The sequence below is a fragment of the Pelodiscus sinensis genome, chromosome 14, assembly GCF_052426305.1.
Source record: "Pelodiscus sinensis isolate ZL-2025 chromosome 14, ASM5242630v1, whole genome shotgun sequence".
Lineage (NCBI taxonomy): Eukaryota > Metazoa > Chordata > Testudines > Trionychidae > Pelodiscus > Pelodiscus sinensis.
Genome location: NC_143065.1, coordinates 30427141 through 30570332, shown reverse-complemented (window position 1 = coordinate 30570332; position 143192 = coordinate 30427141). Strand labels below are relative to the sequence as shown.

Below are 143192 nucleotides of genomic sequence, written 5' to 3'. Positions count from 1 at the left end.
CTTCAGGTGCCCTACACAACTGCGTATTCTGTGTATGGGTAAGCACTGCTCTGACAATGTGAATCAGGGCAGGGCAGGCACCCAGGACTGCATGATGAGGCTGTGGTGGGCACCAAACCCACTGAGGGCAACCTTTGCTCAAGATGAAGGAAGAAACATTGCTGAGCCTGGGACTGTCACGAGAAAGCAAGGGGAGTTAATATGCAAACTGAGCAGCCTCAATGGGACTTGGCAGATCAGCAGCACAGAGCAAACTAAGTGCCCTTCCCCAACACACACTTTGTACAGACCAAATGCTCCAAGCACCCTGCAGTGATAAGGCAGCAGTTTGGTTCAGAACCAGGACATAACGAGTCCCCACTCCAGGCTGTCATGCAACATGTCAATTGACTCGGTGCTGAGGATCGTATCATGGGGATTGCTGTCGGCTACAGAGTTCCCTGCACGGCAGAAGGGTGTAAAAGCTCCATACCACAAGGCTAGTTTCCTCTATGTGCTGCCTCTGCCTTGCTCTGCTCCCCGCCCCCCCCCCCCCCTTGCCTTGGCATGGTAGAATTGAGGCAGTATCAGGAAATATGGCTGGAGAATCTCTGGGTTCTCCTTTAGCTGGGCACCATCATGGGACTCGGTGCCACAAAGCACCATGGACAAACTGTTTGCTGGGGCCAGCATTTTGCCCTCCAGGAGAGTCTGGGCTGTGGACTTTGCCATGAGGTACCTCAGTGGTTAGAGCCCAGGAACGACGACTGCCTGGGCAGGCATACGGGCCTCATGTTTGGATGGCAATGGAGGATGAGAGACTGGTGGTGACTGTCAGGTTGACTGGGCTCTCCCGTATGAACCAGCCACAGCAGGGTGCTCAGAAGTGAGGCTCCTAGGACCACAAGTATAAGGAAGGCAGGTAGCACTGCCCCTGTCCTTGTGCTCGCCGGGTCTGTAAGCAGCATGAGTACTGGTGTCCACCCTGGGACATTATGGGCAGGTGCTGGACTTTGGGTCAGGCACCCCGCTCCCTCACAAGATTTTGCAACAGCAGTTACTCATGCCCCCCCCCCTTTCTCCCAGCTCCCCCACTGGCAAGCAGAGATCTTCCCATGCATGTGCCCTTAGGGAACAGGGCAGCTTCCCTGTCTGAATCCAGTGCAGGCTTTTGCCTGCGCTCGTGCCCTGTGTCCTCTGACTTGGTCCATGTTCTCGCCCCTTCTCATCACTCCCTTGGCACTGTCCTGAAGTGACAGGACCCGCAGCAATATGGCAGCTGGGCAGCAGCCTGCAAGCAGGGGATGATTGGTGCACTTACAGCAACAGATTATTCCCAAAGGTCCTTCTGAATTACTTTAGGAGCCAGAGAACTGGAAGCTCCTCCCCTCGACTCACAGGTCAGGGGGAAGCCCGCTACTTGCCAATGCTTGAGAGACTGAGGCCATGAGTGGAGGGGCCTGCCCCGAGCTCCTGGGCATCTCACTCAAAGGCTCCCCTGTATGCTGATGGAGACCAGGAAGCTCTTGAGTGCTAAGGGCCCTTCAGTGGAAGCAGAGCTAAAAGAGGGAGTAGTTTTCAGGATCTGATGGAGGTCGCTAGGGCCCGTTTGCAGAGAGTCCCATAAGGGCCTGGGTGGGAAATACCTGGACCATCATGCAGGGGCTAAGAGGGCATAAGCCCCTCACCTGGGACAGACCCCTAAAGTGCAGAGCTGTGGGGCCAGAGAGCTCCATGGTTTTCTGCATGCTAGTGCAAGCATAGTAGCTCCACCCATACAGGGCCATCACATTCTCTTCTAAAGCAAAGGCAGAGGGGACCCAGAGTCCTCCCTTGACATTTCTACCAGCTACAGTCATGCACTTTCTGCCCCTCTCCAACTCTCCCCTCTGCCAGACCAGGAACCAAAGACAGCCGTCACGGGGCAGCATGGTTGAGACACAGAGAGGGAGACATTACAGCAGCAGGAGTGCAGGGGAAGGGCCAGGAGTGGGGAGCTGGGGGGTAGGGGCAGCCCAGTCCTTGCCTTCCACGCCACCTTCCCTGGCTGACTACTCATCACAGCCCAGCAGCTCCATGCGCAGCGTGATGCGGTTGTGCCACGCCATGGGCAGAATGCGCACAAAGCGGGCGTAGAAGGGCACGTCAAAAACATTCTTCTTGTGAGAGGTGTTGTCAGTGTTTCCTTGGAAGATCTGCAGAGAGAGGGAAGGAACCATTAGCTTAGGGAGCAGGTGCCATGGAAAAGGAGGCACTGCTGGGTTGAAAAGTACTGTAGGAGGGGAGCTCTCCAAGTGCCCTGCCCCCCACATACAGGCAGTCCCCGGGTTACATACAACATAGGGACTATAGGTTTGTTCCTAAGTTGAATTTGTATGTAAGTCGGAACTGGCTCCAGATTCAGCTGCTGCCACTGAAACTGACCAGGGGCTGACTACAGGAAGCCGGAGGCAGAGTTGCTCTGCCCCCAGCTTCCTGGAATCAGCCTGATCAGTTTCAACAGCTGCTGAATCTGGAGCCTGGGACAGAACAGCTGGGGCGCTGCCTGGTAGGTTCCCACAGGACCAACCCGGCAGCACCCCAGCTGCTCTACCCGAGGCGTCCCGCAACAAAAGCCTGGTCTACTGGGGGGGGCGCACTAGCTGCGCACCCTCCCTCCCCAGCAGACCAGGGAGACCCGAGCAAAGCCGCCCAGGTGGCGGGACCCCTGCCGCCTGGGCGGCTTTGCTCCTGTCCCCCTGGTCTGCTGGGGGGGTCCAGCAAAGCCGCTGGACCCCCTCCAGCAGACCAGGGACACCCGAACAAAGCCGCTGCCTGGGTGGCTTTCCTTGGGTGTCCCTGGTCTGCTGGGGGGGTCCAGCGGCTTTGCTGGACCCCCCAGCAGACCAGGGAGACCGGGAGAAGCTTTTCTCGCCCCGGAGGAAACGGGTGGCGACCAGCCGCCCGTGAGCTCCGGGGCGAGAAAGCCCCGTTCGTAAGTGCGGATCCGACATAAGTCGGATCCACGTAAGTTGGGGATTGCCTGTACACAGCAAGGATGGTCAGTATGACGGGCCCCATCATGTCTGCCCCATTAAACACTAGGTGCAGCTGCTGATAAGCTAGGCACTGAGATATGAGCTAGGCACCAGCAGCTCTTTGGTTGGTGATGCCACTCCTCTGCTGCTATAAGCCATCTAGGCGCCTGCCCATTCCAGCCCCTTTGGAAATGCTGGAATTTGTAGTTTCCCCCTGTGCTGCCAAAGCCCCTTCCCTGCACACACCTTGCTGCTGTTTGTCCTGTTGTCCTTGTAAACCGTCCAGGACGTCCCATCATCACTGTAAGCCACTTTGTAGGCTGCCACATACTGAATGTGCCCAAAATCTCGAGCCCCTTGAGTGATGACGCCGGTCACCTTCTTCTGTGTGCGTAGGTCGACCTGCCAGAGACACGGGGCTTTTTCAAAGGGTGCCACTCGCTTTGCCCCCAAAGTGAGTCAGGTCCCAAGAGAGACAAGCTGGGAGAGGCAGGAGCTTTGCAGGCCTCATCCACTCAGCTCTACTGATGGCCCTCAGGCCTGACAGCAGTCCCTCTGCTATTCCAGTCCTGGGCTTCGCATGGACAGCCTCCGGCTCTGTGCAGCTTTGCTAAGTGAAGATCACCCACTGCCTAGGACAGCTCACTGCACACACCAACCTGTCTGACTGGGAACATGGGCAGATTCTACCCACAGCCCAGCACAGTGCATTCCCTGGGGAATTCCCCCTCTGCACAAATGGCACAGAGACAATATAGGCAACCCCACACTGAACCTGGTATGAGGGTGTGCTGGAGTGTGGCCAAAGACAGGAGTAAGCAGCTCTGGGTTAGGCGAGGGAATGGCTAGGGCTCTTCGGGCTCCAACTATTCTGGGCAGCAGAGCGGTAAGTGAACCGTGCAATGTGCCCTAGGCCCCAGAGCAACTCCAACGTAAGCATACAAAGCTTCCTTTGCCTTCCCCCAGCCTGGGTGGCCTCACTAGTGCTGAGCTTCCTCACAGGTGGGAAGGAGGGAGACGAGGGAACGTGGAAGAAGAGCAGAAGGCTGGCGTGGAGACAAGCAGGTGGGTTACCCAGAAGGAGCTGCAGTCCGGGTACACGGACTATGTGCCAAACGATCTCATAGGGCCAGAGACACCCCCACGAAGGAAGGGTAAAGGGACCCAGGCTGAGATGCTGTGACATTGCAGGGACAATCAGATAAAGGCAAATGCTGGGAAAGGTCAGTTCTGGAAGGCTTGTTTCCTAAGGGCAGGATTGGCTTCTCAGCTCTCTAGAGACACTCTCTGGCCTGGCTCTTCACTCTCTCTGCCTAAGCTGCCACCACCGAGGATTCTGAAATCACCTGAAGGGAGGAGCTGGGGCCTGGGATAATGACAGGAAAACTGACAGATTCATGTATCAGAGGGGTAGCTGTGTTAGTTTGAATCTGCAAAAGCGACGAGAAGTCCTGTGGCACCTTACAGACTAACAGATGTATTGGAGCATAAGCTTTCATGGGCAAAGACCCACTTCGTCAGATGCATGTACCACAAAGTGCCACAGGACTCCTCATCGCTTCTGATAGATTCATGTGTCCCAGGAGTTTCTGTCCCCTCCCATAGCTCATCCGGAGCCAGCACTTAAGCTATAGGCAGGCTCTGGAGTAGTCACAGGGCTGAGCATTTCCCCTGTGATTCCCTCTGCTGGCTGAAAAAAGAACACAAGGCAGCAACTGAGGCCACACAGCAGAATCAAATTCTTAGCAGAAGAGTCAGGCATGGGGCATGTAGCACAGGACAGGGACGACTGAGCCAAGCTCCCATGGCCTGATCCATATAGAACCGGGATGCTGATCTTGACCATGGGGGCGGGGGGAGAGATAAGTGATGGGACTGACAAGGGTTTCTGACAGCCACTCCCAACAAGCAGCTTCCAGTTCCTCATACATAGATCCAGGGGTGCAGAGGGGACCCCTAGAAAACAGGGAGGGATAGAAAGAGGTGAGAATCGCAAGGTAGGAAACTGGGGAGAGGGGAGTCCAAAGTGTCAATGAATCCCTTCCTGAGATTCGTTTGCAATCCCATATGCACAGAGCACAGCAAACACATGGCTTTCTGAAACAGGCTCCAGCCACTGCCCGTATTCTGCCCAAGATTCAAGCTCCCCTGACAAGGACCCCCAAAGCATCCTGCACCCAGGCCTTCACAATAGAAATATATGGCTCCTCAAGAAGCTGTAATGGACTATTAGATCCATTTTTACACATGGAGAAACTGAGCCAGATGCCTTGCTCAAGGCTACAGTGGGAATCAGAATGAGTTCTGCTATTGGAGCTCATGTACTCCTTGGCCCCAGGCCTATGCTCATATCACCAGACTTCCCTACCTCCCTGCTGGCACAGCTACTGTGGGGTGAAGGGGACACACCTGCAGCCACTCAGACTGGTCATTGTTGAGTGCGGTCCAGGCATTGGTCTTGCCTGCCTTGTTCAGACGGGCGTAATGTGGGTACCAGGTGAAACCATCAATGCCCCATGTCTTGAAGACGCTGGAGGCTGTGATCTGCTGGTCAGAGATCAGGTGGGATTTCATGCCCAGTGGCTCCGAACAACCTGCCGTGTTGAAATACACTGTAACACAATGGTTTATAGACACAGTGAAAGGGAAGAGTCCAGCAGCATCGTCATCCCAAACAACATAGAGCAGGACCCAGAAATATGAGATACTAAACCAGTCCCAGGAATCCCAGAGCTATACAGACCACAACCCCAAAGATGCAAAGAGCAGAGACCACAAAGGCAGACAGCAGAGATGCCAAAGACAGAGAAAGCACTGAGCCTTGAGCACACAGAGCTGGGACCTCAAAACTCCCAGGCCCTCTCAGGAAAGCAATAGAGCCATTGAAATGGGCGAGTTTAATTTTTTTTTCAGTTCTGCATTTACCTTATACCTAATTTCCCCTGAGAGGACCATTCACTGTGTGGCAGCGCCCCCTGCTGCAGGAGGGCTGCAAGGACAACTCTCAGTACTTTCCCTCCAAGAATGTGATTAAAATTTGAACTTGTATAGTGATAGAGATGCAGCCGTGTTAGTCTGGTCTGGCTGAAACAAAAGACAGGACTATGCAGCACTTTAAAGACTAACAAGATGGTTTATTAGGTGATGAGCTTTCATGGGCCAGAGCCACTTCCTCAGATCAAATTGTGGAAGAAAATTGGCACGACCTTATATATCAAAGTGATACAATAAAAAAAAACACATATAAAATTGACAAATCAGATTTTAGAACAGGGAGGGTGAGGGGGGAAGGTTAGTGTCTGTGAGGTAATGATATTAGGAGTGATAATTGGGGAAGCTATCTTTGTAATGATAATCTTTGTAAAAGCATTACCTCACAGACACTAACCTTCCCCCTTAACCTCCCCTCCCCCCATTCTAAAATCTGATTTGTCAATTTTATATGTGTTCACTTTTTTTTTATTGCATCACTTTGGTATATATGGTCCTGCCAATTTTCTTCCACAAATTGATCTGAGGAAGTGGGTCTGGCCCACAGAAGCTCATCACCTAATAAACCATCTTGTTAGTCTTTAAAGTGCTGCATAGTCCTGTCTTTTGTTTCAGCCAGCCCTTGTGTGTGTGGGGGGGGGGGCGGGGGGAAGCTCTGCTCTCCTCAACACAGCACAGCACACAGCTCCCTGGCTTTATGTGCAGAATCCACTCCAGGGGCAAGGTATTGTTTCCTTCTCCCATTCCCTGGCCTAGAAAAGCCTATCTGGATTGTTACATGGGCCAGTTCCTACTGTAACCTTGCAGCCAGGAAATGGGATCAGCCCCGCACTTCTCATTGTTACCGGTGGGTGTCACTGTGGGCACTGATGCAGACAAAGAGAAGACTGGGGCAGAGGATGGGGATGGAAAACCAAAGCACAAACCCCTTATGTGGAATGAGACCTGAGCTCTCAGTGCCAAAGCAGCTGGGGCCCAGACCTGCCAGCTTGCGAGCAGTACTCCCTTTCCCTGAAAGGCTCCCGAAGATGAACTCCAGATCTTACCTCTGGGCTAATTCCTGTCGCTTGCTCTTGTTCCCAGGGCTTGGACCCCTTCTGCCATATTCCTGAAGGGCTCTCCCCCAGGTTCCTCACCTCTCTCTGTAAGGGACTGGGCCCTGGCAGAGCCCAAGCACTACTGGGGTCCTGGCAGGGTTCCAAGGGCACAAAACATACAGTGAACTTGGAAGAGTCATAGCACTAGAGATAGAGGCCTCTCAGTCCCCCAGAGCTGTTCTATCATGGACTGTGGCCACAGGCATGGAGGACTTCCAGCTCTGTCCCAGGCTCTGCCCCTTTTCCATTCCTTCCTCCAAGCCCCGCCTCACTCTATCCCAACCTGCTTATTCCCACCTCCTCCTTCCACTGCACTATACCCCACAGAGCCTCCCGCACCTTGCAAACAGCTGTGACATGGCTGCACCAACCCCGCTAGCAATACACCGGGGGCCAACAGCCAGGCAGTAAAGGTTTGCTCCCAGCCTCCCTGACAACACTGAGGGCACGTCTAAACTACAAAGCTTTTTCAAAAGAGGTTTCTTCCAATCGCATTTTCGAAAGAGGATCTTTCGAAAATTAAAGTAGTCTGGATGCATTTTGGGGGGGGGAACCCCTTTTTCGAAAAAAATGCGTAAATCTTATTTTTCAGGAAGAATTTTTTCAAAAAAGGTGGTTTTTGTTTTTTTCACAAAAAAAATGCCTCCAGATGACTTTCATTTTTGAAAGATCCTCTTTCGAAAATGCAATCAGAAGAATATATGTAAATTCCAGGAATCTGCATATCCTCTTTTGGAAAAATCTTTGTAGTTTAGACATGCCCTGACTGGACAAACACACAAGGTACATTTCAACGAAAACAGCAAGCCTGGCTCCCCACTGGAGCAATCCAGAACCTCAGAACAGTACCCACTGTGCCAAGCGCTGCCTCGCATGTGTCATGTTAGGAATGTGGAGCTAGCAAGAGAGAAATTGGATTGGCTGAGCCTACTACAGCTAAATTACATTTTCTAGGGGACTTTGATCCTGAAGAATTTTGCAGACACTACAGAGAAATTATCTCAGCAGCTGTTCAACAGCCGCACAGAAGCGCTGCTCGGGGGGGTTGGGACAGAGTGAAGAAAGACCCCAATTGAGACTGCCTGGGAAGGATTTAGGGAGTAGAATGTCATTATCTAAGAAGTGATTTGGCTGAAACCCTGGAGTTAATACCCCAATGTTCATGAAACGAGCTAACGGATCTTTGACAACCAGGGGTCATCAAGCCTTGTCAGAAAGGCAACACCAAATCCCATAGCCAACACCACATCCCATAGCCCTGCACGGATAGCCCTGCACTGCAGTCAGTAATGACTCTGAGGTGATAGCACCCTCTGTCAAGTTGCCTACACCACTCCTTGCACCATGCCTCCTAAATGCCACTGATATACTAAGGGCATAGACCTGAGTCTCAAGAACTGGTTTCTACATCTGGGGTAACTTTAAAAATCATTTTCTAAGCATTGACTCAGCCCAACATGTGTGATCTGATGAGGTAACAGCCTGTGCTGTGAATAACAGTGGTGGGCAACCTGAGGTTTTACGTGTGGCCCACAAGACATTTTGTTTACTGTTGCCTATTCAGACTTGCCAGATTTCACTGGTTTCCATCTGCGTCATTTTTTTCCTACCGATATTACTAAAATGACACATGTGAAGTGAGGTGTGTGCCCATTGCATACAAAAATGCCTGTGAGAGCCTTGTGCTTCCTCTGCAAAGTGCTGCTATGGTTCAATGGCACACCCCGCAAATTCTAGGCATGCAAGCGCAGTTAGCAAAACTACTCCATCCCATGAGACCATGCAATGTTGCAGTCCACTGAGATGAAGGAGGGCCATTCATGTGGCCCACTCATTAGCCTAGGTTGCCCATCCCTAGTGTACATGCACATCCGCCTCAGAGATCTGTAAGACAGGAAAGTGAATGCCCCAGAGCAGCAGGCCATATCCTTGGCCCAGGGTAGACAATTACCATTCATTTCGCAGCCAACCAGCTCAAAGCGCAGTGTGCAGGCCCTGTGACACCCCACAGGGTAGATGCGGATGTACTGAGCTGTGATCGGAGGACTGAACATGTTCGTCTTCATGCCATCATTATTCACGTTCCCCTGGAAAACCTGCAATGGCATAGGCCAAGATGAGTGTTTAATGGCCAGGAATAGGGCCAATATCAAGTCCTCATCCCGTCTCTCCCCCATATCCTTGTCCACCATATTACTAAAATGACACATGTGAAGTGAGGTGTGTGCCCATTGCACACCCTAACCCTAACCCTAACCCAGCATTTGTAGACTCAACAGAAAAAGCCATTTGACAGAACACAACTCATCACCAACACAGATATTCTCTGGAGAGTCACAGTGTTGCCAAACCAAAATTCTCGTATAGTCACAGGATCACAGCCACTTAGGTTTTAAGAAATACACCAATTATTGCAAGATCTATCAGAGAAAAATCAAGAAAACTGGTAACACTGCTGTCAATTAGTCGGTAAGTTTATAGGCCAGCTGACTTACAGGGAAGGAGTGCTCTTGGTTCTGTAAATAAACACCTATACAGTAATGTATACTGTACCATACAGTAGAAGTGCCTGAATTATTTGTTACCAGTTCAGCGCCTCTAGCAAATTGTTTGAAGACCAATCCCATTCTCTACAAATGTATCTGTGGACTAGATTTGATGGAGCTGAACAAATCATCAACCCCTTTAGGGAGTTGCATACTTTTCACTTTGGTCACTGTTTACTCTCTTTGCTGTGTGGCTGGTTACACATGGTATTGTGTCTGCTCCCTGATAGACTGACAAACATTTTGAACAGGAGACATCGTACATGGAGGCTGCCCACAAACTTGTGAATCAGAACCCACAGCTCAGAGCGAAGCAAACTTGGGATATTCGATTCTCTGCCTGTGTGCAGCTGTGTACAACTGTTGATATTATTATGAAACTACTGGTATTTATTGTTCCCAATACTTTTCTGAGAACCCAACGGTCCTGTGTGCAGCTCCTGCAAAGACACAACATCTCTTCTAAGCAAATGCCAACCCCAAGAAGGGACACAAAGCTCCCACCATTTCACAGTGGTAACATGCAGATGTGCCAACGCTCCCAGGATATCATCCTCCTCGCTCCAGGCTGATACAGCCCCCACATTTCCCTCCCACATGCGGAGGCAGCTGGCACATTACTGCAACTACCCACCTTGTCTCGATCCTGAATCTCATCCTTGCAGAACACAAACACACGCCCATCCAGGCTGTGTGCTACTTTGAAAGAGTGGACGTACTCTGCCCAGCCTGCCCGACTGGCACCCTGTGTGATGATCCCTGTCAGCCGCATCTTCCTCAGCAGGTTTGCCTACGGCACAACATAAGGTTTCTCAGATGGGCAGGTAGCATGCGACAGAGCCTAACGCAGAATAGAGGCTGCACTACACCCTGCTCTCCCAGGCCTTCCATGGAGTATTAGGTTTGTGTGACCTGCAGCCCAGCTGGACTCCTGAGAACCAACTCAGCTTTAGTACTGTTGAAAGTGACTGCCCTGTGGAGGGTGGTCTGTCCATCTGCGGGCTGTCCCATTGTTTCAATGCAGATCTCCCTCTCCCCACAACCTAACACCATGATCTAGGCCCCTGGTCAAGGAGGGAAGGATGCCCAGCTGTACCAACAGAGTACACTGGAGGGTATTCCCTGAGTACCACTTCCCAGGAGATGGAGCATCCTGCATCATCAAGAAATGCCAGCTGACCCACAAGGGATGCTGCCCTGAGACACCTCCTTCTATGAGTCATGTTAACATTAGGAGGATGTCCATGTGACATGGCTACTCCAAGGTGGAGATTTCAGCAGGGAATAGTACAGCAGGTTCACATTCCCATTAGGGATGTTAAAAAGTGGGTAATTGTGTAAGCGTTGAAAATCTCAGCTGTTACACGGTTACAAGTGCCTTGCGCTCCTCACAGGATGGGAGGCAGCTTCGCGTGCTCACCCGCTCCCAGGCCAATTAGAGCCTGGGGATGGGGGAGCCGTGCAAAACTTCCTTCACCTTGACCCCGCCCTACGCGAGCGTACGGCACTTTAAAGTGATGTGCACTTCTCACAGGGCAGGGGGGTGAGGGGAAGGGCAGAGGAAACTTTGCATTTATCTCCCACCCCCAGGCCAATCAGGGCTCAGGGGTGGGGGAGCATGTGGCGTCTCCTCCTACTCTGCGAGCAGCGCGCAGCGCTTCAAAGCGTGGTGTGCTCCTGGCAGGGTGGGAGGAAGCTTTCTGTACTGTCTTTCCCTCAGGCCCTAATTGGCCTGGGGTCAGTGGAGTGGCAGGGCCTCCACAGGCTGGATCAACCCGTTTGCCCTTTTGCCCACCCCTGGTCTAGTGCTTGGGGCTTCAAAAGAAGCCTGTTCTGCAATGACCCACCCAAGAGAAAGTCTGTGTGTTCCAGCCAGCTGGTACCTGAATCCAGGGGCTCTTGTCATAGTTGCTGGAGGTCCAGGCATTTACAATTCCATTGTTGTTGAGTCGGGCCAGCTCGGGACCCCAGCGCTGCAGGCCTAGGAACCCATAGTGCACAGATGAAGCTGACAGCTGGGCATCTGCAATGGCCCTTCCCTCCATGCCCAGCAAAACGGCACAGCCTGGAGCAGAGAAAGGGAATGGGGGCAAGAGAAGGGTGGGAGATTGGGGATGAAAAGAAGGTGGGTAGGTCATCAGTAAAGGGCTGTGTCTACACTGGCATGAATTTCCGGAACTGCTTAAAACGGAATACTATTCCGTTTTCAGTTTTTCCGGAAAAGGAGCGTCTACATTGGCAGGCTGCTTTTCCGGAAAAGCCCTTTTTCCGGAAAAGCGTCTGTGGCCAATGTAGACGCGCTTTTCCGGAAAAGACTACTGGGCTGTCTACACTGACCCTTTTCCGGAACAGTGTTCCGGAATAAGGACTTATGCCCGAGCGGGAGCAGAATAGTTTTTCCAGAATAGCGGCTGATTTTGTACAGTAGAGCATCGTTGCTTTTCCGGAAATTCAAGGGCCAGTGTAGACAGCTCGCAGCTTATTCCGGAAAAGCGGCTGATTTTCCGGAATAAGTGGCCCAGTGTAGACACAGCCAAGGAAGAACAAGAACAAGAGAGAAAAAGAATGTAACACTCTCACCATCGTATTCCTAAAGTTCTCTGGAGACACCTCTTGTCTCATGGGAATGAAAAGGATACTAGATCAGATCAGGGACCTTCTTTGGCCACTTGGGGCTTTGGTTTGGAGCCTCATTAAGATGAAGAAGATGGCTAGTTCTCCCTGATCCCCAGCCAATCTGGCTTCACCCCAACCCCTTCCCATAGTTGTGCCCTCAACACTTCCCAAACCAAGTTTATTCAGACACAGTTGGTCTACAGTGGTCTTGAACGCTCTCAGAGAAGATGTTCTTTTCACCACCATCATAAGCCTGGACAGCCTGAAGAGGGAATGCTCCTTGTATGAAGCTCTCTTTTCTACTACCCAGCCATCACGGCTGTCCCATCACAGCAACAAGATATACGGAGATTCAAAGAGGGAAAGTCCCCTCTGGGATGGGTTTGTGACCCAGCATCTGGGACCATCCCAGAGTCATGAGGCAAGCAGGAGGTCCTCCATAAGGGACTCAGTGCTCTCTCCGGGATGCCTCCCCAGCACTAATTTCATTCACACTGGGCTCTCCAGAGTCAACGGGCTCATGGATGACTATTGAGCAGCTTCAAAAGTCATCAACCTCAGTTTTTTCCTAACCACAACCCATGAGGCCTCCCTTTGTGCTCGCTGGTACTGCTGAGAGCAGAGAGGGGCATCAGGAAGTGTGTATGTATGTGTGTGCACACGTGTGTGTATAGAGGCTGGGGTGTCTAAAACCACCTGTCACAATGAAGGACTTACGGACATGGCAGGTCTTCCCCAGGAATGGAGAGGGACATTTGCAAGCATAGTCACCGCTCAGGTCTAGGCAGGTGCCTCCATTTTTGCATGGCTCTGAGGAGCACTCGTTCACATCTAGGGGAGATAGGAGTGAAGATGAGAGAGAGCCACAGCCCTCCCAGCCTCAAACCCAGCATCACAGGATGGGCAGGGAATCATAAGAACATAAGAACGGCCGTACTGGGTCAGACCAAAGGTCCATCTAGCCCAGTATCCTGTCTACCGACAATGGCCAGCACCAGGTGCCCCAGAGAGGGTGGACCGAAGACAATGATCAAGCGATTTGTCTCCTGCCATCCCTCTCCAGCCTCTGACAAACAGAGGCCAAGGACACCATTTTATCCCCTGGCTAATAGCCTTTTATGGACCTAACCTCCATGAAATTATCTAGCTTCTCTTTAAACTCTATTATAGTCCTAGCCTTCACAGCTAGGACTATAATAGAATCCCATCACACACACACAGATTTATCAGCAGGCAGCCGCTCTGGCAAGCCAGGTGAGTGCTTTAATCCAAGAAGCTGTTCAAACTGCTGGGTTGCTTGCAGGAGTAAGGGCTCTAGCTGAGATGCCCAGCTACGCCACTCCTACCAGAGTGGACTGGACTTAGGGGCACAGGTGGTTCTATGCATCTGTGTGAACCTCTGAGGAGGGTCCCTCTGAACACTGCAGATGATGCACAAAGTCTCCTTTTGAGCAGGCAGAGCCCCAGGTGTCATAAAAGCAGAACTGCCACTGGCCAAGCTATGGTTAAGATGCAGAGGCCAGACACACCCCATTGCACTGCCCTTATCCTCAGTATCTTTATAATTTTTTCTAGGTCCCTCAGGGCACTCACTGCTGAACTCTGCATCCCACCTGGAGTCAGACCCTGCATCCCACTTGGCTCTGCTCCGACACTGTGCCCACCAGGCCCTGCATCCTACCAAGAGTAAGCAATCACATCCACTCCAGTACAACCATCTCTTCCAGCATCTCCCCATATCCCACCCAGCTCTAGTCCCTGCATCTCACCTGGTGCTGGCCTACTTACCCCAAGTGGCACCAGCTTCCAAACCCCACCTCATGTCTCCCCTCCCACTCTAGCAGCTCTGGGACCCATGATTCAGAGCAGGTCTGACAGCTGGGCTGCTACAGAACAGCTGGCATCACAGAGCCCCTGCCAGTGGACACGAGAGCCAGCAAGTAAGTTCAGAGGCATGTGAGGGGAGAGAGTCACCTGCAAGACCTTGCTAGTGCATTCCCTGAGCTTCGGGGAGAGAAACATCCAATGCCTTGGTGGAAACAAACCCAGGGGGTATTTTGCTGGATTAGAAACTTACAGCTCCTCCCCCAGAGACCTCATTGGAAACCTACATAAATACAATCCACCCCATGGACACCAGGTCTCCATGCTCCCCTCCCACTTCAGCAGCTCCTCCTGCATTGAGGTCTTTCTGCCCCTTCCCCATCCTCCCCAGAGCCAGTGCTCGCTGCCCCCGCCCTTGGAGAAGCAGCCCACACTCACTCTTTTGGCAGTGGGTGCCTTCATACCCCGCAGGGCACTTGCAGACATACTCGGTAAAGACATCGCCCCGGTTGGGCACCATCTGGCACTTGCCATTGTTGTGGCAGGGATTAGGCTGGCAGGGACCTGGGGAAGGAAACAGAAAAAGCAAACAGTTGTCAAAAGGGAACAGGATAAGGAAAAATCAACCTGGTTCCAGGGGTGAAGGGCTCGGGTTCAAGCATGCCCTTTACTGTGACTTGGTGACCCCAAGACATGCTTGGCTCTGATATTATTGCATTTGGCTGTTAGTGCCCCTGAGGTGTGTGTGACTCTGGTACAAGCCTGCACTGGTTGTCATCAGTGTTTGAAACTGGGACCTTCAGCTCCATAACAGAGCGCTCTACCACTCCATTGCCTGGTAGCAGTAGGAAGATGTTATCCTGCAAAAGACCAGTCGCTAGAAAAGGGCATGGCATGTGCTTAGACAGTCTGTCATTTATTTCCCCATGAAAAGAAGCTCATCCTAAGACTCTAAGATCTACCTATGTTCATGTCCTTGGGCACCAGTTTTTTAAACAACAGCCTGCACAGGTCATTGGCGAGGTGGGAATTTGAAACCAGCTGGGGGAGGAGGTCATGGCATGGGAACTTTGCTATTTACTTGTGCCTGCAAGGCACATGTTGATCTAACAGATCCACACACTTGGCTGGTTTATTGTTGATGCATCACCACAACATGCAGATCACATTCTGGTCTCCAGGGAACAGAACCTCTGGATCTCCCTCCCGCATGGGCTGTACCTGTCTCTGTGTCATTGCAGTCAATCCCAGCGAAGCCTTCGGGGCAGATACAGAAGAAGGGAGTCTCACTGCTACCAGTCAGGCAGGTGCCCCCATTCTGACAGTGGTTCACATCACAGAAGTCACCTGTAACCAAGGCCACAAGTCATTACAAACCCTAACTGCCAGGGAACCCACACACAAGCCAGCTACAGACCCAGGTCTTTGACTTAAATCTGATTCTACAGGAAAATTCAAATGCAGATATCCTGCCTTTGCAAAGCTCATCCATGTTCCGTTGGGGGCAGCCCATTCTGAAATTCAGTGGCACAGCGGCGGGGGGTGGGGAGGACAAGGCTGAGTTCACTCAGGGTGCTGGTGCTCCAGGACTAGATGGAGACACACTGGCAGAGCTATGCTCCAGAACTGGAACAGCAGTCAGGACAGACAGGCCACTTGCAGAGCTGGGAGTAGGGAACTTGCCCAGCTCCCAACATCCTTGTGTCCATGGCCCCAACCTGCCTTCTCACTGCAGTTCCCTAGGATTTGCCCAGAGATCAAAGTCACTCATAACTGAACTCCCCCTGGCATTTCCCGCTCTCCTCATGTGCCTTGAATGTCGCTGCCTCCTCCAGCACTGCAGGACAATGCCCTAGGTGAGGTGTGCTAGGAGCAGGAGGGTGGGGGAGGCTTAGGAAAAGGGGAACCATCAGTTCCCCCTGCTCCAGGACTGGGCCTTTGCTTTGATTTCAGCTGCCCTAGCAAACCAACAAGGAGCTCCTGACAACAATTTTCCCAGCATGTTGCCTCACATCTTACCATTTGACAGAGACAGTCTCCCACTTCCCATGCCCCTTCCCCACCACCGACTCCTCCCCATCTTGACCAGCCTACATTGGTTCTTCATTCTGCGCCCCACAGCTATGTCGTCAGGCCATCTATTTTCTATCATGCAGATCTCATTCTTTGGGGACATTTCCATTATTCAACCGAAATGTGCTTTTCTCCAACTTATTCCTCCTAGTTCACTGGGCTGGGGGGAGGCCGTGAAATGATCAGAGGCTCCCTGGGAGGAAGGAGTGAAGAGTATTGATACTCAGAACTAGGGATGTGAACAGTTAGTCGACTATCCAATAAGCAAATGCTCATCGGATAGTCGACACACTAGTCAGCCAGTCGCTTCCCCCTCCCCTTGCTGCCTCTATCAGAAAGAGGCAGCAAGAGAGGTGAAAGAGGAGGGGGTGCTTCAAAGCGGCAGTGCCCCTTGGAGCCCAGGGTCAGTTGAGGGACTCTGACCTTGGGGGAGGATGCTGACCTTGGGCTCTATGCAGCCCTGATGCTTTGAAAAGCCACAGGGAGCACAGGGTCAGTGGGGGACTGGCAGGCTCTGTGCTCCCCACAGCGCTTTTGCCTTTGAAGTGTAGCAACAGCCCTGGGACTGTTGCTACACTTCAAAGGCAGAGGCGCCCTTATCGACTAATCAAATAGTCAATGCAGATTAGCCCATTAATCTAAATTTAACATCTCTGCTCAGAAGCAGCAATGGCCTCCTTGGGGAGTAAATGCAGGAGTGAACATTCCTCCTCCCACCCCCTGGACTTGCATCCCAGCAGTGCAGGGAGCAGAACAGAACGGAGTGAGCTGAAAGGGTGACACATGCACTCATCCCAGTAATCAGATGGGCCAAGCACCTGACCTTCCAGTTAGATAGTTTATATTTGCCAAAGATTGAAAAACCGGCATCTCCTAAGCAACGAATGCTCTGCAAGCCCAGAAGCAAAGTTAAGAGCTAAGGGTACGTCTACACTAGCCCCCTAGTTCGAACTAGGGAGGCTAATGTAGGCATTCAAAGTTGCAAATCAAGCCCGGGATTTAAATATCCTGCACTTGATTTGCATCTTCCCGGCCAGTCGCCACTTTTTGAAATTTACAAGTCCGGACTAACTGCCCGCGTCTACACACGGCAGGGACCTGGTAGTTTGAAATAAAGCCCTACTTTGAACTATCTGTTATTCCTCCTGGAATGAGGTTTATCAGGTAGTTCGAACTAGGGCTTTATTTTGAACTACCAGATCCCTGCCGCGTGTATACACAGGAAGTTAGTCCGGACTTGTAAATTTCAAAAAATGACAACCGGCCGGGAAGATGAAAATCAAGCAGGGGTTATTTAAATCCCGGGCTTGATTTGCAATTTAGAATGCCTACATTAGCCTCCCTAGTTCGAACTAGGGGGCTAGTGTAGACATACACTAAGGGGGTACAATCCCAAGGCCTATCACTGCATGGAGACAGGGCCAGCTGCTGCTCCAAATAACAAGTTAGCACAAGAGGGGTCAGCCTCCCATATGTCTCACACATGCCCCAAGAAAATTCATCTACCCAGAGGGCACTTCCTGACTGTGCCCATTTCCTGGATGCATGGGGAGGCTCCCAGGACCCATCGGGGCATCTGCCCCCCCAAGGAGTACCCAGAAGTCTTCCCACCTGCTTCCACATGCTCCCCACCTGTTTCCCACCATCTGGGGTTCTGTGCAGCATACCGGCCTTTGCCCAGGGCCAGCCCTCTGAGGCTACGTCTGTACTGCAGGCTTCTTTCGGAAGAAGCTTTTCTGGAACAGATCTTCCAAAAAAACTTCTTCCGAAAGAGAGCATCCTCACTGCCAAAGCACATCAAAAAAGCTATCTGCTTTTTTGAAAGATAGCATCCACGCTGAATGGACGCTATCCCGCATTTAAGCTGTGATGACTATGGATGGAATGGCCACTAGGGCATGTATGGTTTTTCCTCTTTCCTCTTCTTTCAAAAGAACTCCCTCTTCCCCGTCCACACACACCTTTTTGCAAAAGAGCTCTTTCAGAAAAAGGCTTCTTCCTCATAGAAAGAGGTTTACCCAACATTAGAAAAAACCCTCTGTTCTTTCAATTTTTTTTTCAAAAGAACACGATTGCAGTGTGGAAGTGATGTTTTTTTTTCGGGAAAATGGCAGGTTTTCCAGAAAAAAAAACCAACCCTCTATAGTGTAGACATAGCCTGAGAGATACTCCCCTGGAGATAGATAATCTCCATTTCGAGGGCAGGTGCAGTTCACAAAGTACCAGGCAAGTTCCTCCTATCCCATTCTGTCAGCCAGGGTCTCAGCGCTCACATGCTGGGTCTCCCCCTCCCTCCATAGAGGCAAGAGGGGAACCACTCCACAGCCTCTCTGCTGGCCAAGGAGCTAGCTGTGAAAGTGGGTTTGGCTGTGCTGAGCTGATACCCACCCGCTCATTTCACACAGGGACTGCCAAACATCTGGCAACCATTTCTAGGTCCCCTCCATGCTGACTTGGGCAGGATTCAAACAGGTGAACTCCGGGTAAAAGGTTGTGCCTCCCATTACCAAGCACTGGGGCCACCTTCCCTCCTGACACAAGGCTTCTCTCTGCCACACCAACTCATGCTGCAGGTGTAAGAGCTGGGAATTAGTGCAGGTGGAGACCCCCGGGGATAGGCTCCCACCCCACTACCTGTGTGGAAGTTAACGAGCTGTGAGCGCACTGCTCCGAGCTGCACTGAACAGCACGTCTCTCATTAGCCTAAGCCACTGCTCAGGGAGTTATAACTAATTAGTCTTTTAATAGCAAGGCTCCTCAGAACTAATCCCACATCCCAAGCCTCCATGTCTGCAGGGTGCGCGCGAGGCAGAGGGACCTGGCTGGTGTGTCAACTAGAGGCTTCAAAAAAGCTGCTGCTGCTCCTTTAGCCCAGCCTGAGAAAGCGGAAGAGCTTGGGCACCAGGTCAAATCGCTGCCTGTGCCGCCCAGCCTGGTTCTGCATGACCTCATCTTCCATCAATGCACTGCCATGAGCAACAGCGGAGGAGGAGGAGAGGAGGGAAAAGAAGGGCCAAGGAGGTGTGGGGAATCTGGGATGTCTCTTCCCATTTCATTAATCAAGGAGGGGGAGATATTTACCTCCCCCTCTCACAAGTCTCCTGGACACTACAAAAATTCAGACTCAGGGATCCTTCACACTAGCTGGCAGAGGCTCTATGCACAGTGCTGGGTCTGTTCAAGAAGAGGTGCAGGCTGCTTACAGAGATACATGGGTGATAAGTGTGTGTCCACCAAAGCATCCACTGTGCTAGCTGCCTCCACTCTGGGAGCATCTGGTTCGCACTGGAGGCCAGGACTCAGCAAAACAGGTGTCTGGGCTGGAAAAGCCCCTCAACCACATTCCTCCCCAAGGTGGGGGCAAGATGTTCCCAATAATCTTATGCATATTTTAAATCTTGCAAGTAACTAAGCTTCCTCTTCCCTGTGGGGATGATTCCTCACCCTCTTTCCTGCAGGGCTCACTGGCTACACCCCATTGAGCAGGCACATGATGGGCCAAATTTTCAAAAGCAGCCAGTGAGCTGTGGTGCCTCAATGGCTGGGACAGCTGGGGCCAAATTTTTACAGCTGAGCAGCACCTCCCACTCCTGCTGCCTTGGCTGGAGTTGTGAGCACCCAGCTTGGAAATGTTTGCTAATATGGCCCCAAGAATGGGTAGAGAGGCAAAAGTAAAGTCTTGAGAGGCTCTGGGCTCCATATCCCAGTTCCTCTGGGCTGAAAGGGCAGGGCAGTCCAAGACTCTGCCTTAGGAGAGGAAAATGGATGCCTCTTCCAAGGAAAACTAACAACATAACCTGCATGACCCCCACTGCCCTGGGCCCATGGTCCAGCGAGTTCACCCTGTTTTTTCCCTACTACTCCCACAGTTTCATCCCACATCCTGTTCCTCTGCTCTCCCTGTTTCCACATATTCCACTCTCTCAGCCCCTTACCTAATTCCTATCTGCTATCCTCCAAGTACAGCCTCCTCACCACTGCCCAGCCTCTGGTGGCCAGCCCGGCGCTCAGAACATGCCCATTCCTCCCTTCCCAGTTAAGGGCCATACAAACAAGGAAGGGTGGCTTCTTCTATAAGAGGGGAGTGTTACCTAACAGTTAGAGAAGGGATCTGTCAAAACGCCTGGGCTCTCTTCCCAGCTCTGGCAGAGAAGAAGACTGGGGCATGGGATGTCAGTTAGGACTAATGGGTGGAGTAGCCAATGGCCATAACAGGGAGCCAAACTTCCTAGGGCCTATTCAGAGCCACTCCCACAGTCTCTGCCTTGCGACCTAGTTTCTGTGCGGCCCTGTCTCTCTCTCTCACACACACACCTGGCACAGAGGAAGGGGGGACTGAGAGAATCGGGTGCAAAAGGTGCAAAGAGCCGGGTCTCGGCGACGTTATTGCAGACGCGCTACTCATTCTCTGTATAGGGCCGTACCCGTCCCGCCGGGGCGGCCGATTCTCCCCGGTTTCAGCATCAGCCAGAGTGGAAGGGGACTTGAGTAGCTGCGGCTTGGCCCGCTGCACCCCCCACGTGGGGACAAGGCGAGTCCCAGAGCCAGGGGATCCCAGAATCTGAGCTGCGACAGCAGGTGGAAAGTGACAAGTGAGCCAGGCGGGGTACGCCCACCCCCCGGCACCCCTGAGAAGTGCGACACCTGGGACTCCCTGGAGCAGGGCAAACAGTGCAAGGGGAGATCGGCCAGTGATCCATAGCTGGGGGGCAGGATCCATGCTGCAAGACTTAGGCAGCCCCCCCCCACACACACACACGTCCCCATTGGCCTTACTGCTGCTTCTCCCCTCTCGCCCATATAAAGTCACTGCGCCTACGAGCCAAACTCACCCCTCACAGCTAAAACCACCGAGACAGCGAGGATGGCCCCGAAGAGCGTCTGCAAAGCGCTCGATTCCTTCATCCCCCTCCTCTCCGCGGCGCCGGTCCGGCTGGAGTCGCTCCCCGAGTCTGTTTGTGTCCCGACTTCTTCTCCAGAGGGATTAAGAGTCAGCGAGTGAGTCAGACGGGCGCCCGCCCCTCCGAGGCTGAGCCCGCATGACACCCGGCCCCACGTGCTCCCGCTGCCTGGCCAATGACATGCGGCACCCAACACAAGCCGCAGCAGCTTGTGCGGGTTTGCAGGGGATGGGCACACGTCCCACGCCTGGGGCAATGCACGGGGCTTGGAAACTCCCTTCTGAAGGAAGTGAAGTGAAAGTCCATGGCTGTGACCTTCCGTTGCAGCAAGGAGCAAAATGCAAACCCAGTGCTAAGGAGCTGTGTAACTGAGCTTGTGCACCTCTAGGCTCGGCAGTTCATAGCCACAGCACCTCGGGGCTTGCTGCATCAGTGATGAATGTAACAAAATTGGGTGAGCACCGCCACCTTTTTCATTATAAATTAAGCATTGGCCCTTACTCCGCATACCTGGCTCTTGTCCCACAATATTGCCCCCTATACCAGTCCTGGACTCTACACAGCCCTGCCAATGCCCCTCAGGCCTGACCTGCGGCACCCTGCTGTTCACATCCATGCCTTCTGTTCAGCTTTGTCCATGCAGCTCTCTCCTGACAGGTACACCTCCCCTTTCCCCCCAAGCATTTGTGGAAATTGAAGCATTGTCAGCTAACTCCTGTGGGGTCAGGGGCATATCTTTGTTCTCTGTGCAGTGTCTAGCACACCAGGCTGGGCATACTAGGCACTGCAGCAACAAAATAATAAGCAAACAGCGTTGGATTAAGTTGCCAATTAGCCAACATTTATCATCATCATACACACACAGACTAAAGACCCTTGTGCCAGTCAGAATAACCAAGGCTGAAGGCATTGCACCAGGCATTATGTAAAATCTCAGTTCTGTGGATCTACACATTCCTGGGCAATCACACAGGCAGCCCCAGGTAGGGTCAGGTCATGTACCCTTTTGCATGTCAATGGAAAATTTGAGAGCAGGGTGCATGGAAGTGTTTTTGATCATCATGGTGACCTGGCTGAAGAGCATGAAGCACAGCTTTCAAATGCAATGAGTGAGTGAAGGAAGGCCAGATCTTTGGTAGATTGTGACATTCCCATAAAGACCAATCATTTTATGCTTAGGATTTGGTGCTGACAGTGCATATGCCACTAACTACTCCAAATCTGCTTGTAAGAACATCCAGATTTTTGACCCATATAGCAATACAGGTAGTCAAAAGTCAGTCACCAAGGATGTTTCCAATGCTGCCTTAATTTTTGTAGGACCTACAAACAGGGCCATCCCTACCCGTGCTGGTGCCATTCACAGTCCAGCACTAATACCCCCTGTGAGGGAGGGGGGAAATGTCTGCCCTGCCCAGGGAGGGCTGAAGCTGTGGGGAAAAGGGGTTGCCAATTCTTCTGGGCCACATGGACTGGACACTATTTACTGCAGTGATATCTGGCCTGTCCAGTCCGGAAAAGTTGGCAACCCAGTTCGCAGACAGGAGGGAGGTGTGAGCTGGAGGACTCCGGAGTAGCAGCAGAAGGCCATGTAGCTGGCCGAAAAGAAAAAGCATTTTTAAGGGGAAAGTGCGACTTCTCTTCAGCTGCTGCTACATTGCTGCCCCCTGCTTTGACTCCTCCAGTGTGTGAGGGCCACTCGCCACCACCTGGTATGGTTGCCAGATAGTTTAACCAAAAATATTGAACACCACCCCCCCCCCCAAAAAAAAAAAAAAACATAGGGAGAAAAAACTCACCGGGGAAAAAAATTCTGTTGAGAAAAAAAAGTTTTTGAGCAAAAAAAAAACCTAGCATGTGTAACCACTACGAGGCAGATTCCCCCAGCCCGTGCTGTAGAGGTTTCTTGATCTTAACTGTTGCCATGGTCTAGGTGCCACTGCATGGTAACCACACTAGGGCTATGTCTACGCTGGCGCGATCTTGTGCCAGAGCTATGCAAATGAGGCTAAGCGTGGAATATCACCGAGCCTCATTTGCATATCTAATGAGCTGCCATTTTTGCTCCTTCTTGTGCAAGAAAAACCCTCTTGCGCAATGCCATTATTCCTGAAAATAATCAGCAAGAGCCTCTTGTGCAAAAATGGCGGCTCATTAGATATGCAAATGAAGCTCGGCGATATTCCAGGCTTAGCCTCATTTGCATAGCTCTGGCGCAAGATCGCGCCACTGTAGACTTAGCCTAGGTGTGTGGGTTATATATTTCCCCGAGGTGAGGAAGGGGGTCCAAAGCTTCAGAGACCCAGTTGAGATCCTGGATGAGCCCCCCTTGTAACCACCACCAGATGGATTTAAACTTGGGGCCTTGGGAGCTGAGTATAAGAGCCTCTACTCTCTGAGCTAAAAGCCAGCTGGCTCTCAGCCCATGCTGTAGAGCAGTGGTCCCCAGCGTTTTGGGGTTGCTGGGCACCTGGGGGCAGGGCACCTGGGGGCATGTGCCGCGACCCCGGGAAGGGGCTGCCCGAGCGCCGCGCGCCCGGGGCCGGCACCGGCATGTGCCGCGACCCTGGGCAGGGGCCGCCCAGGCACCGCATGCACGGGGCCGGCACCGGCATGCGCCACGACCCCGGGGCAGGGGCCGCCAATGCGCCCAGGGCTGGCACCTGCCGCACGCCCGGGGGCAGGGCCAGCCCAGATTGCTCCGCGGGTGCACATAAATGGCCCGGCGGGCGCCATGGCGCCCACGGGCACCGCGTTGGGGACCACTGCTATAGAGGTCTCTTGGTCTTAACTGTTGCTGTGGTCTAGATGCCACTGCATGGTAACCACACTAGTGTGGGGGTTACACATGGCCCCTTTAAGAAATGCTTTTGAGGCTTTTTGGCCCTAACAGGCTGTCGGTGGCCATCCACCATCTTGTCTTCTTGCTCTGGGCCAGACAGCTCCCCTGCAGAACCAGGTAAACACCTGGGATTTTCACCTCCTATCCAGGAAAAAATCAGAAAGTACTGGACATTTTAGGTGTCCGGCATTTTCTGAATTTTTTTACTGGACAGGAGGCGAAAATGTCAGACTGTCTGTCTAAACACCATGAAATATGGGGCAATTTTGTGCCCCAAATTATGTGGTGCCCTACATGGCTGTGTGCTTTGTGTCTGACTAAACAAGGGGGGGTAACCCCTGCACAAGCGGGCTGTGCTCAGGGCTGCAGGGGCAGGAGCGGGACAGGGAGGCAGCAGGGGTTGAATCCGCCCCCACACTCTTCAGCAACAGTGGGAAGCAGATTCCACACCCCGATCCCACAGCTGGATTCCACCTCTCCCTTTGCAACATAGCCCCTGAGGAAGTGGCACGACCCAGTGGAGGGGAAGGGGAGTTGAGTAAAGGGGTGTGATTGCAATCCGCCCTCATTGGCAGCAGGAAGCCAAGCAACACAGTTGGGAGCCAGGGGAGCGGAACGGGCTGGGTCATTCCACTTCCTCAGGGGCTACATTGCTCAGGGAAGGGGTGGAATTTGGGTGTGGGAGTGGAGTGGGGGGGGGGGTCCCAAGTCCCCACACTCCCCGGGGTGGCCCCACTGAGTGCAGCCTGCAGGGAAAGGGGTGATTGGGACTAGCTGCCAGAACCAGCGTTGCCCCATACTCAGAATGCAGCTACTTAGGGCACCACAGAATTTGGGGCAATTTGGTGCCCCAAAATTTTCATGGTGTCATACTGCGTACTTTGTCTATTGGTAGGGACAGCCCCATTGGCGAGGCAGGTTAAGAAAGTGTGAAGTTTGGTAGCAGCCTGAGCAGACTGGACAGTCAGAGGCTGTCTGCCCAGCTTGTTTGCTGCACTGAGAAGTTGTTTCCATTTCCACCATTCCCTCCATGTGGCAGAAGCCAGGATGTCCTCTCCCTTTGCTCTCCCCTGCCTGATCTGTGAAGAGAAAGGGATTGTGCTGCACAAATCCATTCTTCCTGCTGAGCCTTGGCAGCAGCAAAGATAGACCCATCCAGATGGCACTGCCCTAGCCATCCCCCTGTCCTCATATTCCTGCCAGGAGCGGGACATGTGCTGCAAACAGCTGCCATGCTCAGGAAGTGCCCTGCTGCCTCTCACATCTGCACGAGCTTCCAAGATCATGCAAGTGATAGAGGCTCTTGGTGGGGAAATTGAGCCCCGCCTCCAACAGGGGCTGAAAGGGGCCATGCTGAGAGCACATGTATGGGAGTTCATTAGTACAGAAAGGCAGCTGGCTCCTCAAGGCTGCTAAGTAAGCAGCTTTGTCTGCAATGTCAGATTCTTAACCCTTAACTGTGGTCATCAGAAAAGTGGGCTGGGTCCACAAAAGCTCATGATACCATCTGCATGTTTTGTTAGTCTATAAAGTGCTATCAGACCATTTGTTGTTTTTTAAGTTTATCTTTTATTTCTCAACTTCTTTACTAACAGCTCTGACTGTGGAGTAGGGCTGGTGGCTGGTGCTGGGCACGGTTCCAGGGGAAACCCATGTGCTTTCTGGCCATCTCGCTCATTTCCCAAATCAGTAGCAGTGCCTGTCTGACTAGGCCCTGGCATTTCCCTGTAGACTGGAGCATCCAGTTAAGTCTTGCTCTGTTGCTCCCTGGGGCTGGCCTCCTAGTCCCTGTTCTGCCTGGCCCTCAGTACTGTGCTGAAAGAGGCCTGAGCTGTTGAAGCTGCTGCAGCCTAAACATAGGAGACCTCAAATATGGCCAGTAGTTGTGGGCCACCAAGGCTGGGCGTAAATCCCATTCCCAAATTTTATATAATCAATCAGCCCTCCCCCCCTTTTATAGCTTACCAAATACTCCATATGCTTCCATTGTATGCAAAAGCTAATGAAAGCATATGTTGGAAAGGGTAAAGATACGTCCTGTCCTGTTGTTACCTGCTTTGGATTGATTGTTAGCATCTCACAAGTGTGGTACCACCTTTTTCCTAAAAAGGTTATAAAATTGACTTTTGTTGCAACCAAAATAAAAAGAATAAAAAAGTAGTCATGTGACACAGAACTTACAACTAAACCCCAATGGCACCAGAATTCTATTTATAACTATACAAAATAAAAAATAGAAGAACAAAAGTGTTAAGCATTTCAATGAGCAAGTTATTACCTTATTTAAAGTTTTTAGTAAAAATGATAAAAATGTATACTAATATTTGCTCAATTTGTTGTATTAATTTACTATCTTAAGACATTTTTCATTACTTTGTAGCATACTTTATTTTAAAACTCTGCTATATTGAAATAAGAAAAGCCAATATTTCATATATTTGTGATTCGGATTAGAAGCAGAGTGTGCCTGTCTGTTGCTTATAAATCATATCTTCAAGACAGGAGAAATTGCAGCTGTTGCATTCCTAAAGGGTTAAAATAATTAATTTACTGAATTTATGTAAAGTTTTTACCTTGTTTTCTCTTTCTTGATCTGTTTTGTTTTCAATTGCTTAAAGTTTTGGAGGTTTTTGTAAAATCATAACTTTTAACTCTTAACTCAGAAAGAGAATCAAAGCGAGAAGAGGTGGGGGAAGGAGGGTGAAGAGCAATTAAGGAAGGTAGTGACACCCAAGGTAATAGAAATGTAGCCGTGTTAGTCTGGTGTAGCTGAAGTAAAATGCAGGACTATGTAGCACTTTAAAGACTAACAAGATGGATTTATTAGATGATGAGCTTTCGTGGGCCAGACCCACTACCTCAGATCAAATAGTGGAAGAAAATAGTCACAACCATATATACCAAAGGATACAATTTTAAAAAAAATGAACACATATGAAAAGGACAAATCACATTTCAGAACGTAAGGGGGATGCGGGGGAGGAGGGGGGAAGGAAGGTAAGTGACACTTACCTTCCTTCCCCCCCGCATCCCCCTTCTGTTCTGAAATGTGATTTGTCCTTTTCATATGTGTTCATTTTTTTTAAATTGTATCCTTTGGTATATATGGTTGTGACTATTTTCTTCCACTATTTGATCTGAGGTAAAAAGGGAAAAGGGAAAAAAAAAGGTCACCTGTCCCTTTAAGGGCGGCCACTTTGAACTCTGTTCTCCACGGCACACCTCTGACTGCCTCACAGCAACACCGGTGTGCCGCAGAACATAGTTTAAAAAACACTGTTTTAGACCCTTTCCTGAGCCTGGGTCTGCATCTGTGAGGAGTGGGTACCAAGGTCTTTTTTAATGAGCTAGTGGTACCACGTGCTTTCCACTTATGACCAGTACTAATTATTGTTCTGCAGATGGTACCTAGCCCCAATTAGTGTTTTGCACTCTCAGCCCTGTTCGTGCCAAGTTCTGTGAGCAGGGGCCTGCCTTTTGCTCACAGCTTAACTTTGCTTTATGTTAGCCATGTTTTGTCTGTTTTAACAAGGCCTCAGGCCTCAAACCAAGCCTGTGCTACATGGGCTTATGTTTTAGGCCTTCACCTTACTACAGTCTTTACATAGAGAAGAGATCAGTTCAGCTGGAGGAGAAGTTGAGCAAAGAATACGGTTTTTGTAGAAGCATCCAATACTGGAGTAATTACTATTGTGTTCAGAGCACACTAGGCAACTAATACCTTGAAAGAGGCCATAAAGGAGAAACCAGAAGTGGGTGGGGTGAGGCTCTGGGAATTGTGAGTCACTTATGCAGTGCTGCTTACCCTGTAAGGGGAAATGGTGCAGGATCTAAGAAAATGGATTGTCACTTAAAAGAATAAAAAACAGCATATTTTCCTTCAGTCCCTAAGGCCATAAATGCTACTGTGTCCTTGGCAATAAACAGTGGAATGAGTTGTTTTTTTTTAATGCCAAGGGGAAGCCAGATTATTTCTCAGTAGGACAGAGTTCAAAGTGTTCCAGGAGGCATCAACGGATTGTTAAAAGAAGACTTTTGAGACAGACTACAAGGAATCATAGAAGTTAGGTGTAACCATCATCTTCCAGCCCTGTCTCCCTAAATCCAGTGCAAGATTGTGCCCTACAGCGTACATTGTCCCTGCTGAACAAATATACATGCTGTGCTCAGGGAAATAAAATGGGAGAAAAACTGACCTGTAAACAAGTAAATTGCCTGTAAATGGAGGCATTTCCATGTAGTCTAAATTCAAACCAGGTTTCACAGACCAGCCAAGTCACCTGCATGGGATGGCTTATTTAAAAGATTTGAGGGAAAAGATTTTTCATTCCTTCCTACTGGGACTATCCAGGCTCCATTATGGGCTTTATTCTTGGTTTTGGTTTCTTCTACATCTGCTTCCTCCAGGCCTGAGTGTACTGAGTATACTTTCGACTCAAACAATTAGCTAAGAATTTGGAACTTGACAATTTTTTCAGTTCAGAGGAGAATTTGATGATGGAGCCATATATTTTTTAATGCAATTCTGCTGATTTATCAAGAATATACAAATTCAAACAAAAAACAAGACTATGTAGCACTTTAAAGACTAACAAGATGGTTTATTAGGTGATGAGCTTTCATGGGCCAGACCCACTTCCTTAGATCAAATTGTGGAAGAAAATTGTCACAACCATATATACCAAAGGATACAATTAAAAAAAATTAACACATATGAAAAAGACAAATCAAATTTCAGAACAGAAGGGGGATGAAGGGGGAGGGAAGGTAAATGTCTGTGAGCTAATGATATTAGAGGTGATAATTGGGGAAGCTATCTTTGTAATGGGTAAGATAATTAATGTCTTTGTTTAAACTTAGGCATAAAGTGTCAAATTTAAGTATGAATGACAGTTCAGAGGATTCTTTTTCAAATGTGGTCTGAAAAGGTATTTGAAGCAGGATGCAGGTAATTAAGTCATTGAGACAATGTCCTTTCTGGTTGAAATGGCAAGAAACTGTTAGGGTATGTCTACACTACCACCCTAGTTTGAACTAGGGTGGTTAATGTAGGCAACCGAAGTTGCAAATGAAGCCCGGGATTTAAATATCCCGGGCTTCATTTGCATCTTGCCAGGCGCCGCCATTTTTAAAGCCCCGGTAGTTCGGACTCCGTGCCCACAGCTATACGCGGCACGGAGTAGGTAGTTCGGATTAGGCTCTCTAATCCGAACTACTGGTACACCTCATTTCACGAGGAGTACCGGTAGTTCGGATTAGAGAGCCTAATCCAAACTACCTACTCCGTGCCGCGAGTAGCCGCGGGCACGGAGTCCGAACTACTGGGGCTTTAAAAATGGCGGTGCCCAGCAAGATGCAAATGAAGCCCAGGATATTTAAATCCCGGGCTTCATTTGCAACTTCAGTTGCCTACATTAACCACCCTAGTTCGAACTAGGGTGGTAGTGTAGACATACCCTTTTGTCTTTGTGATCCTCTCTAATATCTGTTTTGTGGGCATTGATTCTTTGGCAAAGTATCTGAGACGTTTGTCCAATATACATAACAGATGGACACTTTCGGCACAAAAGTGGTATATATGGTTGTGACAATTTTCTTCCACTATTTGATCTGAGGAAGTGGGTCTGGCCCACGAAAGCTCATCATCTAATAAACCATCTTGTTAGTGCTACATAGTCCTGTATTTTGTTTCAGCTACACCAGACTAACATGGCTACATTTCTATCACTATTATGCAAATTTCAGTTTCTGTTTTCCTGAATTCAGGAGGACTGGAGTAACAGTTTGCTGTCCCAAGACCCTTTCAACCAACACACAGCCCAAAAGGTTCTCTAGGCTTTTCCTCAGGCCGTAGCTCCCATGTTTGTTCTGCTCTTTTTTTGGTTTTCTGCTCCTTTTCCTTCTGTTTCTTTGCTGTTTCTTGCTGCTTCCCTCTTGTACACTCGGATACACTGTTTGAGTCCAATCAATCCCCTGCCCTTTTGTTTATTAGATCATAGTTGGCCCCTCTTTGGGCAACATGGCTAACCCCCATCCCTGTATTGTGTGTGGCTTTCAGCTTTATTTTGCGTAGTTTCGGCCATTTATTCCATCAAGGAGCTCCATTGCTTGTATTCTTATCCTAAGTGAAAGGCACCCACCAGTTTCAATGAGATTTCATCAAGCACACCACAATCTGATAAACTTCCTCTATGCTTCAGTTAAGGTTCTGAAACACCAGCCCCTGTACCCTGATGCTTGCTTTTGCTGGGAAGGGCTTTCCTCTCCCACTCCCAGAATTGAGTGGGGTCTCTTCTAGGTAAAAACAAAGCTCCTCTAGAAAAGAATGGAGCCAAGGCATTGGGACATGATCTAGATTTCAAAGCTTCTTTCAGTATGTAAAGGACAGTGCATTGTGGATTCTTCTTTCTCAGGGGTGGCCCAGTACCAGAATTCTACACATAATTCTAAGCTTTGCTCTACTCAATGCTGGTTACTCCTCAGCTGAAGTACTGTGTCTAGTGTTAGTCACTGTCCCTGATGTGGAGAAACTGGAAAGGACACTGGCAAGCAACAAAAATAATCAAAGGAATAGAGTGCAAGGCATATAAGAAAAGGCTGAAAGAACTGGGGGAGGTGGGTATGTTTAGTTTGAAAAAGAGCATATTCAGGGGGAAATGACAGTAGCCTTCAAATGTTTAAAAGGTTACTATAAAAAAATTGAGATAAATGTTTCTCTTCTGCCACAGAAGGCAGGCCAAGAGGCAATCGGTTTGGGTATGAACTACAGAATAGCAAATTTAAAATAAATCTCAGGGAAAATTTCCTAACCCTAGAGCAGTGGTTCCCAACCTTTTTTATACCATGGACGGACAAACCCATCCACAAATTTTTAGTGGACCACTAACACTTTATTTGCATATTAATTATTCAAAGAATGAATATGTAAATAAACTTTACCGGTCAGCTAAAATTTTGTGACTGGGTTTGCCAGTTCACGGTATTAAAAGCCCCAGTCCCCAGAGCCCCCCAATGCCAGCCCTAACCCCTAGAGTTCCCCACTCCTCCATTACCCCCCAGAACTAGACACTGACCGCAGAGTCCCGTGCACCCAATCCCTCCAGTGCCAGCTACCTACACTCAGAGCCTCCAGTACCATGCCTCTCCCAACAGCTGCAGCGGGAGGGGAGGCACTGAGCGCTGTATCCCAGCCCCGGCCTCCGTAGCCACTAGGGCCTGGCAGCCAGTGGTTCGCAGCTGGGCGCTGGTCTGTGGACCTGCAGTTGGGAACCACTGCTCTAGAGTAGAAGGACAATGGAATAGACTGCCTTGGGAGGTTGTGGAAGCTTCTTCACTGGAGGTTTTCAAAAAGAGGCTGGATAACCATCTGTTTTGAATTGTTTAGACACACCAAATCCTGCATCTTAGCCGGGGGTTAGACTAAATGACTCTTGCGGTCCCTTCTAAAGGCAATGGTTCTATGTTTCTATGGTTGGCATTTAGGCCAGCACCAAGTAGTGAAATCCCTCATGACACTACATTATTGTTGTCTGAATTCACACCTTGGCACCTGGCTTTAGGGACAGCTTGCTTGGCATTTGCATCCACTTTTCCCCCTTAAAGCTGCTTCAATATTAAACTTGCCTGAGTTGCTTCTAGCCTAGAGGTCAACCTCCCTCCCATATCTTCTGCCTTTTCCTGTGAAACGTTTTTACATATTGCCTCCAGTCACCCTCATGCTGCCTCTCTACTCACTATGTGTCCCCTCCCTCTCTGCTTGATTGAACCCACACATGGAAGAGTAGATTATGGCTCCACAGTAAAGGCTATATTTTATATATCAATATCTGGGTCCCAGAGAGATTTCCAAGGGCTACAAAATTAAGCCTTCTATAGCAAAACAGGTGCCTGTTATTTGAGTGGGCAGGAGGTGCAAATCTGTTATGCAGTCTCAAGAGTATTAATCCCTCTCTTCCTAATCCTTCAGACAGGGCAATCAGGCACTAGCTGCTGGGATCTGTATCCAAAATCATCTGCTTTAACTGCTTCATCTGCTCTGACCTAACCAACCTGCGTCCCAAATCCTGGCGTTTGGTGGTCAAAAAAGACATCTGGGATTTTTGACAATCTCTGCATGAGAATGAACCTTTCCTTATTCTTCCCACATACAAGAGAGCTTCCTAAATGTTTACGTCCTTTACCAATAAAGAGTCATTATTTGTAGGAACCCAGAGTATTTGGCTGTGCTAAAATCTGGGTAACGCAGAACTCAAGATCATCTAAGTAAATACACACACTGAAAGATAATGATCTAAGCATATTTTACACACTTTACAGCCATTTCTTGTCCAAGTCCCCTGGGAGGGAGGGAGAGGATTATTGTTATATTGAGGAAAGCGCAGTGCAGTGAAGAAGTGGATTGTGCCCATGGAAGCTCATGATACTATCTATATATTTTTTGTTAGTCTTTAAAGTGCTATAAGACCTTTCCTTGTTTTTTAAATGATTTTGCCCAGTTTACAGGGCAAATCTGTTTCAGAGTTGAGACAAGAACTCAGGTGGCTTGACTTCATGTCCTCTGCTCTAGCCTCCCTCAGTAAAACAAGATTATATTCAGATTGGTGTTAGTGTATTGAAGGTACCTCTTTAAACCCCCACCTTCATCTGAGTGCCTCCCATTCTATAGATTTATCCTCACAATGTTCTGGGGATTGTGAGGATTTCCTCACTTAGAGCTGGGGAAATGAGGCTCAGGCTGGTAGAGCAGAGAATTGAGCCTGGAGGTCTCAGAGTTCCTATCCCTGGGATCATCTTTCCCTTGATAGCACCTATCAACATTCCTTTCACAACAGCCAGGCCTAGATAAGCTGTGGAACAATGAAACCATTTTAATGATTAGCAAGGATCAGTGGACTGAAAGTGCTCCAATACAAAGCAGGTATCTGCAGGCAGATAAACAGTCCTTCTTTCTGGAATCTATTGCCACACTCCTACATCCTAAATTGTGCTCTCTCCTAACTTTACTCTTGCTATTGCTTTTGATAACTGTGTGATTTGAGCCAAGGGATAAATTCTGGTCCCTATTTGACAATACCCTATTCATATGAATAATGTTTACTCAGGCAGTTTGTCCCATGGTTGGGATTAGTGTGTGAGTAAAACCTTGCAGGATTGGGCCATGAGTTTTATGCTGTTGTGCTCCCATTCACTTCATTGGGTACCACTGGCAGATATACATGCTTTCTTGCAAAGCATCCCAACATCAGCTGCACTCAATGCTCTAATCTCCCTTCTAGGTGACTTCACTCACTCAACATGCAGTATTGCCACATCTCTGCCACAAGATAAAAAAACAATACAGTTGCACCAGGAAGCAGCCCTCTTTCAGCCTTTATCCTATGCGGAGAGTATCCACCATCAGGCAGCTAGGTCAACATGTTCTGCTGCCACATCTTGGGTCCATGTTGTGAAATAGAATAATAGAATATAGATAGAACTAGAAGGGATAGGGTTGCCAGGTATCCGGTTTTGAACCGGACATTCCAGTATTTGAGCTTTCTGTTTGGGAAACAAATTGAGAAAATATAAATGTCCGGTATTTTCTAAATGAGGTGTAATGTACAGGGATTGCCGAACCACGGTGAGCCCTGCTCGCCAGTCGCGCTGTCCGGCGATCTGCGCATGCGCAGATCGCCCAAACCCAGCTCTTCCGGGTTGCAATCTACTCGCCACGGGCGAGTAGATTGTATTATTTGTCGAGCCCTGGTAATGTAGATTGTGATGTAATGTCAAGTGTGTCTGGTATTTTTGTTGAAACCATCTGGCAACCCTAAAAGGGACCTTGAGAGGTCATCAAGTCAAATATTAGGGTTCTTATCATATCGTGCAGGAAATGAGACCAGCTTTTCACATGGGGTCTTTCTCGTGAAAGTTATGCTGGGGAAGACCCTTCCCGGAGGGGAGACATTACCCTAAACAGACCCTTCCAAGTTATATTTAGTTGGGAGTTTCAGCCTGCTCCTAGGAATGGTAGATATCAAACCCTGAGGATTCTATCCTGTCTCTTGCTCTGTGTTTGTCCAGAGGGGCCATTTTTCCATTAGAGCCTTTTATTGCTACCACAGAGAAATCAATAATAACAGTAATGAACCAGGCCAGTCTTCCAAGGAACTTACAGAAACCTGTACCGCTGGCTAGCTAAGTGAAAGCTGTTTCATAAGGCATGTTCTCCTTTTGCTTTTCCCTCCCAACCCTCCTCCTTCTCCTTCCCCTTCCTGAGCTTCCTATCTACATAAACAACGGGGAGAGAGTGGAGATTCCCGCTCATGCTTGGGCCTGATCATTTCACTGCTTTCCTTTGATCTCTTGATTTCTGAGTTTAATTAATGTCTACATTCATGCCTCAGTCCTTCTGCCTGCAAACACACATCTCTCCCCTGGGACTCAGGTAGGATTTGCCTTAGCTCAGGCACTTGTTTAGTCAAACAGTAGTACTTAAAAGATACATTGGATTCCCTTTTAAGAAGCCCTTCAGTTGCCATTTCTCTGAGACTGACTGAGGCCAGTTAGCTTTCTGTCTGAGAATACAAGCCTATCTGAATCCATTATCCCTATTACCTCCCCACCCACAACTTGGTGCAGGGCTTTCAAGGCTGATTGTGCTATGCTTGATTTGGCTGCAAGCCTTGGCTCTACTCCTTTTGGGTGCGCTGAGCCGGGACCCCTACATCTTGCCCAGGGGCCTGACAATTCTGTCGGCCCCACTGGAGACTCCTAGGGTATGTCTACACTACAATGTTAGTTCGAACTAACGGACGTTAGTTCGAACTAACATTCATAGCCGCTACACTAGCGCTCTGCTAGTTCGAATTTGAATCGAACTAGCGGAGCGCTTAGTTCGAACTAGGAAAAACTCATTTTACGAGGATTAAGCCTAGTTCGAACTTACTAGTTCGAATTAAGGGGTGTGTAGCCCCTTAATTCGAACTAGTGGGAGGCTAGCCCTCCCCAGGTTTCCCTGGTGGCTACTCTGGCCAACACCAGGGAAACTCTATGCCCCCCTCCCGGCCCCGGACCTCTTAAAGGGGCACGGGCTGGCTAAGGTGCCCGTGCCAGGTGCAAGCCTGCCAGCACCCAGCCAGCAGACCCTGCACCTGGCACGGCACAGAGCCACCCACCCGATGTCCCCCAGCCCACCCCCTCTTCCCGGGACCAGGCTGGCGGCTCCCGGGAGCTTGCCCTGGACTGCAAGAGGCGGGCACCTTCCTGGGCTAGTGCGGACATCGTGGACCTCGTCCACGATCTCCGCACTAGGCACAGGAAAGTGTCCGTCTAGGGCAGGAGAGCTGCCAGCCTGGCCACCCAGGAGCAGGTGTGCATGAAAATCAAGGGGGTCCACTGAGACCCTCGACCCTGAGCCCTGAGCTTACAATGGCCGTCCTGGGTCAGACCAAAGGTCCATCTAGCCCAGTAGCCTGTCTGCCGACAGCAGCCAACCCTAGGGACCCTGGAGGGGATGGACCGAAGACAGTGACCAAGCCATTTGTCTCGTGCCATCCCTCTCCAGCCTTCCACAAACTTTGGGCAGGGCCACCACTCCTACCCCCTGGCTAAGACTACTCCATGGACCCAACCTCCATGACTTGATCTCACTTCCCTTTAAACTCTGTTCTAGTTGTAACCTTCACAGCCTCCTGCAGCAAGGAGTTCCACAGGTTAACTATTTGCTTTGTCAAGAAGAACAACTTTCTCTTACTAGTTTGAAGCCTGCTACCCATTCCTTTTCTTTGGTGTCCTCTAGTCCTTCTTTATGGGAACTCAGGAAGAACTTTTCTGAATGCACCCTCTCCACCCAACCCCTGCTTTTAGAGACCTCTATCCTGTCCCCCCTCCGTCTCCTCTTTTCTAAGCTGAACAGTCCCAGTCTCTGTAGCCTCTCTTCATCTGGGACCTGTTCCCAACCCCTGATCATGTTAGTTGCCCTCTCCTCTCCCAGCCTTTCTCTTCCCCTCTTCCACCTCCTTTTCCCAGTCTCCCCCAGTTTTGTTCAATAAAGACAGAGTCAATGTTGGAAGAAACGTTATCTTTATTTTGTACATCAATAAGAAGGGGGGCTAGGGAACGGTAAGTGGAAGGAGGTGAGGGAGGAATGGGGTACGAGCCCCCGATGGGGAGGACTGGGCTGGCTCTGCGGGCTTCTGGGGGTGGAAGCTCTCCTGCAGCCCCCCGATTGCCCCCTCTCCCCAGATGGCAGCCTGCGGCAAGTGCAGCCGGGCTGATGGCCGAGTGGTGTCATGTGCCCAGTGTGGGTACTCTGGGCAATCCAAGCCAGGACTGCTTTGCAAGTGGGGCACCCCTTAGAACTGTCTGTCCGGGTTGGGGGTCAGGTCCCTTTAAGCACAGCCCTCGGCTAGCCTGAGGCAGCAGCTCCACGCTCTAAGTCCTCCTCTGATGCCCTGCCGGCACTGCTTCCGGCCATCCTTAAGCCCTGTTCAGGGTCCACTCAATGTGCACATGCTAGTTCGAATTAGCAAAACGCTAATTCGAACTAGTTTTTAGTTCTAGACGCGTTAGTTCGAATTAGCTTAGTTCGAATTAACTAATTCAAACTAAGTTAGTTCGAATTAACGTTGTAGTGTAGACGTACCCCTAGAGACCATAGGTCTGACTTACATGGTGCTTCGGCTGACATGCTCAACGGGAACCAAACACAGGACTCTGGTGGCCGCTGGGTACATCTACACAGCAAAATAGACCCATGGCACCGAGTTCCAGAGCCAGCTCAACTGACTTGGGTTTGTGCCGCTTGCTCTACAGAGTTAAAAATAGAAGAGTAGATGTTTGGACTTGGGCTGGAGCCCGGACTCTGAAATGCAGTGTGGGGGAATAGTCTTGGATCCTGGGCTCCCTCCTGAGCCCAAACGACTATGTTGCTATTTTTAGCCCTGTGGAACTAGCCTGAATCAATTAACCTGGGTTTTGAGAGCTGCATAGCTGTACCCTCTGATGCCTACTGTAGTGGGGGGGAATATGTGAGCATGCATGTGAACCTCAGTTCTGTAGATTACAGATGGTTTCTTCTCTTTGGCTTGTGATTTCAGGCTCCTTCTCTGCAGATTCCTGTCTCCCTGGCTGCAACTTACCAAAACCACATGTTTGCAGAGAATGGAAACAAGAGCAGGAGATGGTCTGGCACATCCCCACCACAATGTCAAGGTCCCACATCCAGAAGAACAGCTCTAGTCACTCATTTTCTTTTCCCACATGACTACTCTTTTCCTCAAAAGGGAGGGGAAAAAAAACAACCCAAACCCCAAGCCGGGCATGTGTCCCGACAGCAATCCCATGTGTGAGCGTCAGCGGCCTACATTATCCACCGGGGCTCAGATCAAGGTCACCAACTGTTTACTATGCAGGGACAGAGATTATGGCACTCTGGAGAAGCTGTACGTGGTGGGTCCCCTATGTTTGTAAAGTATATCAGAATGTATAACATGCTGTATAACATAGCATATTAGCACTGCGGATTTTTATTACATCCAAAGTGCTCAGGTTATAGATCATAAAAGAATTTTTCCTTGCTGCTGCCACTGCAGATCCTACCCAAGTTTCCACTACTTCTTCTAACATCTTCAAAGATAAAGACTCCCCAATGGGAATTCAGCTGGCAGCTCAGTTGTGATGTATGAAGCCAACACACAATCCTAGAGCTGTCTCTGATCTACAGAGCTAGTTTTGTAGGAGTGAAAAAGATATTAGTCCCAACCTATCCGTCTCTAGGAGGCAGCTGCAGGATTATTCCCTATGGGACATTTCCTAGACTTGGCTTTTGCCCAACCTTGTTTTAAGTATCCCAAGCTGATGAAGCTTCCACCCATTCTCTGGAGAGACTGTGTCACCAGCAAATCTGTGTGGCTGCTCAGAAGTTTATCTTGCCATTTAGACTAGATTTTTGTTTTCGTAATGTTATTCCATTTCTTAGTCATACCCCAAAGGCCACCTGAAATCATTCCTCTTTCTTCAAAAGGTTAACATCCCTCAAGACAGTTCATTTACCCACCCTAGGCCTATTTAATACGAGGAAACCTAGGAACTCAAATTGGTACAACTCCTCTAGCAATGATGACAGTGAAAATGCCCAAGTCATATCTACACTATAGCTTCCCTCCCAAATCAGGGAGAAAGAACATGTGGGGAAGGTGGAACATTCTGAAGAGCAGACTGTTCTGGGTAGCTTCCAATTACTTTAGACAGATAATGCAGGCCCGTACGCAGGGTATGTGTTCAAAGAATGTGAAAGCACCTTCCCCCCGTCATCCTCCAAGTAAGCGCACTGCGTGACCCTCCCTCACCCATGCTCTGGCTGGCCGGGGGAAGGCCAGGGCTGATTTCCCCACTTGGAGTACCATGGGGGTACATTCACACCCTTGCGGTCCACATTTACAAAAAAAGCACCCTGTACAGAAATTCCTGCATAAAGGTCTGTAATGCTATTCTCCATATTATAGTTACAGGTTATGTTGTTATATCCAGATTGAAACATTTCCCCATTTCTAAAGAGAGCTGCTGACCAAGACATTAATAGATTCCCCCCTTTTCCCTTCCCACCCAGTCTAGAAGCCTTTGTATTATTGCTCTGCCCTTGTTTGTGTCTCCACCTCCCTCCCTCCAGTGCAATATCTTCTTCAAATTCCATGCATTCCTTGTCTTCCTGATTGCTGATTGAAGTGAAATGGACCTAGCTGCAGCAGGACTCCCTCGGGAACCAGCTAGACAACAAAGGCTTTTGTCTACGCTACACAGCTTTTAATGACATGACCCTGTCCACATGATCTATGTGGCTAAAAGTCTGGTCCTGTTTGTTGACACTTTTGCTGACAAAATGCTTCCGCCATTCACCCTACCACTTGCCACAGCTAAACTTTTGTCTTTCCTGGGGGTGGGGATGAGGCTTTATTAAGCACCTGTGAATGACAAAAGTTTTGTCCTTCAATTGTCAGTAATCAGTAATGGCTATTTATCCAAGCAGCATGTCTGACCTGGAGCCATACAGGAAACAAATATTGTGAATGAGAATAGTGCTCATTTCACAGTTACTTTTCAGGTCCTCACACCAATTGATGTGAATAGCTTTGTTGATTATCCTCCATTTTGTCAATTTTCTTCACAATATTTGTTTCTTCTTTTGCTCTTTAATTACTTTGAGCCAACTTGAAAACACTGGAAGCAGCATCCCCTAGAGGTGTCTTCTGGGAATGTTGTGAGAGCAGCAAAGAAGAGTTTTATGCACAGGTAGAATTCCCCAATGACATTCAGGGTGCATCTAGACCAGGGTTTCTGAAAGTGTTCTGTAGAATCACTTTGAGAAACACATTAACTGGTTTGTTTATTTACTGGCGCTGCGGCCACAGAGCCTCGTGGCTCCCATTGGTTCTGTTTCATTATTTTTAGCCAAGGAGAGCTGCGGAAAGTGGCATGGGGTCGGGCTACCGTGTCCCGCGGCTCCCCTTGTCTGCAAAGGACGAAATGGAGTTAATGGGAGCCGCGAGGCTCTGTGGCTGCGCCAGTAAATAAACAAACTGGGGCGGCCAGTTAATGTGTTTCTGAAAGTGATTTTTGCGGAACACTCAGAAACACAGATCTAGACTACGTAGCTTATTCTGAGTCTAAGTCGAAAGAGCTTATTTTGAAATTTGGCACTGTCTACATAGCACCAAATTTCAAAATAAGGCACTATTTTGACAAATCCCTTAACCCTCGTGGAATGAGGGTTACAGGAATGCCAGAATAGCAAGCCCACCATTTTGGGAAATAGCGGGTGCTTTTAAAGATGCGGCATTGTTATTTTGGGATACTTCCAGTATCCTTAAAGAGCAATGCTGTCTAGACATATCCTTAGGGTACGCCTACACTGCATGGCTATTTCAGGATACCAGAGGTATCCCAAAATAGCTATCCCACTTCTATACAAGCTGCCTCTTATTTTGAAATATTTTTCTAAATAACAGGCGCGCTATTTTGCCATTCTGGTAAACCTTGTTGCACGAGGGATAAGAAATGGCTCGAAATAGCGTGTTATTTCAAAATTTGGCGCTATGTAGACATACCAAATTTCAAAATAGCGTATTTTGAAATAGATTCGAAATAAGATATGCAATTTGTGAAGCGCAAATTGTGTATATTATTTTGAGTTTAAGGTGCTGCGTAGACACACCCATATGCTATGTCTACACAACAACGCTATTTCAAAATAACATAGTCCGCATCTACACAGCTGGAAGTTATTTCGACATAATGTCCAAATATTGTCAAGCTGGAGGAGTTCTTACTCCGACACGTGTAACCCTTATTTTATGAGGAGCAAGGGAAGTCGGAGGAAGAGTGCTCAATTTCAGAATAAGTGCTGTGTAGACAGCACCAAAAAGTTGAAATAAGCTATTTCGAAATAAGCTACGTAATTGATTTCTGTGGAAAAGCAATGCCACATCCAAAGAACATGTCCGCTTTTTTGGAAAAAATTTCAAAAAAGCGGACGCGCTCTTTCGCCATCCCTGTTAACCTCGTTTTACGAAGAAGGGATGTGTTGAAAGAGTTTTTTCCAAAATTTGGCGCCATGTAGACACACCAAATTTTGGAAAAGCCTCTTTGCAATTTGCGTATCTTTTTCCGATTTACCTTTGTAATCTAGACGTAGCTTTAGTCTCTTATCCTATGACCCCTGGCTTTGTCTGTGTCAGGCTTCTCATCTGTCCTTCTCTCTGGCTTGGCTGACTCTCAAACTAGCAACATTTGACATTGGGAAAACAGGAATAGATTCTATGAAGTGCATTGTGGAAATTGACTATTTAGCCCCACCCAGGTTAGGTAGGGAAGGTTCAGAAAGAAAAGGCAGACCAACAAGAGGTCCATGATGTTTGCATCTGGAGTTGTAGAGAAATGATCTTGTGCATCAGTTTAACATTGCTGCAGCCCTTAATTGCTGTACAATAGCCAATGAAACCTTCTGCATTTCTGTGTTTTTTCTTTCTTTTCTATTTTCTCTTCTCATCTTCATTTTCCTTTTTTAGTCTCCTCCTCTTGTTTTACTTCCCATCTCCCCCTTTTATGTCTTTTTCTAGTTTTTCCTTTTGCTTCTCCCTCTGCTGTTTCCTGTCTTCCCTGATAATCCCTCTGGCTATGTCTACACTGTTTGGTTTTTTCCCAGAAGGGGAAATGCAAATGAAGGGCTCATTTGCAAATCTTGCACTCTCATTTGCATATTCTCTTCTGATCCTTTTTGCGGAAGAGGTTTTTATGAAAAAAACCTGCTATGTAGATGGGGCCATTTGTCAGAAAAAAAACCTTTTGCGCAAGATCCCTTATTCCTCAAAAAATGAGGTTTATAGGATCTTGTGCAAAAGGATTTTTTTCCAACAAATGGCCCTGTCTACACTGCAGGGTTTTTTGAAAAAAACTCTTCCGCAAAAAGGATCGGAAGAGAATATGCAAATGAGAGTTCAAGATTTACAAATGAGCACTGCATTTGCATTTCCTCTTCAGGGGTGGGGTGGGGGGGAACAAACAGTGTAAACATAGCCTCTCAGAGGGATAGCTGTGTTAGTTTTAACTTTAAAAATGAGTACTCTTGTGGTACCTTAGGGCACATCTACACTAGAACATTATTTTGAAACAGCGTGTCCCCACTACTGGGGAGCCTCAAAATTAGTCTGAGGCAGACTCATTATTGTGGACATGCTGATTTGACTTAAAGCCCCAGGAGGTATCGGGGAGTAATTACTTTGAATGACTCTGGGGAGTAGTTATTTCGAAATAGTGGCAGAGCATTCACACTACTGCTATTTCAAAATAACTATTTTGAAATAAGCATTATTCCCAAGGAAAGCAGGACAGATTTCAAAATAACCAGCCCATTATTTCAAAATAACTCCCTAGTGTAGACCAAGGCTTAGAGACTAACCAAAATATATATAGTATTATGAGCTTTCAGGGGTAAAACCTGAAGAAATGGGTTTTACCCACGAAAGCTCATGATACTACCAATTTTTGTTAGTCTCTAAGGTGCCACAAGACTACTGGTTGCTGATAATCCCTGGTTGCTTCCTCTCACAGGAACCAGCATTTCCTTCAGTTCCTCCCCACTGGAGCAGCAGAGTGACAGTGGCATGCTCCTGTCCTGAAATGTGAACATCACTTTGGACATCTTACCAAATTTGCTCTACTGTTCTGTACACAACTAGCGCAGGGCAGAGAAAATGTCTCTAGCATTCTGTGCTATCATCTGTATCACTGTCAGGGCTGAAGAGAGACTTCGCTGGGTCCTGGGGGGAGCTGGTTCTGGGGGGCCCGGAAGGGGTGGGGCCTCAGGTGGAAGGAAGGAATTTAAAGGGCCCAGTGTAGGAGTGGCTGGGAGCCCCAGGTTCTTTTAAATCACGAGGCCCTGGGATACTGCCCCCTTTGCTCCTCCTCGTTGGCAGCCCTGATCATTTTACTTTTCATGCACTACCTCAGTGGTGTTTACTGCTTGCCTAGTAGAAGGTGCCCTGTGAGCATTCCAGCATTCTGGGTGGCAACAAAAGAGGCAGAATAAGATTGGTTTGGCTCACAATGTGTAAGGATTACCAAATTTGGCCTCGATACTGGGATCAACATCCCAATTCTTGTAAAAGGTGTCAGGAGATTTTAATGACTACAATTGGCTAGGACCTGGGTTTTCTATCTCATCTCAAGGACAGAATCTCCAGCAGCCCTTAATTACTGCCTTAGAGGCTTAGCTCAATATTGTCTCAAGAGGAGAGTGCAACTAATCGAGTCATCATCACCATTTCCTACAGCATAGCACCCCCTGGCCCTTGCTCTTGGCTAACTCAGGAGAGCGCCACCTGTTAAGTCACTAATTTTGATATTTCCTTCAGCACTTTGTTTCTCCCTGGAGGGCTCTTCCAAGTACCAACCTGGTCAACCCTGCTGGCTTTTGAGTTCTGTAATAATGAAACTTGTGGTATGAATTCCACATATATCCAAAAGGAGGAAAATGTTTCCAAAATCCTCATGAAGTGGTAATTTCACATGGACTTCTGTGCTTGAATTGCCAAGTTTCTCAGAGAATTGCCAAATTTCACAAGAAGCCCCATATATGAACCAAAATACAGGACTATGTAATAGTATTTTGTTTCAGCTACACCAGACTAACACGGCTACATCTCTATCACTATCATATATGAACCACTAAGTTTCACAGATGCCTGCACATGGACCATTGAGTTTTGTATACCTGCAATGCTTGTTATATCAATATTATTCCAATAGGAATGGCTAAGGTACTTATACTCATTATGTCTGGGCATGTTGTACATATTAAGATGCACATCGGTTCTATCCCGGAACAAGAACTAAATCCTTTATCCTCATAGAATACTAGAACTGGAAGGGACCTTGAGAGGTCATTGAGTCCTGTCCCCTGCCCTCATGGCAGGACCAAGCACCATCTAGACCATCCCTGATAGATGTCTGTCTCACCTGCTCTTAAATATATCCAGAGATGGAGATTCCACTTCCTCCCTAGGCAATTTATTCCAGTGTTAGAAGATTGAAGTTGCTTAATGAGAGAAATCACATGTAGGTGATTAATCTTCTTGTGCATCTCAGCTTTTAGGAGAATGATCCCTAAGGCTGGCATCATATTCTAAAAATAATGAAACCTGGGCTTTATGTCTGTTAGGAATAAATTCCAAATATGATGTTCCTCCACTGAAAAGATCTTGTTTGTAGGGTCAAGATCTTAAAAAGAGCTTAGTACTACTTGGGGCAGCTGTAACTTCCAAATGGTTTTCAGGGTTAGCTTTGCAAAGTGGAGTATAACTCTGTCAGGATCAGGTTCACACTGAAATCAGTTTGCTACGGAGTCAGCTCTGTTGCTTATTTCTCCTGATTGTTGTATTAATTTGGTAACATAGGCATCTGATAGAATTTGCAAAAGATCACTATTCATGCAAATACAGGTAGGGTTAGCACCAGTCCGGCTGCATTTTACTATAACTACTGCATAGTATAGCTATAGAGTGTGGTATGATTTCCTGGGATTACTTTCTGCCCCCTGCTGGAATTTTGTGGAATTGCTTCAGAGAAAGAGAAGGAATGTTCCCTGATATGTTTATAATGGAAATGTTGGCAGCATTTCCATAGTTCAGACTGCACTGAGCTTTTCAGTTAAGCAAGATTGAAATCCCTGTTTCACTCTCCGCATTTACCATTATTAATATGGCTCCTTTTATTGAAAAATCAATCAATTCAAAAATCTGGTAGCAAAATAATCCTGAGCATCCCACACAATGTCAGCTAGCTTCAGAGGGATAGCCAAGTTAGTCTGTAACAGGAAAAACTTAAAAAACAACGAATAGTCTAGTAGCACTTTAAAGACTAACAAAACATGTAGATGGCATCATGAGCTTTCTTAGGCACAACCCACTTCTTCAAGTGACCGGAGTGTTGGAAGTCCAGATCCAAGAATAAATAAGGAAAGGAGGAAGGGGGCAGAGAAGGAAAAAAATTGAAGGAGGGTGTCACCATTAGTTAGCACTTGGAAGGGAAGTCTGGTGTTGGTCATCTTATTAGCCTCTTTTAATTATTTAGTCTTTGAGATGCTACTAGACTAATTGTTTTTTAAGTTTTTCCTGTTACAGACTCACTTGGCTATCCCTATGAAGCTTATCTATTCACTGTCTTCCCCCCACCTCAATTTTTTTCCTTCTTCCCCCCTTCTTGGATCTGGACTTCCAATACTCCGGTCATCTGAAGAAGTGGGTTGTGCCGACGAAAGCTCATAATGCCATCTACATGTTTTGTTAATGTCAGCTAGGACGCTCAGACCTAAGCATTAAAAATTGCATAAACAGTATGGTTCCATTTTGGCTTAGTTGGTGCCCATCCCTCCTATATAGGTTCCCTGGTTCCTAATAAACCTAAATTCCTGCTTGCTACGCTTATTGATTCATCTATGCATCGAGATTTGCAGTTCTGCCTGTCCTACCAGCTCTGTACTTGGAACCAGAAGTATTGTAGAAAATGCTATCCTGGCTCCATCAGATAGCTCTTTTTTCTTCTGACAATCCTGTCTATACACACAGACATTTTCATGTACAAATAGCACAGCATACCCCTTCACTTATGCCTATGTTTACAGGGCGCACATCTTTCTCTGTCTAAGGGTAAGGTGTGCAGTGCATGTGTGTTGTGGGTGTTTCTGTGTTGGAATGGAAAATGAAGCTAGTGTGGAGCTGAGGCATCAGGTGTGTGTATCTGGATGGTAGAGCCCACAAGCTGAGGTCAACATAGAGGGGAAATGTTGGTTGAACAGATGTTTTCATGGCTTTTGCAGTGGTTGCGTTGCTAGGAAATATACCTGAGCAGAATGCTTGCTAAGTCCATGATGGTTTTGGTGTGGCTTATCTCAGGGCAGGCTGGAAACAAACACCTCTCTTACTGGAAATTAAAGAGACTCCTGGAACATTAAATAAATCACTGTCAGCCCAATGCATTTGATTTAATAGCATCATAGAGGTACTAGAGACATTAGTAATTATTATGATGGATTTATTAGGTTGCAAGCACCAGAAGCTGGAGCCAAATGTGCAACAAAGACAGGAATGTGGGGGCTGTCCTGATTTCAGTGCCTATTTGCTTCCATAAACACTTCTGAAGCCCACAGCACATCCAGGGTGAGATTAGCCCTGTAAGAAGCTTTTGCACACACCCACATTCCCTCCCACCTCCTCTACTCAGCAGCAGTGGCTTCCAGGAGGAGCAGGGAGCCGAGCTTATACTGGCCTGGGATTCAGGAATCCATATGGGCAATGGGGCCGGGGAGAAGACAGACTTGCTGGCTCAGTGAAGTAAGGATGAGCATTCAATTTAATGACATTTCTGCTCAGCTTTCACACAAACGACAATACCTGTAACCAATCTTGTAATAAACTAACTCAAGATGTATTAACTAGGAAAGAGAAATGAGTGAGTTATTACAAGGCGAAAGAAGGCAGACATATATACACAAATAAATTACAGCCTATAGTTTTAAAAGATGGACACCACAGTGCCCTTTGAGAACAGGACTCTGGCCTTCTCCAATTCCAGATCTCCAAAGCTGGAGAAATATACCCCTCTGGCGACCATATTGAGAGCTAGGAGGTTCAAATTCACACGCTGATCATTGAAATCTTGGGTGAATGGGACCCCAGTAATGAGCGAGTGTAGAGAGGATATGGAATCAGTCAATGCTACGCTCGGTTGCTGCAGCAGCTAATGGTGTTGGACACCATCAGGTGGTCAAGGTACACATCACTGGACACTGTCAATACCAGGAGGGATGAGCTGGAGTGCCAATGAGCAGCACAGCAGGGAAAGTAACTCAATACTTTCCTGATGTACTGTATTTTGCAATGGACAACATGCCCTAAATTCTCAATCACTGAGAGACAATCTTCACTCATTGATATATTTGTTTCCAACAACCAATTCTCTATGCCCTAGTCTACATCTACAATAGAGGGTTATTTTGAAATAACTCCTCTTATTTCGAAGTAACAAGTGGAGTGTCCATACTACCAAGCCTGTTATTTCAAAATAATAACTCCTGCTTTCCACACGGAATAATGCTTATTTCAAAATAGTTATTTCGAAATAGCAGTAGCGTGGACGCTCCACTGCTGCTATTTCAAAATAATTACTCCCTAGAGTCATTCAAAGTAATTACTCCACATTGCTTCCTGGGGCTCTAAGTTGAGGTCGCATGTCCCCAATAATGAAGTCTGCATTGGACTAATTTTGAGGGTCTCCCATAATGGGGCCATGCTATTTCAATTTTATTATTTCAGGAGTTATTTCAAATTTTTTATTTCAAAATAATTTCCTAGTGTAAACATGCCCTATGTAACTTTTCATGAGTGGTATACCCGAATTCTTGGATCCTAATAGCTAAACTGTATTAAAAATAGCTAAACTGTATTAAATGTATTCCCCTTAAATTTGGATTACTGATGATTATTTAATATAATCTAAGCACTATTCCCAAATATACAGATACTCTTTTGTTAACCTGTGTATTATGTACATTTTTATCATTAGCTTTAATACAATTTTTAAAACTGTCAGCCCTGAATGTCTTTTGACCCTGGGATCTCTGCTTCTGTTTTGTATCTCCAGCCATTTGAGAGTCAGAAGAGATTAATTTTTTTCCTGTCAGCTGTTTTTACATTGTTTCCCTCTTCCAGAATTCAAGCTAGTGAAACAAGGCTCTTCATGGGTGTGAAGGGACCATTAACAGTCTTTGGGTGCGTCTGCAAAGCACCCTAAATTCCAAATAAGATATGCAATTTGCACTACGCAAATTGCGTATCTTATTTCAAATCAATTTCAAAATACCTTATTTTAAAATTTGGCACATCTACACAGTGCCAAATTTCAAAATAATGTGCTATTTCAAGCATCCCTTAATCCTCATGCAATGAGGTTTACTGGGATGGCAAAATAGCACGCTCATTATTTCAAAAAACATTTTGAAATACTGGGCAGCTTGTGTAGATGCAGGGTAACTATTTCTGGATACTGCTGGTATCCCGAAATAGCTGTGCAGTGTAGACGTACCCTTTGTATTGGGACGGCCTGTTTATTTTTGACAATAGCTTATTTATTTTTGATAGGCCTTCTTGATGGTTAGAAGACAGCCATCCTGACTGGGTTCATAGTTTCAGAGCAAACATTTCTACAGCCATCAAGCAAAAATTTTAATGTTACTTTATGGCATGTAATAAAGATATTATAAGTGAAATGAATGCATGCTGCAACTTAACACACATTTCATACAAATAAATGTTGCTGTTCTTTCAATACTAATTTTAAACCATCAAGTGAAACAAAAGGGCTTCCAGCAATGAAATTTGTCAGTGCTCATCTGAGGCTTAAAGCCTGGGCGAGAGCTAGCACCTGGTCTGCCAGCATCCCAAGGAGATTAGGTGACAAAAAGAACCCCAGGCACAAGGGACTGAGATCGCAGCAGTGCAAGGAGTTCCTGAAACAAAGGGAAATAGGAAGGTGCCACACAAGTTTCTTGTGCTGGGAATGGAGGAATGGAAGGAACCCCTGGTTGTACAAAGAGCTCAGTGTACAGAACCTACAAAGTGTGTGACACCCTAGTGAGGGAGATGTGGGAAAGAGGACAATAAAGGTGCCTCTACACAGCAGGGCATAACTTGAAATAAGCTATGTAAATTGAGCTACGCCAATAGCGTAGCTTATTTCGAAATAGCTTATTTTGAAATTGGGAGCATCTGCACAGAACTTATTTAGAAATAAAGCACCCTTTCTCCAACTTCCCTTACTCCTCGTACAATGAGGGTTACAGGAGTCGGGGTAAGAAGTCCTCCAGCTCAACAGTATGTTGACATTATTTCAAAATAAACTCCTGTTGTGTAGACAAGGACTAAGTTATTTTAAAATAACTAGCATTATTTCAAAATAATGTTGCAGTGTAGACATACCCTAACTGAGTAGAGAGTTCGTTAATGGAAAATATAGCTAAGAGGGTGTTGAAGCAAACGCTCATCTCTGTTTTGGCGACTAATATACAGCTTTATTGATCAATAAGGCACAGAGTGAGCCAAACATGGTCCCAGCAGAGCCAGGCCCAGTAAGGATGCTAATACAATCAATCCTAGTATCTTTATACCCTTAACCAAACAGTCTGACGTCAGGGCATCCAATTACAGAAATCATCAATTAAACTTAGAAAAGCAAAGACTTATCAGCAAGATGGTGGGCAGGTACTAGGGAGTGAATCTCCTTTCTCAACCAGCTCAATTAACACATTCCAATAGCACATCTGTCTGGCCTGGCACATGGGGGTGATAGAAAGTTCGCTCTGGTCTACGTGCTAAAGCTTGAAGCTGAAATGGTTTCTGTTATACAAGATGGCTTCTAGCTAAATATGAAATGGTTTCCACAAGGGTTTCTGTGTTAAATCAGTTAGGGGGGAGGAGCAGAAGTGAGGAGACAGAATTGGAATTTGGTAATGAAGAACTGGTTGGGGGTGGAGGAAAACCATGGAATGGAATCAACAGTGTGGCTACGTCTACACTGGCATGATTTTCCGAAAATGCTTTTAACGGAAAACCGTTAAAAGCATTTTCGGAAAAGCACGTCTAGATTGGCAGGATGCTTTTCTGCAAAAGCACTTTTTGCAGAAAAGCGTCCGTGGCCAATCTAGACACGGTTTTCCGCAAAAAAGCCCCAATCGCCATTTTCGCGATCGGGGCTTTTTTGCGGAAAACAGTTCTGTGCTGTTTACACTGGACCTCTTGCGCAAATGATTTGCGCAAGAGGGCTTTTGCCCGAACGGGAGCAGCACAGTATTTCCACAAAAATATTGACGATCTTACATGAGATCGTCAGTGTTCTTGCAGAAATTCAAACGGTCAGTGTAGACAGCTGGCAAGTTTTTCCGCAAAATCATCTGATTTTGCGGAAAAACTTGCCAGTCTAGACACAGCCTGGGAGTGAAAAAGGAAGAAGAAAAAGCACCAGAAAATGGGTCAAGAGCCACCACTTTGGGTACTTTGTGTGTTGGATCCCTTCTCCCATCTCTGGTGTATGTATGTCTGCAGATTGCAAGCTCTTTGGAAGAGGGGCCTGTCTATATATAGATCTGCGAAGTGCCCAACAGTCCTATGCATCAGCTCACCAACCTCAGAGCTTTTTCACACTCAGCGCCCTAAATGGAGGGCAGATAAATAAGCCATTTCATGGCAAAGCAGGCAGAGTGTTGCAAGAAGGAAGAATAATTTCCCTTGAATATTATTTTGACCATTTTCACTGCCTTCTTTTTTCACACATCATTAATGTTTCCTTTTCTGTTCTACTCTTGTCACACTTGCCCAGTTTGACATCACAACACTCCCTCGGAGAACAAGATGGGCTCTGAGAGCCAGGTACTCAGTCGGTGAAGAATCCTGAAGGCATGGGCAGGACTGAAGATTAAGAAAGAGATTGAAAAAACCCTGGAACCTTTGTGCAAAACAAGATCACAACTGAGAAGAAATAAAAATCCTCCATGGAGACAGCAGCCTAAGAAAAGAAGGTAAAAATAAAAGATAAAGATCCTCAAGGCTTTACTTAGCTCTGGTCCCCCTGGCTATACAGCTTTGTCCCATGTGTCCTCATGTACAACACCAATGCATTGTGGGTCTGAAGTGCAGAATTCTGAACTGCAATTCTGAACACTCAGCCATTTTGCACAAGGGTGAATGGCCACACAAGATGCAAGATAAGGAGAATTAGGCCATACATTTTTTTTCTGTTTCTGTGTACAGCTCCTCACCTATTTAGGTCTTCTGCAATACAGGCAGTCCCCAGGTTACGTACAAGATAGGGACTGTAGGTTTGTTCTTAAGTTGAATCTGTATGTAAGTCGGAACTGGCGTCCAGATTCAGCCGCTGCTGAAACTGATCAGTTTCAACAGCGGCTGAATCTGGATGCCAGTTCTGACTTACATACAGATTCAACTTAAGAACCCCAGGCATCCCCAAGTCAGCTGCTGCTGAAACTGATCAGCGGCTGATTCCAGGAAGCCCGGGGCAGGGGCTTCCTGTAGTCAGCCACTGGTCAGTTTCAGCAGCGGCTGACTTGGGGATGCCTGGGGCAGAGCAGCTGGGGTGCTGCTGGGTTGCTCCAGTAGCGCCGCCGCTCTTCAGCGCTACTGGACCAACCCAGCAGCACCCAAGCTACTCTGCCCCAGGCATCCTGATTCAGCCGCTGCTGAAACTGACCAGCAGTGGCTGAATCAGGACGCCTGGGGCAGAGCAGCTGGGGTGCTGCCGGGTTGGTCCAGTAGCGCCCAGAGCGGCGCTACAGGACCAACCAGCAGCGCCCCAGCTGCTGTACCACAGGCGTCTGGAGCAAAGCCGCGGAGCACGGGGGCAGCGGGACAGCCCAGACGCGCCGTGGCTGTCCTGCTGCCCTCGGGCTCCGTGGCTTTGCTCTGCTTTGCTCCCCGTTCCCCTGGTCTGTAGACCAGAAGGACGGGGAGCAAAGCGGCTGAACACGTGGGCAGCGTGCTCCGCCACTTTGCTTCCTCTCCCTGGTCTGCTGGAGACCAGGGAGAGGGCCCCGTTCGTAACTGCGGATCCGACATAAGTCGGATCCGCGTAACTCGGGGACTGCCTGTATAAGTAATTAACCAGTACTGTTCCCTCCATTCAAAGCATATAAGCAAGGGGTTTCTAGTAAGAGCCAAACATCTATACTGCCCCTCTCAGGGAAGTCAGAACTTGAAGCATGGAGCTGCTGGCCTGGCACAGGGCAGCCAAAGCCTTTCCAAATAGGAAAGCTGCCTGGAAATTGGATACCTCGTGCTCACTCTTCATTTAGGAGATTTATTTAGGCTGCTGCTCAGATGGCATTTCCTGAGAGCTGCACAGACTCAGCCTAGGCTCCTGGCCAGACAGCTCCACCCGCCTGCACCACACTGCTTGTCAAAACCCAGACAGGAACGCTGCTGTGCTAATCAACATAAGGGTTTGACCTTAGCAACACTGGCACTTGCCACACATGGGGGGAGGGAAGAGGGCCATTTCCCCAACACACATGAGCTGAGGAACTATTTTAACATCCTACAGGCTCATTTATGTTCATACACATGTTGCCTCTCTCCCAGCACATCCTTGTTCTTGCACCACCGTGTAACACAGAGCCTGACATGCACCTTCTTTGGGAACATCACATCTCTTGCAGCAGAAGCACAGCTACTAACTCTGCTCCTCCTCATTCTGTAGACTGGACCCTGCCAACCTGCCATCTGTCAATATCAAGGTTTGTAGTGCTACTCTTCCCTTCTCTTCTGTATAGGTTCTTCTAGTGTGCTCATCACCAGAGCATCAGAGCCCTTTCCAGCAGCAGTAGCTTCCAATCTACATGGGCCATAGTTTGAGAACTCTTAGGAGTTCTGCATTCTACATTAAGCAGTATGACTAACAGGACTCACATATTTGTTCTTTTATCCTCTCCGCGGGGGGGAGAAATGGGTGCAGTAGGAGATTTTGCTATATTTTTATATTAGAGAAGATATTGCTGTCGTGTCTGGACATCTCTCTTATTAAATAGGTCAGCAATAGCATAGATTTATAGTTAACATTGAGAAGTCCTTTCTGTTTAAAGGATGACTCTTCTTAATACTGTAAAATCTGTGCACTTGAAGCCAAGTCTACAATGGCACTTTACAGTGCTGTAACTTTCTGGTTCGGGGTGTGAAAACACACAGGCTATGTCTACACTGGCATGATTTTCCGTAAATGCTTTTAATGGAAAAGTTTTCTGTTAAAAGCATTTTCGGAAAAACGCGTCTAGATTGGCAGGACACTTTTCCGCAAAAGCACTTTTTGCAGAAAAGCGTCCGTGGCCAATCTAGACGCGTTTTTCCGCAAAAAAGCCCCGATCACCATTTTCGCGATCGGGGCTTTTTTGCGGAAAATAAATCTCTGCTGTCTACACTGGCCCTTATGCACAAAAGTTTTTCGGAAAAAGACTTTTGCCCGAACAGGAGCAGCATAGTATTTCCGCAAAAGCACTGACAATCTTACATGAGATCGTCAGTGCTTTTGCGGAAATTCAAGCGGCCAGTGTAGACAGCTGGAAAGTTTTTCCGCAAAAGCAGCTGATTTTGTGGAAAAACTTGCCAGTCTAGACACAGCCACACACACACACCTCGAGTATAGAAAGTTACAGTGCCAGTGTGAACCAGACTACAGTGCTCGAAGCCGTGCTCCCAGCACTGTTAGCTACTCCCCCTGCAGAGGTTGTAGCTCTCTCCCAGCACTTGTGCCATAGACACACTTTCAGTTTAAAGCGCTGCCAGGGCTGTGCTTTAAACGGTTAAGTGTAGACAAAGCCTCAGGTTACTGTGAAAGTTGGTGTACCTGACAGGTGCACAGAGTACGGGAAGTGAGCCAAATTAGGGGTCAGATGAACTGCTGGCTCCTGAGACACAGCCAGCTGAAATAAACAATTTTTCTAAAGTTATATTCTAGTAAAGGCTATTTTTGGCCCAGATCTAGAGCTCAAACCATAGCTTTGAACCTGGAACAATGGTCTCCCTCACTTGTGGGGTACCCTCAGAGAGTACATGGCACCCACAAGCCCTTTGCGAGAATAAAATTCAGAACCTTAGTAGCAGAAAAGTTTGGCTCTCCTGTTAGACTTTTGGGTAAGGGTCAAACACCAGATAGATTACACTTAGCATATGCAGGGAGTGAAGCCAAGAGGATTTGTAGGGAAAAGCTGTCACTGCAACTGGTTTGCTCAGGGGGATCAGCAATAAGGCTTTCATCCTGATGTCACCTAGTCAAGGTAGTTTGAGTCCCACCATAAGCAGACACCTGGAAAGCATATTGCTAAAACCTGTCCTTCTCTCCTTGTATTCCCCCTGCTTTGGAGAATGTAATAATAACAAACACAGTGTTTTAGGAGAGGATAATGGGGGGGGGGGGGTAATAGGAGTTTGGGGCTGCACTGAGGGGAAGGATGGGGAGGGAAATAAAGGGTGTTGAATAGTACAAGCAGTTAGAAGTTTAGAGATGGAACTGGAGGAGAATAGAGGCAGCTCCAGATTCTCTCCTTCTCTGTGCATGCCAGGATTTGGGGGCCCCCAACCCCTTTAGAGGAGTCTAACCCCTTATTCCTGCCCCCCTAATGTGATCCAGGATATGGGGGTATCTGAACCTAACTAACGTGTGTGTGTGTGTGTTTGTGTGTGTGTGTGTGAGAGAGAGAGAGAGAGAGAGAGAGAGAGAGACTCTATGCATTTCCCCTCCATAGTTTCAGCAAGGGCAGAGAAATGCATTTCTCTCTCTTCTTCCTGATTGGCATATTTCCAGGCTTGACAGTGCCTTGCTTACACTGTGAGTTCCCCAGCAAGTGAAATTGATGAAGCAGGCTTGCTTTGCTTTTCTCCTCAGGGGCTATTAAATAGTGTAATTATACATGGATTGAAGTTACCACATAGCTTTTCTCTAAGCAAGTACATTTATTCATAAGGCAAAAGCATTACAAAAACATCATACTAAAAACAGTAAAAGAACCTATCCAGCAAGGGCGGAATTTCGGGAGGATAGGGGGGCCAGCAGCTGTTCACTCTGGGAAGCGGCTTACTTTTGATCCCGTTCCCCAGATGCTAAGAGAGTGAGGGGAAAGTATTTGTATTCCATGTATGGAGGCAAGCCCCCAGCTCAACGCCCACTCCTGCCCCTTCTGCTGTGGCCCTGCTCTTCACAGTACCCAAGACACCTCTCCATCCCCCATGCACCACACGGTGGTGAGGCAGGACACCACCCTAGCCCCAGAGCACAGGAAGGGAGGGTGGCACATGACCCCAGCTTTAGAGCACAGGGAGGAAGGGCTGAGCACACTCCCAGCCTCCCTGGTCCCAGAGCATACTGAGGGCAGATGCTCGGGGGCAGTGTGTGTGTCACCTGTGTGAATATTAATGCCTTAAAGATAGCAAATTAAAATAATCCAACTATGCAGTATTTTTTGTAACACGGTCTCAGTTAATTTGATATTAATTTGAATGTTTGTACTGCATAGATCCAATAGATTGCTATTGAATTCACTTGAATATGAGTAATTTTACCCAGAGTCCTATATGCAGCATAGGGAAATATGGTCATCCTATCTCTTTGGCACTATGAATCTATTTTTTTTTAAAAAAAAGAAGAAGCACTGGGAAAAGGACTTGGAGTAAACAACCTTGTTGGAGATTGGGGAATTCTAGAAATCTAGATTCTAGAAATCATGGTATGGTTTGGTTTTGTGTGTCACCATTTGCTTTCAATATCCTCATTCTGTCCCGTGAATCTCTGTTTATTAACGATAAGCTTATTCTTGTTTTCACTATACATGTATCTAAGTGCTGCATGTCAAGCAGAGTGATGATCCTGAGTTAAACCTTACAAGCGAGTGCAATGTGTCCTATTTCTTTGGGAATAATGAATCTGAGAATTCAGTGAAACAGAGCTTAGCATTCCAGAGGGGCACTTGGAGGATGGTGGTTGGTGTGGGCCTATAGTTAACCCATGCAAAGAGTGAGGCATGCAGAAACCTTGAAGGCAGTGCTTGTGTTGCCAGGGGCTGGTGGTTCAGGGTAGGGATGTAAGTGACTAGTTGAATATCCAACAAGCATCAGCTTATCGGACAGTTGACTAGTGATGTGACTAGTCGCTTCCCCCCTCTTGCTGCCTCAAAAGCCGGTTCCCCCCAGCACCGTCTCCATGGGGGACAGGGAAGGTAGAGGTACAGCGGGAAACAGCGAGAGTGGGGACTGAAGCAGTCTCTGCTTGCGCCACTTCTGCTGCGATTCTGCTGTTTATACATTTCAAAAGGAGAAACCCCACAGCGAGCATGGGGCTTCCTTTTGAAATGTACAATAAATTTCAAAGGCTTAGGCACTGCTGGGAGCACAGGGCCAGTCACTTGCTGGCCCCACACTCCCTGCGGGGCTTCCACTTTTGAACTTAAAGGCGAAGGCACCCTTATCGACTAATCGAATAGTCAATGGAAATCCCATCGATTAGTTAATTAATCTAAATTTAACATCCCTAGTTCAGGGAGCTGACCCCCAGTGGGTACAGAGATCTCAGCTGCTTTAAAACCTGTTTAAAACATCAATGCAGACAGTATCTTAAGCCCATTTCTTTGCTTGGTTGTAAATATAATTTGACCACATCCACATAGACCAAGCCCATTCAAAACAAACTCTGTTGTAATCAGTTTGTCCACAGGTGAGTTTAACCAACAATATAGAGACAAGGTGGATGAGGAAATGTACTGGACCACTTCTGTTGGTGAGACAAGCTTTTGAGCCACACAGCTCTCTTTCAGGTGTGGAAAAAGAACACCCAGTGTCACAGCAAAAAGAAAAGTGGAACAGATTGTTTGGCATAAGTCATTAGAGGCCTGTTAATATCTCTGCTGTTACAGGACAAAAATATGGAGTTAGTGTGGATTACATATATCTTAGTGTGGCATTTTGCTGGGAGTTCCTATCCTTGATCTTAAACAGAGCACTGTGTGGCTCAAAAGCTTGTCTTTCACCAACAGAAGTTTATCCTATAAAAGATAATATCCTCTCTAATAAAAGATAAAAGCTTCTCTATTACCCTGGGACCAACACAGCTACAACTACACTGCATTTAACCACCACTGTAAATCCTGGCTGTCATCATGGTGTGTAGAGAAATGCTTAAAAAGATATGATAGGGACCCCAGAGACCATGGGTCAAAAGCAGATTTGCCTGAGAAAGGTCCAATCCTGAACTATAAAAGCAAGGAATCCAGAGCTCATTAGTGGTAAGGAGAAACCCCAGAGCCATGGCTAGGTTGAGCTACTCCCTTTTTGTCTGTTCCCAGAGCTCTCTCCTTCATGACTCAGTGAAGTAGTCATGACTATGAATTAGTCATCCCTCCGGATACACAAATTTTTGGAAAAATTGACTAGCTTATAGAGAGCTTAATCCATGTGGGGGACTTCAACCTGTAAGTAAACAAAGGAAGAGAGATGTCTAAAAAAAATTAGTTAGAAAAATCTTCTGATTTTAAAGTGACCATGATATTAACATAGCTGGGGGGAGCAGAAGATGTTAGGAATCTAAAATTTGTGACACAAGGGGGCCCTTTTGTGAGGCTATAATAAAAAAGTGGCTTTGTAAACTTCATATTATGGGGTTTTCTTTTCTCTCTTTGACTTCCTAAGCCTGTGGGCTCACTTTATCAAAAGTAGATTTTTGCTAACAAGTTCCATCTGGCATCAGAAAACCAGGTGGTCTCTTTCTGCCTCCTACATCATTGCCCACAAATAAAGATCCTACAGTCGGAACTCAGCGGTCAGTTCTGTTGGTGATGCCCGAGACAGAGTAGACTTCAGGTTGTTCTCCCATAGTTAGACTTTCAGTGCAAGAGTAAACATTTGTGTGTCACTAATAAAGAGACAGCATGTATGATTCACTTGTGAGCATACGTGACTCAAAGAGACACTGGGACTGATGCAGTGAATAAACAGATGCCATTTTGAGAGTTGCTATCAGCCTACAGTAAATCTCATTTCATGCAGTACTTGAGTTATTAAGGAGGGTCTGAGGGCAAGGGGCTGTGGGAGTTGGGGGTGCAGGAGTCAGGGCTGGAAGATAAGGAGGGGCTCAGGACAGAGGAGTTGTAGATGTCAGAGCAGGGGGTGGGAGCCCAAGGCAAAGGGTGGTGGCAGATGGTGGCTCCTCCCCGGGGTTGGCCTGGGAGCAGCGGGGACTGTGCAGCCTGCCTGCTGGCTTGTCCACGAGGGCGGAACAAGCTGCGCAGCACACCCGCCGGCTTCTCCCTGGAAACTATAGCTCTGGATCTCCAAGGGGGAGTGTAGTTTGAGGAGGCCAATTCAGCAGCAAGGTGGAAAGATGGAGATCACAGAAGTGACAATACCCATTTAAAATGTCATGAGGGGCTGGAATGTTATAACATTCCTGAGTCACTGAATGGAGAAGTTGACAATGCCCTTGGATTACGTCTGCTGGCTAATGAGTGAGAGCCAAAAGTCAGATGTCTATAACCCACCAGGCCCCACTATAATTAAATCCCCCTCCTAACTCAATAGGATTTACACCATGCAGACATTCTCCAACCATTGAGTAAAAGGCATACATGCAATAACATAATTTCCATTTAGTGTTTACTCAATGCTTTGAAAATACCTTTTAGGTTCCAGGAGTTTCTACTATATATATTAGACAGTTTGTACATCTCTGTATGTGTCCATCTGTCTTTCTGGACAGTCTTAGAGTCCATTTGTTCAAAAATTCCTCCTAAACAGTAAGAGCTAGGACAATGAAATTTGGTATGCAGCTTCCTTTTATCTATATACAGTAAAACCTGCGTTATCCAGAACTTAAGCACCCGGAAAACTGTAGAAACCGGCAATTTTTGACGTGGGAAAAAGCAAAAAAGAAAAAAAAAAGAAACTGTCCCTTTAAGTGCTCCTCAGAGGAGCAAGAAGCAGGTACCTGGGGGAGGGGCGAATGGCAGCTGGAAGCAAGCATCTCGGCTTCCCCCACGGCTCCTGGCACCCCCCGGCAAGCCAGCCCCCCGCATCTCTCGTGCTCCCTCCCATCTCTCCCCCCCCCCGGGCAGGATCCGACCTTCTGCTTACAAACAGGGAGGAACTAATAGGGGAAGTGGAGGTGGGTGACAACCTGGGAAGCAGTGATCATGAGATGGTAGATTTCAGGATCCTGACCAAAGGAAGAAAAGAGAGTGGTAAAATACACACCTTGGACTTAAAAAAAAGCAGATTTTGACTCCCTCAGAGATCTGATGAGCAGAATCCCCTGGGATACTATCATGAAGGGGAAAGGAGTCCAGGACAGCTGGCAGTATTTTAAAGAAGTCTTATTGAAGGCACAGAAAGAAACCATCGTGACGCGTAGCAAGAGAGGCAAACATGGTAGGAGACTGGATTGGTTTACAGGGGAAATCCTTGTAGAACTTAAGCACAAAAAGGAAGTTTACAGAAAGTGGAAACTTGGACAAATGACCAGGGAGGGGTTTAAATGTATAGCTTGAGAATGCCGGGGAGTTATCAGGAAGGTGAAAGCGCAAATGGAATTGCAACTGGCTAAGGATGTGAAGGATAACAAGAAAGGTTTCTACAGGCATGTTAACAAGAAGAAGGTGATCAGAGATGGTGTGCGGCCCTTACTGGATGAAGGAGGTAACCTAGTGACAGATGATGTGGGGAAAGCTGAAGTACTCAATGCTTTCTTTTCCTCTGTATTCACGGACCAGTTTGGCTCCTGGACTTATGTGCTAAGTGACGCAAGATGGGATGAAGATGGACAGCCCTTGGTGGGTAAAGAACAGGTTAGGAGCTATTTAGAAAAGCTAAACATACACAAATCCATGGGTCCAGACTTAATGCATCCGAGGGTATTGAGGGAGTTGGCAAATGTCATTGAGGAGCCTTTGGCCATTATCTTTGAAAAGTCGTGGAGATTGGGAGAAATCCCGGATGATTGGAAAAAGGCAAATGTAGTGCCCATCTTCAAAAAAGGGAAGAAGGACGATCCAGGGAACTACTGTCCCGTCAGTCTTACCTCAGTTCCTGGAAAAATCATGGAAGGGATTCTTAAGGAATCCATTTTGAGGCACTTGGAAGAGAGGAAAGTGATTAGGAATAGTCAGCATGGATTCACAAAGGGAAAGTCATGCCTGACCAATCTGATTAGCTTCTATGGAGGAGCATTGGCAGCAGATCCAGATATGTCATTATTCCCCTTTATTCGGCTTTGGTGAGGCCACATCTGGAGTACTGTGTCCAGCTCTGGGCCCCCCACTACAAAAAGGATGTGGACGCATTGGAGAGGGTCCAGCGGAGGGCAACCAAAATGATTAGATGGCTGGAGCATATGACTTATGAGGAGAGGCTGAGGGAGTTGTGTCTGTTTAGTCTGCAAAAGCGAAGAGTGAGGGGGGATTTGATAGCAGCCTTCAACTTCCTGAAGGGAGGTTCCAAAGAGGATGGAGAGAGGCTGTTCTCAGTAGTGACAGATGGCAGAACAAGGAGCAATGGTCTCAAGTTGTGGTGGGAGAGGTCCAGGTTGGATATTAGGAAAAACTATTTCACTAGGAGGGTAGTGAAGCACTGGAATGGGTTACCTAGGGAAGTAGTGGAGTCTCCATCCCTAGAGGTGTTTAAGTCTCGGCTTGACAAAGCTCTGGCTGGGTTGATTTAGTTGAGATTGGTCCTGCCTAGAGCAGGGGGCTGGACTTGATGACCTTCTGAGGTCTCTTCCAGTTCTATGGTTCTATGATTCTATGATCTCTTCCTCCCGGCTTCCACCCCACCACCAAGCCACATCCCACCCCCACCCCCCCCCACGGCTCGTGGACCCTCCTAGCAGGCCAGCCCCACCGTGGTTCCTGTGGCCCCCTCCCGTAGGTCCCGCACAGCTCCCACCCCCCCTCAGATAACCGGAATTTTTAGGTTACCGGCACACCCTAATCCCTGGGCATGCCGGATAACACAGGTTTTACTGTATCTCTCTATATATTTTAGATTGCATCCATCTGGGTGTCTGTCTGTGAGTCCATTACTTCAAGAACTCCTCCTAAACAGTAAGAGCGAGGGACACCAAATTTTGTATGCTGCTTTCTCTTATCCTAACTTAAGCAAAGACAGGGTGTTATACTTCCTCCCCCCCCCCCCGGGGGGGGGAAAGAACAAGGGTTCCTTGCCAGGAGCCCTTGCCCCCACCGTGTACCAACAACCTCACTGTGCCGGACAGTAGTCTTTTCCAAGGTCCTTCCACTAGTCCACGTATACTCGTACGCCGAGAGGGAAGGTAGACCTGGGCTCTCCCTCACTCCAGATCTCAGCCCAGGACCCTAAGAACAGGCACAATGGCTACCTGTTTGGCCAGTGGGGCCGTACCACAACTCAACGGCCCACGGGCGCTCCTCCGCCCTGTCCTGGGCTCCTTCCTTCCCTCCGGTCCACTTTCACCGCCTCTGCTGTGTCTCAGTCCAGTACTCCTTGGGCTGGTGGTGTCGTCCCTGAAGTCTGCCTCTCCTCCTCTTCCTCCTTGCTGGCGCTGCTCTCCACCTTGTCCAGCTCTCCTCTCTCCTCCAGCTGCTCTGTTCCCCAGCTTTTCAAAGCTGGCGCCCTCAGCTTGAGACGCCGCCTCAGGCGCAGCCCTGCCGCACGGTTTGGGGAATCCCTGCGCATGTACATGAGGTGGCCACTGAGCACTCCCAGCGCAGCCGCTCGCGTCCCATGGTGAGCCCCCGCCACCCCGTCACACAGGGTTTGATTGTGTCAAGACAACCAAAAGCCCCGAGAGAAGGATGGTTTTCCATAACATGGAACGGGAGGGGCAGCTGTTCCGAGGGACGCACTATGAGTAGTCACTGGGCACAGAGAGCCCACAGGGAAGAGCGACTGCAGGGGGTAGCCATACCACCAAGGGAATGGCCAGCAGGGCTGGGGCTCAACCATCTTGCCTGCCAGTACACTGAGTAAGTAGCTGCCCTGCACCAAACCCTTTCCCTCACTCCCAAACCCTTTCCCTCTCTCCCAGTGGCTGCAGCACTGGAGTGGGGAGGGAAGACAACAGGCCCTGGATGGGCTAAGCGGGGTGGCCTGCGGGGAGGAGGAAAGAACAGGTCAAGGTCAATGGTACTAGGATAATGGTATATATATGGAATGTGATTGTTTTACATCAAATGGAAAGGGAGGGGTGTACAGGCAGGAACAGTTGTACCCACGAATCACTACAGGGGGGCACCAAGTGACCCAGCCCTGGGGAGCAGCTGCTGTCAGGCAGCAAGGTTTCCTTCCACTGACCTGGGCTGGCCCCAGGGAGAAGCTAATGGTCATGCCATATGGTGGCCATCATCTGGGCCAACCCTGGGGAGAAGCCGGCAGGTGGCCTTTGTGGGCCTCTAGAGAGAAGCTGGCAGGCAGCCTGTGTGGGCACTCCCCACTCTGGACTGGCCCAAGGGAGAATTTGACAGGTAGGGTGTGTAGCCTCCCCCTGCTCCAGGCCAGCCCCATGCATTAACTGATGGGTAGGCTGAGTGGCCCCCTGCCCAAAACCAGCTGAAGGGAAAAGCCACTGGGGCAGACCACATGATCCCCACCGCTCCAGGCCTGCTCCAGTCCTTGTTGGATAAGTCTTCTAGAAATAAATATAGCATTTACAGTTCATCTAGGGAAAGTGTATAGTTAGATTAAATCACACTGTAAATATAATAAACCAATCAATTCTCCCAAAAGCTAGTAAAGTTTATCCTCAAGGGCTATGCAGCTACATGGAAGATTTTCTGAAATTCACTTATATTGCATCCCCACAGGTGGCAGCAACATTAGGAGCATTAATACAGACATGTTGTCTGCAATGTTCCCTCTAATTTTTTCCATCCATGTGAGGAATACATTTTGTTCTGTGCACCTAATCCCAAGTGCTCAATTTACAGGGAACATTGGCTGCCAGTGCCCTGATCACACAGCTTAAAATTAAAAGCCAACCTTCAGTATCTTATCTGTAATGCATGCACTCACCCTTATTTTCATTAGTGGGACTGTTTTTATGCTAGAACAATAGTGAGGACAATTTGCCTAATGTGTAAGGGGCAGAGCTTAAAACTGCTTTAACTTGAATAGTCTTAGTCTTACAAATGCATTCAGTTCAGATGTAAACTAAAAGATTCACTATCAGACAAGAACTGAATTCATTGGTCTGTGTTTCTCCAAAGTAGCTAATGGAAGAACTTGTGACTAAAGAACAGGATTAAGCATGAGGTCTGTATTCTGTTCCTTAGCTATCACTGACATCCTAGGGGTGAGTTAGGCAAGTCTCTTTGCCTGTCTGTGCCTCAATTTCCCTCTTTGTGAAATGGGGGCAATCATCTCCTTTAAGTGTCAAGAAGATTAATCAGTGTTTAGAGGCGTACATCCACACACAGGTATTTATTTAGCCTTTCAATCTCCATTGAAATCAGTTCAAGTTAGAAGCTTGCATACCTCCAAGGATCAAGGCCAGAGACCTTTGTAATCATAAAATGAAGATATCTATGGAAATACCAAGCATTATTATAATATAGTTATAAAGTTCAAAAATAGTATCAGTGGGAGAGATTAACGAGAGACACAAACCATGGGAAAAAAATCACTGACAGCTGAACTGAGCTGGAAGGTCACTATGAAGAAGAAATGCTCAAGGAGGGAGGCTGTTCTGAATTTTGGGAGCTGGAAAAGAAATAATCCTTGCCCCATTCCCAGCTCCCTTTGGAGCTGTTTGTTGTTGTGGTTCTCATTTGGAATTGTCATAGTTTAGGATGGAGAGTTGTTACATACGAAGGTCTGGGATTTGCAGGCAGGAATACAAAGATGCCTGTTTTGGGAAGTCTGTAGCCTGTCTCTTCTAAGCAGAGAGAATAACAGTAGCTCCTCCATGTGCATCTGGATTTTGTTCACAGCAGCTGCTTCACTCACTGGGAAAAACTCTGCGGTTCACGTGTCTCTTCACTAGATGAATAATCAAGGTACTTGTCACTCACTGCTCTCCGCCCCACCTCACCATACAACACATGGGCTCTCTGTACATAGATGGGAGGAGACTGACTTCCATTGGACAGAAGTGTTTCCTACAACACATGTACTGCCACCTGCAAGAACTGAATAGCTGCACTTAAAGGGGAAGAACAGAAACTGACATGGTGAAACCTAATGCATAAAGACTCAAGATGCTGAATGTGGATTCGAATTCAATGGCTATTCCCAAATCTAGCTCTTTTCTGGGAGCCCTCAGGCTAAAGTCCAATGCCAAACTCTGCAGACTAATAGTTTGAGCAAACTGTTGCATGCCTTCCACTGGGGCACTGCAGTCCAGAAGCTGATGGTAAGCTAGGGCTCTTATCTTTGGGCTAGGGCAGGGGTCTCCAAACTTTTCTGCCCGAGGGCCGCATTAACTATCAAACAGCAGTTCGGGGGCCAACTACACACTTGAGGTCCAAATAAAAAACAATCAAAACATGGATGTTGTTTTTAATTATTTATTTAATATTATTTTATTCAGTTATTATTTAATAACACATTGATACACTACACATGAACACCTGTATTAGTGTGAATGGTGAAATTGTTTCCTGGATGCCAAAATAGCAGACATTTCCGGCTTTAGAAATCACTGTTTGAAATTGGGGGTGGTGCTTGTCCTAGTCCTGCAGGAGGGGCTCCAGAACGGGGAAACTGCTGAGAACTCATTTCCACCTGCGCAATGTGATGAAAATTGTAAGCAACATAATCCTGGCAATATGTTCAGCCAGAGGCTGTGCCACAGCAACCAGACCGCCTCCTGCAATGGGCACCAGCTCCTCAGCCCCGCCCCCGGAGAAGTAGCCCCTCGCTCCTAGCCCCTGAGAAACCACCATCGGGTTTCCTCCCCTCCGTCCAGCCTCCCGCGATCCTCTGCCGCCGGGTCTGATCCGGAGCCCGCCTTCGAGAATCCCCTTTTTCGCCCGCCCGGCCAAGCGGCACGCGGAGCCGTCCCTGACCTGGGCTACCTGCTGTCCCGTGCGCGCGCTGGGGCCTCGTGCAGCCGCCTGCGAATCCGTTTCTCCCGCTGACACCAATGCTCGGACTCAAGCTCTCTCCTTCCACCGCCGCAGCCACCCTCCGCCTGATTGGCTCCGGTTGGTGCACGCGGAAGAAGGCGGGGCCAGACAAAAAGGTCTCCACGGGCCGGATGAGAGGGCCTCGCGGGCCGCATCCGGCCCGCGGGCCGTAGTTTGGAGACCCCTGGGCTAGGGGCTTGATGCCAAAACAAGACCCCCACATGGAATGCTAAAGCACTGGTTCCCATTCCCAAACTTTTACTCAGGTGACTCACCAACTGCATTTTGATTTGTGTGTGTGACTTGCCAGGGTCCAAATGAATGGGGTTAGGCCCAAAACCATAGTTCAGCTTCCATCTCTTTCTCCCCTACCCTCCCCCTAGAGGCACCCTCTTCCTCACATACCACAACCGTAATCTGGCCCTGGAGAGCAAACCTACCCCACATATACAGCTCGGCTACATCTAGACTGGCATGATTTTCCGCAAATGCTTTTAACGGAAAAGTTTTCAGTTAAAAGCATTTGCAGAAAAGAGCGTCTAGATTGGCACGGATGCTTTTCCGCAAAAGCGCTTTTTGCGGAAAAGCATCTGTGCCAATCTAGACGCGCTTTTGCGCAAAAAAGCCCCGATTGCCATTTTCGCGATCGGGGCTTTTTTGCGCAAAACAAATCTGAGCTGTCTACACTGGCCCTTTTGCGCAAAAGCTTTGCGCAAAAGGGACTTTTGCCCGAACGGGAGCAGCATAGTATTTCCGCAAGAAGCACTGATTTCAGACAGTAGGAAGTCAGTGTTCTTGCGGAAATTCAAGCGGCCAGTGTAGACAGCTGACAAGTTTTTCTGCAAGGAAAAACTGGCCAGTCTAGACACAGCCCTCCTGTCTTGTGGGGCAGCACCCAAGTCTCTGTTCTGGATGTCTCCTCTTGGTGCATTGGGATTGAGAACCACTTGGGTTTGGCCCAGCTGCCCTTCCATCATGACAGAGGGTGGCTGGGCCAAAGCTGTTGGATGGCATTGTGACCTGTCACAGGGGATGGCAGCACCACTCAGATGTGACAGGGTAGCTGTGCTGTCACCAAGGGTGATCAGACCAAACCTGAGTGGCAGGGTGAGACCATGCCCAGAGTGGGAGGCTGAGACCAGCTCTGTGGGATCAGAGGCGCTGCTGAGGAGGAGGAGGAGGGTGTAGGTTCAAGCAGCAGCCTCCCCCATCTGGGAAACACTGGCTCTGGTGCCCACGCAGATCCAGGGTCTGACTAAGAGCCTGGCGCCTAGCTGGGAGCCTGGGCACGCTGCAGAGCACTAGGGCGCCGGGCCCCTGGGCTCTCAGGAGCCAGGCCCTGTTGGTGACTCAGGATACAGCATAGCACAGCTCACTTCCCCCAGCCCCTCCCTTTCGCCACCCACCCCGTCATAAAGTCAATGGCATTCACCGCCCACTTCTGACTGATTGTGACTGACAGCCAATGGAATCCAAGGAGCCTGCTCAATCGCCTCACAAGCTGCCAATAGCTGAGTAGCTACTGGGTGTGCGTTTGCCCACCCCCACGCCGGCAGCCTGACCAACCTCAGGCCGCTTTGGGGGAGAGTGGCGTGGGCACCTCCCAATCGAATTGCACGCGAGGTTGCTAAGGGGTAGTTGGTAGCGAGACCGGCCCGGGTGCAAACCGATGGGAGCCGGTGCCGGAAGCGTCGAGAACAGCGGCCGGACTTGACTTACAGGTGAGGCGGGCAGGAGCCGAGACTCCACCGCGTAGCACCCCGGGGGCAGGGCGGCTCCACGCCGCAGGGGAGCGGAGTAACGATGGGTTGGTCTCCCCCCGCCATTTCGTGAGGGGAAAGCGAGCCAGGCAGGGATCGCGTGCACCCCTCCCCCTGCGCATTCATGTGGGGGGGACCGGGCAGGGATCGCGTGCACCCCTCCCCCTGCGCATTCATGTGGGGGGACCGGGCAGGGATCGCGTGCACCCCTCCCCCTGCGCATTCATGTGGGGGGACCGGGCAGGGATCGGGTGCACCCCTCCCCCCTGCGCATTCATGTGGGGGGACCGGGCAGGGATCGCGTGCACCCCTCCCCCTGCGCATTCATGTGGGGGGACCGGGCAGGGATCGCGTGCACCCCTCCCCCTGCGCATTCATGTGGGGGGGACCGGGCAGGGATCGGGTGCACCCCTCCCCCCTGCGCATTCATGTGGGGGGGACCGGGCAGGGATCGCGTGCACCCCTCCCCCTGCGCATTCATGTGGGGGGGACAGGGCAGGGATCGGGTGCACCCCTCCCCCCTGCTCATTCATGTGGGGGGGACAGGGCAGGGATCGGGTGCACCCCTCCCCCCTGCGCATTCATGTGGGGGGACCGGGCAGGGATCGCGTGCACCCCTCCCCCCTGCTCATTCATGTGGGGGGGACCGGGCAGGGATCGCGTGCACCCCTCCCCCCTGCTCATTCATGTGGGGGGGACAGGGCAGGGATCGGGTGCACCCCTCCCCCCTGCGCATTCATGTGGGGGGACCGGGCAGGGATCGCGTGCACCCCTCCCCCCTGCTCATTCATGTGGGGGGGACAGGGCAGGGATCGGGTGCACCCCTCCCCCCTGCTCATTCATGTGGGGGGGACAGGGCAGGGATCGGGTGCACCCCTCCCCCCTGCGCATTCATGTGGGGGGACCGGGCAGGGATCGCGTGCACCCCTCCCCCCTGCTCATTCATGTGGGGGGGACCGGGCAGGGATCGCGTGCACCCCTCCCCCTGCGCATTCATGTGGGGGGACCGGGCAGGGATCGCGTGCACCCCTCCCCCTGCGCATTCATGTGGGGGGGACAGGGCAGGGATCGCGTGCACCCCTCCCCCCTGCTCATTAATGTGGGGGGGACCGGGCAGGGATCGCGTGCACCCCTCCCCCCTGCGCATTCATGTGGGGGGGGACCGGGCAGGGATCGCGTGCACCCCTCCCCCCTGCTCATTAATGTGGGGGGGACCGGGCAGGGATCGCGTGCACCCCTCCCCCCTGCGCATTCATGTGGGGGGGACTGGGCAGGGATCGCGTGCACCCCTCCCCCTGCGCATTCATGTGGGGGGACCGGGCAGGGATCGCGTGCATCCCCTCCCCCCTGCGCATTCATGTGGAGGGGACAGGGCAGGGATCGCGTTCACCCCTCCCCCCTGCGCATTCATGTGGGGGGGACAGGGCAGGGATCGCGTTCACCCCTCCCCCCTGCTCATTCATGTGGGGGGGACAGGGCAGGGATCGGGTGCACCCCTCCCCCCTGCGCATTCATGTGGGGGGACCGGGCAGGGATCGCGTGCACCCCTCCCCCCTGCTCATTCATGTGGGGGGGACCGGGCAGGGATCGCGTGCACCCCTCCCCCCTGCGCATTCATGTGGGGGGACCGGGCAGGGATCGCGTGCACCCCTCCCCCTGCGCATTCATGTGGGGGGGACAGGGCAGGGATCGCGTGCACCCCTCCCCCCTGCTCATTAATGTGGGGGGGACCGGGCAGGGATCGCGTGCACCCCTCCCCCTGCGCATTCATGTGGGGGGGGACCGGGCAGGGATCGCGTGCACCCCTCCCCCCTGCTCATTAATGTGGGGGGGACCGGGCAGGGATCGCGTGCACCCCTCCCCCCTGCGCATTCATGTGGGGGGACCGGGCAGGGATCGCGTGCACCCCTCCCCCTGCGCATTCATGTGGGGGGACCGGGCAGGGATCGCGTGCACCCCTCCCCCTGCGCATTCATGTGGGGGGGACTGGGCAGGGATCGCGTGCACCCCTCCCCCTGCGCATTCATGTGGGGGGACTGGGCAGGGATCGCGTGCACCCCTCCCCCCTGCGCATTCATGTGGGGGGACCGGGCAGGGATCGCGTGCATCCCCTCCCCCCTGCGCATTCATGTGGAGGGGACAGGGCAGGGATCGCGTTCACCCCTCCCCCCTGCGCATTCATGTGGGGGGGACAGGGCAGGGATCGCGTTCACCCCCTCCCCACTGCGCATTCATGTGGGGGGACCGAGCAGGGATCGCGTGCACCCCTCCCCCTGCGCATTCATGTGGGGGGGACAGGGCAGGGATCGTGTACACCCCTGCCCTATTCATATGTGGGGGACCGGGCAGGGATCGCGTGCACCCCCTCCCCACTCCGCATTCATGTGGGGGGGACCGGGCAGGGATCGCGTTCACCCCCTCCCCACTCCGCATTCATGTGGGGGGGACCGGGCAGGGATCGCGTGCACCCCTCCCCACTCCGCATTCATGTGGGGGGGACCGGGCAGGGATCGTGTACACCCCTGCCCTATTCATATGTGGGGGACCGGGCAGGGATCGCGTGCACCCCCTCCCCACTCTGTATTCATATGGGGGGGACCGGGCAGGGATCGCGTGGCCCTTCCCCCACTCTACGTTCATATGTTGGGGGGGTTGGCCTGTCTCCCCCCCCCCTCCACATTTATATGGGGGTGGGGAAGAAGCAGGCAGGGATCTAGTGTCCCCCACCCCACATACATACGGGGGTAAAGAACTTGGCAGGGATTGAGTGGTCCCTCCTCGACCCTGAATTCATATGGAGGAGGAGCTGGACAGGGTTCTAGTGTCCCTCCTCCAAACCTGAATTCATATGGCGGGGGGGGGGGGGAAACATAGGCGACTGGTACCTGCAGGAGAGTGGGTGCAGGGAGGGTGATGCAGAAGAAAGGAATGGACATGAGAGAGCACTCCATTTAGCAATTAATATTTTGGCAGAAGCCCTGGGTGGTGATACATCTCCTGGGTGCTACCACAAGTGGGGAGCAGTGAGCTGGCCGGGGATCAAGTGTTGCACCACTCTACATTCATATGTGGGGGAAAAGGGTGGAGGGAAGCTAGGAAGGGATTGAATATCCTCCCCACCCTGCATTCATACGGGGGAGGGAAGGACAGGGATCAAGTGTCGCTCTCCACTCTGTATCCATATGGGAGGGAGAAAGTAGGGATGTGAAAGGTTAACTGGTTATCCCCTAACTGGTGAGCATCACCCTAAACTGGTAATGCTTACTGGTTCTAGTAAGCCAGTGGGTGCTGGAGCAGTTCTCTGCCTGGCATGGATAGGGGGTACTCTTGTCCAAAGTAGGAATGTTAAAATGCAGTTAATTAACTAGTTGAGTAGTCAATGGAATTTCCATCGACTACTCAACTAGTTGATAGGCACTTCCGCATTCCTCCTTTGAAAGGTACAAGAAACTCAGCCAGCCAGAAGTCCTGCTGGCTGCACCTGTCCTGTCTGCTTTGAAATGTACAAGAGTTCCCAGAATGGGTTCCATGCAGCATGGAGCCTGGGATCTGCTGGGGACTCTCTAGCTGATCCCGGGCTTCCCACAGCTTCAGCAGAACCCAAGGTGAGCTGGGGACTTCCCAGCTGACTCTGGTTTGTGTGTGGCTTTTCAGCCCCCAAGTTCTGGGGAAATGCTGCGTGGAGTCCAGGGTCCCCAGCTGACCCCGGGCTCCACAGCTGCCCTTTGAAACATGGAGGCAGCATTTCAAAGGGGCAGCCGCCACACAGCTGATCTCTAGTTCAGCTGTGCTGTGCTGTGCTGCTGCTTTGAAGTACCCCTTCACCCCTTTGCTGCCTCTATCTCTTAGAGGCAGCAAGTGTATGTGAGGAGGGAATCAGCTAGTCCACAGATGCTTATAGGATAGTTGACTAGTCGACTAGCCCTTAACATCCTTAGCCCCTGTCTGTGGCAGGCCCAGGTGTCCTGCAGACAGGGGCTGTGTCAATGGGGAGCCTGGGTGCCCCGCTAGCAAGGGCTGGGGGCAGGAGCCCAATGGATTGGGTGATACTCCGGCCTGGATCCTGCTTAGTTGGTTAACTATTTAAATATTAGGTCAAACTTAATTTTAAATGGTTAACCAGGGCTTTACTTCCCTAGGAAGACGTGCCAGGCAATAATTGAGTGTTTCCCCCACCTCCCCACCCCACATCCATGGGGGAGAGCTGGACAGGAATGAGCTCCCTTCCCTGTTCCACACCTGTCTAATTGGGCAGAGCCAAGCAGGGATTAACGGCCCCTACCTGCCTCACATTCATCTAGTTGAAGGGATCAAATGTCCCTTCTCTCCATCCATCTAGTTGGGGGCAGCTGGGCAGAGATCAGGTGGTTTTGTTTCTTTGCTCCCTATCTCTCCATCTGAGGGGACCCTTAGGTGGGAATCAAGGACCATTCTCTTTCTCTCTCATGTGTTTGGCACTCTCCTTCACCTGTGGATGGTGGTGTCTTCCCTTCCTCAGCAGAGCAAAGAGCCCTTATTGCACACAGAATTATTGCACACGTCTTAGTGATCTGTCACCCAGTTCAAAATTACCCCAGAATCACAGGCTTTCATCTGCACTTTACAAGAGCCGATGGCTCAACTGGATTATCATCACCCGAATATTCTCTGGCAATCTTAATCTGCTTTTTCTCTTTAATATGCTGCTTCACCCCCACCCCCATGACAAAAAATTCTCACCCTTTCTGAGGCTTTACACCTCTGGATATTTGCAACCTGTACTCATGTCTTGTCCTTTTCCCATCCCCTGTCTCTATTTAGCTGTACTATATGGCTGTGTCTACATTGGCACCCATTTCCGGAAAAGGGATGCTAATGAGACACTTTGGAATTGCAAATGCCGCGGGGGATTTAAATATTCCCCACGGCATTTCCATGAACATGGCTGCCGCTTTTTTCCGGCTCGGGGCTTTGCCGGAGAAAAGCGCCAGTCTAGATGGGATCTTTCGGAAAATAAAGCCTTTTCCGGAAGATCTCTTATTCCTCTTAAAATCAGGAATAAGGGATCTTCCGGAAAAGGCTTTATTTTCCGTAAGATCCATCTAGACTGGCGCTTTTCTCCGGCAAAGCCCCGAGCCGGAAAAAAGCGGCAGCCATGTTCATGCAAATGTCGCGAGGGATATTTAAATCCCCCGCTGCATTTGCAATTCCGAAGTGTCTCATTAGCATCCCTTTTCCGGAAATGGGTGCCAATGTAGACACAGCCTATGTGTTTAATTCTTTGTAATTCAATCCCTACAGCCATTGTCTACCAGGTGCAGTTATTTCAGTGCTATATAAAGGGATAGTTGCTTCCCAGTTTGGTAATATGATGCCTTTGTATGTGCTGTTCAAAATTGCATTAGCCTCTATTGCTCCCATATCATAGTGCAAAATCATTTCTTGTTTGCTATCCGCTATCACCCTAAAGTCTCCTTCAGTTGTTACTGCCTTCCAGGTATCACTGTCCCATAAGGAGAGAACTTCTGGGTTATTTTCCTTACTCTGTAGGTTGTAGCTATTTAATCTCTTGTTTTTCTTGTATTACTACGTTTTGCTTCCTGGTGTCTGAAATACCCTTACATATATATAACCCCTGCTGCACTTTTTCAGCCTCCCCCTCCAAAAAAAATTCTTGTCATTGTTTTAAAACCTCATACAAGGATCTATAAGTGTGCTACAAAAATGGGCTTGTATCGCTATCTCCATTTTGTAGCTAGATTACCGAGTCACAAAGATGAAATGATCACAAGCTCATGGTGGTAGACCCAGAGCCAAAAGTCAAGTCTAACTTCAGTCTGGCATTCTATCTACTGGATGCTTTCCTCTCTGCTGCCTCCTTTCCCTGCCAACTCCTAGCACCTGATCTATTTCTGAGGCAAGATGGATGAAGTAATATTTTTGATTGTGCACTGCATGAAGTACATCACAAGTCATGATAAGCATGTGTAGGATCCTTGGATCTTGAAGACGCATTGGGGGGTTGCAGATCATTGTAGCAGAGAGAATATGTCTGCAGGGTTTGCATCTGCTGTTTTGGCAGGGGGTAGGTGCGGCTTCGTGTTGTGCTTTGGTCTGTAGGAAGCTGGTTATTTGATGACAATTTTGGAGAAGATGCGGGGTTGTTTGACAACAAGAAGAGAGGATTCAGGAAAGATTTCCTTCCGTTTCTTTCAGGATGGGGTCCCCAAAGAGTATGGATTACAGTTGTTTGATTCCACATATGTGGTGATAGGTGACAGTGAGGGTTGTGCTGTCAGAGCAGGGTTTATTTTTATATTGAAGCAGGTTTGTTTGGAGGATTTGGGTGGCTTATTTCATGCTGCGATGTACTTCTCTGGTGGAGTGCCCTTGTTTGCTGGAGGCTGTTTTGAATGTGTTGTGATATATATCCCAGACTTTCTTGCTAGAGAATATTCCCTGGTATCTGAGTGTCTGGCTGAAGATAACATATTTCTTGTTTTGTTTGGGAGTGGTTACTGGACCTGTGAAAGTAGGAGTGGTTATCCGTGGATTTCCTATATATATGGTTGTCTGTAGGGTTCCATTGTTGAAGCTGGTTGTTGTGTCCAGGAAGTTTATGTTAGTATAAGAGCATTCCAGAGAGAATTTAATGGACCAGCAGTAGTTGTTAAAGTTGTGATGGATTTTAAGTCATCCGTCCAGAGGATGAAAATATCATTGTCTCAGATAATTATTTTTGTGGTGCTTTTGTCCAGAAATTCTCTCAAGGTGAAGTTTGTGTCATATTGGGGAGCCATCCTAGGATCCATGGCAGTTCCCATGGTATTTGTGGTAAAATGTAAAATTGTTATGGGTGAGGATTAAATGGAGGAGTTATCAGAGTGTTTGGGGTGGATGTCTGAGGGTTGTCCATTGTCTTATCTGTGCCAGCCAGCTATGCCACCATTGGGAAGAATGTTGGTGAATAGGTAGGTGACATCCATGGCTGCAAGGATGATGTTCTGAGGAAGGTTGTTAATATTGCAGAGTTTGTGGAGGAAGTAGGTTGGGTTCTGAAGGAAGCTGGCCCTTTGTATGGTGAGAGGTTTGAGGATGGTTTTTATGAAACCTGGTAGAGTGTCATAGCCAGATGTGCCACATCTGCCAGGATTGCCTTTCTTTGGATCTTGGGAAGTATGCCGAAGGTCCTTGGGGTGAGTTTGCGGGGTGAGAGTTTGCAGAATTGATCTTGGAGTTTGATATTCTTATTTTCCTGGGTAAATTGTAGTGTGTGGGGTCATCAAGTTCTTTATTGTAGGTGCTGTCAGAGTTGGTGGTAGGCCTCATTCACATAGTCTCCTGGCTGAGGACTATGATGGCCTGCACCCCTTTTGTCTGCAGGTTTGATTACTATCTTATGGTTCATGGACTGTCTAGCTGTCTTCTCAGCAGTGGAGAGGTTGTGATGAATGTGATGTTTTTAAGGATTTCACAGTCACAATTTTTTGGCAGGTCTAATACAAGGTATTACCTCACCCATCTTATCTCTCTAATAGACTGGACCAACACAGCTACAACAACAATGCCATATTTCTTGTATTTTGTAACAAACTCTAGGTGTCCCTTGACTGTCACTTGCAGTCTGTTCAGTTGTCCATCTGAGTGACAGTTCTCTATCCAGTTCAGTTAGAGTTTTCAGGTAAGATTTCATGTTATACATTATCAAATATTGTACTGTAATTCATGAATTACAGCTGTTACGTTTCTTTCATCAACTGATGTAACTTGAAAAAAACCAACCTTCCGCCTTGTCTGCAATGACTAGTTCTTTATAAGCCCATAAATACATATCCCCGTTTTATTAGCCCCTCAATAACTACTTGTATTGGTTCTGATTGATGATATAGTTTTCCTATTGTCATGGTAAGTACCAGCACTGCTGCTTCTCTTTTTTTCTAAGATGGCTACCATGCTTGTATGCATGTGCACATGTGAGCTTGCTCTCCACAGTTAAGCTAGAAATGCCTGTGACTTATTAATTGAATCAACTGGTACAAAGTGTTCAGCTTTTCACTTTATTACTTTTTATCAATAGCTGTTTTACTGAGCTACATTAATATTACTGTCTATTTCTCATAACTCTCAATTTCAGTGAGATGGGCTTTAAAAATAGCTCAGCCATTTTAGAATTCTCACAGTGCCCTTCTTCATATTATTAAATTTACTTCCTTTCATGTTTGGTTCCCCCTTTTGTATTTCTAACAACTGGACTTTGACTATATCCTCATTCTACCTTTTTTGGTCCGCATTCCTTTAGTTTCCTCTGACCACTGCAAACCTTAACTCAGTTCTTGTATGCTGATTTGGTACTCACTTCAAAGGAAGCTTGTGCAGACTCTGGTGTTTTCTCCTGTTCCAGTGGAGGTGTATAGAGCCCTGTAAATCTGTGCACATCTGCTTTGTCTGTGGACCATGTTTGAGGATAGTGGATTGGATGCAGATACACATTTTGTATCTGTGCAGGGCTCTAGCAAAGCATTCATTTTGCTTCATCCTCTTGAAGGCTTTGTTAGTGAGGGGACAGGAGAGAAAGCTGCATCTCTAGAGGTCTGGATACAATAGGTTTTAATCTGTGTTTTATTTAATAATCTTCTGTCATGTATATCTTATAGGACATATTTGCAGCCTTTTTGAACTATGCATACTTGAGGGCTTGTCTGTATTTACAACGTGGCAGCTGCACCCTTTTAGTGAAGAGCCTGCCTATGCCAATGGGAAAGCTTCTCCAGTCAGTGTAGGTACTCCACCTCTCTGAATGATGGCCACCTATGTCAGCAGGAGAAGCCCTCCTGTCAGCATAGTGTTGTCTGCACTCTGAAGAGGTCAGTGTAACTGTTGCTTGGATTTTTCACACCCCTGAGTTATGTCACACCGACATAAGTTGGTATTATAGACTGAGTCTCAATGGCAGCTGTCCTAGGCTTTACTGGTTCTGGAGAGGGATAAGCTCTTCCTGTTTTTCCTGGAGATGAAGTAGCTTCTTACAGGAAAGACTGTGGCTATATATCCCCTTTATCACCATCCATGGCTATGAAAAACAGCTTCTTCAGCAGAGAGCTTTCGAGTAAACTTTTTATAACCTTTTCTCTTCAGGTGAGATTTGTGTTTCCTGGTTAGTGAGCTAATCCAACTCTTTGCTGTCAGATTAGCACTGCTATAAAGCATCGTAAATGGGAGTAGCACTTGTGGTAAATGTATAGACACACCTTCAGAAATGCTTCCCTATCCTGAAGGGCATGCCATCTAAATTAATACCAATGCTGCTGTGGGTGGAAGTAATAGTCGAGGGGAATGAAGTGATGACAGAATAACCAGACTAACACTGTGGATTTGCTTGACAGGTACAAGTCAAGGTCATCCCAAGTTTTAGAATATTGGTTTGGGTGTCTGGCACTCAGGTGCTATAGAGAGAGCTATGAACAAAGCAGTTAGAAATTAGTAAGCACAAAATTGGTTGCTCACTGGACAGGGATTTGTAGCATCCGTTGGCTATCTGAGCTGCTTTGTGTTTAACAATTGTAAGTAAACAGTTTGCTAATTGCAGTAATGACTCATTTGGCCTTTCTGTTCCTCTTTTGTGTTTACAAAAGATTTCAGATTAATTTTAGTGGTGGCATTAGTATTTTATAACAAACATGTTCAGTGACCAGTAATATTTACCCAGAATAAATCTTGACATACAAGATTTCAGACTGGGCACAAATTAGCTTTTAGCCAAATTTTGCTGTACGTGTCTGGTCCAGTGGTTTCACCTGCTTTAGTAGCAATATTTTGTATGGAATGTTAAGGTTTCCTGAAGTTCTGTTAGTGTTTCCAAATTCTTTTCAATTGTGGTTTTGGGTCTGTTCTAAAGATCATTCAATGTATAATGTGTACAGGCAGTCCCCGACTTACGCGGATCCGACTTACGTCGGATCCGCACTTACGAACGGAGCTTTCTCGCCCCAGAAGTCGGGGCGAGAGAGCCCCGTTCGTAAGCTGCTCCGGTGCCCCTGGTCTGCTGGAGTCCAGCAGACCAGGGGCACCGGGCGGGTTCCCGCGCTTCTGAGGCTTTGCCAGAGCAAAGCCTCAGAAGCGCGGGAACCGCTGCTGCTGCCCCTTGAGACCCGGTGCCTGTGGTCTGCTGGGGACGGTCCCCAGCAGACCACAGGCTCCCGGACTGAAGCCGCAGCCGCGGGGGGGTCCCGTGCCTCTGAGGCTTTGCCAGAGCAAAGCCTCAGAGGCGCGGGGAACCGCCGCTGCTGCCGCTTCTTGACTGAAGCGGCAGCAGCGGCGGTTCCCCGCGCCTCTGAGGCTTTGCTCTGGCTAAGCCTCAGAGGCGCGGGACCCCCCCGCGGCTGCGGCTTCAGTCCGGGAGCCTGTGGTCTGCTGGGGACCGTCCCCAGCAGACCACAGGCACCGGGTCTCAAGGGGCAGCAGCAGCGGTTCCCCGCGCCTCTGAGGCTTTGCTCCGGCAAAGCCTCAGAGGCGCGGAACCCCCCCGCGGCTGCGGCTTCAGTCCGGGAGCCTGTGGTCTGCTGGGGACCGTCCCCAGCAGACCACAGGCACCCAGACTGAAGCCGCAGCCGCGGCGGGGTCCCGCGCCTCTGAGGCTTTGCCAGAGCAAAGCCTCAGAGGCGCGGCACCCCGCTGCCGCTGCGGCTCTGCTCCCCGTGTCCCTGATCTGCTGGGGGGGGGGGGGCGCAGCTAGTGTGCTCCCCCCCCCAGCAGACCAGGCTTTTGTTTTGGACTCTGGGGCAGAGCAGCTGGGGCACTGCCGATTGGTCCTGCAGCGCCCGTGGGCACTACTGGACCAACCCGGCAGCACCCCAGCTGCTCTGCCCCAGGTCCTGATTCAGCCGCTGCTGGTCAGTTTCAGCAGCGGCTGAATCAGGACGCCTGGGGCAGAGCAGATGGGGTGCTGCTGGGTTGGTCCAGTAGCACCCCAGCTGCTCTGCCCCAGGCGTCCCCAAGTCAGCTTCTGCTGAAACTGACCAGCGCTGACTACAGGAAGCCCCAGGCAGAGTTGCTCTGCCCCGGGCTTCCTGGAATCAGCTGCTGATCAGTTTCAGCAGCAGCTGACTTGGGGACGCCTGGGGTTCTTAAGTTGATTCTGTATGTAAGTCAGAACTGGCGGTCAGTTTCAGCAGTGTCTGAATCTGGACGCCAGTTCCGACTTACATACAGATTCAACTTAAGAACAAACCTACAGTCCCTATCTTGTACGTAACCCGGGGACTGCCTGTATTTGTGTTGTAAAACATTACATAAATGTTAAAATAAGCCTCACCAGCTGCTGTAAATCTAAAATGTAGGGATGTGAATGTGTATCTGTGTACATGGTTAACCGATGAGCCTAAGCTCATCTGTTAATCCTCATGGTTACATGCAGGCCCCTCCCCCACTGCCTCTGTATCAGAGGCAGCAGCACAGAGAAGGGGAAGGGAAGCAGGAGCTGACTTTTAAGACAGCTTCTCCCATGTGCCAGCTCCTATGGAGCATCCTTTTCCCACCACCCTTTGCGGTTGCTGCCCCCGACAGAAGCACCGGTGCGGGGAGAGGGTAGGCAGGAGCCTGTATTCATGGAGAGCCAGCTAAAAGCCGGCTTCCCACACGTCCCAGCTACCGCAGAGCTACCTGCCCCTCTGTGCTGTTGTGTCTGTATCAGAGGCAGCAGGGAGGAAAGGGAGAGAGGCGGGAACTAGTTTTGATGGAGCCAGCCCCCCATGCTGCTGCCTCCCACACCCCAATCCTGACTTTGCCTCCCAACATCTCCACCCTCTGCCTTGAGCCGCCCCCAACTTGACATTCCCCAACTCCCTGCCTTGAGCCTCCCACGTTCTGTCCTACACTTATGTTTCTTAGAGGTACTGTCCTATCACAGTTTCCTCCAACCTCCTGTCCTGAAGGCCCCTTCCTTCCGGGGTTGCAATATAGCAGTACTTGTAACTTTTACTCTGCTGTATTTTATAATATTTGAGGCTGACCTATTCATTGGACTTTGTCTCTTCTTTACTTTACAGAGATAATTGTGGTGAGTGCTCAGCCCTGAATGGGACAATGTATATTTCTTGCTCAGTAGCAACTCCTGCAGCTGACTTCTGATGTGTCCTGTTCCCAGTCTTCTTGGCTGAAAACAGTTCTGATGTGGGAACTTTGACTGTGTAGAGAGAAGAATCCTTGGACTCTCTACCAGGAGGGCTCAGTAATTTATACATAAAGCTTGGACAGTATGGCTGTGATTTTTTTTTTTTAATACTGTGAGGGAACCTGACAGGTCTCATAGATAGGTAGTTAAATAGGTCCTGTTTTAATAGGCCTAAAATATCAGATTACAACTTTCTGTTGTTTCATTTAGCTATGACTTGGCGCCAGCAACATCCTGCCCAGGGCTTTCCTGAAGCATTGACGAGACTGTGCAGTAAGGAAGCGCTGTTGTAAATGTTCTGAGATTTGTGTATTTCCGTTGTGCATCATGTAACTTCACTGCAGTGTTAGTATGTTAGGTAAATAACTTGCTACACAGTATTGCACACTTGCTGAAGGAGGGGGTTGGTCATTTTTCTTCCACATAAATTGTTGAGACCTACAAGTTTGCCTGGGTTTTTTAGTTTTGTTTCCTGTTTAAACAAGTTCTTTACCATAATTCATGAAATATTCATGTTGCAGTTACCCTACAGAATAAGGACAAATATGTGGAGGTTAGTTCTTGGGGTTCCAGCACACAAAGGATTCTCTGTTTACAGTGTTGCCAATTAAATGGGGGCAGGGCCTTGGTTCTGCTTTAATCTGATGAATCAACCTACTATTATCTTGAAGCAGAGTGACAGACTCGTCTTTTCAGATACATGCATAAAGGACTTCAGCTATGTCTGCACTATGGCACATCAGTTGTACCCAAGAGATTTTGTTTCCCAGCCTAATCATTGTTTTAGACAAGATATTCTCCATATTCTGAGATCTGACCAGGCTGATGTACCTTACTGTGGCAAAATGCATTACAATGATTCTATACCTAGCCTTGATCAATGTTACTTGTGAGTAATACTGAATATATTTCTGAATGCAGTTTCCATTAGGGGTGTTAAATGTCGGTTAATTGAATAGTCGATTAATCTCATGAATTCTTATTGGTTAGTTGACTATTCTATAGTCCCCGGGGGTAGGGCTGGCAACCAGTGCGGTCTGGCCCCACTCCTAAGGAGCCCCCTGCCACTCTGCGCTGCTGCCTCTGTTAGAGAAGCAGCAGTGCAGGGTGCCAGTTGGGAGCTGGTCTGCAAGGGGAGACGGTTTAAAAACCATCTCCCCTCACAGACCAGCTGGCTGTCGTCTCATGCGGCTGCCTCTGATACAGAGGCAGCAGCGTGGGGTGGCAGCAGCCCCTGTCCGGAGAAGGTGGGGGGCTGAGCTCCTGGACCCGGCCTGAGAAGGAACTGAGCCATGCTACTTGGTCACCTGGGTTCTAATACACTTTAAATGCAGAGCTACAGTGGGAGTAGGTCCCAGATCCAGTGTGAACCAGGACTGAGCCAGGCTGCTGGCCAGATTGCTTAAAAATGTATTGGCAAGGGAAGGGGGGGGGAAGTATGTAGTCTAGCATTAATCTATAAGCCTTTGCTTATTGGTTAATCGACTACACTATTACATCCATAGTTTCCATATGATTTAGCTTGGTCTGCCTCATTCCCTGTTATTTCATAAACATGTTTGCATTTTGAGTAGTGGGAGCAAACAGGGAAGGCTTGGAATGTTCTTGGGTTTCTTTGCTTTGAGATGAAATGAATCCAGCTGACACTCTTTATCAAGGCAATAACAGAGCCCCAATGGTTTTGTATGAGTGTACTTCTGACTTGTACACCCTGTGGTTATATGTACTGAAATTGCCATATTTCTTTTTGACAAGCAGGCCTTTGCTAGGCTGCTTTGTGAAAAGTTAATTGGAGCAGCAGTGAATATTATAGAGATTCTCTCAAATGGGTTAAGAAAACTTCAGATTTGGAATAAGGATGTTAAGTGGTGGGTACTAATTGTGTGGTCGATAGGGGAAGGCTTATTCAGTCCCAGCTCGTGCCGGGTCCAAAAGCTACACCCAGTGTGGCTCTGCAGTTTAAATGTAGTAAGAGCTGGGAGTGCAGACAGCCCGGCTCCTACTACATTTAAACTGTGGAGGCGCAGCGGGGGTAGGTCCCAGACCTGGTGCGAGCCAGGACTGAGCAAGCCCGGCTTACGCCAGGTTCAGTAGCTACCACTGTTGTGGCTCTGAATTTTAAATATAGTAAAAGCCTGATAGAGGTAGCAGTGCGGGGGTGGGTTGTGGTGGGGACAGGCAGCACCGCGGAGATGGTGCTGGGGGGGAATCTGTCTTTTAATATGCTCTTCCTTTGAGCTCTAATTTTGGCACAAAACTGTGAGTGGTCTTTCAGCACTGAATTGTATGCTATACCTTTCATTTGTTCAGTTTGCCCTAATAGGGCTTGTCTGCACAACCTTTTCACTACAAGCTGGGAATGAATCTAGCCTGCCACTGTCTGTCTGGGGGGCTCTGCTAATGCACATTAACAGCAGCTAATGTGCTTGGAGTAATGTTGTCTCAAAGGGGATTAGATTACCTTCACAGGTGCTAAATAAGGAGACCTGAAGTCCATGATTTCCAACCAGTTCTGAAGCAGTAGTCACTGGCTACTGCTGTAGTTAACTAGTCACACTCTGTCATCCAAATAGCCACATTGTTCAAGCCAACTAGCCACACTCAACTGGCCAAATAGCCACATGTGACTAGTGGCTAGCATGTTGGACACCACAGCCCTAAGTTCATGGTCTCTGTCAAATCATGCTTCTTAGGACTTCCTTCCAAATGATCAAAAATTCCTTTGGGTGGCCTTTCAGCTTTTGGCATATACCCTCTTTGCTGAATATTTTCTGAGGAAAAGGCAGAACAAAAATTCTTATTTGTGTTGATTGTGGATGTGAACATAATGGCTAGTTACGACATATGGCTTCTAATATGCTAACTTGTTAATAATTGGTCAAAAGCATGCTGAATTTCCTTTGAGAAGATAGGAAGCATACAATCTTAGGAACTTTCCTGTAAAGACAAATATTATTGATTGAAGCAGTGGAGAGCCTGGCTAATAGAATGTTCTCTAAAATACATGCAGAGATGCTGAGTGGAGTCATGAAGGGGAGAATGCAGAGCTGCAATTATCTTCAGAAGTTGGATTCCAAATTAGTGTTAGTATGTCTATAGGGGATTGGAAGAGCTCATAGTGAAGTGTAAGTGACTGGTCTCTGAAGCTATATCCATTTCACTTGCCTTAATGCAGTGTCATGGCATGAGTTTTTGCCATGAGTGTTGGCACACATGTACAATTAAGTGTTAATTAAGTGGGTAATGTCTGAACCTCCTGATTACTGGCACAGTCTTGCTAAAGAGTGATCTGTTATAACGTGATGCCAGAAGTGTGGAAGTCAAACAGTTTGTAAATGAGCTTCTGTCCATCAGAATTCTCTTGGCTAAGCCTGTGTTAAAGCAATGGAAATTATTTTTTCAGTGTGACGGCTTAGCACTTCCATAGTGCTGGTGCTGCATGGTTTACAGAAAGCTGAGAAGAGACCTGGTAGACCCATGCAAAGGCAGGAAATCCTGGGAGATATCTATGATGTTTGCACAGTATCACTTCTTTCATGTCCTGAGTTCTCATTTGCTAGGCTTACTTTTATTTACAGCATGTGTGAATTTCACAGTGCTGCAATGAAAGGGGGACTCTGTCTTTTGCAGCAAAAATACTTAAGTTATGCAGTCAAGAATTGCTATGCAGAGTAGACCTGCTAAACTAATCTGTATTTGACAAAAGGCTTCCATGAAGCAGATGTATCAAAGAGTACACTGTGTTACCATGATTTTCATACACAAGTTAATTACCATTATCGTTTTGGCTTGCAGATATTCCTGTCTGCAGTAAGACTGCTACACAGTAATTTCTATTAAGCTGCACATCTCTCTACTGGAAGTGGCATTAATGTGATCTTTGTGGTTTTATTTTTAGGGTAATTCTACTAGACCATCGATCCGAACAGTAAAACTCAGATCCTTTGAGGACAGAATACTTCTTACTCTGAAGAACAAGCAGCAAATCTTTCTGGTAAATCTTTCTCTCATTTACTTGAATGAATTCTTATTTGGCATGGGGAGAGAAGGGCTAAAGAAAAATTGATCACTTAGCTGTGGCAATGGATTGCTTTAACAGAACAGTAGTTACCTGGAGACCTTTTATCAAGATCCATTCCAATTCTGCATTTCTATGATTTCTAGATAGAGGCAGACTTGCATTTCTGCTTCTGGAGCAGAGGTCAGGCCAAATTGGAGACTATCATAACTTCTGTCATACAGAGGGAAGGACTTTAGGATTCTTTTGTTTCTTTACATAATCTTGTCAAGAAGTTCATGTAGAGCTCTGGATTTTTTAACCCTAATCTTGTCTTTGTTGCAGAAATACAATAAGCTTAAGTGGAAAAACAACAAATTCAGTTACTTTATATAGCTGGGCTATTTGATGCTGAGAGGCAGATTATTCCATAACTGTCCACTGCATGGTTTCTTTGCACTGCCTCTGAAGTCTGTGGTTTTGGCACTGTTAAATTACTGGATTTGACAGACTCTGGTCTGATCCAGTCTGGTATTCCTTGTGTTCCTGGGCCATGATAAGGAGTGTTCAGATAACATGATAGGTTAAAGTAAATAATCGTGTAGCTCTGTGAAAAGGACTTTACTTGGAATCTATTTCATGGCAATGTCATCATGTCAAACTTATCTCTAAATCCACTTATGCAGACTGCTCCTCTGGGGTGTTTGATATTTGGAAAGAATAGTTACCCAGTACCAAACACAGATTCCAATATTCTTATCCTCAAGCAAGCAGAAGGATTTAGACTGCCCTTGAGTCCACTCACAGCTAGAGTATTTCCTTCTGGACATGTCTGATGATTAGAGATGTTAACCAGCCCTTGCAAGTTAACACTAGCAGTGGCCAGCTGTGCTGGGAACGCTGGCCACTATTGGACAGGGAGTGGGACCCCATAACCGCAGCAGGATCAGTGGCAGGACCAAGATCTGCACTAGCCTAAACCCTGCTGCCTTTTCCTGAGCCTTTCCTATGTCTTCTATTCCTGCTACCCCCCCGCCCCGCCGGGTGTGTCAGCCCAAACTCTGTCCTCCCAGGGTGCTCGAACAAGGAGGGTCAGGTAGCCATGGCCCCATCACTTTTAAATTTGGAAGGCTATGCCCTTTATGCTTTTTATGGTCATAAGGGGGGAAGAGGAGTGGGCAGAGTAGAGCGAGCAGGGGCGGGGCCTCTAGGGAAGGAATGGGTGGGGCCACAGTTTGGCCACCAGTGGCTGCACTGTTTTTAGAGAGCTTCCAGTGTTCCTACTATAGATTAGAAAACTTTGTCCAAACACATTTCCTTTCCCTCAGGGAGTGTCTGCAGACTACTTCCCTGCAGTTCCTTTCTGTTTCCAGCTTGCTGGTTTTTATCCTGGCCCTTCATGTTCCAATGGGCTCTGTCCTCATGAAGGGCATTATTTTAGTCCATCAAATTCCCCTCAGCTATGGCCTACCAAGTTAACTTTCCTCATCTCATTAGCCATTTCCAGACAAGTGTGGAGTGATACAGTGGTATTACAGTTATAGGGACTTTGTGAGGAACTATGGCTTCCCCTACTATGAGGAGAAATTGCCTTTTCCTGATCTTTTCCTACATCTTCTGGTTCCCCTCTTGGTTTGTCAGCCCAAACTCTTTTAACTCATTTCTCATTTCTTTCCATAGTGTGCTACCTCGCCCATCTTCAGTTGTGTTGGGCATTCTTTGGAGACATTGCAGTCAACTCTGATTTCAGGATCTTGGCAGTATTTGATGTTGAAGAGACCCACATTACTAAACTCATAATGCAACACTCAGTAGGAATAAAACTTCCTCCCTGACTGATCCTCTTGTCTATACCAGAGCTACATGAGTGACCCTTTATGCACGACAAGCCCATATGTGGCTTATTTTGAGATGATCCTGTCGTGGGAGTATTTATTTGTGCAGTGAAGCATTCCTTATGGTGTTATCTGTGTGATTCTGTGTAGCTTGACTTGCTGTGTAAAATGTGTCAATGTTGCAAAAGGCTTAAACTTTCTTCTTTGTTTCTAGATTTAAAATGAGTACAATGCTGGAAACCCCCGAGCTGCCAGCAGTGTTTGATGGTGTGAAGCTGGCTGCAGTCGCCGCTGTTCTCTATGTCATCGTTCGCTGTCTGAATCTAAAGAGTCCAACTGCTCCTCCTGATCTCATTTACCAGGACTCTGCCCTGTCACGCTTCCTGCTCAAATCCTGCCCACTTCTGACCAAAGAGTGAGTGATAAATACAGCCTTCTAACTACTAAATTGATGCATGCTGTCAAAATTAGACAGGACTCTCAAATTTGTCAGACCGCTATGTTTATTAGCAAAACTGCTCTGCTAATTCACCCAGAAAATGTGAGTCCCATACAAGGTTCAAACTCCTTGATTTATACAGTCAAAAGAAAGCCAAGTTAACAAGATTAAAAGAGAAGCAAAACTTCACATGATTAGTATGAGGCTAGTCAAGTATCTTCATTTCCACATCAAACACACAGCAATCTCCTGTCCATATCTCCCTGGTTATCTCAATTGCTTTCTGCCTAACACCTAGGCTGTGTCTACACTGGGCCACTTATTCCGAAAAATCAGCCGCTTTTCCGGAATAAGCTGCGAGCTGTCTACACTGGCCTCTTGAATTTCCGGAAAAGCATTGACGGTCTACTGTAAGAAATCAGCTGCTTTTCCGGAAAAACTATGCTGTTCCCGCTCGGGCAAAAGTCCTTTTTCCGGAAAACTGTTCCAGAGAAGGGCCAGTGTAGACAGCACAGTAGTCTTTTCCGCAAAAAAGCCCCGATCACGAAAATGGTGATTGGGGCTTTTTTCTGGAAAAGCGCGTCTACATTAGCCACGGACGCTTTTCCGGAAAAAGGGCTTTTCTGGAAAAGCATCCTGCCAATGTAGACGCTCTTTTTCCGGAAATACTTATAATGGAAAACTTCTGTTTTAAGCATTTCCGGAAAATCATGCCAGTGTAGACGTAGCCCTAATGTTCCTTTTCCTATTATCCCAGGCCCACCTGGCTAGCACTCTGATCTGCATACCTACAAACAACATTAACATACTTTTCTCCTTCCTGTTCAGAGACAAACAGTATTCCTTCAACTTATTCAATTATTACAGCATAATTCATCTTTCTCTTAGGCTGTGTCTACACTGCACCTCTTTTCCGGAAAAGGGATGCAGATGAGACAAGTCGGAATTGCAAATGAAGTTGGGGATTTAAATATCCCCCGCTTCATTTGTATAAACATGGCTGCCGCTTTTTTCCGGCTCGGGGCTTTGCCGGAAATCAGGAATAAGGGATCTTTCGGAAAAGGGTTTATTTTCCAAAAGATCCCGTCTAGACTGGCGCTTTTCTCTGGCAAAGCACCGTGCCGGGAAAAAAGCGGCAGCCATGTTTATACAAATGAAGTGGGGGATATTTAAATCCCCTGCTTCATTTGCAATTCTGACTTGTCTCATCTGCATCCCTTTTCCGGAAAGGGGGTGCAGTGTAGACACAGCCTTACAGTATAATTCTTTCTACTTTCACAATGCACTGAAGAGAAGCTGACATTAGCTAGTCTCGACCCACTGCATGCAGTTGTACAAGAACACCACCATAAACTTGCATATAAATAAATGACAGCATATTCTTTTGTGATGCAGAACAAAGGGCAGGAACCTCTTTTTTGCTGGCATAAAACAGCGCCTCCAAATTATTGTTACAGTATTGCCCAGGTTCCAGGCCGCCTTGGGGATATCTGGGAGCAAACCCCTCGGCACAGATACACACACTTGTTCTAGCAGAGCTTCAGCTAGCACACTAAAAATAGCTGGGCCAGCATAGCGGCACTGTTGAAGGCTCAAGGTTAGTCATTCAAGATCAAGCCCACCTGTTGCCTGGTCCAAACTGAGATTGCAGTACTGGTGATGGCTCAGGTTAGCAATGTCCACATAGTTCTTTTTAGCATGATAGTGTAAGCTCCACTACACAAGGCTTTCTACCTGGCTGGAGGCACGTACCCATTGTGTTGTGTGCTGTACAAATGCATGGAAAAGCAGTTTCTGACCCAGTCAATGTCAGGTTCTTGGCTTTGGTATTGTGGCATGTTCCCCACTATGGAAGAGTATGGCCCAGCACAACATGCTTTCTCCTGTGTGAAGTGTAGGGAATATCTGTTGTAACTTCCTACACTTCAGTGAGTCATTGAGCATTTTGACAGGCTACCCAGACGCTTCTAGAACTTGCAGTATAATAGTTCTTCAATCCATTTGTCATGGTGCCTGCAGTTGTCATTTCAAGATGGGTGAAACAATCTAAATGTTGAGCGAAGCAGATCTCTTATAGCAGTCAGTTAAATAAGAAAGCGATGGCATACTGGCTCTTGCCAGTTCTTCTTTGAGAGGGAGGCTTGCAAAACTAGCATCTGTTAATTTCAGGAGTGAGATTTTATTAAGGTATAAGGCCAAAACTTTACTTACTGTGCTATCTGCAAGGTGGCATAACTTTTAAACAAGAGATGTAAAATCAGATGCTTAAGACTGGCCTATTACATTAAGGAAGAAAACTATATTAACTTGTGTGAGATGCTGGAAGGAAACTAACTTTAGTTTAAAACTTCTTAAGTGGCTGTACTCAAGGAACTTTGAGATCCTTATTTTGAAACGCTCTTGATTTACTGATGCAGTCTGTGCGCTTTCATGGATTACTAAATTAATCTGAATTCTTGAATTCTTATTTGAGTATGAAAGAAATCTAACTGCTTGTGTGATAGCAGGAAGAGTGTTTTCATTTTAGTAGAATCTAAAAGCCTCAGACTAGATTGGTGTCTCATTGTGCTAGATGCTGTGCAGACACAGACTTTCAAAATCTTTAGTTACACCCATCAGCAAAGTGTCTGTACAGTTTATATATAGGAAGCTACTGAGTCTGATTTTAGAAGTTAGGTTGTGGCTAGTTCAACTCTGATAGAAAACACTCTGGACTCAGGTTTTCTATCTAATGTGCCACTAATGTTCATCACCTTACCGAGTGTAACTCTGCAGAGTGTTTCTCTTTGATTCTTTTTTTTTCTTGATAGGCTTATTCCATGAACCACAAACTGGGATGTAACCCCCAGTACTTTCCTTCAGTAGTCCAGCTGGTGTTAAGGGAATTGAGGAGCTTCAGATAGCATAACTGCCTGAGCCTGTTGCCAGCTTAGATACCTGAGACTTGTAGATTCCAGTGGTGCTTGTAACAGGATCCCCAAATAAGTTAGCTAGAAGCTCTCCACTAATTTCTTTTGAACTACTTCAGACCCTGACAATTGAAAGGAATTCAATGTGGTGCATCCCTAAAATCCCCATGTGCCCTCTTATACACATCTCACTATTTTCATTGTTTGTCATCTTGTTTATCAAATGGAAATGCATTATAACCTACATTGTAGTATAAAAGGCTCTTAACAATCATAATTAAAGAGACACTGTCTTATATTGAGGCTCACATATCCTGATCAGTGAGTGTTAGTCCCTCCAGTACTCTGGGATGATCAGTATTTGCACCTGTCTTTTGTTACCAGCTTCCAAACTAGTTCAATTTAGATAAGTTAGCAACCTGCTGTCTCTCTTGTTCTTTTATAGCTATGGAATTGTTCTGTTGACTGACTCGCACCTAAACAAGCACATCTTGTGTTCATTGTGCCTTTTCGGAGTTATGCTTTTTGATAGTCTGCACTTTCTTGCTGTGCCAGTGTGTCCATTCTCTTTGGTTTCTTGATAAGATTGATTCCTTTCCCAGATCTGCCTCCCCCCACCCAAGACATCTCATCAAAGGTTTAAAATTGCAAACACGTTTCATTTTGCCAGGCTTCAGCAAATGACTCTGTAAAAAGCCTTTTAATTCATGCTGAAAGCACACCAAGGAATACAGCCTAAACTTTTTTTTTCATTGCCTCTGTAGTAATTTTATATCATATTCATGCGGCCTGGCAACACAATGCCATTTTATATTGTCATGCTTTATCTTTGGCTTCTTCCTCCTGATGAAAGGAGCAAATATAAAATTCTTATGCTCTTCTCCTTCCGCCGTTCTCCAATAGTAGTCAAGGAAATGACAGCAAATTCTAAGTGTTATACCTAACACAAACAAAGGACAACTGAAAGAAAAGTTACAACTTTGCAGCCTTAGGAACACACAAATTAATTTGGTGCTCAAGTGGACTGCTAATAAAATAAAATCACTTTGGATTTGTGATAGATTGGTGCACAGGTCTTGTTTCTCCACTCTCCTCTACGTATGGACATCTAGTATTGACTTTCTGGTCTTCCATTCTGGTCTCATGTTTTCAGAAGTCTACTGTGATACTCCACTTCCATTGGTTTGGCTAGGAACACTTCTCCCTTGCCTCTAATGCTAAAGACCTTTGGGATATAGCTTATAAAATACACTGTTATATAAAACAGTACTTAGAAAAACAAAAAAACTGAGGGTGCAGCATAGCTAAGGTAATTTGCAATGCAAGTGCTTCTTCACTATAGACAGCTTTCTGAATCATTCCAGGGAGATTGAATCATCCGTAAGCAGCTACTCTACCTAAATAGTGAATAGGAATCAAGCTCATAGAATTTAAGTCAGAAGGAACCATCATGACCATTTTAGTCCAGAGGTGGGCAATAATTTTTTATAGGGGGCCACTCCAATATTTTGGGAAGTGTTCAAGGGCCACACTTTCCTATGCAGAGTCTGGGAAGGAGGTAGGGTGAGCGCACAAGGAAGCTTGGGATAAGTTGACTGAGGTGCAAGAGAGGTTCAGAGGGATTTTGGATGAAAGAGGGGCTTATGATCTGGGGTAGGGGATTAGAGTGCAGGGTCAGGGAGGGGGTATGGGTGCTGGAGTGAATTCTGGCCTGGGGGAAGGCATAGGAGGAGATGAAGGGTCTGGGGGAGGCAGTTGTGATCTGAGAGAGGGGGGGTGCAGAGGGTTTGGATGGTGACCTGGGTCAAGGAGTTGGGTTGTGGGAGAGGAAGAGGTGTCAGATGCAGGTTCTGGCCGGGAGGTGCTTACCTAGGCAGCTCCCTCCCTACCTTGGCCCCACACCATTTAAAGCAGCTGGCTACTGGAGCCATGTACCTCTCTGCTCCACAGTGCAGAAGGCAGGAGACTTCAAGCACTGCCCCTGCCCCCAGCACAATCCTCGCAGCTCCTACTGGTTTCCGGCCAATGGGAGCTGTGATGATTGTGCTGGGAGTGGGGATAATGCACAAAGTCTGCTGTCCTTGCCCTCCACCCCTCACAAGGGGCATGCGGCACCTAGAGACTTTGAGTTGTGGCAGGCAGGGAGCCTGCCTGAGAGTCTCTCCCAGTGGACCAGATCCAAAGGCTGTATTTTGCGATGCCCCTGATTTAGTCTGACCTGCATATTGCAGGCTAGCAAACCTCACATACTCATCCAGTAATACACCCCTGACCTCCGGCAGCGTTACTGAAATCCTCAGGTGATGATCTGAAGACTTCAAGTTACAGCGAATCTACCACTTGCACTAGTTTAAACCTGCAGATGACCTGTCCCCCATGCTAATGTAGAGGAGGGAGAAATCTTCCCTGCCCTCTCTGCCAATGTGACCCAAGGAAAAATTCCTTCCTGATGCTAAATATGGTAATCAGACACTGAGCATGAGGGTAAGGCCCACCAGCCAGTCATCTGGAAAGAATTCTCAAAGTGATAATAACTATAAAGTTTCAAGATCAGTCTTCCTGGGGAAAGGTCCAAAAATCCTAAACTTTGGACCACTTTCCCTCTAGACCCACCCTGAAAGAATGGTGAATGTAGGCTTTAAGTTACAGCATGGGAATTGGCAGACAGGACTCCTGCGTTATAGTTTTGACTCTGTAGCAGACTTGCTGTGACCTTGAGCATAGCACTTAACTCTGTTGCATCCTTGCCCATCTATCAAGGCATATAGTATCTCCTCCAAGCAATGTTTGTAAAGCACTATGCTCCTCAGCTGAAATGTACAGCACATGAAGTACAAAGTATCTCTGTAGATATAAGGCCTTCTGTTGTTGAATGGTCATTTTTAGATGCGCAAGAATCTGAACACTGACACTTCCCAAGAAAAATAGAATAATTGTGTATGCTTTGAGCTGCCTTTTAGAAAAGTACACTGCAGAGCACCCCAAAAGTAGCATTTTCTGAAAACTCTAATCTTCTGTCCACAAGTCACAAATACTTAATTTGAAAACCAATTTGTTGGTATTGGTTCTATGAATACCAAATCATATCCCATTTTTAACAGAGATTTTCCTCTTGCTCTCCCAGAGGGACTGTTGACTGTCTCAGTCACTGATAGATGGGGTTGGGTTTCCATTATACAAACACAAAGCATATGGTGCTGAAAATAGGCTCTTAAATCCTAATGGTGTTTATATAACAGGATGTGCATGCACTCGGCCAGTTCACGCTAGTTATCTGTGTAACAGTATGTGCCTATTAGTGACAGGGCATGTAAGTCAGTTACTATAGTAAGTAACCATTAATCCCAGACTTGCTTTCTTATCCGCTTAGAATTGTAGTGTTCAGTTATTGAAATACTTTGGTATCTGTGGGTAGTGTAAAGTTTCACAAAGGATATTTGTCGGACATCTACTGGAGTAATGTCTGTTCCTGGTCAAGAGTACTAGTAATCTGTAGCAGACTTGATCATAGCAGGGAGACCATTTCAGATGAGCCAGAATAAGTGTCTCTGATAAACCACCCTGAGCTCCTTACTTTGGCACTTAGTACTTGTTGGATTTGGTCTGAACTTTTGCTGCTCTGGTCTCACTCTGGTAGCCATAAGTGAGAGCTTGAGTATTGGCTAAGAGGTTTCACAGATTGTGGAGATGCTAGCACAGACTCTTGTTCTAGTGCAGAGGTGGATAATAGTTTTTGATGGGGGGGTCATTCCAAGAACTTGGTAAGTGGTCAGGGGCCTCTGCTCTGGAAGGGGCAGGGCTTTGAGCGGAAGGGGCAGGGCTGGGATACTTCTGGGTTCCCCACCCCCAGATCATGATTGAGGAACCGCCCAGGTTCCTCCTAGGTGCCTATGCCTCTGGCTGGGAGGAGACTTACCACACTCCCCCGCCCTCAGGCCAATCAGGGCCTGGGAGAGGGGGAGTGCACAAAGTGTCCTCACGGTGTGCCAGGAGTGTGTGGCACTTCTAAGCGCTACGGGCTGCTCCCAGGACGGGGACAGCGCGGAGGAAACTTCATACACTCCCCCCGCTCCCAGGCCCTGATTGGCCTGGGGGCAGGGGAGAGTGCAAAGTGTCCTCCCACTGTGCCAGGAGCGCCTGGTGCTTCCAAGTGCTGTGTGCTCTTGGCAGGGTGGAGGAAGCTTTGCACGCTTCTCCCACCCCCAGGTCCTAATTGGCCTGGGAGCGGGGGAGCAGCAGGGCCTCCACGGGCTGGATCCGGCCTGTAGAGGCTCTTTTGTCCACCCCTGTGCTAGAGTTAATTCCTCTGTCTTGGACAAATAAATAGTTAGTCTCCTACCCCATGTCGTAACCTTACTGCACACTAGTTGGAGGCTTTGGTTTTATTTTCCAGTTATTGCAGCCTCTGAGGCAGCATAACTTACAGTAATTCTTAGCTCTTTGTAAAACTTTTGGAGATCTAGGGATGAAAAATGTAAAATATAACTGTCCCTGTTCTTACAGATACATTTATTTATAATCTTTTGAAATTAAATCCAGTTTAACTTGCCATTTTCACTGTAAATGGAGTTTTCTTCTTTTTCACTGAAGTTTCCAATTTCCCATTAATGTTAGGTCTTTGTTTCTATACCCACACTGTAGAATTCGTCTTCCTCTTTATACAGAAGAAACTCAATCTTTAGGGTTTCTTCATTTTGTCCAAGATGATATGAATCTCCTTAGATTTTTCCTCTTTTCTTGACCACCAGCTTCTGTGACTTGGATTTTGTGTGTGTATATATATGAATGGAGATTGCCTATCTCCTAGAACTGGAAGGGACCTTGAAAGGTCATTGAGTCCAGTCCCCCTTCTTCACAGCAGGACCCAGTACCATCCCTGACAGATTTTTGCCCCAAATCCCTAAATGGCCTCCTCAAGAATTGAATTCACAACCCTGGGTTTAGCAGGTCAATGCTCAAACTACTGAGCTATCCATCCCCCCATGGAATGTAGGGGACATTGTATACAGGCAGTCCCCGGGTTACGTACAAGATAGGGACTGTAGGTTTGTTCTTAAGTTGAATCTGTATGTAAGTCGGAACTGGCATCCAGATTCAGCCGCTGAATCTGGACACCAGTTCTGACTTACATACAGATTCAACTTAAGAACCCCAGGCGTCCCCAAGTCAGCTGCTGCTGAAACTGATCAGCAGCTGATTCCAGGAAGCCTGGGGCAGAGCAACTCTGCCTCGGGCTTCCTGTAGTCAGCCGCTGGTCAGTTTCAGCAGTGGCTAACTTGGGGACGCCTGGGGTAGAGCAGCTCAGGTGCTGCTGGGTTGGTCCAGTAGTGCGGCCGCTCCTCGGCGCTACTGGACCAACCCAGCAGCACCCCAGCTGCTCTGCCCCAGGCGTCCTGATTCAGCCACTGCTGAAACTGATCAGCAGCGGCTGAATCAGGACTCCTGGGGCTGAGCAGCTGGGGTGCTGCCGGGTTGGTCCAGTAGCGCCAAGGAGCGGTGCTGCGGGACCAACCGGCAGCGCCCCACCTGCTCTACCACAGGCCCCGGGCTTTGCTCCACATCTCCCTGGTCTGCTGGGGGGGGGCACTAGCTGCGTCCCCCCTCAGCAGACCAGGGAGACGCGGAGCAAAGCGGCGGAGGACCCGGGCCGGACCGCGGCGCTTCCAGATCAGCGCCGTGGTCCAGCCCGGGTCCTCCGCGGCTTTGCTCAGCGTCTCCCTGGTCTGCAGACCAGGGAGACGCTGAGCAAAGCCGCACAGGACCCGGCCCGACCCGCGGGGCTTCCAGCTGATCTGGAAGCGGCCGCGGGTCCGGCCCCGGGTCCTGCGCCGCTTTGCTCCCCGTCTCCCTGGTCTGCTGGCTCCCGCAGCAGACCAGGGAGACGGGGAGCAGCTTTTCTCGCCCCGGAGGAGGCGGGCGGCGGGACCAGGCGTCCCGCCGCTCGAGTCCTCCGGGGTGAGAAAATCCCCGTTCGTAACTGCGGATCCGACGTAAGTCGGATCTGCGTAACTCGGGGACTACCTGTACATAGTTCCCTGCCAGTGGAGTAAAAATGCAGCAATAACTACAAATTCAGCATTAACATCCCTCAGAATGTTTGAAAACCAATAGTCGTTCAACATGGTGGGCTCTCAATACCTGAGAAGATCTTTCTACTCTTGCTTGTCTAAGGGTATTAGCTTGTTTTTGAGCACAGAACTTCCCATCGTGTAATAGCTTAACTTGTTGCAGACCCTGATGGTTGGCCACTTCTCTGACCGCTTTGGAGTGACCAAGCTGCAAGAGCAGTTTTTGTTGCAGATTAGAAGGGAATGAGAGGAAAATTGTGACAGAAGTTTGCAGCCACCCTTGACCTGGGAACCCTGATGCTGTGAGAACCTCATAGGCATTTCAACTTGCTATCTTAGAAGACTGACTTTTTTCAGTTTTGTAAATCTATTTCCTTGCTGGCTTCTAATGTCAGACTGTTTTTAGTTCCTTTAATTTATTTATTTAGTCAAGTTACAGCTGAGACAGTAAATCTTGTTTAAATCTACACGTGTCTTTCTATAAACTTCTACTGAATTGCTCATTTTGTGCAGAATGTCCTTGGTCCTGTTTGGGGCTTGGGTACTTAATGGATCTTAAGACCTCTCCCCCTCGCCTTGTCCCCTCTCCCCGCTCATCTCATTGTGACAGAGTTATCTGAACAAGTGGAAAAATCCATTGAATAAAGTGCTGAAGGTTTGGTAGGAAATAATTAAAATGAAGGTTGGGTGAGACTGTTTTATCTCTTACAGTAATGTTTCCTTGCTAATAATGGTGTTTGGCATGTAATGAAGTCCGGAGCAGGTTCTGTAAACTGCAGTGTAAATTGCACATAGTGCCTCATTTGGTTTTAGGCTAGCACTTCATTTCCAGCAGAAGGAACCCAATCTTGACCTTAAAGTACTATTCTAAGTAGCCTGATCATTCAAGACTAGTGAGTGCTTGTAATGCATCTAGCAGGCGTAAACTCATGCCTAATGCTAAGATGTCCTTGCCCTAAGCAAAGCAATGTGCTATTTCTAAGTTCAACTCTACTCAGCCACTTAATGGGTCTTCTGAAAAGCTGAGCATTCTGCATGCTACATTAAGGTAACATGCCTACAAAGGCTGAGTTGAATGAAATAGAAATAATAAATCATTGTGCAGAGAGGAATCATGGAATTGTATAATGGGAAGGAATCTCGAGATGTCATCAAGTGTAGTCCCCTGCACTCCTGGCAGGACCAAGCACTATCTAGGGGTCATTTCTGATGGATGTTTATCTAACCTACTCTTAAAAATCCTCAATGATGGAGATTATACAACCTCTCTTGGCAATTTATTCCCATACTCAGCCACACTTGACAGTTAGGAAGTTTTTCCTAATGTCCAACCTAAACCTCCCATGCTTCAGTGGCAGATTGACAGAAGTGATGTTAGTGACAAGATCAGAGGCTGGAAGCATAGCATAGGTGGGGAGAGAGAATGGATCATGAACCTGAAATAAAGTTGAAATCTTAAGAATTGCAGACACTGATGGGAACTTAGAATGATGGTCTGGCTCATCCCTTCTGGACAGGAATACTGTGTCTTGGCACTACAGGATCACCAAAGCTATCATATCTAAATGATTGGATATGTGACAGTAACGGTAAACTGGGTTGCATGTAAATAGGGGGAGAAGTGAAAATGGAGCTTGCTGGTGTCTTAGATTTCTCATTAAGAAGGCAGCTCTGAACAGTCTTGTCAGCAACTGGACACCACATAGTTGCTAAGGGAACAATTTTTTTTTCTTCCATACAACAAAAAATTACTTCAACACTCCCCTTTCTTACCACCCTGCATTATACAGTAACTTGCTGCTTAAAGCTGACCTTACTCTTTCCATGAGTAGGGTGGTGAGGAGGTAGGTATAAGCAAAATTATTTCCTCTTGCAAATAATGCAGGATGACTTGGAATCACTCTATTAGGGAACTTTAGTGCCACAGAAAAAAGTGGGATCAGATATTCATGGAGTAGGATATCCATTAGTCTTTTCTAGGGATGTAAGTGTGTAGCTTTTTAAATGAGTAACTGATAAGCTTGCTTATCGCTTACATGTGACTCCTGGTACAGCTCCCAGGGAGCTGGCTGTCGCCCTACACTACTGCCTCTGTACCAGGGCAGCAGCTGGCTCCTGAGGAGCTGGGTGGCAGACGGAAGCCAGTACTCACCGGGAACTAGCTTCAAAGCCAACTCCTAGCATATATCAGCATCATGGAGCTGGCTGTTGCCCTGCATTAGGTTAATTTGACCTAAACTGTATCAGAGGCAGCAGCATGGGGCACCAGCCGGCTCTACAGGAGGAAAGAAGCAAGCAAGAACCGGTGCATGCCAGGGGTGGGCTTTTAAACTGGTTCCCACGGAGCTGGCTGCCAACCTGTGCTGCAGGTGTGTGTAACCATGTAACCACTGAACATTTTTAGTGGTTACGTGGATAGCCAATTTACCTACATTTTAATATGCCTAGTCTCTTCAGGAACTCAATATCTTTGTTTACCTCAAGCAGAGTAGTGTTGGTTGGCCTCATAGGTAACATAGGGGCCATATCAAAGTTAGACAAACAAGTTACTACTAAACTGTAAGGCTATGTTGGTGGCACCTAACATCAAAGATTATTTTCCAGAATTTAGTACTGTTGGCCAGTATAGTATTAGAGATGTAAAATCGGTCTACTGCATCACACTGCAGGCGGAGGGCTGTTCTGGCCCAGCTGGGCTGGAGCACCCCTCCCTGCCTGTGGTGTAGCGTGGTAGGCTCGTCCAGCCTGGAGTCCTCACAACGTGGTGGGCCTGATTGGACTGCTCTGGCCAGGCCAGGTGCTTATTACCCTGGTAAGCATGTTGGTAAGGCAATGCTTACCGCATAACTGGGTAATCAGCTAACCCTTTACATCCCTATAGAGTACAGCTCTATAGTATATAGCTCTATTTTTGCTCTTTCCGTTTTAAAATTTATTTGGATAAAATTTTGTCCAAGAAAATCTTGTGCCTCTGTAGTCAGCTCTTAAAACCAAGTAAATGTTAGGGTGGAGTTATAGGAAAATGAGTATGTGTTAATACATGTGTCTGCTAGACTGATGAGCCTGGAGTTCTAACTGTTACTGAGTGTGGAGAAATCAAAAATTTATAAGGGAGCAAAATGCTGATGAAGATGTGGAAAGTAGTTCCATTGAGAACCCACTTCCTTTTCCTGGCAGCAGCAAATTTCAGTCTCTTCTTAGAATGGAAATGTAGCCTTAATAAAACTTCTCTCCTAAAAGTATCTGTCCTTTTGATGACATAATCTCTCTATATATATATTAAAAAAATTTTCCCAGGGGATGACAGAGTGATGTCATCACATCACTCTGTGTCCCACAGCCCCTCCCTCAGCTCCCCCTGCCTCTTCCCTCCCTCTCCGTTACTCCAGCAGCTGCATGCTGTCCCGTCTTGCAGGGTTGGGGCCAGGAGCCATGAGGCTTTTAAACAGTCTCCCCTTGTGGACCGGTTCCTGCTTGTCACCCTGCACTGCTGCCTCTGATACGGAGGCAGCAGCGCAGGTTGGCAGGAGGGTCCCTGGGAGTGGGGCCAGGAGCACATTGGCTGCTGGCCCCTCCTCTGGGGACTATTGAATAGTCATGTAACTGTTTAAATTTGATATCATTAATGTGGAATTGCATACAGCTTGTGTACTACCATCTGACACATCCTTAGTTTAGGAAGTAACGTGTGGCAATATAAAATGGGATTGTACAGTAAAACTCAAACACATTTTCATTTACTTCCATATTTCTTGGCCAGCTGTTCCGATTACTCAGATTCCGTCCCCACCCATGGTCTTAGGACTTAAGACTAAGTCTTCTCTTATGTGCATAGTTGCTAAAAAGTCTAGGGGTGCTGCCACTCCATTGTGCCTCTCCTACAGTAGAGATGGATGTCTGATTTTAAAAAATGCAGTTAGTTGTTTTGTAGCTTCTTTTAGAAGTTTCTGATTGTATGATAAATCTCTAAAATACACCAAGGGATAATTTGCATGGTTACAAGGTTAACAGTTATTTTGTAAACAAAGCAATTAAGTCTTCTGTCCTCTGTTTTGTCTCTTGTAGAAGCACTTGTTTTTTCAGTTGGGATCTATTTTTATGCCTTCTTGGAATGTACAGTTGCAGGAATGATGTGTCTTGGTACAATGCTTTCCTTTTTTGTTTTTGGGTTCAACTGTCTCTTCCAACACTGTGCTGAGGGGGCTTGTGTGAGGGCAGTGAGCATAGGAGAATGGCAAAACATGTCAAACTGGATCTGAGCTCTTGAGAGAGAGATTGTACCGTCACTAAGCAACCGTGAAAGGTCCTTGTTCATATCTAGGAATGGTGTGGAGGACAGTTCAATGTCCTTTGCTTTAGGTTAGAGTTCTGCATGTTTGACTTAGATATCAGTAATAAACAGAGTTCAAATCTCTTGTCATAAAGTCAGCAGCATAAATTACCACGCCCTGATATTAAAGCAGAATGAAGAAAAGTGGCCATATATTGGGTATGTCCTCCTGGATAACTAAAAATGAGTTAACTTTTGGACTTTCAGTTGTGTTTTTGAAAACAAACTCCAGTTTCTCCTGAATCTGTCGTCCGACCTCCAAAGTCTCTGCTATTGCCTGTGCAGCTCTTGAAAGTATTTGGGGGTAGAAGATGTATATGTGCAGTGCTAAGATAGCTATGTTTATTTTTCAGTGCTGCTTTTATACATAATTTGGAAAAGTGTGTAGCTCAGTAAGGAATATCAGGAAAATAGTGTGGCTTCAGATCATCTCAGTAGGCTACTTTCAGAGTTAAAGGTTGAGAGAGTTGGAGGAATAGCTCGCTCTTGGGTATTTCTGAGGGGCTGCTCAAGTAGGACCTTCTTGGCATATTTGTAAAGGAGGTGGCATTTCCCAAGGAAGATGAGGCTTTTCATTGTGTTGGTTGGGTCTCTACAACATCTTAAATTGGAAGTGAGATTCCCACAAATTATAGGGCTTCAGAATTATTATGGCCTGTGGAAACTTTCAGAGTAGTTGTAATCTCATTATTTGATAAATAAATGTGGTCACTGAGAGGGGGATATAGGCTCCACCTGATCAACTCTTTAATACTTTATTCTTCCTCTTCATGCTCCTGTCCTCTGGGCAATGTTGTGTGGGAGTGATAGCAGTAGATACATACTAAGGATGTAATGGTGTAGTTGATTAACCAGTAAGCAAATCTTATAGGTTAATGCTATAGACTACACGCATTTCCCCTCTGCCCACCTCTTCCAACAGTAAATTTTTTAGCAGGCTGTCCAGCAGCCGGCTCAGTCTTGGCTCATGCCTAGTCCGGGACCTACTCCCACTGCAGCTCTGCGTTTAAAGTGTATCAGGAGCCAGGCGAGCAGGCAGCCGGCTCAGTTCTGGCTTGTGCCGGGTCTGGGAACTCAGCCCCACCTCTGGATAGGCAGCCGGTCTGCGGTCTGCGAGTGGAGCTTGTTTTTTAAATTGGCTCCCCCCCGCAGACAAGCTCCTCCTTGGGACCCTGCACTGGTGCTTCTGATACAGAGGCAGCAGTGTGGAGTGGCAAGGGGCTCTTTCAGAGTGGGGCCAGAGCGCACTGGCTGCCAGCTTCACCCCCAGGAATTATAGAATAGACGACTAACCGATAAGAATTAATAAGGTTAATTGACTACTCAATTAACTGTCATTTAACATCCCTAATACATACTGCATGCAGTTACTGGGAACTAACTATATTATCAGTCATTCCTAACAAATGGGAGGGATATCTTTTTGGAAGATTAAGGTGTCATGTGTTTCTGGCACTGTATCCTGGAGGAACTATAGCATGTGTGAGGCAGGGATATAAAACATTAATGTCGTGAGAATCACAGGTCCGATGATGAATACCCAAGGGGGGAAGGACAGAACCAGGTGGACAGTTTTATCAAATAAAAAATATTTATTTATGACAGTGGTGAATTTATAGTATTTATTCTAAGATTTTTAATAGACTGTGTTAATAATGAATTTACAGTATTTATTATATTTATTCTATGATTTCTAGTTAAACGTGTCAGAGATATAAGGATGGGAACGGCAAGGGGAATAGTCTCTAATCTTAAAATATCCAGCTACACTAATTAATAACAGTGATAACTACAAACTCTATGTACTACCCAAAAACAACTACAACACTAAGCTTATACAACAAGAAAAAATCAAATCATACATACCAACTTACACAGCACGTGGAACATTTCACAGATATCGGTTCGGTTGCGAAGGCCTTGGTTACGCCCGAGAGTCGGGGGAGGTGGCTGGTCGGTTGATCAGGCCGGCAGCGCTTTGAAGTATACCAGAAGGCACACGCACGGTGGTCCGTGTGTTGCGAAGACCTCCTAGAGCGAACTGTGCGATGGGTATTTTTCCCCAAATCTGCACATCGCTTTCCCGCGCTTGCATATTACCATATATGGCCCAATGGTCACCAAGTGGGGGGGGGTCTTTGTCTCAGGGGTTGGGCCAAAACTGCAGGTTTCATGCGACCAGGTAAGCCCCGCAGTTCTCACGCCAAGGTGACGGGTGGGAGAGTCTGAGGCTATTTTCCCCTTTTCACACCTTCCCTTTTTCTAAAGGCAATGGTATGCAGGAAGGGTGTAGCTGGTTTCTCTCAAGGAGTACTGCAGCCCACTATAGCAAGAGCGGCCTGGCCAAACTTTTTTACTGGGCGAGCATTTTCTTTTCTCTAACATGCCCCCGTGGCCATGGCTGCGTCTGGGAAGACCTAGACCTCCACCTCCTCGTCCGTCTCCGCTTCCTCAAAGGCAAGCAGCCCCTCTTGTTCGGGCGTGGAGATAGGTAGGGCGGAGATGCGGTTCGTGAAGTTTTTAACAATGCCGCAAACCAAGCACAGGACAAAGCTAACAGCCAGCAATATGACACAAAGGAACCAGAAAAACTGTCTTAATCCCCCAAGGCCAAATATGGAAGGGACCCAGCCGAATATGTTCTCCCACCAAGAAACAGACTCTCTGGCCTTCTTAGCAACCTCCTCGATATCATCAATAATCTGTGTTACATTTTGCTCAATAGATTTAATTTCCATACAACATTTACCTGCAAACTGAGAGTAGCTGTTGCCTAACCAACGACAAAACCCAGATTCCTTTAACAACAAATAATCTAAAGCTAAACGGTTTTGCATTACATACATGCGCATTTCTTCTACCTTTTGATTAGTAAGAAGTAAGGCAGTAGCAGTCTTATTGCCAAGTCTTTCAATGCTAATGCCAAGGGCGCAAACTTCCTCTTGCAAAATCAAATTGCCTACAGGGTTAAATGTGACCACAGCCTGTGTGGTTTTACTAAACCAGCCCTCAATTGACTTCCAAATGTCCCAAGATCCACGTTTTTGTCGATGGGTGAAGCGGGGATGTTCGTCTCTCGCGTAGGAGTAGATGCCTCCTCCCTCAATTTGGATGTAGCCAAGGGTGCAGCGTCCTATGGCGTGTGCAGGAAGGGTGGCGTGGGCTTGGTTGTCGCAAATCCAGAAGTGTCCAGGGCAGAGTGCATTGAGCTTCGAAAAAGTCGGTGTGTTTGGCTTTTGGTGGTCCATTAGAAAGGTAGTGAGGTCGTACTCGTCCTCATTGCCCCAATACCAGGGAATGGGAACCGGGTCACCGTATTCGTGGCCATTGGTTTCCGTACGAATGCAAGAAATAGAGAGGTTAACAAGTTCCCTAAATATGGCGTTAGCGGAGATAAAGGGATATGCCCATGAGGCGTTCTCCTCAGGGGAAATAAAGGCAATGGAAGTAAGGTTGGGTGGGAAACTGTGGTCCGGGACATTAACAAACCGAGAGGTGACATTACTGCCGGAGCTGTTAAATAGTCCATACGGACTAAGGATCCAGGTGCAGCCTGACTGATTACCAACAAAAACAGGCTGGTGCTTAGGATCTTCGGGGCAACGAAATGAAGCTACCACTGGGGAAGGGAACTCCCAACAGAACGTGCCTGGTGGGGCTAAGGTGGGGTGAATCGAGAGGGTGGTAAGGGTGGGAGCCCGGGAAATAGGGCGCAGCTGTCGGCGCGCATCCAAGCCCCAGTCGGTCCCATTAAGCGGGTCCGACATATTTAGGAAAATGGGCCGGACTAAAAACGGCGCGTCAGCGGCTGAGAGTATGGTGCGGGTGCAGACGATGCAATCGGTGAGGTTGCTGGTGACCGCATATGCAGTGGCCCAAAGCTTCACGGTGTTGGTGACACTTTTCTGGCCCTCTCCGGATGGTAGGGTCATGAACAGCATCTATGATAAAACACATGGTGGCTCAGTTACCACGGAACTGGCCCAAGTCAGTTAGTTACGTCTGCTTAACCAATTATGGTGGGCCAGTAGGTGGCGCCCAGAGTCACTAACTAGCACCCAATACGTATTGGGGTACTTGGCGGGACCCTGGATGACGGCCTGCTGTGGATGCCATTTCCCATCGTGGGCAGGAATGCAGATCCATACTGGGTCATCTGCTTTGAATTGGGGTGTCCATGGCCCTTAAGGCTGGGCCTTAAGGTCTGGCCACCGGTTGCACCGCTCATTAAGGTTAATTAGCATAGGCTGTAGGTGGAGATGCCAGCTCTTAAAGTCTCTTCCTTTCAAGGAAGTGCGGAGGGTAGTCTTTAGGATCCCGATTTTACGCTCCACCATGCCATTACTTTGGGGATGATACTGCAAGTGGACATGGTGAGCGATGTTAAACTGTAGGAAAAACTGCTGTAGTGCATTTGACTGGAACGGGGGGCCCCCATCAGTTTGAACTTGTCTGAGCACTCCCTAGGCGGCCAAGAGCTCCAGCAAGGCATTAGTAAGCGTGCTGACCGTGGCGCGGCGTAAAGGCTTGCACCACGTTTGGCGGGACCCAAGATCTACAACCACAATGCCCTTTGGGTACTGCTTGGCGCCGGGAAGGGGTCCTGAAATTATGGTGGCTACCGCTCCCGCTGATGGTTCGGGTTGGCGGGTTGGAATGTGGATCTTATCTATTATGATGTACAAGCTAGTTAATGGTTGGTCAACAAAAGTGCGTAACCACCTTATTTGGCCAGCATCTGGATGCCCTGTGGCCTCACAAACCGCGTCTATTGCTATTCCTGCAACCGGGATTTGTGAGATGTCATTGACAAATCTATGTGGCTGCCCCCCGGGGTCTGTTGGGCCGGTGTCAGGTTGAGGGGGTGCCTTGCAGGACTCCAAACAACTATAGATTAGATCTTGCGGAGCCTTTACAGCTCCACGAGGGATGTTAAATGAGGCTAGCGTGGTGCCCATGAGCTGGGTGATCAGAGGGGAGAGGGATTGGCCAAACATTATTGCATTGGACAATGATGGGGTTTCCTGCCCCGCCATGCCAACTGGCGTTGCGTACCAAATAGGTGCACTCCTCCTAGTCTACAATTTCACTACCATTTTCTGGGTCATTTGGCCCCAACCAAATGACTACCGGTTCTCCAGGGCGTCTATGGGTGGCTTCAGCCAATTCCCTCCTTTCTGCCGCAGTGCAGGTGTGGGAGACGGATTGAGTCGTGGTGTTACCTTGTTGGTCCACCAGGTGCTTGGTGACCACCACGGGGCAAACCTCCCGGGGCTGGTTATCTTCTTCGGCGGGGGTGGGAGGTTTTTCGGGCAGGAGTGGGGCAGACGGGTATGGGGGGGGTGGTTCGGGTAAAGGTGGTTTTGGTTCCTCAATGGGGTTTTGTGTGCCTCCAGCTCTAGCGCTGTTTGTGGGGCACATTTGCTGTGTGACTGTTCGTGCAGTAACTTCATACTGGTCTATTAGGCGCAGTGCGGTTATGAACTGGCCGTATAGTGCTCCTAAAAGGTGGTGAGGTTCATAAGTATCAGGTTTTAACTTGTGGCGCGTTCGCGCGTTTACGAGGGTGGCGGCTACGTTGGCGGCTAAGGTGTGTGCTCGGCCCCCAGTCTCTAAGTCGGGATAGAATGTCGAGGGAGAGACAGAGGCTCCTGCCTTTTTTATGCAGGCCTCCATAGCCTTAAGGGCATGACGGGGGGTTGCTGCTGGATCTAGTGGCTTTTTAAGCCCTGCTAGTTTTACCTGCTTTTCCTCCAGCAACGGGAAAAAGCAACTAGTGGGGTGTGTGCGGAGGACGCAACCCAGTGACGGGCCATCAAGGCGTACCTCCCATTTTTGATCCCCAGTAGCGATACTCAGGTGTCACAGTATGCTGTCACCTGTGTTGGTGATTTGGTGATATTGGGCATGGAAGAGTAAATCTTCTGGGGTTAAATTAGTTCTGTCTTCCCACGGGCATCCTGTTCGTGACGCCATGTCGCGAGAATCACAGGTCCGATGATGAATACCCAAGGGGGGAAGGACAGAACCAGGTGGACAGTTTTATCAAATAAAAAATATTTATTTATGACAGTGGTGAATTTATAGTATTTATTCTAAGGTTTTTAATAGACCATGTTAATAATGAATTTACAGTATTTATTATATTTATTCTATGATTTCTTGTTAAACGTGTCAGAGATATAAGGATGGGAACGGCAAGGGGAATAGTCTCTAATCTTAAAATATCCAGCTACACTAATTAATAACAGTGATAACTACAAACTCTATGTACTACCCAAAAACAACTACAACACTAAGCTTATACAACAAGAAAAAATCAAATCATACATACCAACTTACACAGCACATGGAACATTTCACAGATATCGGTTCGGTTGCGAAGGCCTTGGTTACGCCCGAGAGTCGGGGGAGGTGGCTGGTCGGTTGATTAGGCTGGCAGCACTTGGAAGTATACGAGACGGCATGCGCACGGTGGTACGTGTGTTGGGAAGACCTACTAGAGCGAACTGTGCGATGGGTATTTATCCCCAAATCTGCACATCGCTTTCCCACGCTTGCATATTACCATATATGGCCCAATGGTCACCAAGTGGGGCGGTCTGTGTCCCAGGGGTTGGGCCGAAACTGCAGGTTTCATGCGACCAGGTAAGCCCCGCAGTTCTCACGCCAAGGTGACCGGTGGGAGAGTCTGAGGCTATTTTTCCCTTTTCACACCTTTCCTTTTTCTAAAGGCAATGGTATGCAGGAAGGGTGCGGCCGGTTTCTCTCAAGGAGTACTGCAGCCCACTATAGCAAGAGCGGCCTGGCCAAACTTTTTTACTGGGGGAGCAGTTTCTTTTCTCTAACAATTAACTATGTCACCAGTTAAAATTTAATTCAGTTATGGGGTTAAATGAGCTCTGCCGGACTGCAGCCCTGTGGGCTGCCAACTTCCTGGCTCCTAGCTTCGTGGGCTGCCAGCAGCTCGTGGCCCCTGTGGGCTGCCTGCTCCCAGCCCCACCAACTTCCTGCCCCTTAGGGTTCCCAGCTGCATCAGCCTGTAGTCCCATGGGCTGCCAGCTCCCAATCTCACCAGCCTCCATCTCCTGTGGGATGCTGGCAGCCTGTGGGATTTTAACTGTTAACTGAGACCAATAAGCATCAGCTTATCCGTTAACCTCTTAACCAATTAACCTTTTACATCCTTACTGTGAGCTAAGGTTCTGACAAGATCTGCCTTTAAAGTAGGCATTAAATCTTTATGTAAGTGTATTTTCTTCCCCAAATTTAACACAGTAGCGTTTAGAGTAAATCTACTGGCTTTGCATTTAAATATTACTATTGCCCAGTACTATTAATGGGAAGATATGTGAACATCAATGATTCAAAGGGGCAGCCATGGAGCCCCATGATCCTGGGGTCTCCACGGCATTTCAACGGAGCCCGGGGTTAGCTGGGGACGAGATAAAGCAGCTCTGATGATCTGAAGATGCATACAAGCAAGACAGTCAGAGTTATAGGAATGTGTCTTACTTATGTATCCCATTTATATTTTATCAATTAAAAATACTTTATTGGGGGGGCACTCAGAACTGAAGTGCAGAAATAGAATGGTAGCAAGAGACTGTGGTGTGAAAGGGAGGGGAAAGGATGGGAGCAGAGCTGTAAAGGAGAGTAGTGGCATAAAATACTTTAATTCAGGTCTCATTTTATTGGGTTATTGCCTGCTGCATAAGCAGTGAAGTTGAATGGAGGAATCCAAGCTCTGCTCATGTTTTTGGCAAAGCCTTCACCCCCTGCTCAAGGAAACAAGAACTTTGCTTCATATTGTCTGGGGCAATAAAAGAGGAAGTAAATGTCAAAAGTCCCTGAAACATCACAGAGCTGTTACTCCACAATTTGTTTTGGATTCCATGGAGACTGTCAGCTGTTTTCTAAACTTGCTATGTGTAACATGACCTGCATAATAAGGAACGTGGCTCCTAATTGGGATATCTGCTGATCCATGTCCCCTGAAATTAATTTTCTCCTGCTAGTTGATTAATCATATTTGTGCATTTCATGTTAAGGGATAATTTGTATTCATTTCCCTTTGGGGCATGTGCTGAGCCTCTGTCACCCTAGTGTGGTGGTAAGATGTCTGACCTTTCATGCCTGTGCAGCTTTATGCCTCTCATTAACTGAATTCTTGCCAGTTGTGTTGGCATGTTTGCAAACGGGATAAAACCATCCCTTTCTTGCCCTTCCCCCCAATCTCCACATTTTCTTCTTGGGTTCATGAAGAACAGTATATCAGAGATAAAAAGCCATCTGCCCTGGCATCCAGCCCTAGCACACTCCAGATAAGCTTAGTACAGATGTGCTTTCCGCCTTTGACAGGAAATGCTTTATTTAGCTCCCTGCAATGGAATTGGGTGGTTCTGGGTTTTTTATTTAGTTCTATCTAGTGACAGTAGAGGCAGAGTGGCCCAATAAAATTCCTGCCACTTATCTAACACTGTGCTTCTCAGAGCTATAGACAAGCACTGAGCCCTTGCCTCCTATCGGGAAAGCACGTAGTATAAAGTAGACTTGGTATCGGACTGAGAGCCATCCCCCAGAGTCCAAAAACTGGATTGGCATAACTGACTTGCTATGTGGCCTTGTGCTCATGCTTAGTGAGTATGGGGGTCCACATTTCTAACTGTCTTAATATTCTTGACTAATTTAAAGTTGATTTAAGCAACTTAAGTAACTTAAAATCTGATCTACACTAGGGATGTTAAGGACTGGTCAACTATCCAATAAGAAAATGCTTATTGGATAGTCGACAGGATAGTTGACTTCTTTCTCCCTCCACCCCCAGCTTTGAAGGGGGTACTTCAAAGTGGCAGCGCCGCACAACTGATCCCTGGGCTCAGTGTCACATTGCCCCTTCGAAACGCCACTACAGCATTTCAGAGGGGCAGTGCCACATGTAGCCCAGGATCAGCTGGAGTCCCCAGCTGACCCCAGGCTCCGTGCAGTGCTCTGTGCGGCACTGCCCCTTTGAAATGCCACGGTGGCATTTCAAAGGGGCAGAGCCGCTTGGAGGCTGGGGTCAGCTGGGGAAAAATGTATCGATTAGCAGGGCTCAACAATTTAGGTAATCTACTCGCCACGGGCGAGTAGATTCTAGCCCAGCATGGCGCCGCAGTGTGATCAGCACGTGTGCAGAGTGGTCTGCGCATGCGCAGCGTGCTGAGCCATGTGGCTGGTGAGCCCTGTCGATTAGTGAAATAAATACTACTTAACATCCTTAATCTACACTGAATCTACACTATAATGCCCCATTATAATTGAATAAGTAGACTAAAAAAGTCTAGTTTCTGGAATAGCATTTGTTACATAGTTCTGTCACCAAAACATTAATGTGTTGGAGCTTCTGGGCCCTGGCCTTTCTGCTGTCAAGCGAGCTCTCTCCTGCCGTTCATCTCCACCCTCTGAAAAACAGACGCTAGGGACACCATTCCTTACCCAGACTGGCTTGTAGCCATTTATGGACTTAACCTCCATGAATTTATCTAGTTCTCTTTTAAACCCTGTTATAGTTCTAGCCTTCACAACCTCCTCAGGCAAGGAGTTCCACAGATTGACTATGCCCTGTGTGAAGAAGAACTTCCTTTTATTTTCTTTAAACCTGCTGTCCATTATTTTCATTTGGTGGCCCCTAGTTCTTATATTATGGGAACAAGTACATAACTTTTTCTTATTCACTTTCTCCACACCACTCAGGATTTTATATACCTCTATCATATCCCCCCTTAGTCTCCTCTTTTCCAAGCTGAAAAGTCCCAGTCTCTTTAACCTCTCCTCATATGGGACCTGTTCCAAACCCCTAATCATTTTAGTTGCCCTTCTCTGAACCTTTTCTAATGCCAGTATATCTTTTTTGAGATGAGGAGACCACATATGTATGCAGTATTCAAGATGTGGGCATACCATGGATTTATATAACGGCAATAGGATATTCTCCATCTTATTCTCTATCCCTTTTTTAATTATTCCTAACATCCTGTTTGCTTTTGTGACTGCCGCTGCACACTGTGTGGATATCTTCAGAGAAATATCCAGATGACTCCAAAATCTCTTTCCTGATTAGTTGTAGCTAAATTAGTCCCCCTCATATTATATGTATAGTTGGGGTTATTTTTTTCCAATGTGCATTACTTTACACTTATTCACATTGCTAATGTCTTTGGTGTGTGAGAGAAATTGCAAATTGACTCTTAAAAGCTCAAGACTACACTGCTGAATCCTCTCTTTCTTTCTCTCCTTGCAGGTACATTCCACCCATGATCTGGGGGAAGAGTGGACATATCCAGACTGCTCTCTATGGGAAGATGGGGCGAGTAAGATCACCACATCCTTATGGACTTCGCAAGTACCTCACAATGTCAGATGGAGCAACATCAACCTTTGACCTCTTTGAGCCCCTGACTGAACACTGCATCAGAGGTTAGTCAAACAGCCACGTTGGCATGTGTGGCTTTAATCTGTCTGATTAGAGACTTGTCTAAATATTTGTTGAAGTATATTTGGAAAAGTTACATTGCTATCCTTGAGAAACCCGGAAAGATTGGGGCTAGCTTTGACTCAGTAGATGAGGGAAATAAGGACTCAGCCCCTCAAATTGGCTGTATCATACAAAATCTGTGCTGTATCTGTTTATTGACCTTTTAGGGCCCCTGCTCTGAAGTTTAGTTACAGATGTTTGGGGAAATCATGCTTTATGGCCTGTGGTTTAAATTTAGGAGGTGGCCATGCATAAATTACTATCAGATTTGCACTTGAAGCAGGCAATGGACATATTCTATATTCCCAAGATTTAGATACACTAAATATGACAGCTTGTATTTTAGAGTAATACATCCTGGTGAGGATAGGAAGGAATTGCATTTAAATTGAACAAGAAGTTTCAGAAAATAAAATGTTAGGTTAGGAATAACTCCATACTATGTGATGTGCTTGGAGCTAGCCAGAGGGTCAATAGCCTTGATTGTCCTGCATGTGGCTCAATCTTCTTTAATGCTCACAAACCATTAAAGTGCACAGATCAAGCCAAAACATTTAGCTGCTGCTATAGGAACTGCTGAGTCACAGTGAATTGTAAACACTTATTTAGATGGCAAGCGGAAGAACCATCATTTAGTGCAGGGACTGGCAACCTTTTCAAATCAAAGAGCTAAACTACATCAAAATTCAGAACAAATAGTCAACAAAGAGCCATATAAGAATACCCATTTGCATGATTGAAAATATACAACTTGATATTACTTATAATTGACATAATGATTAATAGCAGCATAAATGAAACCTTGTACTCACAGACTTTACTTAATGGGACTTCTGCTGCTGCATCTCTTCGCACATTTCATTGACATTTACATCACATCTAGTCAAATCCATCTTCATGAATGCATTCAGGCTGTCCTCTGTCAGTCTTATGGCAGGGCACTGGTGATGCTTACTGGCCCTGGGCTGCATGTGGTGTGCCAGCTTTGAAATGTACAAGAGTCCTTAGTGGGGGCTCTTGTGCATTTCAAAGTGGCAGTGCCTGTATGGAGCGTGGGATCAGCAGGATACCTGCTGACCCCAGGCTCCATGTGATGCTGTCGCTTTGAAATGCCATACGGAGCCGGGATCAGCTCGGGCCTCCGCAGCTGATCCTGGGCTCTGCACAGCATTTCCATGGAAACTGAGATAAGCTGGGGACTCCACAGCTGATCTGGGGCTCCGTGTGTCATTTCCATGGAACCAGCTAGGGACTCCCCAGCTGACCCTGGGCTCCGCACATTTTGAAATGCCGAGTGCAAAGCCCAGGATCAGCTGTGGAGTCCCCGGCTGACCCCAGGTTCTGTGGAAATTCTGCATGGAGCCCGGGGTCAGCTGGGGAATCTCCAGCTGATCCCGAGCTCCACGTGGTGCTGCTGCTTTGAAACACTGCGGTGGCATTTCAAAGGGGGCAATGCTGCACAGCTGATCCCGGCCTCTCTGAGGCGCTGCCTTTTTGAAAAACCACCACTACATTTCAAAGTGGCAGCACTGCATGGAGCTCATACAGGGCTCCATGCCATGCTGCCTCTTTGAAGTAACCCCTTTTCCCACTCCCTTTGCTGCCTCTATCTGAGTGACTAGTCGACTCAACTAATAGACTAGTCCTTAACATCCTTAGTATGAGCGTCTCAGGTCAGGGAGTTCAGGTGTATGATGGGCTCGGGTTGGGGTGCGTGAGAGTGCAGGAGTGTTATAAAGCTGCAGCCAGATGAGAGCTGGTCCCAATTGCAGGCTTGTTGGCCAATCTTTTTTTTTTTAAAAATAAAGGAAAATATTATATCCAACACAGAAGGTTTCAACATTCTTTATTTATGGGAGGGGTGGGGAACCTTTTTTGGGTCAGGGCCACCGACCCACAGAAAAATCAGTCAGGGACCACTGAAGTGAGACAAAAATACCCCTTCCAGTTCCCCTAACCTTCACTGATGTGACCCCCAACTGAAACACCTCACTCTGCTGGTGCTCCAACTCTGTATTGGGGGGAGGGCTGAGGTTCAAGGCCTTAGGCCAGATTTACTCTTCTGTGGTTCCAGGGTTAGGGAATTTTGTGGGCCTCCCAGGCTCTGGATTGAGGCAAAAAATGAGGAGTTGTGTGTGGGGCAGGGCTGCCAGTGAATGGGATAGGGATGGGAGTACAGGATCTGGGCGGGAGGAAGGGTGAAGGAGGGGGTGAGGTCTGGCCAGAAGGCAGATTGCTGGGGCAGGAGCAAGCTGGGGGCTGGTTGCCTGGCCAGCAGGTGCTGGGGGCAGGGGGAATTTTGGCTAGGGGCAGGCTGTCTGGCCAGGGGAGGTGAGTGAGGAGGTAGGAAGGTCTGGGCATGGGGGGGAGGGAGCACTTGTTTTCTCGCTGCATGGCATGCACTGTGTAACATGCTTCCTACTGCTCTCATTCCCCAGCAGGAAGCCTCTGGGCGGGATTTGCAGGCGAAGTCTCCGGGAAAGTCTGTCCCGGAGAAACAAATTAGTAGTGTACAGAGAGCCATCTTTGGTTCCTGGTTTCCCTGCACACTGTGGGGGAAGGAAAACGCTGTTGTGTTGAGCCATTTTTAGCTCTGCTTGTTTCCTGCACTCCAGGTCTGGTGTAGAGGCTCTGAGCTTTCTCTCCCTGTTCATCCCCGCCCCTCACCGGGAAGTTGGCACTGATGTTCCAGTCTTGTTGGAGGCCATGAGGCTGTAGCGCCAGTGCTGGTTCCCTGCTGTGGGACTGAGTTGGGGCTTCAGAAGAGCCATGTTTGGCTCCTTAGTGAGCCATAGGTTGCCAACCCCCAATTTAGAGACTGCACAAGCTAGATAAGGTCAGGTAAAAAGTCAGTGCAGATCCCGCTGTCTATGGGGTTAGCAAATGGGAATCTTTGTAGTTACAGCACTCTAGAGGGACATGACCTGATCATAAAACAGGTTAAACTTAAACTTTGTGCCAAAGTCATCCTGGACCCAAGATTCAGTCTCCAAAAGAGGAGAACGTAAACATGTTTAGGATACAAAACGAGGTGGTTTCAGATGTCAGTAGGTAACTATATTTGTAATTTAGGAAACCATTGCCTTAGTAAATCAAAAATCATGAATATCTTCATTTGATTATAAACATGCTGTCAGGGGGAGCTCCACCTTTTGGCTCACTGGCACTAGCATATTTCAGTGAAATCCCAGTTCAACAGATTAATGTGAACTCTACTCAGTAACTGGCTTCACTTGCAACCTGTCATTCTACTTGGGCCTCAGACAGATTAGTCCACCTTTTCTAATCAATTCAAACACATTCTCTTTAGAAACAAATAGGATCCTCACTTTGTGGTAGGATGCTACACAAAGACATTTACTGTCATTCTGGTCCAGGTCATTTGTAGAGCTGGAGAGAAGCTAATGGGAGGGAATATTTTGCAGTAAGTGGAGCACGATGTAGAAATAAAGCACACTTGTTTAATAACTAGCACTGCATGACAGTGTCTTGTGACCTCAATTACTGTGTTTGTTCACATACAATGTACAAAAATGCAGTAGCTGGCTTCCCTGGCAATGTGCAACAATGAGCTTGTCCACATTGCAGCACATCAAGCCCTTAGCCTAATTGCCTTTCAGAAGATCAGCTGCGGAGCAAAGAAACTGAATAGTGACAGTAGTTGGTCATGAGTTTTGTGTCATAATGGCCACGTTCACTTTGGGGAATTTTTTGACTGTAGATCTTTTAGCTACTATAAGTAAATGTAGGTTCCCTCAAAGTAAGTAGAGACCTCTAGTCCAGCAGTTTGACATTGCTTTTGTCACTTAATCTTGGGTTGTTGAGAAATTTCACTCAGTAGTTACCTGAGAATAAATTCTTCTGCTGTAGGAGGCTGCTTAGTCTAGGTTATTCTAATCAAAAGATGTCTCACCATGTTGAAACATGCAGGAAACTACTTCATAACAGGATGCTTGTTTTACGGGACATGAGGTGGTAGCAGCCACACTTCTGTATTTACTACCTTTATGTTGTTTAACTTTAGTTCTGCTTTCATAAAAGAAAATAAACCTCTTTTTTGTATCTGCTTATAGCAGAACTTTCAATTTTTAACCTAAATTGATTCTTCTATTGAGCTTGAAGGGGACATAGACTTAGTATCAATAACATACCCTGAGAGAAAAAATTTCCCTCCTGGTGGCATGCTGTCTAGTCTGTAGTATGGGGTGGCAGCGGACTTCAGAATTCCCCAAGAATTAGCTATCACAATATATTACCACTGGGGGGAAAATATGTAATATGTGTATTGTCCAAAAAGTTCTTGTTCCTAGTTAGTAAAGAATTCTTGCCTCTAATGAGTTATCTGTAGAACTACTGGTGCAAACTTTCATGAAGTCGCCCAAGAAATTCTGTGTGAAGGTCTGGTGCTTTTGGGTAGCCTAGTATATGCCCATCCTGGGAAGAATTTCCAACAACAGTTACATGTTTGTATTTTCTTTGCATTTATAATTTTGCTATCTCAACTCAAACTAGTCTAACTTCATTTGCTTGGCAGCAAAATCATGTTCTAGCTGTCCTTCTGTCAAAGCTTTTCCATTGACTTGCAATGTCCAAAACTACTTTAGTAAATGTTACTTCAGCCTGAACCTGAGCTTTGTCTTCTTTCTTCCTTTATTAAATGTACAGAAGATGTCACAATGGTCATCTGCCCTGGAATCGCTAATCACAGCGAGAAGCAGTATATCCGCACTTTTGTTGATTATGCTCAGAAAAATGGTTATAGATGTGCTGTCTTGAATCATCTGGGAGCTCTACCAAATATTGAGCTCACTTCCCCACGCATGTTCACGTATGGTGAGTACTCCTCAGCTTTTCTAACTTCTTTTTAGAAATTAATTGGTTTCCAAGGATCAACTAAGTTAGGCAAACTAGTTTTGGCTTCTCTTAGTTGAGGGAGAGAAAGTATAGGTTGAACCTCTCTAGTCCGGCACCCTCAGCATCTGACCAGTTCTGAACAAAAGAATGTTCTGGACCATGGGAGGTCAATATTATCTAGCAGCATTACCCACACTTCCACTGCTTACGGGCTGTTATTAAAGGACATTTAGGGGTAAATTAGAGCTAAAAACAGCACAGAACACTTGAGAGCCAGGACTGCTGATTGTAAGCAAACTATATAGGACCACGGGAAACTTGGCCACACACGTGAAAAGTCGGCATCAAGCTAACTAAAATCATTCTGGACGACAGATGTTTCTGGATGAGATAGTTCTGAATTGGAGAGGTTCAGCCTTTACTGAGAAGCAGCTGTGGCTCTCATGATTGCTTAAGCTGCTGTGGAAAGATACAGAAAGGCAGGTATTGAAGGGAGAGCCCTGTAGGATTTCAGGTTAGAGGGAGAGTAGGTTGTCCTAGGAAGGCAGTCTTCTTGAGAGGTCTTGGAAAACATCATGTAACACAATGAGCTGCCTAGGAAGGCAAGGTGCTTTTGAGTAGCCTGGTATATCCCCATCCTGGGAAGAAAGATGGAAGAAATAGAGTACTGCCCCCTGGATAAGAAGTATATGCCAGGGAAAGCTGAGGAAATTCTGTCTTGCTGAATTAGTGATAGTACCATGACGGCTTGAATTTTGTGGGCCTGCATTTTAGGGGTGGGAAGTGTCTCAGCTTTTTCAGACTAAGGTAATAAGGGGCTTATCGGTATCTGCCCCATGATGAAGTGCCAGCTACCCTGGGCTGTGATAACTGATTGTAGTTCCAACCCAGACTTAGATAGTTATTTTAATTCTTAGTTGCTCATCTGTAAGATGTTGAAACATCTCCTAAAGTTAGTTACCCAGGAATGCTGTGCAGGTGGGGTTGCCAGGTGTCCGGTATTTTCGGCTCCTGTCTGGTGTAAAAAAAAAAAATTCAGAGAATACTGGACACGTAAAATGTCCAGTATTTTCTGAAATTTTCCCTGGCCAGGAGGCAAAAATGCTGGGCACCTAGCAACCCTACAAACACTCAGAGCCCCGTCTTCTCCCCTCCCCCCCCCCCCCCCAGCTCCGAACATCCCCAGCTCTCCAACCCCAACCCCCATGCTTACCTGGTTCCCCAAAGTTGCTGGCAAAAGACCTAGGGGAAGCAATGCTTCCCCTGGGTCTTAGTGCTCAACTGCTCCCCAGTTCCTATCCCTGCACTAACTCTTAAAGGGGACATACTGTTTTATTTTAATTTTTCTTTTTTTTGGCTTACTTGGAGTCTTTTTTTTTTCCTCAACAACTTTAGTCTCCCCCCCCCCCCCTTTTTCCCCTTCCACAGAATTTTTCCCCATTTTTGGGGGGGTGGGGGGGGGTTGGTATTTTTGTTTCAACTGTCTGGCAACCCTATGTGAAGGCAATTCAGTAAAAGCAATCACTGCCTTGGCCTAGCCTGTCTGCTTAGACATGATAAATCGATCTCTAAGCCAGTGGTGGGGAGCCTCAGGCCCGGGGGCCAAATGTGGCCCCTGGCTCACCTGGATATGGGTGCCCAAGGCCCCGGGGGGCCCCCTCCAGCACTGGGGAGCCTGCACTGGTGTTCCAGCCCCCTTGTTGCCCCACTGCAGAGCTGGAGGACACAACATCTACTAGGCTGCTTCCCCCCACTCCCTCCCAGGCTCTGGTGGGCAAAGGGAATATGGGGAGTGTCTTTCTCCTCATTTGGGGGCCATGTCAGTGAGGGTTTTAGGTTTTTTTGCTTCTCATTTGTGTGTGGCCCTTGACTGATTTTTCTGTGGGTCAGTTGCCCTCAACCCAAAAAAGGTTCCCCACCCCTCCTCTATGGCATGGGCTCTTTGTCTTGCCTCAGTTTTCTTTTGTACCCTTTTAATTGCACACCTTTGGCGTGGTGGGAGTGAATGGAGATGCTTCATATATAGCGCTAGAGTGGAATGTTATTGGTTTGTCTGAAACTCCTGTGGCTGTTTTCTTTTCAGGTTGGTATTTAGCATGTATATTTGTAGCCCAGAGTAGGTTTTATTTTGTTTAAATTAGAAATAAATTACAATGTTCTTGAGCTTTCTGGCTGCTGTTTGCCTGCTGAGCTAGCAGTGCAGTTTTAACAGTATTAAACTTTATGGCCTTACAGATCTGTAAAGTATGGAAAGTGCTATGTAGAAACTAGTTTAATTTTGGGGAGTAACAAGTTCTTGTGAGCTGCTGTTTGAGAATTCAGTTCCCTCACTTTTCACCCGGGCAACCAAGTCAGATCAGTACTGAACGGTTTGAGGTTGATGTTTTCCAAGAGAACTGCGGTGTCTAATCACCCCATGAGAAGTCTGCATGTAAGCCAGGGCTTTCAAAACTGACTAGTGGCTTTGACCATCTGGAATTTTGGCAGCCCAACATGAGTCCTTCAAAGGGCCTAACTCTTTGGTGTGTCTAGATTACATCCCTTTTCTCAAAAAAGGGATGTAAATTAGACACTTTGAAATTGCAAGTGAAGCCGGGATTTAAATTTCCCATGCTTCATTTGCATAATGGCAGCTGCATTTTTTTTTAAAAATGGGGCTTTTTGAAAGAAAAACGGCTGTTTAGACAGGGATCGATGGAAAATAAAACCCTTTTTCGAAAGATCCTGTACTCCTCAAAAAATGAGGTTTATGGGATCTTTCGGAAAAGGGTTTTTTTGAAAGATCCCTTTCTAAACTGCCATATTTCTTTCAAAAAGCACCGTTCCGAAAAAAGCCGCAGCTCCCATTATGCAAATGAAACGCAAGAAATTTAAATCCCAGCTTCATTTGCAATTTCAAAGTGTCTAATTTAGACACAGCCTTTCTTTCCATAAGCGCTGAGCATTCTCTGCAAATAAAACCCTATTAAGGTGGCAAGATCTGTTGTCTTTAGCCCTTCCCTTTATCTCCCCAGCCATTAGTTACACTCAAAATCTTGGCTCTGGCCAGGCTGATTCTAATTTCAGGCCTAAGAAGAATTCCTGAACCTGAATTGGTAGGAATGTGGCTAATAACTAGAACATGTAATGAAATGAAAATAGTAATCATGTAGCATTTAAATAGCTAGTATATGGTGTATACACATGGATCCATACCAGCTTTGCTTAGGGCTTACAAATCAAGGCCATATACTTTTAAACATTTAGTTCTATCTTCAGCTAGTGTCAAATCTAAGAAGCCTTAAAGAGAGCCTAGTCTAGGAGTTTTATTTAAAACTTACTGAAGTTAATGGCACTCTGTCTTGAATCCATTGGGCTTTAAGCTCAGACCCCTAGGTAGTATTCTCTAGGACAGCACTAGAGATCTGTCTCTTTCAGTGTTCCCTGTAAGATGCATGGCAGTACAGCTTCTTAGGTGATTAATCAGCCCAGTCAGAGGACCAGGGCTCTATGTACTTAGAGAGAACACTGGTCTTTTTATTTCTTCTTAGCTTTGCAAAGGGCAAGGAATGCCCAGCATGTCTTCATGATGGTTCAGAAACACAACTTCACTTAAAGAGCATCATGCCAAACAGTGAGCCAAGCAAGTCTAGTAAACTCAAGAATGTAGAGTTTCCTCTGACTCCAAGCCAAACAGGCCAGCGTCCTTGCAGGAGTTCAGCGACAACTGAAATATCCCTTGGGAAGAGGATGACCTTTATCAGGGACTTTGTCCGGTAGACTAGGCCTGACCTGATGCTAATTCAGTTTCAAGTTTCTGAAGCTATTGCTCATAGCCCTCAAGTCTAATGGTCAGAAATAATTTTGACTGCTGGCTGTTTCCTAAGGAAACCAATCCAGCCCTGCATTTGTCACCCTGAGGAGAAACTGCTCATTAAGAATGTTAACACTGCAAAGTATTCTAAATCTGCCAAACCAGACGCAGCCCCAAAGCTTGCCGAGTTGAAACAATAGGGTCTTTAACAATCCTAGCGAATTCTGAACACTGCAGTACACTTAGCTAATCAAAACACCAACCTGATAATGTGTCAGAAATGATCTTGCTGATAGAAATGGAGCAGTATTAGGGTTTATCTACAATGTGGAATCATGAATTCTACGGAACTGTGATTTCTGAAGCACGCTGTTGTGTTGTGCTTTAATTGATCCGTGTAAATCCTCCTGGAAATTTCCCCAGTGTACCGCAATGTATTACTGTTTCAAATAGTGCCATGTTAAAATGCACTAGTTTTAAGAGGTACAGGGAAGAGCTCCTGAGATTTGTGAAGTATTATGGGCTGTTTGATTAAAAAAACAAAAGAAAACAAATAAAAAACAAAAAACTTTGTGAAAAGATGTTTCAAAAGGGGGCACAGAGATGCTGCCAGAAAGCCTCCCTAGAGGCAGGTAAAATTCTCTTCTATCCCAAGTAGGATACAATGATCTGTTTCTAATGTACTTTACGTGAGGCAGACCTTTTGGTTCTTGCCAGCTTCTGTGTATCATTTGTAATGATACTGGGCCTTTGCATGCCCACCCTTTAGCTAGGAGAATGACTGTTGCCTCCCTGAGGCAGTGATTCAAGAGAGGGACCAGCTCACCACTGAACTTTGCTGTAGGTTCTGGACTGCTATTTCTTCTTGTTAGAGCTGCTTCTCTTTTCTAGCTTAGTTGTACAACCGTAAGGGAGGGAGTGGGAACTCATGATAAATACTAGCCCGAGAGCTGAGCCTTTTAAACATAGAGATCCATGCAACTAGGTCCCTTCTCTCAAATTGCAGTGTTAAAGGATCTAACACAGACTGTGGCTCTGCTTCCAGAGGGAATCCATTCAAATGGATCATGTAGGCCTGACCTAAAGAGTATATGTCACAGAGGGAAAACAGAGGAAAGGCTGAAGGAGAATGAGACAGAAAATGGGGTGAGGAGGAGTTTTGCCAGTTGGTCTCCATCAGCTCAGTCTCAGTCACTGGCTACATCCAAGTAAGCAGTAACGGGACTATTCATAGAGCAGGGGTGAGGAACCGTAGGCCTGGGAGCTAGATGCAGCCCCTTGCTTGCGTGGATCTGGCCCCCCTGAGGTTTGGGGCTTGTTCCCAGCATTGTGGAGCCTGTGCTGGCATGCCAGCCCCCCTGCCACTGTCTTGCAGGGCTGGAGCGCACAAAATCTACTAACCTAGGCCCCTCTAGCCTCTGGTGTGCAAGGGGAGTGTCTTTCTCCTTCTTGGGATGGGGGGGGGGGGAGAGGGAGGAACAATTCAGTGAGGGTGGAACAATTCAGTGAAGGTTTGTTTGGTTTTTTTTTCTTTTGCTTCTCACTTGTGTTCAGTCCCCAAATGATTTTTCTGTGTATGAGCAGGCCCCAACCCAAAAAAGGTTCCCCATCCCTGCTATAGAGCAGCACAAGTTGATCAAAATATCGCATTCTTGGTTGTCTCTAAGAATTCCAATCTCAAAGGGAAGTGCCTTAGTGATGGCTTCATCCACCCCCACTCTAGCTACAGATCTAAGCATCTGTTTGCTCTGCCAGAGTTAGCACAACACACTGTATGTATCCCAGATCAGTCCTAACTGAATGCACCCAGAAATGATGTGAAGACCTGCATTGTAAGCTTTCACCACCAGCAGTTGGTCTAATGAAAGCTATTTCTTCTGTCTTTTCTCTTTCATACCCTGGGACTAGTACAAATATAACACCATTGTGGGTACCCAAAAGTGACTATTGTAACTGCATCGGGCAAGCTTACTGTAAAAGATTCTGCATTCCGTAAGTCAGTGGTCTTCAACTTTTTTAAGCACAAGATCACTTTTTGAATTTAAGTGCAATCCAAGATCAACCTCAAACCCAAATACCCTTGTAGGACCTCCTTGACCAAACCAGTTAGGATCACCTTTCAGAAGCTGCAAGATCTACCAGTAGATCCCGATCTATTAGTTGGTGACCACTGCCATAAGTACTTGTTGCGAGAACACCCATACACAGAGCATCCATAATAATACTTAGCCTCTTCAGCCACACCTTTCAAAATGCTTGCGAAAGGAAAGGCTGTATTTCACAAATAGGGCAACTGAGGTAGAGATGAAGTGACTTGTTTAATGTTAATAAATAGTATAGTCAGTTGTTTGACTATGCTTTGGTTTGTTGAGGCAAGAGACTAAATAACCAATGTCAGTCAAGGTTATTGGATAATAAAAATATAGTACAGGAAAAGGTTTACAGGAAGCTGTCTCATGCAGTATTCACCTCGTGCAGAAGGGGTGGTCCCATAGTTATGCATCAGCTCGTAGCATTTATAGGATGATTTTACAAGTTATGTATTTCCTTAAAAATCACTAAAATTCAGCCCATTTTGTCTGAGTTCCTTAGCTTCTTTTATTCCTTTTTGTATTTTTGTTTTGGATACTAGAATATCAGGTGCTTGTCTTTGAAGGGATCTTTTAGGTTTTTACTAGGCTGGAACAATCATACATAATATAGCCTCATAGTTAAAAATTGACGAACCACGTGCCTCATTTGGGATTGGAAGTACGCAATCTGACAGGATCATAGACAAAAACTAGAGTGGCTAATATGTTTATTTAGGTAATGTGTAACTGCTGAAAATTTCAACAGTTACACAAGTTTTCTCCCCCGCTCAGTGTTGCTGTCTCTGATACAGTGGATACTGTGTTCAAACCTAAACTTCTTTAAAAGGGTAAAGCAGCATTTTTCTTCTTCATAGTAAAGTTTCAAAACTATATAGTCAGTGTTCAGTTGTAAACTTTTGAAAGAACAGCCATAAGATTGTGTTCAGAGTTACAAATAATGTCCATTCTGTCTTCTTCCTTTGGGGTATTCCAGTACTGGCCTGTGAGAATAGCTCCCTACCTGTTACTATGGTAAAATACTCCTATGCTCTGACCCTAACAGCTTTCCTGTCTACTTAAGCAAAATCTTACTTTGGCTAATGCAAGTTATGTGAACAGTTTTATAATCAAGGCATAGGGCAGTTCAGGCTATATAATTGTTATTACTTAATGCATACCAATATATATGGTGCAGATAACACATTATTATATATTTTTATACATTTATATATTAGCCAGCAAATATTGGTCAACACTTGAGATGACAAATGGTGAGTAGGTGAGTAGCAGAGCCCAGAATAAAAACATAGGTCTCCTTATTCTCAATCCTGTGCCCTGTTGCAAGATCAGTCTTTGCCTTCTCCCTTTAGACTGTGTCTCAGATGCAGAGTATATACACAGGACTAGAAAACATGTTGTCTGAGCTTTGTTGAAGTCAGCCTCTCCCTCCCCTTCTGGAAATAATTAAATTAAGTTTGAATTTGGGCATGACCTTGGGGAATGGGGAGGAAAGGGAGGGCAGATGGTTAGTGATCAAAATGTGGCATTAGAAAGACTCTTTAATCTGGTGCTGAAGATTCCTCCAGCTGCCGAGGATGATGTCACAGTTAGTCCAGATTTCAGCAAATAGGTCATTCTTCTTGGAGTACAGCATATGCAAACTTGAGCATGGATTTTACTCTCTGTGGGCTTGTCTCCACAACGCTGGAGATTGATGCTGCCGCGATCAATCCGCTGGCCTTGATTTATCATGTCTGCTTAGACATGATAAATCGATCTCTAAGCCAGTGGTGGGGAACCTCAGCCCCAGGGGCCAGATACAGCCCCCAGGTTGTCTGTATATGGCCCCCGAGGCTCAGGCCCCCCTGCATTGTGGGCTCTGTGCCTGGTGCTCTAGCCCTCCTGCTGCCCCACTGTGTGGTTGGAGCACACAAAATCTACTAAGCTGGGCCCCTCTAAGCTCTGGTGTGTGGGGGGAATGTGGGGAGTGTCTTTCTCCATCTCACTTGGGGACATGTCAGTGAGGACTGTTGGTTTTTTTGTTTGTTGGGGTTTTTTGTTTTTTTGTTTGTTGCTTCTCACTTGTGTGCGGCTCCCGATGACCTTACTGCACACCAGATACCATGGTGAATACATTGTCTTAAGCTATGCTATTTGCATAGCTGAAGTCACATAAATTAGATCGACACCAGGGGTTAGTGTAGACCAGTGGTGCGCAACCTTTTTCCCAGCGTAACCGCTTGGAAAATTTTGGTGGAGCCAAAAAAAAAGGCGTGACCCCTTTAAATGCTGTTCTGCTCCCCCCGCCCCCACCACATGTACACTGTGCTGGGAAATAAATGGCGGCCAGTCCGACCCTGCGACCCGCCCAGAAGACAGCCACGTCGCAACCCATAGGTTGCGCACTGCTGGTGTAGACAAGGCCTGCATGCCCTCCCCTTTCTGAATCTAAAGGGGAATGCATGCACTGATGATATAGTGCTTAAGCATCCATTCTTCACAAATCAGTAAAGGGGATAAAAGTACAGTACTGTGTTAAATGTTAAACTACTAACTAGGGCAAAGCAGCATTTTTCTTCTGCATAATAAAGTTTTAAAGCTATATTAAGTCAATGTTTAGTTGTAAATTTTTGAAAGAACAAGCATAATGTTTTGTTCAAGTTACAAATATTTCAGAGTTATATGCAACCTCCATTGTTCATATGTTTGTAACTCTGAAGCTCTACTATAAATGGTGGATCTTTATAACTTAAATCTCTAAATCAAGATTTGAAGACTTCAGTAACTCAGCTAGATGTTATGGGCAATTACAGGAGTGCCTGGGTGCGATTCTGTGGCCTGCAATGTACAGGAGGTCAGCATAGATAAGCATGATGGCCCCTTCTGACCTTAAAGCCTATGAGTCTAAGAACTTTCTGTAGCCAGTTCTCATGTGTATGTTCTGCTTGAGTCAAAAGAGATTTCCATCTTCTCGGGAAATATATTTATCTTTCTGTTCAGACATCAGGTGAGAACAAAATCTCTGTAGAGAATATTTAGGTTTAGGAAAACTAATATATTTGTTGGGGGATAGATTCAGGAAACCTCTTACTAAAACACCATTTTCTGTGTCTCGCCTTATTAAGCAATTGAATAAGCAAGTCAGTCTATCTACTCACTAAAGTACAACTATAGTTGGTCATAGTCCCATAAGACTTTTTGTTATGTGACCCAGCTTGACACATCCATCTTCTAAGTGATGTCTCTATTTTCAATGACAGGAAAGGAGTTGACCCTATTATTCTCTTGCCTTCATTCAGATCTCAACAAATACAAAATGAATTCAGTCTTGCTAGTTCTGAAATGCTGGGTTTAGCAAGATGCCCTACTCCAAAGAGAGTACTAGCTGAGAATGACCTTGGGATCTTCTGTGCTTCAAGGTTTGTTAGCGGGGTTAGTTGATTCCCCTGCATTATGGGTGGTGCCTAGGCCTGTTTCCGTCTGTGGGAAAACTCCTACAGTGACATGTTGGCCTCCGTGCTCTGCATTTTGTGCATGAAGGAGGTGGACACTTGCATCCTCACACAGCAGTGTTCCTGACATGTTGAAGTGTTTTGTTCCCCAGCATGTGGATTGCAAGCATGCTATATCCAGCTGCTGTCTGGTACACACATGCACATTTCTTCTTTAGAAGTAGTGAAGTCTCTGACTAGCAGCATAACTGACCTTGAGGTAACTAGGGTTCCTTTACCCTCTGGAGAGCTGTTCTTCTGAAGCCAATGCTGGAAGGCACAGAGACTTCTAGTATAGTTGCTTTAGCTGTTAGAAAGCTGGATAGGGGTCTAGAATTCTGTTAACATTACTCTGAACTTGGCCTTTCTCACAGGTTGCACCTGGGAATTTGGAGCCATGGTTAACTACATCAAGAAGACCTACCCTCAGACCCAGCTAGTTGTGGTGGGCTTTAGCCTGGGTGGAAACATTGTGTGCAAGTACTTGGGAGAGACCCAGGCCAACCAGGAGAGAGTGCTATGCTGCGTCAGTGTTTGCCAAGGGTACAGCGCATTAAGGTAAGTCTCTCAGGTTCCTGTGGAAGCACAGTGCTGGCAGCAGGGACACAAGTTGCTTCCTGCACTGCTAGCATGTATCACCCTGACCTCTAAGGATGATACACTCTGAACTCCTTATAAATGCTGCCTTTGCCTTCTGTAAAGAGACTTTACCTCCCTTTCTCTGTATCTCCTGTTGTGACCCCCTGACCAGATGGATTGGGCTTTTTGGTTGTTTGTTGAGAAGACTCCATGTTCACAAGTAAGAACATTTCTGACTAGCCTGACCAGTACAAAGCAGCAAGTATCTTGGGATTCATAATGCTCCCTTCTGGCTTTAATCTGGGATTTAGACTGTTGCAAATGGAAGCATTAAGAGCTCCCCCTAGTGTTAATAGTAATGTACTACAGTCCAAGTTTAGAATAGGTGATGGTGCATAGTAACTCAAAGTTATGGGTTAGAATAGAATCTTTGTGACTATTAATATAAGAACAGCCATACTGAGTCAGACCAAAGGTCCATCTAGCCCAATATCCTGTCTTCTGACAGTGGCCAATGCCAGGTGTCCCCTGTTACCCTCCCCTGTTACCAGTTCCCAGCCTCTGACAAACAGAGGCTAGAGATACCATTCCTACCCATCTTGGCTAATAGCCATTGATGGACCGATCCTCCATGAATTTATCTAGTTCTTTTTTGAGCCCTGTTAAAATCCTGGTCTTCACACTGTCATCTGGCAAGGAGTTCCACGGGTTGACTGAGTTGTGTGAAGAAATACTTTTTTTGTTTGTTTTAAATCTGCTACCTATTTCATTTGGTGACTCCTAGTTCATTCAGTTTTGTCTCATAATTTGGGGGGGGGGAGCATTGGGGAAGAGTCAGTTCTGAAAGTCAGAGCCACTCCACTGGAGAGCGAGACTGTTCCCTGCACTAAAGGATCAGCGTAGCAAAGATAACTTCATTCTGGCCAAGGAACCTAAATACTTTGGATTAAGAGATTTGATGACAGATTTCTAAACATTATAGAGCACATTTAGATGCTCTGACTGCATGCATAGTAATGCAGGTCTTGGTTAAGGAATAGCCATCTCAATATTCAGCCAAGTCTAGGGAAGAGTGCACATGTGGTTAAACCTCTGTTTCTAACCTTTGGCTGCAGAAGCTTTTTGGAAGTATTAAAATATTTTCCAAAGTTGAAATACAGCAGTTTAAACAAATGACCAATACGTCACCTCTGAGACATCAGGTCATAGCTGGCTTGAGTCCTAAGAAAGTGTGGAGCCTCCTATGAATGTTTACCCGCTTCTTAATCAGAATTTGTGTGCTAGAGAGATACCCCACACAACATTTCAGACATGGATTGGAAGATCAATGCTTTTAGTCTACTGTGGCTGCAGTAGCATAGCTGTGGAAACTGGCTGTATACAGGTCTTGCAAGTGCTATATCCGGCTCTAGTCCTTCCTTTTTTTTTGTCTATTAAAATGTGTGTTAAATTTCCATACTAGTAGCCAAAATTCCTGCTCAGAATAATGGTTCCCTGTATGCTGGTTTTAGTAATATCCCCTGAAGCTCTGTAGATTGGCAGTCTAGGACAGGACCTGTTGGCACGATATTGGACTCTGACTTGTCTTGGTGGGAGAGAACGTTTTTCCTTTAGTGCTTCTTGCAGTTCAAAAACTAGCAGCTTGTTGAGCTTGTGACTCCCTCTGCTGGCCAACCTTGTTATAGCAAATCTCCATTTATGGAACATCTGCTGTGCATTACTGTTCTTTTGGCAGGAGGGCTTTCCAAATAATTCTCCCTACCCAATCTCCATTGCTGATGGTTAAAGGAGGGCTATTAATAAAACTCCCTTAGAAGGAAGGTAGGGTGTGTTTTTGTATTAGGATACAGGTCTATTTGGACCTTTTCAGTCCTTAGTATACAGTGACTGAAAAGGTGGGAGGGTGCAAAACTTCTCCAGGCTTAAGAGCTAAACATCACTGCTTCCCCAGACCTGATCTAATAAATGAAATTAGCCTCTTTTATCAAGTCTGTTTGAAAGTCCTGAATACACATGATATGATGTAGTTTGTCAGTCTAGATGGGGAGATCACTTTTCTTGGTTGTACTGTCCCTAAGACAAATTCTAAGGTAGTTGGAGATTGATAGTAGAGAGACACTGAGGTCAAGACAAGGTAAAGGAGATTTGGCGGTCCATTGGAAAGAAATGTAGATGTTTGGTGCTGCAGGGCAGGATTTCCAGGTTACCAAAAGTGAGAAGCGGCTGCAGAGAAAAGCAGATTAAGGCCTTATTTTCCTCATTTAACTTACCTGGGGGGAGGGGAGGGGGGCAGTCAAACCCTCAGACTAAAAAGGAACATGTTTCTCTATTATGAAATCTCTGGTATCTGTGCAGGCTTGGTTTTGCTATTGTTTGCTCTTGACATTGTGGCCTTGCTCTCTACCATGTGGAAAGTAACATTCAGTATGAACAAGAGGATGTAGCATAAGTTCCTTTTTTTAATGGTCTGTGCAGGTTTCATAGGCATGAGAAATCATTTCATTTTGCACTAGGGATGTCAACGAGTAGTCAACTAGACGATTAACCGATAAGCCTAGACTTATCGTTTAATCTTGTCGACTACTCATACAACCCCCTCGTATCAGAGGCAGCAGTGGGAGGAGAGGCTACTGTGAAGCATTCTCTGTTTGTGGTGGTCCCAGGCTCTCTGTGGACAGAAGCTGCTCTGGGAGATGCAGAGCAACCTTTGTCCGAAGGGTGGGGGGGTCACCTCGGACAGAAGCTGCTCCACATCTCCTAAGTAACCTCTGTCCACAACAAGCCTGCCCCCCCTCCCCTCCCCCGCACAGGCAGAGGCTGCTTCGCAGTAGCAGTTCCTGTCTGCAGAGGTTCTAAGCTCCCCGCAGACAGAGGCTGCTCTGCATCAGAGGCAGCAGCACAGAGTGACAGACAGCCTGTCGTCAAGGGGAGCTGGTGTTTAAACTGGTTCCTGTTGTGGACTAGCTTCCCCTACCACCTCATACTGCTGCGTCTGTATCAGAGGCAGCAGCGCAGGGTGGCAGGGGGCTCCCTGGGAGTGGGGCCAGGAGGGCACTGGATGCTGGCCCTGCCCCTAGGGCAGGGGTGTCCAAACTTTTTTCAAAGAGGGCCAGATTTGATGAAGTGAACATGCGTGAGGGCCGACCATTTTTCCTGACATTCTTTGAACCATTAAAATTAAATGCAAATTAACTATTTTATGCAAAGTTTATTGCAAACGGCATACTTTTCATTTCGTCACATGGATGACAAATCTAAACAGGTGTTAAATCACTCTGCCTTTCATATCTGAAGGCCAGATGAAAAAAAAATCCAGGAAGCTGAAATATGTCAGGAACATTGTAAAGTACATTACATATTATTGGTAATAAAGGTTGTCTGTCAACTTTTAAGTTAAAAAAATATGAACAGGAACATAACACCAAGTATACATGTTGTGTCCAAATATATTTATAACTGATTTAGACCAACTGACATTAACTGAGATTTTACAATGTATTCATCTCAATACATATGGATTCGTTGGGGGCCATAAAAGATAGATATTGCCAAATTACCTGTGGGGCCGTATTAAACCGGAACACGGGCCGCAATTGGCCCGCGGGCCGGACTTTGGACATGCCTGCCTTAGGGTCTATTGAATAGTCATGTAACCTCAATGATTTCATGTTGTTATGACTATTTAATTACCTGATATCTAACCTCTCTATTTTGCATCTTCTCAAACACTTTATAGTATAAGGCCTGCTGTCTAAACCAGCAACTATGGAAAAGTGTGGTAGTTCTAAGAATTAACCTGAATTTAAATGGTGCCTGTAGAGAGCTAGCCAATTAAATAGTCTTTTTGTTCACAAGTATATGGCAGATATATCTTGGCTAGACATGGAGATAAGGAAGTCTTTAGGCTAAATTCCAGTCTTGCATTTAGCCATGGTGTTTATATCATTCCATGAACAAATGCCATTTATTCATTAACTCTCACTATCTGCTAGCCTTTGGTTTGAACCTGGGAAGTCCTGATAAACCCCTCTGTTCAATTACTTCCCCTCATGTTAATATTTAAACTCTAGAAGTAGTCAGTATTGAACTTCATTCCCACCATTCTTAGGTTGCTCAGTAAATAAGAGGAAGTATATATTTCTTCATTACTGTGTAACAGGGTTCACAGTTGCAGAAATGACCTGCTCATGACCTTTTCCTAACAAAGGTGTTCTGGAAGAGCACACATAATTTGACTAATGTTAATCATTCTGTGTGACTGACAATATGTTAATTTAGTAAGCTGTGAAATAGAGTTCTGACCTGTCGGAACAATTATAGAAACACCATTTCTAAATGTTGCCATTTCATTTATCCCTGTGTCCGCCAACCAATTTTTGTGGGTTTTGAAAGTTGACTTCCTATTTTAAACACTTTACAACCTTGTTGCAGCATAGAAGATCTGCACACACAAGCAAAATTGACCAATAGAAGAAACAGCCAAACTTGACGATACATGAAGTGCCGTGAAATGCACAAAAGAACATAATAAAATAGTAAAACATATTAAATCTCTTCCCTTAGCTTTCTTCATGTGTCATAGTTGTTACAAGGTAGATAGATAGGCTAAATGCCAAGTGTGACTTAAGATGAGTGTCTCTTCAAACCTCTTCCCGTAAATGTCTGAAGCTGCCTGGAGACTTTAGTGATGGTACAGTACAGTGATGAGTAACCAAGGCTAGTGAGTGGACTGCATACTTGACCCTCCATCTCAGTGGGCCGCAAGTTTGAAATCCAGTGGTGGGCAGTCTGCAGGCCCCATGCGGCCCATTGGGGTTCCATCTGTGGTTCAGCCCCCATATTTCCTTTCTGTCCCCTTCCCTCATGCTTCTTGTGCACTGAGATACTGCAGTCCTGCACTTACATTCTACTCCCCCTCTCTCCCAGCACTTGCGGAGCACTATAAATCAGCAATTTACTCTCCATCCCTGTTCCTCCCCTCCCTTCCAGAGCTTGAAGGGCTGAGAATCAGCAGATTCATGGCACTCTGACAGTGTTGGGAGGGAGAAGGAGGAGTGGGTAAGTGCGGGGCTCCAGTATGCAAGAGGCATGGGGCAAGAGGGCAGGGAGAGAGTGCGCAGGCCGCAGGTGGAACCCCAAAGGGACTAATGCAGCCCACGAGCCGCAGATTGGCCACCACTGCTATAATATGTTACTAGCTGTTGCCTGAGGGAGGACTGTATAGACATCTCTTCTGACGTTTGCCAAACTCTTCCATCAGGAAGTAAGCAAATTCCTACAGTTATCTTAATCATTGGTGAGAGAGCCTGCAGACTGTTTACATAACACCTTGTCATAGTGTCCTGGAGACTGTGGTTTATTACTCTATTCCAACTAGATGTACACAGTTGCTACCTGCTTTGATTTGTTGATCTATGCTTGTGTTTAGGGCACAGGAAACCTTCATGCAGTGGGATCAGTGTCGGAGGTTTTATAACTTCCTCATGGCAGACAACATGAAGAAAATAATCCTCTCTCACAGGTACGTTAGTAAACCATCTGCTATAAGAACAAGAAGGCCATAATGGGTCAGACCAATGGTCCATCTAGCCCAGTATCCTGTCTGCTGACAGTGGCCAATACCAGATGCCCGAGAGGGAGGGAACACAACAGGTAATCCTCATGTGATCCCTCTCCTGTCAACCATATCCAGATAAACAGAGGCTAGGGACACCATTCTTATCTATCCTGACTAATAGCCATTGATGGACCTATTCTATGAATCTATCTAGCTCTTTTTTGAACCCTGTTAAAGTCCTAGCTTTTACCACATCCTCTGGCAAGGAGTTCCACAGGTTGACTGTACACTGAGTGAAGAAAAACTTCCTTTTGTTTTAAACCTGCTGCCTATTAATTTCATTTGGTGACCCCTTAGTTCTTATATTGTGGGAATAAGTAAATAACTTTTCCTTATTCACTTTTTCCATACCAGTCATGATTTTATAGACCTCTGTAATATCACCCCTTAGTCTCCTCTTTTCTAAGATGAAGAGTCAAAGTCTTTTTAATCTCCCTTCCTATGGGACCTGTTTCAAAACCCTAATCATTTTGGTTGCTCTTTTCTGAACCTTTTCCAGTGCCAGTCTATCTTTTTTGAGATGAGGCGACCACATCTGTATGCAATATTCAAGATCTGGGTGTACCGTGGTTTTATATAGAGGCAATAAAATATTGTTTTTGTCTTAGTCTCTTTTTCTTTTTTAATGATTCCTAACATTCTATTTTCTTTTTTGACTGGCACTGCACACTGAGTGAATGTTTTCAAAGAACTATCCACAATGACTCCAAGATCTCTCTTGAGTAGTTTTGGCTAAATTATGATTATTGTATTGTATGTATAGTTGGAATTATTTTTTCCAATGAGTATTATTTTACATTTTGCATTACTTTGAATATTTAGATGGGCTAGCCAGCTTTACCTGCAAAAGCAGTGCTGAATTATGTAGATCCATATGGGATTATCCAAAGGGTAAACTGAAATTAGAGAGAATCCATCCCTAGAAATCTGAATAAGCTTCAGCTTCCTAGAATGGGATGATTTTAGCAAACAAAAGGGAAACTTGCCCAGCATCTCATTTATTCTTTGTCCTGCCCAGCTGCTTATTTCTGCCTTCCAAGGAAGGTCATTGACTGAGTAAATGCAAGATGAGAAGCGCAATGTTGTTGTGTGTTTGCCAACAGCCTTCCTTCCCTACTATAGACTTGGCAGACATCAGCAGTGTATTTTGCATGTGTTTTTCCTTCTAGCCAGAGACCTTCTTATCCTCAAGGAGGTGAGGAAGCACCTCTCTGTTATGCTCTGCCACACACTTAAGCAGAGTGTCAGAATTGCTCTTGTTGTGGAGCTAAGGATTCACGGCTTTGGGGTGTCGTTCTGTCAAACGCAATAGTCTAAAGTTAAGTTTGCTTTAAATGGCTCAAAACCTAAAAATGCACAGCTAGAGGGAATGCTCCCAAATACTGCTGATACCTATGTGCTCGCTTTACGCCCATGCCTTTACTATGGATGAGCAATAGGTCAGATTGAATGAGTAACTCTTATTGGCTGTCCACTCAAATTCATGTTGCTTCCCTCCCCTTGCCCACTACCACAGCCAAAACTGCTTTTAGATACTGATTGCTGCATGTTGCCTTCAAATGTAGGTATCTCCTTTGCTTAAGATGCCTAGAGACACTTGGGAGATGGGAGAAAATGAAAATAGATACCTTATTCATGCCCATTCCAAATGGCAGAGTTGAAATCTTGTAAGTGAAGCTATCATGTCGCATGCAGTGTGGAAAATCTTTCTGGAAGGAAGGAAACTCTTATCTGTGGGTACAGTGTGTGGGGATCCACATAATTCACTCCAGGTAGCCAAATATTTTGACATCTTGATGAAACTCAAAATGTATGAAGGGCTGTAATTTCCCCATGAAAATGGGTACACAGTATCATAACCAAGAGAAACTTGTGGCAGGCTTAAAGGAGGTTTTGTTGAGTTATCAAAATATTTTGCTTCCATAATGGATCTCTTATGCTCTAAGGCAAGTCCCCAAAACAAACTCCATCTCCACCCCACAGCTGCCTCTTAAAGGGGATGGAAATCCTGCAAGACTCTTGATATTCACAGCTTGCAGTCTTTGTTCTGGGGCCTGTATGTTTCCTAGCTAGAGTTTTGCTCTTGTGAAGCAACATATCCTCTCTTGGGTGTAATATCTGACTAGGACAATGTCCACAGTGAATAGCTTTCTGTTAAGGTAATGTCCCAAATCACTTTCTCTTTATGAAGTAACATTGTCTCCACACTGATGAGGCAATAGTACCAGATGGAGAAGGAGATACTACACCCATGATCTTTAACACTGTTAACGGAGCCACCCATGTCTTTGGTAAGAAGCCAAAGGACATTGCCTTTAACTGAAAAAGCCTTTGCTCCAAACACTTCTAATCCCTGGATATGCTTTGAAAAGTCCTCTATACATGTCTTTTAAATGCAGTTTTTCAGTGCAACAGAAAAGCATCTTTGTCCCAGAGCAGCCTGTGAAAGTCTCAGCTTACCTCCCTGTGCAGCTGGCCAAAGTTAACAAGCCATGCTCATTCTTAAGTAAATCTTCATGGATGGGGGATATAGTCCTCGTTTTCCTATCAGCAGTAGCAGACGCAAGCTTTTCTGAGCGGGATAGGGCCTTGCTGCTTGTGTGATAACTATTTTCTGCTGCTGTGTTTCAGGCAAGCCTTGTTTGGCGATAGTGTTAAGCAGTCCCACAACCTAGCAGACTCAGACCTGAGCAGACTCTACACAGCAACGTCCCTCATGCAGATCGATGACACCATCATGAGGTATGACTGGGAGCATGCTCTTTAGCACATCTTTTCAAATTCTCACTGATGTTGCCCTATTACTTGCTGCTAGGTGGGTAGAAAACTCCTGAAATTTGCTAAGTCAGCAACTTTGTCAAAATGTTGACTAACCCTCCCTCCCCTCCCCAAATCTTTGCCAACTTCTGATCCAGCTTTTGACAAGGCCTCTACTACTTTTTTTGCAAAAATCAAGCATCCAAAACAGCAGTCAGGGTTGGAGACCCATTTTTCTGGGTATTGTATAAACAATCTGGGAAGATAGTCCCCACCTAAAAGATTCTAGAAAGTTGAAACCAGTGGTGTCTAGGCCTTGGACATGAAGTGTTTGGGGAAGTGATAGGCTCATGCTGGCTCCTACCAAATTATATTGTAACCCTTGCCTGACCTTCAACTGTGTATTTATAACACAAATGGCCCTTACCTTTAATACCTCTCTCTTCTAATTTTAGCAAATCTTACGGTTTGCTTATTTTAATTCTTGCTGTATTAATAAAGTCAAGCACTAAAGGCACCTCTTATTGTTCAGTATTAAGCATCAGCCTTTTCGTAAGTCTTGCCTCTCCAGTTTAACCCTTGCTTTTTAAATATTCTAGCACTAATTCAGTGCATTCCCAATGGCCTTATGTTCACCCTTTCCAGAGCCTCCCCTAAGACCAGGCACTGGCATCCCCCCAAACCAAAAACCACCATGGCCACAAAATAACCACCCAAGCCAACAGATGGTAAAGTTAGCCAGCTAAGCTGCTGAGGGACTGAAAGTGTTTCCCCCTTCTGCTCCTGGGGAGAGCTAGGCTTTGTAAGCTGCTTCCAGGGAAGGGGATTCCTACTGTGTGCCCAGCAGGAAATGAGATCACTGGAGTCCTGCTATCCTCGTTTCTTTCTTAAATGTGGTAGGGAAGGACCAGGTCTCCCCAGCTGTGGCCACAGCTTAGGTGCTTGGTTTCATGAAGTGGGAAGGAGATAGGGGGATTGGATTGGACACCATTATGGGAAAAATCTAGCAAGGAAACTGAGAAGTTTACTTTCTTGAGAAGGCTTTTAACTGCAGTGAGTTTCAGATCCTAAAATGGGCGCTTCAGCAACTACATCTTCAGGCTTCATAACTAACTGAAGATGAGATCCCAGCAAGGTGTTTTGAGAGTGCCTACCATATGGGGGCTGTTAATGCAACCAGCCTTAATTATTCTCCAGTCCCCTCTCTGTCAAGATTGCTGATAACCAGAAAGAATGATTTTAAAGATCTCAGGTGTGACTAGGCTTCCTCATCCATATCCTGCTCCACAGAAGTTATTAGTGTTTAATTTGCCATCTGTCATACCTCTGGCTTGCTACTGTGCTGCACTTGCACAGTGCTTTGGGGAACTGCACACTTAGCTGGCAGTTTCTGTGCTGCTTGCCCCTGCTGGTCATGCTCTTGTGAAGAGCTCTGTGATTGTCCCCTTTGGCAAATAAGAGTGGAACATTTCTTCTCCTGTGCTTTGTTGACATTGGAGTTTTACACTGCGATGGGCCTGAACAGATGGTCTAAATTAAAGCACTGGAAAGAGGTCACATTGAGCAGTTTTTGCTGGTGGAGTGGACTAGATCAAACATGTGTATTGGTCAGTACTGTGAGTAACTGTTCTTGCCTTATAGTTATTTGTTTTCTTTCTCAGGAAGTTTCATGGCTACAGTTCCCTGAAAGAGTATTATGAAGAGGAGAGTTGTCTGCATTACTTACACAGGGTGAGCTGCCACTGTGGAGGTTGTTATGGTTTTATTTTTCTCTTGGGAATGAAGAGGAATGTTCATTGGTTTCTGCACCACTGGTACCTAGCTGTTATGTCTCTTTTTTCCTCCATGTGTACGAAGTGTCAGGGCTAGCAGTTCTAAGGAACCGAATGGGAGTTAAGCACCAAAACCCATTGACATTCACTGACTTCAGTGCCCAATTCTTTTAGGCTTATTTGAAACTCCTAGTCCAGATCTTCATCTGGGACATCAGTGACAGTCCCCTCAAACCAAAAGGAATGTTTTATCTCACATTCAGGCCTTCAACTTATATTAAATGAAACCAAATTCTGAGACCCTCACTGCAGAGCTATGTATTGGTGGTACAGTTATGCTCTTTTAAAGATATCAAACAAGTATCATTCTGATCTATACAATTCCAGAAACATTCTAAATAAATGGTTGCACTTTGGAAAGAGGCATAGAACACCGCCTCTCAGGTCAGATGATCAGATATTGCAGAGATTCAGGACTGCAGAGGCAATGCTTGGAAATGTACTAGTTATCCCCCATAAGTATCGCTGGGCCAAATGATATAGAGGTGAATAGGTTACCAAAGCTCAGTAAAGCATTAGGGTTTTAAATATCCAAAAGTAAGTCTCTCCTGTTGCACTGAATGCGTGGAGTAAGACTAAGTCCTATCAACTAGCCCTTGATGATTACTTAATTACTTCAGCTTCAAGACTTGGGTGAGGTTGATTCAGTAATCTGATACAAAGAGCATGTTGCAGTCCAACTTCTGTCCCTTAGGCAGAACAATAATTACCCAGAGTGTCGGAGGAAGGCACTCAGTTTGGCAATTTTTTTATGGCGACAGAATCCTGTCATGGTCATGGCTGACATCTGATCCTCTGCCGTCAGCCCCTAATCAAAGTCTGTGTTTGGGCTGCATGGCTCTCTGGCATGCATAAGCAGTTCTCGTCAGCGTTTGGAGGGAGCCTAACAAAATGATGTTCTTCACATTTCTTGCCCAGACAAGCATAATTGAAGTTTTACTATTATTCCATCTCTGCCAGTTTATGATTATCCCATGTCTGGTTTCAGCAGTGCATTCTTCTTAGGTGCTGCATGCCCCCTTCAGAAGCCAGAGACAAACATATGTTTGACCCTCTGCCTAGCAGCGATAGCTTAGATTCTTCCTTTCAAAAGCTGAATGCAAATGCTCTCAAGTATTGACCACACTGGGTACCTCGTGGGTACCAGTTATAAAGAAACTATCTATTGTCACTGTCTGGATCTGTCTGTTACTGGTGATTACCTGTCATACCCAGTTTGCCCTTTCAGCAGTTCAGCTGAACCATATCATATGCTGCAGAGCATCCCAGCAGTGACAGTCCACAGGCATGGTTTTGTTTGTGTATGTTATTACTTTATTGATGTTGCTGCACGTGTAGGGCCATCACAAGACATGGCACTCAGTTGTGGTGTCTTAGGCAGGTTGTGAGTAGATTCCTTTTGCTGTTACAAGATTTGAGTTGAAACCACGAATCTATAACTCACTGGTTCTCTGTTTCTATCCATCTCCTTTCATGGTGCAGATCTATGTTCCTCTCATGCTGGTTAATGCTGCTGATGACCCTCTGGTACATGACAGTCTCTTATCAATCCCAAGAGCTCTGTCAGGTGAGTTGAATGCATTATCAAAATAGACTATTGTTTTTCCCTCTTCATCACATTATGAATTACAAAGCGTTGCAAGGTTTGCTTGACTTGACTGCAGACTACCATAATCTGGTGAATGTGTACTGTGTAATCTCTAAGAACCACCATTCACTGAGAAGGTTCCAAATTGTATTTTGGTAGGATCTAATGAATACAGTCCAGGTTAGTCCCTGGTGGGCTGCCAGACACTTTAACTATGTATCTGCAGGTATGGCTGCTCGCAGCTCCTGTTGGCTACAGTTTGTTGTTCCGAACCAATGGGAGCTGTGGGAAGCATTGCAGGCTGGCCCACCACTTCTCACAGCTCCCATTGTCTGGGAATGGCAAATGGCGTTACCAGGAATGGTGAACCATGGCCAATGGGAGTTGTGAGCAGCCATACCTGTGGAGGCTCAGGTAAACAGAGAACTGCATCCAACCTGCTGGCCACTTACTGCCCACTCCTGCCCTTAAACATCACCGTTGGTACCATTATCTAGGATGATGCGGAACTCTGCTGTTTAACCTCTGCAGTTGACTTCTGAAATCTTATGTTCTTTTCCTCTTTTAACCTTGCAGAGAAACGGGAGAACGTCATGTTTGTGCTACCACTTCATGGAGGCCATCTGGGCTTTTTTGAGGGAGCTGTACTATTTCCTGAACCTCTCACGTGGATGGATAAGCTTGTGGTACAGTACACCAATGCCATCTGCCAGTGGGAGAGGAATAAGTCTCAGTGCTCAGATACAGAGCAATCGGCATCTGGGCAGGAGTAACTGCCCCAAAGACCCACTTGGATTTGTTTCACTATATTTCCCTCTTCTGGAACTCTTGAGTTCCCTCACCTGCTTTTTCAGGTTTCCATCCTCTTTGTGACATCCTGGGACTGGGGTTTGGCCACAATGTTTCCTTCTGAAATGGAGATACAACAGAGGAATAACTGGCATTGTGGATCTTTGTGTCTCCTTATGGGTTTGCAGTACACTGCTGCATTTGAAGAACTAGCTTGCTGCTTTTGTTTGCTGGTTAGGGCTTGCTGCAGGATTCTCATACTGTGAGGAAGTAGAAAGTCCCAGTACTGCTGACCTTCAGGTTATTCTTCCACTGGTCAGGACTCTTCACTGAGTTAACAGAATTTGTTTAGCTGTGGATGAGTTGTGCTGGGAGCTTCATTTCCCCCTCTGGTCATATCTCTCCTGACACTAGGGAGAACCCTGAATCAATCCATAGACACCAGCAGTTCAGTCTGGAGTCCACTGATATGTGGCTTACAAAAAGAGTGAAACTTTTGAGTGACAAGTAGACCTTCAGCCTTGCACATCTCATAAAGCCCTCTTGCCTTTTCCGGCAGTGCCCATAGCAGGATGCAGATGGGTTAGGAAACACAGAGCAACTTGTCAGAGCTTTAGCTCTTGCAAGGGTGGCAGCATATTCTGCTACCCCTGCATTTTTCTGATGACCCTCTGCATATAGATGAGTTACATGTTGGTCATTCATTGGATTTCCTGCTATATAAACACTCTCACACCAAGACAAAACAGATAGCCTTCTTGTGACACTTGCCTTTTTTAATGTAAAAAGTTTTATTTTATCACTGTATTTTTGTGTTTTAATCCAGGCCTTTTTGAAACGGGTTCTGGTTAATGCATTGAAACAGCTGATTGTCAATCAGTGGGGTATATCCATTTTGTTTGAAAATATTTCAGAGAATGAATACACCCTTTCTTAAGGAGTGTCTGTGGGGGGAGATCATCAATATCAGTTCTTGCTTCTTCTCTCCTTTTGTATGTGCCAGGGTAGAATGTTCCAAAATCTTTCCCCTAAACTTTCAGAGCAATGAATGGTTTTGTTTTTCAGCCATATGACTTGCCTTGTAGTTGATGGGAACTGAATGTCTCTAGCCCTGCATAGCTAAAATGTTTCTCTGTATGACTGTCCTCACAGTTATTAGGATCTGGTGAGCCTGTCTATGTCCAGCTGGGCATTTGTATCCTCCTGGCTTTAACACCCTTTCCCCACCCAGAATGTCCAGCATCAACTTCAGTTAATGCACAAGATGAAGTGTGGTAATTTGAAAGTCACTTGCATACTTTCTTCAAGTAGGAACTGATACTATACTGTGGCCCAAAGGGCTCTTTTAAGATAAACACCCTAGAAGAAGAACTCCCCCATGACAATCAAAGATCTTAATTTAAAAATAGAAACAATCTGTCTAGACAGTGGAACTTTGTGGTCAAACTTTGCTTTACTTTCAATCCTTCGGTATCCTCATCTCATTATTCCATCTTTGTGATTCCTTTCATCATCCATTTACTTCATCATCTGCGTTCCTGTCATGCTGCTCTCACCAATTAGCACTTTATTGCTTTAGCCTTGGTTTTGTGTTCTAGGCACTTTAGTTGAAGCTTAAGGATAAAACACCCTGCTGAATTTCAGTCCTGTAATACTAGTGGAATAAGCTGCTTGGGCCACATGGTCTCTGAACTTCAGTAGATTGGAGAGATTTTTGTTTAACAAAGCAATAATTAAGTACTGTAGCAAAGGTGTATTATCATATCAGGAAACTAACTCCTTCAGTTTGCCTTAGGCCAGCTGCCTTGGCCTGTTTTAAACAAACTGTGGTTACCCTGTGCATTGTTGTGGTTAGAGTTCAGGTTCTGCTCTTGTTCTAGAAGTAGAAGAAATGATCATGCAAAGCCACAGCAAGATTTGGGCACTCTTGTGGCTGGTTTCAAGGATGTTTCAGGGCATCAGTTAAGGGCATCTTCGGATGGTGTTTGTGTCTCTTTGTGCTTATCCTCTTGTCCATAACTAATCCACAAATCAGCAGAATAATCATACTGGGCATTCAGATTTTGAACGTGTCCTAGTTTCAGTAGCTGTTGGTATAAATAATTCATGGGACATAACTTAGAATATCAGTCACTTTTTAAGAAGTTGAATATAAGCCCCTGTTATTTATACCCATTGACATAGATACATGATATCAATGTGTGGAAATGTGGATCTAATATACAATGGATTTGAACTTAGCCAGCTCTGTAGTTGTTGTTCATAGAACACCAGCTATGCAAGAGACCAGACTGCCCTTCCCACAGTAAAGAATTCCCTCTGCAGATCACTGTGTGCATTCATTCCTCCAAACCCTGCATAGCTGCAAATAGGAGGAGTAGTCACTACAGATGGTTCTAAGAGAACAGAAGTCCTCCTTAGCACTCATCAAACTGTTGAAGCTTCAAAAAGCAGGCAGAACACAGACATTTGGATATTTCTTGATGTATTTGAAGCACAAAATGTTTTTGCCGTTTCCCAAATAGTTGCTTGAGAACTTGAGTTGTTTTCTCTAATAAAATAATTATGAACTTCCCTCTACAGTATAGCTGGGTTTACAGCAATACTAAACTAAGCCCAGTTTTGCAACTCTTCAAAACTTTCCTGTAAACTCATTGCATTGCCCTTGCTTGCAGAACGTCAGTTCTCAAAAAGTAAATGAAGAAGGCTTCCTTCCGTGGTGGTAACTTGTAACCATTTTCCAACGGAAATAAAAGGGATTGTTGTTTTGGAGGAGCTTGCTTTGGGTGTTCAGATCTTTAGCTGCTGAGCCCAGAGTTTGCGGTAGTATACATTTAGTGTTAAGAATCTGCCCCAAGAGGAGCTCTATCTCTATGGATGCAGCAAGGGAGGCTTTGACTTGAAAAGGCTTTGCTCCATGCTGTTTGTGATGGCATTTGGTCTCCTGTTTCTTAGGGCATGGAGAAAAATGGTGATGTCTTTGTCTCTTCAAACACAGAGATACAGTTTAGTGTAACTAACTATGGCAGGTGACCAGGCAGTCAGTGACTTCCATTCTTGCTGAATACTAAATGTAACTCCTCCTTCAATGAGAAGAGCTGCTGGGGGAATTCCTAAACCAATGAGAGTTCCTGCTTGTCCAGTCAAATTGGGCAGGCAAGCAGAGATTCTGCTATTGGAGAATCCTTTCATGAGGAAAATTCCAGTTTTCTTTCACCACTGTTTGCAGGTGAACTCTGTCACTGCCTCTTTCTTAGTGAGCTGATCCTTCCTGCAGTCATTCCAGGAGAGAGAGCATATCTCTGTAGAAAGTAAAGCCTGTTTCATGGCTAGACTAGGTGCTAGAAGATCTTGAAGACTTAAGGAAATTACCAGCATCTGTTCCTCCTCAGAGGTAGCAACAGGCAAAAACTCTTCTCTGTCTTGCTGCTTGTATAGATTTCCATAACATGCACTTACCCTCACTATCCAAATACAGATGCACTCACCTAAGTCTTAGACTTCAGGAGCACTTAGCATCCCAGACATCTGGAGTGGTTGCTTCAGCGGGGAGGTGGGGGGGATGAGAAATGGAAGTAGACTTGAGTCTTGGTATTCTTGCTACAATAGTTCTTGCATCTTCAGGTGAGCTGTCTGTTCTCTAATGCACTTGAAGCAGTTGTGTTTGTGTTTGGATTAATGCTAGCAGTTGTGAAAGTTGGCTTATCTAGTTTTGGGAGAAAAGGGAAGGAGTTATTTAAGGCTTTTGCTATGCATGTTAAGGTTCTCATTTGAGTTTTGAGACTTAAGTTCACCCAACAAGATTTTTGTAGCTAGAAAGGTTTAATAAAAACTCCTCCTCGGGGTGACTTAGCGTGTCTTTGAATGCATAGGCCGGGGCCAAGTGGTGTAAACTTTTAAGAGCTTCCTTGACTTACTGGAAACCATATCTGGTAGCTCATTTCTTCTGCCTCCCCTCTGGCTAAAAATCTGCTTCACTACATATTACTATATTAAGGTTTCTGGAGAGGGGACTTCTTGTATTAAACCCTACAGCTGGAGTGGACAGTGCACACGTTTAAAAAAGGGTCTGCCACTAAATATCAGTCCTAACTTACAGTCTCCCATGCACTATGCTAGCAGTTGTAATGTGATGTGGGCATATGCATACCAGGGACCAAATTGAGACCATCATGCTAATAGCATATGACCTAGTTCAGTTTTGTGCTCTTTCCTTTAGAGGTGAAAGTCATGTATGTGCATTCCAGGCCAGCAGAGAGAATTTTTTCCACAAGAGCCTCCTAAAATGTTCAAAAAAACCTCCCACATTAGTTATAGCAAGTATTCAAAGTGTAAACCTCTGAATACTTCCTGAAATAGCCTGATCATGCACATGGAACAATGCAGCTCTTCTCTTTAGATCAGCTGAGTGAGATGGAAGCTAACAAGCGGATTTTCTGAATTGATAGTTTCAGATTGAGGAATTAGAGGTAAAATGAAATAAATGTCACTAGGGCTCTATTAACTAGCACTTAGCATCGTAAATTTGTGTATCTCATCATTGGATATCATTGGCATTTAGAAACAAACATCAGAAAGGGACTCTCCTACTTAGGTTGCATCCAGTTCTCCCTGAACAGTTAGATGGTCCAGCCTTCCTTCCACCGTTACCAGGTATCTGAAGACATTTGAACTTTGCAGGGGACAGTGGGCCGTGCTGAGACTTAGAGCATGAGGAACTTGTATTCTTTACCTCAGATCTCCCAGAATCTTTAATAGCCATGCTCTAATGTTCTCCTTTTGAAGAGTTTGACAGGGTTTCCTGTTGCAGATGCACCGTGAAGGCACCTGAAACTCTCTGTAGTCTTCTCCTCAGCACTTCTTGGCATTGATTCTTGTTTATCAAGAAGTATTTGTCTCAAATTGTGAGCACTAAGTTATAACATAGAGTACTGAAATCCATGGCACTTGACTTCAGCCAAGCTACTTTTTCTTCGTCCATCCCAGTTCTGTTGAAGAATGTAGTCCACAGCCCTTTAGAAACCTAGTGCCTTTCCCTTCATTTCTCTCGCTTCCTTCTCCACATCAAGACAGTGGCAGCTTTCAGTAATATATATCCGCGGTTCTGCTTGTTGCTGTGATCTACAGAAAGCAAACACCTGACTTTTTGGCTTCTGGCATCAAAGCTAAAAGCAGCCTGGCTGTGGGTGAAATGTCACTGAAAGATGGGTGTGTGCTGAGCTAGGAAAGGACTTTGGGTTTGGGCAGCTTAAAATGAGCTATAGTGTATGTCCTTATGGCTTAAAATTATAACTATATAAGCAGGAGATAATTATACATCTGACTTCTCCTGCCTATAGAAATGTAAGGACTGACTCATAGTTATTGACCAAAACATGAACATGTTTCCTTTGCAAAATCCAAAAGATCCCATGTTCTAATGAGCTAACTTCCTCAGTTCACTAGCTTGGTGGCCAAATAGTGTACAGCAAGAGGTGTGGTCTGTCTCTTTATCCAATACATCGAGTGCATTTGGGGGATTTATTGCCAAAAGTAGTGACACTGCTCTCTGGGCAGCAATGCAAGGAGCTTCCTGGAAATGTTGTGCCTCTCTGGGATTTATTGATGGTTGTAAAACTTCTTTACAAGGAACCTAGAAAAGGACCCAGGCTTGTGTTAGTAGGCGGTGTATGGACAGCTGTGATGCAAGCCATTCAGAAGGCTGTGTGTGTCCATTGCTTGTTTTGAGTCAGACACCATGTGCCCTTCCATTGGCAGTTGTGTATGTTTGGGTAGCGTGCAGTAGCCATAGTGACTCAGAACAGCAATGTTTACTGCAAGAGTCCAAATCTAGGCAGAAAGCAAATTGCTCTTGGTGTGAGTACACTGTTTTCAAAAGGCTGTTCAGAACAGAAATTAGGGTGCACCAAGCAGCTTACAGAGAAGTGCCTTGCAGTGCTCCAGGCCCCCTTTTTTGCAAGACATGATCCTGCTGCTGTGTCCTCTCTGTTTCCATCTGGACTTGTTTTCTCCTAACTCTGATGATTTGGCTGAGGTGCAGTGACAGAGATCAAATTATCCGTTAATCATCTGGGTACTGTACTTCATTTAAATATTTGTATCCTTAAAACATTTGTTTGCTGGTTAAATCCAAGGGCACAATCACTGTATTAAAGGGCAGCATTGTCCGCATGGGGGCTGCAAGAGGAGACAACCTTTACCAAACAGATCCAATGGCTGCAAGAAGAGTTCAGCCCTGCTTCCTCTGTGTGTAGGCTTATTTTCTCACCAACTTCTAGCAGCCTGTTTAGCTCTAACCCTTTTGGGGAGCATTCAGGTCTGAGTCCCATAATTGGCTGCATAAGTAGGGGCGTATGCAGCCTGTTATTTTTGTGTGACTGGCAAGCATATTGCAATGCATCTGTCTTGTCATGCAGAGAACATGGCTATGATCAGAGGAGGTAGGACATCATATCAGAGTGATCAGTAAAAGCATGTTCTACCAGAGTACTATAACTTCTGGTGGTAGCTGCCAATTGGGAGTCCTAAGAAGTATGGCTGATAGGCCAGATTTAGTTAAAAAATGACTATTTAGTTCAGGTGATGTTCTCCAAAACAGTTGATTTTTCACAACTGTTCAGCAATTGTCTCTAGTCCCAGATGTTAGTTTGCAACAAACCTGCATTTCTCTTAATTAAGTAAGCACAATTTTTCAAGAAAAGCTCTTTCCCTCTTTCCCAGATGCCCCCAAGCAGAGGGAAGGGGAAGGGAGGGTATCCTGACACCTCAGGAAGCCAGATCTGTAACTGTGCCCTCTTTGATTTCTGCCAATGCAGCTGCCTTAGTGGAGTGGGTTGAGTGTAACTTTTTTTGGTGTCTTTGAACTCTTGCTATTCAACTGAAATTAAAAAATTATGAGAAATTTTGCTTCCAAATAGAATATCTGGAATCATTATTTCCACATTCGTGATCCTTTTAACTTTAAATGTTGCCCAGAAAAGGTTGTGATGGTATGCTGAGAGCTGCCCCCAGCTGCCAGATTCAGAGTCAGATTTTCAGGAGCTGCCAGCTCCTGGGAAGAAGATTTGCAACTAGCAATGCAATTTTTCTATATCTGGTGACGTTTACCTTTTAAAAAGCTATAAAATGTGTCCTTGATTTATTTTTCTTGTTAATTTGTTTTGTTCTTTATTCTGAGTAATGTTAACGAAGGTCATTGCAAAACAATGTAATTTTGTTATCTTTAATTCAATTGAATTTCTTTACTTAAAAAAATAAAGGACTCACTGAGTTTAGGTGTGTGTGTGGTAGCTGTGTATGTAAAAGCTGGTCTTTATTAATGGTTTCATTTTTCCTGAATTAATTTTCCTTTTCTCTGGGAGACCCCAAGCACCAATAACATTCAACCATGAAACAGCGCAAAGCTAAGGGCTTTTCTGACTGGGGCGTATATTGCATCTTGTTCAGAGATGGTAGCCATAGCTCAATAAGGGCTATGAGATATGAAGAGTGGGAGCCAAGTGCCTTAGAGTAAGGCAGAATCCTGTGACCTCTTAGAGCAGGGGTGGGGAGCCTTTTTTGGGTTGGGGGCTGCTGACCCACAGAAAAATCAGTGGGGGCCACACACAAGTGAGAGACAAACAAAAACAAACCCTCACTGATTTGACCCCCTGACCAAGAAAGAGAAAGTCACTCCCCGCATTCCCCTTGCACACCAGAGTCTAGGGGAGCCCAGGCTAGTAGATTTTGTGTGCTTCAGACCGATGGTGGGACAGTGGCGGG

At 46.7% G+C, this 143192-nt stretch overlaps 3 protein-coding genes across 6 annotated transcripts in view; 1 reads left to right on the top strand and 2 right to left on the bottom strand.

Moving 5' to 3' along the window:
• The window catches only part of MFGE8 (milk fat globule EGF and factor V/VIII domain containing), a 22207-nt gene extending 1052 nt beyond the window's left edge, over window positions 1-21155 (bottom strand). The window contains exons 1-10 of one of the 3 annotated variants that reach the window (XM_075897064.2): window positions 20976-21153; window positions 15292-15417; window positions 14509-14634; window positions 12964-13077; window positions 11514-11695; window positions 10265-10420; window positions 9036-9180; window positions 5406-5608; window positions 3243-3398; window positions 1-2174 (exon numbers count right to left, since the gene is read on the bottom strand). The exon at window positions 1-2174 is cut by the window's left edge and continues 1052 nt beyond it. In XM_075897064.2, the coding sequence (XP_075753179.2) occupies window positions 2031-2174; window positions 3243-3398; window positions 5406-5608; window positions 9036-9180; window positions 10265-10420; window positions 11514-11695; window positions 12964-13077; window positions 14509-14634; window positions 15292-15417; window positions 20976-21048 (1425 nt within the window). In that variant the 5' untranslated portion in view covers window positions 21049-21153 and the 3' untranslated portion in view covers window positions 1-2030. Of the gene's footprint in view, window positions 2175-3242; window positions 3399-5405; window positions 5609-9035; window positions 9181-10264; window positions 10421-11513; window positions 11696-12963; window positions 13078-14508; window positions 14635-15291; window positions 15418-20975 lie in introns of all 3 variants that reach the window. The other 2 variants (XM_075897065.2, XM_075897066.2) reach the window with 2 other exon arrangements.
• Window positions 21156-65130: 43975 nt separating this feature from the next.
• Window positions 65131-142705, top strand: ABHD2 (abhydrolase domain containing 2, acylglycerol lipase). 2 transcript variants are annotated; one of them, XM_075897068.2, is made up of 12 exons: window positions 65131-65778; window positions 78176-78323; window positions 81864-81959; window positions 84012-84212; window positions 107826-108001; window positions 112725-112892; window positions 122644-122827; window positions 128277-128369; window positions 131097-131207; window positions 132884-132953; window positions 134537-134621; window positions 135219-142705. In XM_075897068.2, exons 4-12 carry the CDS (start codon window positions 84019-84021, stop codon window positions 135413-135415), a joined length of 1278 nt encoding a protein of 425 aa, XP_075753183.2. In that variant the 5' UTR covers window positions 65131-65778; window positions 78176-78323; window positions 81864-81959; window positions 84012-84018; the 3' UTR covers window positions 135416-142705. The 2 variants fall into 2 exon arrangements, with proteins under 2 accessions (XP_075753183.2, XP_075753182.2); XM_075897067.2 differs by lacking the exon at window positions 78176-78323.
• LOC149523602 (uncharacterized) lies at window positions 99453-104347 on the bottom strand. The gene is made up of 2 exons (XM_089782070.1): window positions 103878-104347; window positions 99453-101484 (listed from the first exon to the last, which is right to left on the bottom strand). The coding sequence occupies exons 1-2, from the start codon at window positions 103899-103901 to the stop codon at window positions 99961-99963; spliced, it is 1548 nt and encodes a 515-aa protein (XP_089638196.1). The 5' UTR covers window positions 103902-104347; the 3' UTR covers window positions 99453-99960.
• Window positions 142706-143192: the final 487 nt, after the last annotated feature.

What these genes read in the sequence shown, in the direction of transcription:
- ABHD2 (XM_075897067.2), top strand. Translation starts at nt 84,019, where the DNA reads ATGAGTACAATGCTGGAAACCCCCGAGCTGCCAGCAGTGTTTGATGGT. An exon ending in TGCCCACTTCTGACCAAAGA is followed by an intron (nt 84,213 to 107,825) that starts GTGAGTGATAAA and finishes CTCTCCTTGCAG; the next exon opens with GTACATTCCACCCATGATCT. An exon ending in CCCACGCATGTTCACGTATG is followed by an intron (nt 112,893 to 122,643) that starts GTGAGTACTCCT and finishes CCTTTCTCACAG; the next exon opens with GTTGCACCTGGGAATTTGGA.
- LOC149523602 (XM_089782070.1), bottom strand. Translation starts at nt 103,901, where the DNA reads ATGTTCCATGTGCTGTGTAAGTTG. An exon ending in TCCATGTGCTGTGTAAGTTG is followed by an intron (nt 101,485 to 103,877) that starts GTATGTATGATT and finishes GTTTTATCATAG; the next exon opens with ATGCTGTTCATGACCCTACC.